Genomic DNA, 144,179 nt, shown 5'->3' on the forward strand with positions numbered 1-144,179 from the left:
GTCTTTCAGGGTGCTGGAAGATTCCCTCTCAGTGCTATCTGGAAATGTCTGCATTCATCTATAGAATTCACATTGATTTTTCGTTCGTTCATTCATTCCTACACTCATTCAACAGTCTGCTGTCCTCACGTCCTGTGGGAAAATGGAAAAAAATATATGTATTTTTTAAGATTTTATTTATTTATTTGTCAGATAGAGACAGAGAGTGAGCACAAGCAGGGGGAGAGGCAGACAGAAGGAGAAGCAGGCTCCCCGATGAGCAAGGAGCCTGATGCGGGACTTGATCCCCAGACTTTGGGATCATGACCTGAGCTGAAGACAGACGCTTAACTGATTGAGCCATCTAGGCATCCTCTACAATATAAATTCTAAACACCAACCACATGTTGAAATAATGACTCCCAAATTGCTGGCCTACTCCTGGGGTACCCAAATGTGCTATTTCTCAGCACCTGTGCAATATTATCTTCTGGAATTCCAGAGCACCCTTGAGATCTGTCAGTGGTCTGTCAGTAAGTTGACTGCCTTCTCCAACCCACTCTAACCACTGTGACCCTTTCGACATCACCTTCTGTGCCTCCAGCATACAGAGAGAAATCTGTTGTGCTCTCAGCTCAGATGTAGGAGATAGAGGAGAAGCAGCATGTAGACCACGCCCATCTGGGTGTGACTAACGCAGAGCTGCACAGAATGAAACGGGTATGAGAGCTGATGAGAAAAAATCTTTGACAGAGGACTGAAGACCAAGATGGGAATGTAGAAAAACAAAAACAAAAACAACTCTTTCCAAAGCAAACTTCCATCGAACCTGAGATAATTAGTAAGAAAAGAAGGAATTTTGTAAAGCTCATTCCTCTTGATCCTTTTCATATTATAAGCCGTTTACCAGGCACTTCCCTATAAGCATTATTTTGCACATTTGAAGAAACAAATCTCCAGCTTCCCCTGAAGCCGCACCTGTTCAATTCCATCTTGCCAGCAAGGGTGCCACAGGAGTAAAGGCCTCCCTCCAAGGAGTTAGCAAAACATTAAACTTCAGCCCAAATGTTGGGGGAAGCCGGAATGCTGAGTCAATACCAAGTACTGGGCTTAATTTGATGTTTTCCACACACGATCAAAATGGTGGTTTTTTCTAACTGTAGAGCTATTGCCTCCTCTGGTTTCTTTCATGGGTTCCCTGTGGAGCGTATGTTATGCTCTGATATTTGAAATTGATCGCGCAGGTTCTATTTCAAGGGTGATAATAAACCTGGTGCAAAAGTTGGGGTTAGCGAAGGTGACCATGAGCCTTTCTTCCAATACGGTCGATTTATTTTGCCTTATGGCACAAACCGACTCCTAGTATGATCTGCTGATAACTTCACTCAAAAAGTATCACCTGTGTGAAGCATGCACAAGTGAAAGACAAATCCTTGTCTGAATTTTGGTGGGGAGAACTGAAAGAGGTCAACACTCATTCTGTGCCATTATTACAGACTTGGCCATTGAGGAATTTCTAGGCAAATAAATACAGACTACTTATATGAGCTATGGAGAGAGACTAACATCTATAGAATATCGTGTGCCTCATTTGCTTATGAAAGTAAAAAACCTGAAGCAGTTTTAATATCTAAATGATTATTGACATTTGTGATGAAAAGAACTTACGTTTGGGGATTAGATAAACCACATTTACTGTCTTATCTTGGGCAAGTCATTTAATATTATCCTCAGTTTCTCCCTCTGCAAAGAGAACTAAGGATTCCTGCCCTTTTGTTCTGTGAAGGTTAAATTAATTAACGTCTCCAGCACCTAGAAGAATGCTTGGCAGATTTTGAATAAAATACAAGTTTCCTGACACATGCTGACGAGGATGCGGAGAAAGGGGAACCCTCCTACACTGTTGGTGGGAATGCAAGCTGGTGCAACCACTCTGGAAAACAGCAAGGAGGTTCCTCAAAACGTTGAAAATAGAACTACCCTATGACCCAGCAATTGCACTGCTGGGTATTTACCCTAAAGATACAAACGTAGTGATCCGAAGGGGCACGTGCACCCGAATGTTTATAGCAGCAATGTCTACAATAGCCAAACTATGGAAAGAACCCAGATGTCCATCAACAGACGAATGGATAAAGAAGAAGTGGTATATATACACGATGGAATACTATGCAGCCATCAAAAGAAATGAAATCTTGCCATTTGCGACGACGTGGATGGAACTAGAGGGTATCATGCTTAGCGAAATAAGTCAATCGGAGAAAGACAACTATCATATGATCTCCCTGATATGAGGGAGAGGAGATGCAACATGGGGGGTTGAGGGGGTAGGAGAAGAATAAATGAAACAAGATGGGAGTGGGAGGGAGACAAACCATAAGTGACTCTTAATTTCACAAAACAAACTGAGGGTTGCTGGGGGGAGGGGGGTTGGGGGGGTGGGGTTCTGGACATTGGGGAGGGTATGTGCTATGGTGAGTGCTGTGAAGTGTGTAAACCTGGCGATTCACAGACCTGTACCCCTGGGGATAAAAATATATTATATGTTTATTACAAAACAAAACAAAACAAAAACAAGTTTCCTTCTCTCTCTGAATGGTATGGAGTGCCAGCATTTTTAAAAAATTCTTTTCACTTTTGGGTCTAAAGCATCCCAGGTTTATTCTGATTTGCTACGATAGACTTCATTCAAATACTACGTTGGCAAGATGACAGAAGGTTTACCTGATGTCTGGCTGGGAAACAGATCTCTGAACTTCTTATTGTCATGTAAACTGTAGATATAAATTGGATCACCACTGATTTGGCATTAATAAAAATATACACGACTGCTGTTCTTCATCTGGCAGTTTCTACCAGATGCCTTGTAACCAGGTGACAATCCCAAGTGGAAGTCCAAGTAAATTTCATTTTGTAGCAAAAGGTACCATTTCCAAAATGATTACCCAATTAGAAAAATTATAAGCCAGACTTGGGTAAGAAAGAGATTGGATGTTTCTTATAAATTCATTACTGCAAATGAAATCAACATCATGTAATATAAGAATTATGTCTTGATAAACATTACCCATGATCAGTCATTGGATATGTGGTTTTATCTCTCCAAAATTTGGATTAAAGATGTACCTAACTGGGACCGGGGGGGAACATGAGACATGAGGTTAGCTTATCCTTAGAGTTACCGAAAGGGAACTTTGGTTTTCATGGATTGAGAATAAGCATGCATCTAGGTAGCTTAGAGCAAAGTTGTAGAAGTGGACATATGTTGTGCCACGTACATTTTTTGTCCAAGTAGAAAGTCAAACCTCTTCTATCTTCCTATTTTGTTCTTTTGGAGTTGGGAGGAGGAGAAGAGACTCATTAGGAATTTTTAAATAATGGTGAAAACTTCAGGAAACTCAGGGATATGGTGATAATGGTCCTTCCAGACGGAAGCTGCAAAAGCTGAATCCTTCCCTGAAAAAAAAAAAAAAAAAGAGGTGAAAGCAGTTGTAAAAAGATTCCAGCTTCTGAACACTTAATTAGCTTAAAAACACGCAAGACAGACCCTCATGAGATTTTTACTGAAAAAATCTCTCTTGGGCTAAAGAAAATAATACATACTCGGGGCTGTGGCAGATGTATGTTGTGTTTGGAAATATTCTGATGTGTTTAGTGCAAATTCTTAAAATAACATACCCAGAGCATTGTGTGCGTCTCATCGTGGTATGTATTTGGATCAAGCAATAAAACGGAAGGTCTGCTTTGTTCATTACATGAAATGTAATTTTAACAATAAATGAATAAAAAGCTGCTAGCGGATATAACTCAGTAAAAATGTCTTTTTATACTACTGCTGGGTCACCAGTGTCCTGAATTTGGAGTGCTTATGAATTCTTAGACGGGCTTGGAAGGCCATGACCTTCCTCATGATCTGTCTGAGGACCCTGGCATAGAGCCGGCCCGGGCTTGACTCCCCACCATATTCACTAGTTCAGCCGAGTCCATAATATTCCTTTCTCCCTGGACCGTCTGTCTTTCATAATCTGAAGTACTTTTTCTCCCAACATATAAAATTTGATGACTGGAAAATGACTTTAAAGTATGCAGAGATCATGTTTGTTAAACGTGGGGAGGGGACTGCAGGCAGGGCTAGCAAAATGTTTATATAACCTAAAAAATGATGTTTTGTTAAAAACTGGCTTGACACCTGAAAGTCTGCATGTGTAGAGGCAGATTTTATGAACTCGTGGTTGGGACTGCTAGACAGAGGCCAATGTTGTTACCTGGGCCTTTGTTCTGGTCAGAATATGGTTAGGTTTCTTATTGCTTGAAAATGTCACAGTTTTGTGCAAGTAAAGAATGTAGACTCATCAATTTGAGGTGAGCCAGACCTGACTCTGACTCTTGGTTCTGCCACTTACTCTGTGGACCCTGACACCTTCCCTCTCTAAGCCCTTCATCCCTTACCTGGAAAATGAAGTCCGAATAGCACCTGTTCCTTGAGTTTCTGGGATTAGGATAGATTCACTGTGAGTGCAGTGCAGAATGCAGTGATAGGTGCATATTAACTTTGTAAAACTTTTTAGCTTTACTGTTTCTCTTCAGTAGGTATTGGTTTTATTCTCTTCCTTCCTGAAGAATTCTGAGCAATATTTTTCTCATCAAATCTTTCCTCTGAGCAAACGGCTCTTCCGGGTGCTTGGGGGAACCTGACACATGAGGTCTATGGTTCCTAGAGTTTCCTCTCTAGCTGGCGTAGATAAGTACAAAATAACTTCAAAATGCAGTGTGCCTAATAATTGTTAGAGCAGAGACATGAAACTGTTAATTTAAGGAGTGCAGGAGGGAGGCCCGGGTGTGTTATTTGCAGGCCCAGTGCAAAGTGAAAAACGTTAAGCCTCTTGTTCCAGTTTCAAGATGGTGAGAGCCGAGCCTTCAAGCAGGTGCAGACCATGTTGGAGTTTGGCGCCTGGGTGGCTGCAGATGTCACATGCCCAGGCAGCTGGTCCTGAGAGCATGGCCGTACTGACTGCATGCAGGGAAATTAGGGGAGTTTTACTGTTGGAAGATCTCAGGAGCTGACCTGTACTTTGAAGGGTGGAAAGAATCTTGAAAGAATGGGTAGAACTGTCCAGACAGAAGAGAAAACTTGTGTCGAGTACCCATAGAATTTTTGGTTTTGTTTTTCAGTGAGACTTATCTGGGCGAAGTGATCTGACCATTAGGGAAAGTGGGGCAGGGGGGAGATGGGGAGACAGCAGGTCTAAGTTTGAATTTTCAACTAAAACGAAGCAATCCACAGGGTTTGAGAATGAAAACAAAATCAGAGCCATTTAGTGACATGGCTCTCGTGGCAGAAAGACAAAAAGCTGGACTTGATGAAGGAAGCAGGGGCTGCAGGAACTTTGCTGGGGAAAGTGATGTATTCCTTGCAAGGATTCTATTTCTCTGCTGTCTGATGTATGCTTTCCTCCCCCCCCCCCCCACACGAAGCAATAGTCTGTTTCTGTTTTGAAGACATCTTCAATTATACAGTGCCGGCCAAAGGAAAACATAATGGAATTTTAACCAGTTTGCTTTTTTCTCTGTAGACAGCATTTAAAGAACATCTCCATTCTCGTTATAGAAAGAGAGCTTGAAGACACCCAAATGTGCATTAAAAATCTATCACCTTTTCTTGGCCTTTCAAACAGAACTGTATTCCAGAAACCCCATGTCATTTCGTATTCCAGGCAATGCTTTTAAAGACAACACGGGTGAAACCCTTGCCCCGTTCATCGCCAAATAGAAGTCCAAGTCTGTGCACGTTCTGTGTGTCTGTCTCTTGTCCTGACAAACTGTCTTCAACAGTGCAAAGTAAAACCTTCTTCCTTCCTTTTCTGTTTTTCTTATAATAACCCAGCCTTGAATCAGAGGTACATGTTCAGCCTCCCAAAAGTGCTTCTGTTGTGGAAAAGAGTTCCTTTTGTTCCTTAGTTTATCACGTCTTAAAAAGGGGAAAACGTTCTGGATGGCAGGGGTGGAATCCCCCATCATCTAACATGGAGAATATACCCAGAGAACTACTTCAGTATCTAGATGAGGCAGGGAAGAGAATTTCATCCATCTTGAGGAGTCCAGAAAAATGGGAGGAAAAGAATATATTTTAATATCCATAGACAGCTTTAAAACTAATTAAAATTTTTAAGGAACTCTCCTGAAGGTAAAAATTCAAAACTTTTTTTTTCCTTTTGCTCCTCCAGTAAACTTTTAGTATCTCTGTTAAACAAGGCAAATGACTTCTCCAAGCCTGTGAGAAGAGAAGCTTGCTAAGATCCTTTCAAGATTACCGTGTCAGTGTGAGCATTCCTGGGTTGGGTGAATCTCGAGCTCAGGTGCTTGCCTGGGTCAGTAAAACAGGAGGGTCCGCATTCCTGCCCAATTATGAGCCCACAAAATTCCCATACCTTTGAGCATGGCACTTACATTTCTACCTGTCTTTCTCAATCAAAACTAGTTACCCTTGTTATTTAGTCCAGGACCCTGTGTGGATTGCAGGTGGTAATTAACATTCCTCTAACTGTGTGTAACCAGCATAGGACTGAGTCAGAAGCAGCTGGCCGGGGTCAGTCAGGTGTCGGGAGAGGGGCACTTTCAGACCCAGCATGGAGAATAATAGGCATTTCCAGAGCTCTAAGAACGGGGCTTTTTAAATTAGGGTTTCCTCTGTAGATCTATTTTAGAATTCTAACCAGGTGTTAATATTGTTTTTTCATTTAAGTTTCTTTTTAAAAAAATATGATCACTTCTTGCGTTTCTTATTACCCCCCCCCCAACACACACATGCGAGCAAATGCAGAATGTCTCATATTTGTAGTGAAATGATTTTGCCATTTGGAATACGCACAGTGGGCCCCTGGGAAATCTACTACGTAGAGTCTGGATTCTGAAAAGGATCTACATCCAAGCATCACATTGTGCCAGGTAGTGAAGTGAATTTTGTAGCAGGGAACGTCAGATGGTCCAGGAAGCAAAGCCCTCTCTGGTGACCGCAGGCAGCACGGGCTTGAGCCGTGACAACACATGTGGCCATGAGAGAGCTGTAGACATTTGCTGCTTTTCTGGAGAAAGAGCATGGGGTAAGAAATAAGTTTCCTTAGAGCACTTTGCACCCAGTGACTTTTAGGAACTATCTCCAAGAAGGTGCCAAAAGTAACTTCCAACTTCTGTCCGGGAGCTACAGGAAAGGGCCAAGAAGTTGCATTGTTGCAAGGCAAGAAGGCTGTAACTAGTTGTTTAGAAATGCTAATATCCACGATGTCAGGGATTCCTTTTCTTTACCTGTTGTAGTCGTTGTCAAATGGGACTTCAGGGACTGACTGATAGACTGTAATAGCAAAAGCACCTGTCAGTAATGTGTCTTACAATCTACACTCAGGAGAATTATTTCCCTCTTTTAATGTATATTGAAAATAAGGTTCAAAGAGAGGTTCAGTGATTTTCCTGAAATCTCTTTTTTTTTTTTTTTTAAAGATTTTATTTATTTATTTGACAGAGAGAAATCACAAGTAAGCAGAGAGGCAGGCAGAGAGAGAGGAGGAAGCAGGCTCCCTGCCGAGCAGAGAGCCCGATGCGGGACTCGATCCCAGGACCCTGAGATCATGACCTGAGCCGAAGGCAGCGGCTTAACCCACTGAGCCACCCAGGCGCCCCTTCCTGAAATCTCTTAATAAAGAGGCAGGGCCGCTAGAACCCACAGCTCATCCTGGAAGAGGTTTGCTGTTTTGCATTGTAACAAAGTTATTGTAACACTTTACTTCTAAAGTAAGTGCAGTTTACGTAGGGGACAGTTCTTTTCACCTTTTTAGAGCCTCACTTCATTGTTTCTCTAGTCTTCTTTTTAAAAGATAGTACATGTCTGTTTTAAAGTGTTTGCGTTAGAAATTAGGCACAGATCTGAACACAGGGAAGAGAAATTTCTCTCTTTGGAACTTCCCTTAAAGATAATAATATATTTGAATTTGCAATTATTTTTATTTTCTTTCATTTTGTCTCTTATTATTTCTACGATGGCTATGTAGTAGCCCCCAAGCCTCAGGAAAAAAGGAAAGAAAGAAAAAAATTTAAAAAGAAATGTGAGAATCATTGTACTTGAAGAGTTTGCTGCAGAAAGGATAAAATTGTTCAATCCAAAGAATCACTGATGATCAGTGACATCAGTGTCCTAAAATGCCCTCAACATTCGTCATGAGTTGTTTTTCCAACTCCATTACCAATTCAATATGACAATCAGATTTTTACTAGAGCCGTTGGATCAATTTGAATTAAAGAATCATCAATGTATTTAAAGTTTTGTGTTGTGTTCTTTCCTCATATCATTGTATACCTGTGCACTCCTATTTTTCTTTTATTTGAGTCTAGGCAACACACACTGTTACATTAGTTTCAGGTGTACAACTCAGTGATTCAACCAGTTCACACTCCTACTTTTTAAGAAGCTAACACAAGTAGGCATCTTCTTTCTCCTTTACAGTTTGGGTTCATTTAAGCATTACCTACCTAGACTACTTCTCTCTCTTTACCTTACCCATCTTGCTATAGAGGGTCACGCTTCATGCAGTTTCTATCTCTGTCTTACAATTTGCTTCTGACCGAAGACTAAAGCAAGTTCAGTGTGTCTAACCAACCTCTCTGGGCACGCGAGGCTGCAGGTGCTTACCGAGTCAGAACAGCCCGAACCCCCTCTTTGTTGGTGTGGTGCAGCTAATAGATGCTCTTTGGATGTCTTGCTCCTTTCTCAATAGAGCAGTTTAGAATCCTTTCAATTTCATGAGCGGCAGGGGCTCATTCATTCTGGGAGTGGTGAGAGCTCAGAGATGTGCACACATATGTCAGTGGTCAAGTCCAAGGAGAAAGTCTCAGAAGAAACCGTTTTGAGTCGATCTGTTTCTTTTGTGGTCACTATGGCAAAGTTAACAGCAAAGAGAGAAAAAAGAACAATCGAATCTATCAGTAAATTTCAAATATACAAAGGAGCTTCAGTGATATGAAAAGAACTCAGTCCTGGGCCTACTATTGACTAACCTTGTGACCAGGACCACATGCTAAAACCTCTCTGAGTCTTTATATGAAATGGAAGTGACAAGGATTGCCCAGCAAGATTATATAATAATTATGTAACACATGTAAAATCTGGGGGGAACATCTTAAAATATTGGGATTTTATTGGGCTATCAGAGTATTAGATTTTTTAAGAAGTGTCCATTAAGAACTTGTTCTTATTTTTTATTATTTTATTATTTATTTTTATTTTACTTTAAATGTGGCAGTTTTCACATCATCTGAACAGTTCCAAAATAATGCTGTAAGAAGACACATGTTCTATAAAAATAAAATCCATGGCGTGTTGTCTTTATGAATGGCATTTCTTTCAATCTTCAGTAATTTCTTTGTTTCTATTGCTTAAATGATTGTCTTACTCTTCTAATGACATACATACAGCCGAGGTTATTTTTTCCTTTTTTCTTTTTTTGTCAGGCAGCTGTGTTTAACAGTCTTAGTTTTCTGATCCCTGTTCATACCAGAACATAAATATAGCCTGGGAGTAGATATTCAAATTGATATGTTTGCATAGCTCCCATTAGCGATCCAAAGCATAGAGAATATGGGTATTACAGGTTTCCCTGTGATCCACTCACCCCTTCCTGACCTTTGCTCAAAAGTGTGCAGGAGCCCGCTGCCCTGAGGCCAAGCATTTAAGCCACATAAAGCATTTTGTTTGTTTGTTTAGAGAAGAGTAAAAACAAGGTGTGGGACTGAGGTTCTTGGTAATCTGCGACCCTGTCCCAAGACTGGAGTACTCAGAAGGCAGGCAAAGCACCATTCTCTGGCTCTTAGCTCTGCAGGCACCGAAGGCAGGAACGTAGTAAGAACTGCCTTTCTACCACTAGAACATGCTAGAGTGGATCCAGGGAAGCCAGAGGTCAGAGGGATCAGACAGGGCGCTGGAATGCTTCTCTCCTTTCCAGGAAGACTTCTGTATGTTTTGATCTGGTGTTGGCTCTGTTTTGTTCTTCATGTTGACAGGACCCGAGGAGGGCACATGGGGCAGAGTCAGATAGGGCAGACAAAAGCTTTAGTTCACAGTCGTGGCCAGTTTCTGATTGGTGCCAAAGAGCTATTGCAGCCACCCCCCTGAAGTGCAAGAGAAAAACAAACAAAGCCCAGCAAATAGGCTTGTATTGGTTCCTAAAGTGACATTTTCCACACACAGACATCTGAATAGAATTAATTAGTACTCCTCATTTTCACACACTTTAAATGCTCAGACTGAACTTTGTTTAACCCTTAGAAGTTCAGCTTATTTCCCAAGCACAACATTTGATCATTTGCATTCTTTATACAGATAAGAGCATCTGTTTCTCACTCCTGTGAAGAGTAAAATAAAGAAACAGGAGAGAACGAGAGAGAGAGAGAAAGGGAGAAGAGGAGGAGGAGAGGGAAGGCATTTTTAGAACAAAACAGAACGCTTAATGTTTTGGTTTTTTTTTAAGATTTTATTTATTTCTTCGGCAGAGACAGATCACAAGTAGGCAGAGAGAGAAGGAAGCAGGCTCCCTGCCGACCAGAGAGCCCGATGCGGGGCTCGATCCCAGGACCCTGAGATCATGACCTGAGCCGAAGGCAGAGGCTCTAACCCACTGAGCCACCCAGGTGCCCCTGGAACGCTTAATGTTAATTTACTCCAGAGAGGTCCCAGGATGCGGGGAGAGTAGAAGGAAGAGGAAAGCAGAGAAAAAGCAGAGGCCATAAGGAAGTCAGATTGTCCTTTTTCAATCAACGTAAAACAGTATGTGACAGCTAAAATATGTTGTCCTGTGATACCACAGTCAAAATCTTTGTGGAGCTCTTCCTATATCCATGAAACTTTGATGTATAGAGACAAGTAATGCAGAAAAAGGGAAGTGCTACCTAAAACCTATCTTCCTCATTAAAAACTTCACGTTCAGGGAAGTCTCCGTGACAACAAATACATAAACATCTGGAAGCCAGGGGTTAGATGAGTATTTCTTATTCTAGTCCGCATTTGTGGCATCGTGCAGTCATCTAAAAGTATACATTGAAAATTCTGCAGCCCAGAATGTGTATTTCCTCTTTAGAAGGAAGTATGTCCCTTAGGTTTAGACACGCTGGCTGCAGAACTTGTTTACGATCATGATTTGGAAAACCATCGGGAAACAGTCTTGTTACTCTGCTTCGGTCTGGCACAAAGCGCAGTGTCAAGACTATATATCCGAAGAATAATAAGATTCTCCCAGCATCACAGGGCTAAAAACTAGAAAGACCTCATTCCTGGGTCCTATCTGTGGCATTCTCACAGCTTTTCCAGTTGGGTCAATGCATCCAGGATATTTGGGGAAGGCCAGGAGCACCCAGTGAGCAGAGCAGAGGGACTTCCAGGGGTTCACGTCGAAATATCTGCCCCGTAAAGCACAGTCCCACACAGGCCGTGGGATTCATTCAGGGATTGTAAACAATGCGTAAATATTCCTAAATGCCTAATTTACTGCTGAAGAATGATTTGGCTTCTGGAATTAATTTTGTTGGTAAATAGGGGATGGTGATCAGGATAAAGATAGTCTATAATTCAGGGCTGGACTCCGTGACCCAACATGACAATTCCTCAGTGGCTTATAATTTCTGTTTCCAACCTTGAACTGGATAGGTTACAAGCGTTAAGAAAACAAATGACAGCTTTTTCTTTCCAACATTGTAAATACTTCATCTGGATTTGGGTACATTTTTAAATTTTCATTGTGTTACAAAAGCTAGTATTATATCACTTTTACCTTCTCTGTGCCTACTCATCAGAGTGGCACAAAGAATTTCCATATCATTTTGTAAATTTATCATATGTATACATGCATATACATGTATATGAATTATTTATATCTATCAGTCATTGTTGTGATATAATATCTGAAGTTTAAAAACTTTATATTTGGGCCATATCATATTAAGTATGAAAAAGTTGTATACCCTCAATGAACTGTGTTTCAATTTTTGCTAGAGAATATGGAAAAAGTCAAGTGAACCTTTGATAGGTACACTGGTATTTTATTTATGAGCACAAAAGGACTTCATAAAATCAACACAGGTTCAGAGGGCAAAAGGTTATGTTAATGCTATTCAAATTCTCACAGAACTTAGTGAAGACTTTTTCTCATGATATTAAGGACCCAAGCAGCTGTACAGCAGCAAGTCTTGATAAAATGCTAAATTGCAGAATAACGATAACCCAAGACATTATGTGTTATTTGAGGTTGGGAACATAAATGAAATGTAAAATCTTTAATAACCACCCGCCCATTTTCAAAGCTGCCACACAATCATAATGTGAGATTAACTATCTGGAAAGAAGCATTTCAAAGGTTAAACGCAAAGCTAAGGCAGGTGGTTTTGTTTCTTTACCCCCCAAGAAAACAAAGGTAAAACTGGTATGTTTTACATAAATACTGACCTCTTGTTTTCATTACAGTATAAATGGTTTGTAAAAGGGAGTGGCCATCATCCTCCTGTACCCCAAACACACACATGAGCGTACACACACACACACACACACACACACACACTCAGGAAATGCATGGGACCGTAAAGATTTTTCTTTTCTCTCTTTCTCTCTCTCTCTCTCTCTCTCTTTTTTTTTTTTTTTTTTTTTTGAGAGAAAGGGAGCACATTGGGGGAAGGGGCAGAGGGAGAGGGAGAGAGCAAATCTTAGGCAGGCTCCATGTTCAGAGAGTGGAGCCCAACACAGGGCTCAATTTCACAACCCTGAGATCATGACCTGAGCTGAAACCAAGAGTCAGACGCTTAACCCACTGAGCCACCCAGGCCTCCTGCTGATTTTCCTTAATTGATGTGAAGAGGCTAAAACATCTAGAATCCATGGCCTCACTCCATTTATGTATAAACCTTTACATTTTGTGAAGTTGGCAGTTTTGTTGATCAAGTCATCAGCATAATGAAACAGTTGGTTTATTGAGCACTTGGAGTAATAGAGCCATCATTAACTGTACCAGGGAGGGAATATATAGATTACAGATTCCCATTACTGTGTATATTTGAGAAAAACAAGTTTTTGTTTTATATAGTTTTCATGAAAACTATAACGTTTTCATGGTAAATGTAATAACAAATATAGTCATAAAAGTATTATTAATATGGCATAGTATTATGGTATTGGAAGGAAAACACAGAATGTCTTCAAAGTAATTCCATTTATTTCAAGAACTCTGTCTAACCAAGTTAACTTCTAAAGTTTTTAATGAAGGAAGCTCAGCATCTCTCCTTGATAATTATCCCTAAAGTCTTACAATAGCTCTATCCAAGAGCTTTTGTTACGTGTAATAAAAGAGCTACTCCAATTTTTACCAATTTCTCCCAGAAATCATTGATCATTCTTCAAATGCCTTTAAAGACTTTCAGATAAATGTTTCTCTTTCAACAAGTGTGAGGATAGTCTGCGAACGTGATCTGGTCTTCCACACAGGGCCTTGGTTCAGATGAGTTATGTTATGTTTGTTAGTCTATTATAGTGGGGAAGGGAGAAGAATCACATATAAATGGCTAACCATGATCACATCAGTCACATGTAACATAAAAACAATTTGACAGATGAAGAATGGACTATGAACTGTCTAGTTGCTTTGATTATATATATATATATATGTGGTATATATATATATATATATATATATATATATATATATATATATAATACTGTAACCAAGTATCTTCCTGTTACTCCCTACTGGTAGGGACACATTTAAAGCTATCCAGGGTGGTTTCAAGGGCAATGAGATGTGATTCTGTCCAGAGTTCCCAGGGACACCTGAATGTTGTCGGAGCCCTGTCATTCATCTCTTCTCTGATGGGACACCTAAGTGGCACAAATGAACACAAAGTTAAAAGTCCATTCAATTATTAACTAGGCTAAACCACACACACACACACACACACACACACACACACACACACAAACAACCCTGAACTGAGCAGATGGCTTAAACTAGACCCAAGTGAAATCTGTTCTTCCCCAAGAAGAATTCTTACCACCAGATGGCCACAAGGAACTAAAGCAAGCACTGCTCACATGTACAGAAAAGGAGATAACAAAGGTAGATATCTACTGGCTTTCTTGTCTAGTCAGCTATACAGAGTAGGAAGCCAATGAGATACACTTATTTAATAAGTAAATGTGGCCAATCAAATGCTTCCTAACTCTGATATCTGATCGGGTTAGTAATCCATCCACTTGTTGAAGAACAGAGAAAGTAGTGGAGAGAGGGGCAGAAACCTTATCTCATCCCTTGAAGGACTTACGGAGTGTTGGAGAATTCAGGTCTGTTCTCTGACCCTAGTGGTAGGATCCTCTGCAAAGACAGATGGAAGGGCCAGCTCCCCTCCAGGATACCCTGCCACAGCCCAGGTGTCTATTCCTTCTCTGCAACAGCTAAAAGGGGTGCCAGGAAATTCCAGACAAGGACTCCCAACCATTTGAGGAAGCTCCCCAACAAAGAAACACCAGGGCAATGATCTGGAGTTGGAATTCTTTTCTCTGTATGCAGAAGTTCTACTAAATAGAACAAATTCAACATCATTTCCTAGTGCTATCTGCTTGATTGCTTTCTTTATGAAAAGAGGGTTTCTTCTCTTTTTTTTCAGATTTTTTTCTAGCTTTTCTAAGGCATAATAGACAAAATTACAGAATATTTAGAGTGTATATTTTGGTAGTTTGATGTCCATTTATGTTGTGAAATAATCTTATCCAACATTTCATGTATTTATCTCTCTCTCTCTCTTTTTTTTTTTTTTTTAGAGGGGAGAACACTTTAGTTCTATTCACTTAGCAGATTTCAACTATACAATACAGTGTTATCAACTATAGTTGCTTCTTCAGGTTTACTCTGTGTCCTCAGCAGAACGCCTGGCCTCCTGGAAACAGTCAGCAGTTGCTGAATGGTGGTGTCATGTATGTGATCTTCATGAGGTCTCATTTCTCTTTCCTTCTCCACCCTTTAGAACCTCTGCTTCCTGCCTCATCTCTTGTGTTTTCAAAATACTGAATTGCTCGCTCATATTGAGAAATGGTCTGCTACATCTTCTGACCCAGTTTCTTCTGATCCTGTATCTACCTGGATCACCTTTTATGCTTCCCTTCCTTCTCAGCCAGGATGACTTATTATACCTTAATTCAGGCATCCACCCTCCAGGAAACCTCCTGAAAACCCAGGCTATAATAAGTCGGCCTGCAGCGAGCTCCATTACACTCTGGGTTCCCTCTGTAGTAACACCGTCCATATTAGATTGAAGGGATCTGGTTTTGGCTGACTCCATAGCCCCCCAGTCACACACCTTTCTTTAGGGGAAGGCCCAGATCTTATTCCACATTGTGTTCCATCTCCTGATAAGGTGACTAGCAGATAAATACTTCTTGGATGAACTTTATCCTTCAAGTAAAACAGATTTCAGCAGTATTAAATATAAAAATGAAATGGTCAGTTCTGTGCTTTTAAATAATCACGTAGCAACTTTATGGAGACTGGATTGTAATAGGCAGGACTTATTAAAGCCTAATAAAAAGACGAGATGCTGCCATCAAGCAAGCAAGAGATGCTGAACCAGGGCAGTGACCAGTCTCTTTAAGAATCAGGGGCTGGAGAAAATGGGGAGGGGTTGGGGGAAATGGGGAGAGGCTGGTGAAATGGGACAAACTTTCAGTTATATGATGAATACAGCCTGAGGATCTAATATATAACAGGACTACCACTGATACCATCACCTTGTATAACTGAAATTTGCTGATACAGTTGAACTTGAATATTCTCACCCAAAACAAAAAGCCAGGGGATAAATATGTGAGGTGACGGATGAGTTAGGTAACTCATGGGGTGGTTCCCTTTCACAATGTAGATCAGATCATCTCATTGTCACTTTAAATTTCTTACAATTTTAGTTGTTGATTATGTCTCAGTACAGCTGAAAAAAAAATCAGTAAGACAGGAAGGCCAAGTTGAAATGATACTAACAGAGGAGTTGAACTGAAAAGAGAGAAAAATCTAAGACGGCGGAGTTTTCTGATGTGGTGAACTGAGTGGAGAATACAACCATCTCTAAAAAGCAGAATGATACATGATAAGGCTGTTAATGTGTAATTCAGTATGCATAAACTTTGAGTTCTATCAACCTCCCCTATAAGTCAAAGAATGTTCTAGTGTGTTCGTTCCAATTCCCGCATTAGCTACTGTTGATTTCACTTGTGCATTCTGGAATACTTATCAATAGTAGGAAATGAGAATTTAAGTACCTTTTATTTTTTTCTACTGTAATTCCATTAGTCTCTCATGTTCATTCTATATAATTTGGATAGCAACCAATATAGGAGAGGATAATTTTTTTATATTTTACTTTTCTAAAAGATAGGGTGCTCTCTTAGTCATCAATTTTGCACATTTACTTCAATTGTATTGATTTATAAATTTTATGAACCCTTCTCTTGACATCTATATAATTCCACATAATTTTCAATTGCTTTAGATTCCATCATTTAGTTGAGCTTCATTCCAATGACTAGATAATGGGTATTGAGAAGATCAGAATAAAAAACAAATATAAAATTCAAAACATTATGCTAATGTAATATGCTTTTGTTCCTGTGCAGAAACTTGGATGTACACCAAAAGGAAAAAAATCTACTAAAACATTTAAAGTGGAAAAAAAATCTTAAATATCAAAACAGTTGAAATTCTGGTCCATATTAGACCTATTCTTTTTACCATTCGAATCAAATTTTAAAAAGCATATTTTATGAAGATGAAATTTCAGGGTATAATCCATGAAGGTTTTCTGAGTGTGCTGATATATTGAAACATAGTATAATGAATAAGAGCATAGCTCTTGACGTCAGAGACCCTTGCTCAAATATTTCCTTTCTTGCAAGTTTCTTAATTTTTCTGAGCTTCATTTTCTCCAACTATAAAATGAGAATAAAAGTTGAATTAGTTGGCTTTATAGGATATAAGTTTTAGAAATGTAATTGCAATTAGTTTAAGTGGAAAAAAGGAACTTATTATCATGGTTTATTGAAAAGTGCTAAAGTTGGTTAAGTGCTAACTTACTCAAGTGGTATCCATGTGCTCAAACAATAACTCTTCCTCTCTCTCTTTCCATCACTCAAGACTCTTTTCCCCAGGTCGAGTTCATTCCCAGGCAATTGTCAGAGCCTATACATGGTTAGAAGGTGGCTAGCATTTTTTTTTTTTTTTTGGGTACTATGAGCTATAATGTCCCACATAATTCCAGAACTGTCAGAGAAAAATATAGCAACCTTCCTACTCTTTAATTCCTAGAGAGGAGCACTTAGTTTTGCTTTGGTCATGTGACCAGCCTGAGCCAATTGTGGTTTCCAGGGAGAAGGAGACCTCTGATTGTACAGGTCATGGGTCCAACCTGTGGTCCAGCAAAGCAAAATCAATTTTACCTGACCACAAGTTTCCAGCAGAATTACGGTGGAATAAGGAAGAGATGCTCTCTTAAGGAGGGGATAATGAGCAAAAAACAATATTTCATTTTAATAGTACATATTCCAAGATGGTTGGAAGGGTAAATTAGATGATATAAAAAGAAATAAAAGACATAAGAAAACTCAATAAACGTGGCTTTTTATTAATTATTGGAACAAAATATTAATATAGTCATGGACTAATCTTACTTTCTGTCTATAGACAAGAAGTCTGTTTCTTTCTGACCAATTCTTGAGCCTTTATTGTGCAGATTAAAGATAAGATGTAGTTAGAAAACTAATAAGAGTAAATAAGGCTCATATATTAAACAGATTATTATTGAGTCCCTATGTCATGCGGGACAGTTCTAGGTCCTGGTGAAACTAAACAGATGAGGTCTCTACCTTTGTGTACCTAGGTAAACAAAATCACTTCGGACAGGATCAAAGGTTCCTAGAAAAGTAATACAGAGTAATAATGTTAAAATTGCCTAGTAGGGAATTATTTTAGATTGGATGATCTGGAGAGGCCTTGGCAAAAAAGAGATAAGACAATAATGTGAGACAGTCAGTACCTATTAGCTGGAATGCACTGGGTGAGAAGGAGAATAGTAGAGATGAAGATGGAGAAAGAATCGGACCTTTGTAGGTTATGATGAAGGGTTTCAATTTGATTCATTTGAATCTAAAGGCAATAGAAGCCATTGAAAGATTTTTAAACAGGAATAAAATGTGATCCACTTCAGGTTCCTAAAAAATCATGGTACCCTTTTTTTTTTTTTTTTTTAATGATTACTTATGGCAAAGTGGAAACAGGAACACTAGTTAGGAAGTTTTTGCTTCCCGTGTTGTCATGAGAGTGATTTAGAATATGGCGATTACAGTTGAATTTAAGAAAAAAGTGGATTAGTACCAGATATATTTTGGAGATAAAGTTGACTAAGCTCAGTGTTGGGATAGATATGGAAACTGAAGGTAACTGAAGTACCAAGGATAGTTTCTAGGTTTTAGTCTTGAGCAGCTGGGTGGATGGAAACATAGAAGGAGAAATAAATTAGGTGATAAAATTCAACAAGAGTTCTCTTTGGGCTGTGCTAAATTTGAGCGCTCTGTTGGCCATCTAGCTAGGCAGATGACCTCATGATTCTGGAGAGGTTGGGGTGAAGAGACAGATGTCAGAGTCATGAACATGTGGACAGTATTAAAACCTTAATATTAGCTGAGATACCCCAGCAGAGAGGTTTTAGATCCTGATGTGTAGAGGGCCTAGCACCAAACTCTGAGACCCAAATGTGAAGGTGTAAAGCATAGAAAGAAAAGACAATGTAGACATCAAAAAACATATGTATCAGTGAAGTAAGAAAAAGAAAACCATGACATTATGATGTTGTGGGAAACCATTTCAATAAGGGAATGACAAATGATGTCACATGCTTCCAAGAGAGAAAGTTTGACAATGTTAGAGAATTGACCATTGGCTTGCATAACATGAATGTCACTGGTGACCTGGACAAGAATATTTTGGGCAGATTAGTAATAATGGAAGCCCAAACCGAGTGGGTTGTAAAGACAATGTGGGATGAAGATGAGGGGAACTAGGACAGTCGCTATAGGAAATACAGGTTAACATGTCCAAAAGAGGGTTTTCCTAAGCCAGGAAAGCAAGTGGATGATAATAATCCAGAAGATAATGTAACACTGAAATGCAAAACAAAACAAAACAAAACCAAGGAGCATCATTTGCTAGCTAAAATCCTAAGAAGTGGAGAAGGATGAGATCCAGAACACCGGTGAAGGAGCTGCCTCTGATAGGAGCTGGAGCCCTTCATCCACCATCACAGGAAGGAAGGGAAGGCAGGACATGTGGCTAGAGATAGAAGTGTTTAAATGGATTTGATGGCGGAAAAAGAAAGTTGTCTTCTGAGAACTTCTGTTTTCCCAGTTAAATATGTGACAATGTCATTTGCTGAAATCTTAACCTATGAGGGGATATTGGAGGTAGCAGAGAGGGGGAAAAGGCATAAAACTACTGTTCAAAGCAAACTGTATGGGGAAGGGTGCTGGGATTAAGGGAGGTAGGTTGTCGCCATGATGCACATGGAACTAGACAGGGCTCAGGAAGCCAGTGACACAGATCTTTGGGTTTTAACCAATTTGGGGGTTTTGCTGGTAAAAACAGTGTTGGCAAGGTAGCAAGGAAGTTAAGGCTGTTTGCAAGGGATTAATTAGATTTATGGTCAATGTAAATTAAAACATGGAATGAGCAAAAGTAGACATGTTGAGGATTATGGGTAATCGAAAAAGTGGACTCAATGAACACTGAAAACTGTTGGCATAAAAGGAAATAGAAGATCCTGAAGAATTAATGGGAGAAGAGATTAGAGTCAATGTGGGCTGGATTTGGTGAGTTTGGAGAGAGGAAGAAAAACCTAGGTGACAGCTCTGTGTGTGAGACTGGGGAAAACAGTGATCAAGAAGGATGTTCAGGGGGCTTGTCTATTATGAAAGGAAATCTCCTTGGCATGTTGTTTTGAGGCACCTCTTAGAAGATTTACAATTCTTTCACAGGTGTGCTTTGGAGTGGGATAGGCATTATGACTATGACCCCCACCCTGATCGTGTACCCAACTGAACTACACAGGGGATTCTGATTCTTTCTAATTGTCAGATCTTCACCATATCTCCATAGCAGCCAAGATGATCTTTCGAAAAGAGGTCAGCAAACTATTCTGTATGTCAAGTTTTACCGGAACACGACCATATTTGTTCCTTTATGTATCACCTATGATGACTTTCTCACCACAGCTGCAGAACAGAGCAGTCACAGTAGCGCCCATGTGAGAGTCCACAAAGCCTGAAGTATCCACTGTCTAGTCCTTATAGAAAATGTTTGCCTATCTCTGTTTTAGACCAGACATGCGTAAACCAAATCACATTGCTCCCTACCTCAAATCCACAAGTGATTTCCAATAAAACCCAAATGTGGTGGCCCAGCCTACTGTCCATACCTACCTCTGCCCTCCAACACTCCTTCCTGGCCAGCTTAGTTGTCCACAGCCATGTAGGTCAGCTTTCTGTTCCTCAACTTCTCCAAGTGCCTTCTTGCCACTGGACCTTTGCCAAAACTTGGGCCAAGAACTCTCTGGCCCTATATCTTCATGAGGCTTACTCCTTGCAGCATTCAGGCTTCAGTTACCATATCTCCACTCAAGGAGAGAGCTCTCGGGCACTGCGTACCACACTGTCCGTCAGAGCCTTACAACTGGGGCATACTTACTTGTTTATTTGTTTCTTTGTTTTCTGCTTCTCTCCATGAGCATGTAAGTTCTGCCAGGATGGAGCCCATGTTTATTTTTTGTTCTCTTCATGTAAGCCCTGCAGAACCTAGAGTCTGGCACAGAGGAGGGAGTCGTGAGTACTGGTTACATGAAAGAAAGCAAGAATAAAAATAATAAAGTGCTAAGCACTTCAGAAGATAGTTTTACGTACCTTGCTCTATAATACTGCTTCATCTTCTGACGAGTTTATACTGGGACTGCCTTAACTTAGTGCCTTTGTACCTACCGCACAGACTCTAGAGCTGAATTGCAGCTCTGCCGCTTGCCAGGTGAATGATTTTTGGTTAAGAACTTAACCTCTCTATTTCAGTCTCTCCATTGGGAAAATGTAGATAATATAGTAGCCATCCCAAAGTGCTGTAGACGATTAAACAAATTTATGCATCTGAAGGGCTTAAGAAAGCCCTTTAAGTAAGGGCTTATGGTAACCCCTGAATAAGTGATGGCTCTTTTTACCATCATCTTCATCATCATCATCATCATCATCAATATCCTTAAACCAACCAACTATGCTAGGAAATCATCATCACATAAGAATATGAAAGCTTCTGCCCTGCCAGACTTCAAATCATAAGGTTGAAGTGGAGTTTGCTGAGAGAAGGCATAGTGGTGCTTGACTAGGATTTTCAATCTTGTCTCAATGCTAAGGATAACCTCAGCAGAAGATAACAACCTTACTTAGAGTACATTTCAACTACATGTATGGATTTGGGCATGCCATTTTACTTATTTTGATCTTAAGTTCTTCATTTGTAAAATGGATTATTTCTAAAGATTTATGATTCTTTTGTTACCACAAATCCCCATGGGATACAAAAGACATGGGGGGAGGGAAGCTTAAAAATTAATTCCTTATGTAATTTTCAACAACTTCTAACCTTTTCAAAGGTGTAGGACATGAGGCAGTTTTTTATTTTCATCCTGATTTATATTATCAACTTCTCTGAGTCTCCCAAAATTCTTGTGCTGTAAATTAAGTACAGTCTTGCTCTCTTTCATGAATTGGGGAAAGGATGGTAAATTATTTTTTCCACAGTGGTTATAAAAATTATTTAGGGGGGCACCTAGGTGACTTATCAGTTAAGCATCTGACTCTTGGTTTCGGCTCTCCGAGTCATGAGATTGACCCACCATGTTGGGCTCTGCACTCAGCAAGGGATTCTGCTCGAGATTTTGTCCCTTTCCTTCTGCTCCTCTCCCCACTCTCTCTCTCATATAAATAAAATCTTTAAAAAATTATTTAAGAAGACCTGGGATTGGGGCACCTGGGTGGCTCAGTCAGTTAAGTGTCTGCCTTTCACTCTGATCATTATTCCAAGTTTCTGGGATCAAGCCCCATATTGGACTCCATGCACAGCAGGAAGTCTGCTCCCTCTCCTGCTGCTCCTCACCCCCTCTCAGTCTCTCTCAAATAAACAGAATCTTAAAAAAAAAAAATTTAAAAAGACCTGGGATTAAAACATGATTACTTATTACCATGTTCTTATCACTTCCCTGAGTTATCTCACAGAACAGTTAACTTGGTAACATTTTCCTTTTGTAAAAACATAATCCTTGATGAAATAACCCTACATGACTCCAAAGAGGTTTCAATATACCAAGTATACTTTCTGGATATAAACTCCTGGAAGAATTTACTCCATATAGGCCACAGGATACATTCAAGTTAGCTAATAAAGAGCCTAAAATTTTTTTCTCACTAGAAGTTAAGTGTCGATGGGGAATTATAAAATGTGACCATTGCAGAAACCTCTTACTTTGAATTCAATTGCTGTGACTCCTTCCTGTGCAATTCATCATGCAGATAATGATTTAAAGAGCTGCAAATCCTTGTCCTAAGACAACTATTCCAGAGTTTTTGGTTTTATTTTCCCATTTAGATTTCAATTAACATCAAGAGAAGAGACCTTTGAAAGCAGCGAGCAAGAGATGATTTTCAAGTCAATCGGAAAAAGACAACTATCATATGATCTCCCTGATATGAGTGCGAGGAGATGCAACATGGGGGGTTAAGGGGGTAGGAGAAGAGTAAATGAAACAAGATGGGATTGGGAGGGAGACAAACCATAAGTGACACTTAGTCTCACAAAACAAACTGAGGGTTGATGGGGGAGGGGGGTTGGGAGGGGAGGGTGGGGTTATGGACATGGGGGAGGGTATGTGCTATGGTGAGTGCTGTGAAGTATGTAAACCTGGCGATTCACAGACCTGTACCCCTGGGGATAAAAATATATTATATGTTTATAAAAAATAAAATTTAAAAAAAGATGATTTTCATATATCATAAATCACATATATAAAAGTAGTATTTATCAAATATATTTATGGTATATTAAAATACATTTAAAAAATAAATAACTTTGGCTGATTTCTTTTCAACCACTAAAGAGAGGACTAAGAATAACAGATTAGATACAGTTATAGATGATAGATGAATTTGCCTCACAGAATAACTATGTGATGATGATGATGATGGTGGTGTGAATAACATCAACATGTGGACTGTTTTTATGATTTTTACTCTCTTTAAATGAATATGAGACTATTGATCTTAAAAATACAGTGAGGTTTTGGTAATTTTTGTTCCTCTGAAATTTGGGGGAGGAGTAGAGAACAGAGTCAATCCTTCTCAGAATGTATATATCACTCATGTGCCAGAGATGCCAATAGTCTTAAAGGCCAGATAATTTATAGGAATGTCACACTTCGTGTGACAACTATCCATCACTTCTTCTTTTGGAAAATCAAATCAAATCAATTTAAAACAAAACAAAACAAAAGCTATACTTTCCAATTTTGCAGCCATAATGTATCAAAGGGACATTTTCTTCGAAGAAAAGAAAAATCAATAGGCATATATTCTGCAGTCTGTGAATCACAAAGCCCTGTATTTCCACAGCTTAACACCATCTCTCAAAGTCCTGCAATGGATATTTGTCATTGTCACAGTCATGAGGCTCTTCAGATAGAGACATATTCCAGAATCTTCCAGGAGATAGATTTCAATAGCACTCAGGGCAATTTATGCAACCTCTTTCCCCACTCAGCTGGGACAGAAGCCATTGGCTCACAGAGGGTTGGTCAAGTGAACAGGCGTTCTGGGTCTCCTGTGGCCTAATTGGCTTCCCACTTTGCCCTACCCAAGAGTGAATAATGTCACAGTATCCTCACAAATAAATGTCTTGATCAGTTTTCATTCCTCTCTCCCCTATTCTTTCTCTGTTCTTTTTGTCCCTGTTTTTGTAGTTTTCTTCCTTCTTATACTTAACCACCCCCTACCACGTCCCTACCCCACCTTTCATGCTCACAGCAGAGGATAAGAGGATATTGTTTAGAAGTGGTGAATACAAACAGGCAGATGTGCCACTCAGATACTTCCCTTTTCTCCAACTCCTGAGTGGGTCATCTCTTTGAGGACCTGACACGTTCAACAGCAGTTATATGGGTGACACGTAGGATTAATAGGAATGTTTTGGCTCCAATCAAGTTTATATCACAGTTTGGGGAATTTGTAAAATAAGAGGCTTAGCTCCTATTTGTTACTTTCCTAGGGAAAAATACACAGTCTACCTAACATAGTAAGATTAGGACTAAAAACACCAAATTGTAGCTTTTATATTTAAGTCTTGTATATAAGCTGTATGAGCTAAATTGTGAAGACAAAATTTTGGATTAGGCTCATATTGGAATGTAAAAATCCAAGGGAAGATAGGTCACAAGACACTATATTAGGAGCACAGAAAGAAAATATTTTACTTTAATATTTTTATTTTCTGGGTTTTTTTTATATATTTAATAATGCACCTAATAAGCATGGATGAATAGAATGTATAAATATATGTATAAGTTAGCACTGTGCAATTGAAGCTTTGGAAGACCACTAGATAACAGTGGTCTTCTGTACCTAAAAATTATTTTTAGCCATATTAAATAAATCCTCTGATAATTTCCTCTTTTCAATATTTTTGAATAATAAATGCCAATTTGGCCTAAGCTTTGTCTATTTACAGATTTGCTATCATGAATACTTGTCCTTAATCAGTCTCTCTTCTACAGTTACAGCTAGAGCCCCACGTGTGACCTTCACCACAGTGAGGTAAATAATCTAACCACAAAGCACATGGCATTTTCCTTTGTTTTCATCTAAGTTCATCTCACTCTCCCCATAGCTAGTTACCCATGTGAATGGTCACAACCTACGAGTCTGAACTATCTGAATTTCTGAACAATACTCATCTGGAAAATCCAGAGATGACCCTCTCAAGGCATGTAGCAGGAACCATATGGGGAAACAGATTATAAAGCATGAGTCTGTTTTCCCTTTGTGTAAATAGCAAGACTGATGTATTTTTTTAAAGATTTTAGTTATTTGACAGAGTGAGAGAGAGAGAGAAAACACAGGCAGAGCAGCAGACCGAGGAAGAGGGAGAAGCAGACTTCCCACTGAGCAAGAAGCCCGATGTGGGGCTCACTCCCAGGATCCTGAGATCATGACCTGAGCCAAAGGCAGACACCTAAGGTGTCCCAGGCATCTCAGGATGCCACCCAGGCCTCCCAGGACTGATATATTTTTTAATCTTAATTTCTTAGTAAGATGAAGGATTGTGGATTTTCAAAATTCTCTTTGTTAAAAAAATTACTACTGACTTCAAAATCATTCAGCACTCACCATTATAATTCTTGGTAGAGCAGACCAAAAAAAAAATGTTAACACAATAGACGCAATACCAAAGAGCAATATTAGGAGAGAATAATATTGGGAAAATAGAAAATGTTAACCAATGATGGGCAAGTTGAAAATATTAGTTTAACACTGGCACTTAGCAGCTAGGAGACCTTGGGTGAATTTCTTAACCATGTTGTACCACATTGTTCTCCTTTGAAAAACTCAGATAATTATAATCTACTAGCAATGTTTTTGTGTGGATTAAAAGCCTAGAATATAGGGGCGCCTGGGTGGCTCAGTGGGTTAAGCCGCTGCCTTCGGCTCAGGTCATGATCCCAGGTCCTGGGTTCGAGCCCCACATCGGGCTTTCTGCTCAGCAGGGAGCCTGCTTCCTCCTCTCTCTCTGCCTGCCTCTCTGCTTACTTGTGATTTCTCTCTGTCAAATAAATAAATAAAATCTTTAAAAAAAAAAAGCCTAGAATATATGTCACAATCAATAAAGCATAGCTACCATTATTACTGTCAGCATTATAATTGTGTTGACAATGTAGGATTTAACCAAAATGACAAGCCTTTGCCTGGCTTGTTAGAATCATAGGGATTATAGATACACACTGTAGGGACAGATGTAAAACTCAAATTTTACATATTCTACTTGGGCTAAAAATGCCCACTGATATTAATATCAGAAGTTTGGTTACCACAGAGCTAGTTTCCATGGAATCTGCAAAATCTAGGAGGGAAAGAGGTGTAACAGCTTGAATATCTCATTTTCCATGACAAGCTACAGGTACAAAAACTATGAAGCATCACATGAGAGAGGGTAACTGAGAATGGATGCTGATGAGATGACCAAATTTAAGCCAAGTCAGGACGAGTGAAAGAATGTGATGCTTTGTCACAATGATTGTGGGCTTCAGAATTAGACCTAAATGTAAACCTTAGTTTACTTACCTGGGATGCTGGGGAAGTAACAACATCAGCAATCCTTGTATCATTTCAAGGGATAACAGGAAGACCCCAGGAGATGATGTCTTTGAAGAAGGCTTAACATCCTCGGTGGCTACTTTTTTTTTTTTTAAGATTTTATTTGTTTATTTTAGATAGGGGGGGTGGGAGGTAAGAGGAGAGGAAGAGGAAGAATCCTCAAGCAGATTCCCCGCTGAGTGTGGGGCCTGATCCCACAACCCTGAGGTCATGAACTGAGCTGAAATCAAGAGTTCGATGTTCAACTGACTGAACCATCAAGGTGTCCCCTTCACTTGCTATTTACCATTGGTTAGTTTTTCCTTCTTCCCTCGAGAAATGCTTGTGAATTCCTGTGCAAGTTCATAAATAACACATTTCAAAAGAGTGAACTGAAAATACAGATTGTGAAAATAAGCAAGTGTGCCTGGGGGATATTCCCATTTAGCAAAAGACTCCTCGATAATTAGGGAGGAAATTAAAATTCCATATTTATCTCACAGACATTAAAGAAAGATAAAGGTAGTATCAAGCAGCCCTCAAAATGTGTTGTCTTTTTCCTCATTTCCTACTCAAACTAATTACCAAGGACAACAGAACCATTCTGTTAATTCACACTAATGATGTGGAGCCTTGCTGTAAATTACTGAATATCCCAGATTAGTCACTAAATAAATAAGTCCCATAAAGAATAAAACAACAGTGCTGAGATACAGGAGGCAATATGTCCATTCTGTAATTGCAGCTGTATGTTAATTATTTTGGATAATCCTTTTTTCCCACATATGTGAATGTTCTTCAGTACACTTGAGGTAATATCAGTTGATCTCACCATTTCCATTTCTGATTGGGATTGTTATCTAAACACTAAATCAGCTAAGAAACTTGGATAATGAGTGACTCATATTCAAATGTGTCACATTCATATTTTAAATGGTTTTCATTGTTTTTTTTTTAAATTTTTCTTGTAAGTTGTGTTTATTCTTTGAACACCAGAGTACCACAATTACCAAGGAGTAAGTTCACGTGAGTTCAGCAAGCTGCAAAGCAGGCATAACATGACTAATTGGTTCTTGTAGACTGTATTTTCAGTCAATATTGCTTCTAATAGTTGAGGCAGTCATGCACTAATCTGCTGTGTCTATTAAAATGGCTGCAATAAGTAGTCCAGCTGTCCAAAGACAGTTCAGGTTTATGTGGAAAGACACTTGCTCTCCAGCAGTCCAGGGATACTCAAATGAGGTAGTGAGACATGGAACTCAAGTTTGCATGAGATAGCAAACCACTATTCGAGAACTCAGAGCACTCTTAACACAATTAACAAGGTTATAACAGAAACACATTATCCACATCGGATCAACTAACATGAACTTATCTGATAACAAATAACTTGTTCTTGAAGAGAGGGCCCCAAATTCAATTTATATCTCACAGTTCAAGTAAATAAGCAAAGACTGACAAATCTCCCTCCATAAATCCCCATGATTTTATGTTCCCTTTGGTCATATTGAGGAAAAGGCAGAGCAGAAAATGAGGTTTGTTCTTCTAAGAAGCTACATAAGCAGAAAGCCCATTTTTGAAGTACTCCAGGAAAAAAATATATCAAGGAGATTGGTATGACAGAAACAATAATATTTATAGAAAATTATAGGGGTATAAGGAAAAGAAAATAAATTTGATAAAAATCTTCTAACTGAAAAATTGTTAGCTAGTCATTGATAGCACATGGAATAAGGATTTCCATTTTAAGGTTTTCTCGTTTTAAAGAAGGTAAAAATCGCCCTTTTGAGGGCAGATGTGCTACTGGTGAGTGAAGGCAAACAGATCCTATCCCTTTCTGAACACCTTGTACAGTTATTTCCCAGTTCAGAATAAAATGAGCGATTTCAAGGAGAGAAACTCATGACAACTAAAACTATGGGGACTGGAAAGCTTTGGTAGCCATCCATGGGCCTATTATATTTCACAGATAAGATCACATGCCATAACTAGTAGTTGACGTTAACTACAAAATCTGCAGAAGGGAGGACTGCTTTTTCTTTTCCCTATTGCCAAGAATTATTTCCTAATCTGGTGCTTGGTCTATGTTGTGTACTACAAAACATTGAATATTATCCTTACTTTTTATAAAAGGACCTTGATCCTACCCTCTGCCCTATTGATTTATTTTTAATGTATGGATCTTTTTAAAAATTGCAACACAAATTATCTTTACTTTCGGTTCTTCCCTTTGATTACAACCTTGAAGTTGATGTTCTCCAGTTCTTATTAAGACTAGAGCAAGAGGGGCACCTGGGTGGCTCAGTGGGTTAAGCCTCTGCCTTTGGCTCAGGTCATGATCTCAGGGTCCTGGAATCGAGCCCCCACATCAGGCTCTCTGCTCAGCAGGGAGCCTGCTTCCCCCTCTCCCTCTGCCTGCCTCTCTGCCTAGTTGTGATCTCTCTCTCTCTCTCTGTTAAATAAATAAATAAATAAAAAAAAAAAAAAAAAGACTAGTGCTAGAATTCATCCATTCATCCATATGTGTGGAATTTGTAATTTTATTCTAAGGTCAAGCCTGGCCATCAAAATAATGTGTGTTTGCACTCTTTTTGTCGCCTCTAGTAAAAGCACTCATAAATAAAGCTTTAGTACTCTGCCATTGACATATATTGAGAGACCTTAAATATTGAGAGTGAACCTGTGGATCATCATTTATTCATTGTAGTGACAATGCTAAAGACATCAGCTAGTCCATTACCAGGGATCATCTTAAGAGAACTAATGGGAAATACTTCTTCTGGCTCCAAAATGAAGAAAAAGCAATGATATTCTTAAACAAAAATGTTGTATTTATCATCTGAACAGTACATTTCTTGTTAACCATGTCTCTCCTCTGCTTTGGCTCTCCATTAACTTAGAGAAAAGATTTTGGCTTGCTTTGAACAGTTGGGTATCAACCACCTAATACAAAAATATACATTTTGATGCATTAATTTTATTTAATATTAAAAATATACGTAATTGTTAGCTAAGGCTGGGTAAAAAATTACACAAAACATTAGGGCTTAAAAGCAACAAACATTTATTATCTCACAGTTTCTGTGGGTTCAGCTTAGCTGGACACCTCTGCCTCGGGGTCTCATTAGTTTGTGGTCAAATTTTGGCCCGGCTGTAGTCTCATCCTGAAGGCTTGTCAGAGGGAAGATCTTCCAAACTCAGTCACATGATTGCTGACTGGATTCAACACTTCACAGGCTGCTAGACTGAGTTCTTCAGTTTCTGACTATTGGTCAGAGGCCTTCCTTCGTTCCTTGCCAAAGGGGCCTTTCCATAGGGCAGATCACAGCTTGGCAGTTTGAGCAAGTGAGAAAGCAAGAGAAAGGAAGTAAGATGTAAGTCAATGCCTTTTTGTAACCTGTTCTTCAAAGAGATGTCCCATCACTGTTGGTGTATTCTGTTCATTTCATGGAAGTCACTAGTTCTAGCTGATACTCTAGAGGAGGAAACTGTATAAAAGAATGAGTACCAAAGGGTAAGCTCTTTGGGGTCCACTTTAGAAACTATCTTTTTATTTCCTTATACATAGTTCCTCTTTGCCTGAGTTCTTAATTGTTTTTATTCTTTGTTTTATACATACTTCTACAACTTTGCTTAAAATGTATACATGTATCATACGCTAACATATGGGGTGTGTTTAATCAATATCTATCACATGAGACTGAAAAGCCTTTGTCATTCACTTTAACAACTACAATAATTACTTTATTAGTTGATCTGCTATGGGCTTAGATCTGTTTTGAGGACTAGGAGCACCACAATTTTAAAAAGAAGAATAAAAAGTCTTGTCTTCAAGAGCAGGTATGGGGAGTCAGTATAAAATATAATATCCCCATCATCACCAACTTGATTCTTTTAAAATCATTGAGTCAGGGTGCCTGGGTGGCTCAGTGGGTTAAGCCGCTGCCTTCGGCTCAGGTCATGATCTCAGGGTCCTGGGATCGAGTCCCACATCGGGCTCTCTGCTCAGCAGGGAGCCTGCTTCCCTTCCTCTCTCTCTTCCTGCCTCTCTGCCTACTTGTGATCTCTCTCTCTCAAATAAATAAATTAAAAAATCTAAAATAAATAAATAAATAAATAAATAAATAAAATCATTGAGTCAGTTTCTACTATTGTCAGCTGCTCTTCTAACTGGGAGACACTTTGGTTCTATGGAAGAAGAGCATCACTCAGGAATAGGGTAGACCTATGACCCAGCAATTGCACTGCTGGGTATTTACCCTAAAGATACAAACGTAGTGATCCGAAGGGGCACGTGCACCCGAATGTTTATAGCAGCAATGTCTACAATAGCCAAACTATGGAAAGAACCTAGATGTCCATCAACAGACGAATGGATAAAGAAGATGTGGTATATATACACGATGGAATACTATGCAGCCATCAAAAGAAATGAAATCTTGCCATTTGCGACGACGTGGATGGAACTAGAGGGTATCATGCTTAGCGAAATAAGTCAATCGGAGAAAGACAACTATCATATGATCTCCCTGATATGAGGGAGAGGAGATGCAACATGGGGGGTTGAGGGGGTAGGAGAAGAGTAAATGAAACAAGATGGGATTGGGAGGGAGACAAACCATAAGTGACTCTTAATCTCACAAAACAAACTGAGGGTTGATGGGGGGAGGGGGTTGGGAGAGGGGGGTGGGGTTATGGATATTGGGGAGGGTATGTGCTATGGTGAGTGCTGTGAAGTGTGTAAACCTGGCGATTCGCAGACCTGTACCCCTGGGGATAAAAATATATGTTTATAAAGCTGTAAAAAAAAAAAAAAAAAAAAGGAATAGGGTAGAACTCACGTTCCAGATGAGAGTCAGAGATCAGAGGGGGCTTTATGGTGCACACAGAAATCAGTGATATTTTTAAATGAAGAAGTTCAATGGTGTGTTCTGTTTACCATGAAATCAACATGAATATCAAATTATGGTGCCACCCAAAAAGCAGTGTCCAAATGAGCCTAAAGTGAATATGCTTATTTCAAGGAAGGCATAAGGGAATAAAAATGCCAAAGCACCATGTACCTAGAATGGAGCACCTTTCAGTTGCCCTTGGCCTCTGGAGCATGGTTGTTAGAAGCATACATTGTTGGAACCATGTTTTGGTTAGGTAATTGATTCCACCACATTTATCAAAATGGTAGAAGACCTTTGATTTAGCAAGTCTCATTAAAGTACACAAACAAAAACATACATAATTGTAAGTATAAAAAATTTGTATCTTTCTAGTCTAGGGAATGAAAAGCTCTGACAAAGTGAAAAAATTACGAAGATTATATAATCTAGCCTCTTCAATTTGTATTTTAGAAAGCTCTGATGCAAATAAGTCAAAAGGCCACTTATCTCATTAGCAATGAGGACAAGGGCTACAAGTTCCCATCTCATGGCTCCTGTCCTGGGTCACTGTCAATATATCACAACACATTTTTCTAAAAGATAAAGTATATGGGTAGAATCTATTTTAAGAGATTCAAACATTCCATTTGTTGTGTTTGGTTTTTTAAATGTTTGATAGCAAGTATTTAAGGAATTCTTCATAGTAAGTTTAACAATAATTCAGTGTTAAAGTAAATTTTGGAAAAATCCAAGTTGAACAAGTTTAAATAGGTTTTTCCATAGCAAGATTTCTCTGTTAATTTTACTCACCATCTGAATGTTTATTAATGTGAATGATATTTTTTTAAGATAATTCCTTTTTGTATATTTAGGGGAAACCCAATCTTGTCTTGGTTTATTCTCTTTTATATATATATATATATATATATATATGTGTGTATATATATATATATATATATTTGATGTGATTTTCTAGTTTTTTTAATATATATTATTTTTAGGATTTTTTTTTTATCTATTTTAATGAGTAAAATTGGCCTGTAGTAACCTTTTACACACCTTATTTGGTTTTTGATATAAGGGTTATGCTTCTCTCATGGAATGAGTTAGATATTCGCTCTTTTCTAACCATTAGAAAGAGTTTGTTAACTTAAAAAAAAAAGATATATTGCATTTTGAACATTCTGTAAAATTTACCTTTAAACCCCCCGGTTCTGCTACTTTCTTTGAACATTTTTATTCTTATATATGTGTTGTATTCGAAGATTTGAAGACTAAATTCTCTAATACAGGATTTCTGAACTTTTAATCCTCTTGAAATCATGTCCACATACACCTTACATTTCCCTAATACTTTTGCTGTCTGTTTCATCAAAGATTTCAAAATTGTAGGAATATAGTTATTGGTAGTATTCCTCTGTCTTTTTAATTTCTGTCTGTAGTGTGGGCCCCTTTTCATTCATAATATTATGTATTTGTGTCTTCTTTTGATGAAAATTGTCAGAGTTTCATCTATTTTGTGGGATTTTTATTTTCATATATTCCAATTCTGGATTCTTGGATCCCTCACCTGACTTCTGTGTGTTCACACTATATTCCACAATTCTAGTCTTGCCTCTGGATTATGAACTCCAGGGCCCTACAAGGGCCTTAATCACACTCTCTCTCTGGGTTTCGATTTCCCCCATTAGTTTTGAATGAGATGCTCCTCACTATTGTAGTATGGTTCCCTACACATAATACTAACCTTTCTTTACACCAAGGAGAAGATTTGGGTATCATGTGATTAAAGGTAGCTGAATCTTTAGTCTATCCTAATTCTAGTTCCTTAAGCCAATTCTATCTCCATCAGAAAACATACTCTAATAATGAAACAAAGCAAGTGTTTGAGTCCAGATGATATTTCCCATCTTTTCCTGATCCCTCTGTACCCTGAGCCCTAAACCTGCCTCTGGAGCTTTGGACCCTGTGTGATGCCGTCCCCTTGAACCTGGCATGTTCAGACTCTCCCATGCTTCTCCCTTACCTTGATCTACTCAGCCAGTATCCAGGCCCGGTCTTCCTTGGCAATGTCCATCTTAAAAATAATCCGTCTGCCCTTAGCCATTTGTGTCTTTAAGGGGGTATGAGCCACCGAGGCAGAGAGAAGCAGGTCCAGAGAGAAAGGAAAAAAAAAGTCTAGCCCCCTGAAAAGGATGCCTGGAAAGAGTTTTCCTGACCAAAAATAAAAGTGTGAAGCTGAAGCTTGGGAACTGATTATACTTTATCCCTCGTGTCACTTCCTTTTGGAAGATTTAGCAGCTATAATGTCTCTACTTAAAATGAGGTTGAACAATTTCTTTACAAAAAATAGACCTCTTAAATTAACCAATCTTTTGAATTTTTGTTAAATGTGTTTAAGCTGATTTTTCTTTCTGCATTATCCACTTTGTATGACATATCACTCACTCACATCTAAGAAATATGTGACAGGGTCTAGCCTGGTGAGTGGATAAGCTTCTCTGGGTCTCTCTTTGCCCAATATTCACTTATAGTTTCCTAATGCCTATACTTCATCTTGAAACAGCTTACTTAGTACCCATGTGACAACAAAAGTCAGGCTGTTTATTTCCTTGCCCTTGTCATTATTTTGTCCCACGCTGAAAATGGACCTAAGTCTAAAAATTCACTAACAAAAGTGACTATGTTAGTTTATTCTATAATTTTTCCATCTTCTTCTCTTACAAATTGGCCATGAATCTCATCAGTCAAAGCCTAGCATTTAAAATTCTCCAGTTCTTTCAAACTGTTCAAGAGAAGGGTCATTTTTTTAATCTTATACATGGGAATCAATGCTAAAAGGAATCAACAGATACTCTCCCTGAAGGAAATTGATATCAAATGAACCTAAAAAAAATGAACTTACCAAACATCCCTGGTTTGGTATTCATCATCCGCTTAATTATCCCCATCTTTGGTGCTCTTGGAATTCTTCAGAGACAGGACCACAATGCTGGAGAATATAGGAGGCGTCCTTTGTTCCTTGAATTAAGGGCTCTTCCGCTGTCTGTCTCTCCCACTCATTTGTTACATCTAACAATCTGGAAATGAATGTGCTTAATAGGCTTTGTCTGAGAAAAGCTTCATTTCTTTTTTGTGAAGGAAGCCATAGCCTTGGAATTGTCTCCTCATGCACTCTACCTTTTGACAGCACTGAGCCTTTATTTATGAAAGAAGTTTAATTAATGCCCTTGGATAAACTGTTAACCTTTGAAATGGTTTCCTGATGCATGGAGGCCCTTTCTCTTCTGCCAGGAATTGATTTTGGAAATGGCCCTGCCTCCTTGTGACTTATGATTCAGAGCGAGGAAGAGACCATGCAAAGTGCAGCAGGGCAGGGACGCGAGCCCCGTGAAGGGTGGTGATGAAGGGTTTGCATCAGTATCTGGAAAATATAGATCATTGAAAATGTGTGGAATCAACTTCAGAGAAAGATGATGGTTTTACAAAGAGACGATAATATGCCATTGAGACAAAATTGTAACACTGAAAATATAAGGCAGTTTTCTGCCTTATAAAACAAGGTTCTCAAATTTCTAGTAATATCGTAGGAATTTTTTTTTTAAAAAAAGAATGGCACAGACGGCGGATACACGAAAAGGGAAAGGAAAGACACAACTTTCAGGCTAGTAAATTTTATTGTATTTTCCTGGCAAGACTCCCAGAGACCTTTGCAAAAGAAAAGGATGCCAAAGAGTTATTCTTTAGAGAATATACTCTTATTAATGTAGTCATTGTTCAATGTACATACATTGTTTAATAGGACAGATGTTTAATTAAGTGCTATTTTAGGAAAGTAATTTTTCCAAAACAGAAACATTTTGGGGCAAAGTGTGAGAGGAGTATTCCTAGAAGTGTCCTCATGTTTGTGCTTATTCTATTCTGCTCATAACTCATGGTAAAATTAAGTTACTGTGGCCCCCAATCGGTTTCCGTGGTAGTACAATGGAGACTTCACTTTTGTCATTCCAGTTTTGCCCTTCAGAAGACCATATTGGTTTGTTTGCACAGAAATTACAGAAAATACAATCTGCCACTGAGGAAAATAAATAAAATTATGTTCTCAGTTATGTTATTGCCACTTCAGATTTTAGACCTTCTCTTATAAAACATATTTGTCTTCTGTACTAGGGATACAGATTGCTTATTAAATTAACAAGGGCCAAGCAATAAAGATCTGAGTTGAATAACAATTCGAAGCCCACTGGACTATAAAATAATTCCATTTTTCTCAATCAGATTGTGAGTGTTAAGCTGTCTCTCACTTGATGAGCAACATCACCACACCACATTTCCCCTACAACCCTGGAATTTTCCAATTACAAGAGAGGAGTATGCTTCAGGCTACATTTCCTATCCTCATAGTCTTTGCCAGCATGGCACATTCTGTGGAGAATGCTGAGGACTGGCTTGAAGTGAAAGAACATTCTTCTGGCAAGGCCAGTGCCGCCCAGCTGCATCACTGCCCACTAATCAGATCTGAAGCAGAGCCCTCTGGTAATCCAGCCCCTCCTGCACAGCCAGGACCACTCAGCCACTGTGACTCTGACACTCATTTTCTGGAAAGCTCTGTGTAGGTGAATGCTGCCCAAGAGATGGGTCCTGGCCTTCTATAGGTTGTAGAAGAAGGAAGAAAAGATAGAATGTCATGAGTCATGAGGTCCTCCAAAGTGATATGGAAGAAAGAATGCTCAGGCTCTGGGGTTTTTCTGATAGGGGGAATGGGGTTGTGGGAGGGGGAGGAGGGAGAGGAACCAATTTCCTCAAGGTATCTTCTTTTTTTTTTTTTTTTTAAGATTTTATTTATTTGACAGAGAGAGATCACAAGCAGGCAGAGAAGCAAGCAGAGAAAGAGAGAGAGAGGAGGAAGCAGGCTCCCTGCCTAGCAGAGAGCCCGATGTGGGACCCGATCCCAGGACGCTGAGATCATGACCTGAGCTAAAGGCAGAGGCTTAACCCACTGAGCCACCCAGGCAGCCCCTCAAGCTATCTTCTTATTTTAAAATTCCTTCTGCATTTTGTCACCACTATTCAAGATCTTAGGATGGCAGAGTATCATACAATCCAATTTCTATCTTGCTCATAGGAAAAATTAAAGCCTAGAGGGGCAAAGTAATTTTCCCAGTGGTGTACACCTTCTTAAGAAACAGCACGGTCTCTATAAGCATCTGATCCTCCAGATTCTTAGTCTGAAGTTCTTACCAGTAGGTAAAGGGAATACAATTCTGATGTATAACTAAAACCAAAACAGTCAGAAATGTAATCTTATCCTCTGCATGGTAAGAGATGGTGATAGAAAGCCTTTGCATCTGTCCAGCATGTACTAAGAATTGAACAAGGGTCCCACCATGACTGATGTCATCTCTACACATTCTGCTACTTCCCTATAGTTTTTAGGACAATGGGAGGGCTGCAGGAGTCTAAGTATATTCTCTTCCCTAAATCTGACAAATAGCCCAGGATTAAGTTCTCCAAGATCTGAATTCTACATTTATCGTTATTCATTGACCTTTAATGAAAAGTGATCATGGAAAGTATTCCAAGAGATAGCAAACATCATGTTCTGTCATCTCTGAATAGTGTCTAACACTGGGCTTCTGAACTAATAATCCTTCTTCACCATCTCCACTGTAAATTCTCAAGGTCAGTGGTTCTTGAACTTCAGACTACCTCAGATTGCTGATCGCATTCCCAGAGCTTCTGATTCAGTGGTAGGTCTGTAGTAGGCCCATAAATATGCATTTCTAACAACCACCCAGATAGTGCTAATGCTTTTGATCAGGGCATCACACTTGGGAGAACCACCACAGAAAAGAAACGTGAGCATAAGTTAAAACAAAAATATTAAGAATCAAAGTCTTTTACATAGATTCTGTAAATCACTGAAGCACACGTATTAAATTAATAATACTTTTTGAAGAAAAGAGGAAAAGATTAAATTTGATTCTTGTGAAAAATGATTTTATTTGTATTGCTTGAATTTGGTCAAAAGAGAATAGATTTATATAATACTTGTACAATTAAAATTAATTATGTTTTTAAAATATAATTAAATAATGTTTAGCTTATGGTTAACGATTTATTAAGGTTCTCTAATTTTGTGAGATCAATATCCTAGGTTATGTATTTCTAGAAAATCATCCACCCTCATGCCTCAGGAGGCTGGATGCTCTTTGTGGACAATTTAAGAATCTCTGGAATTGGGGAGGACACAAAACACAGTAGAGAACTGAGGTGAACAAGATAAAATAGCAGAATGAGGGAAACACAAATGGAGACCTATAGGATTCTCAACTCTTTTCTCTGGATGTACTTCAGAATGCTTGCAGCCAAGTTTTCCTTCTCATGTACCCTGTTCACCCTGCTTTGCCCACAGTAGGAGATGGAGAAAGACTTCTCTGAAGATTCTTCTCTGAAAGGCCTCTAGATACTGACATTTGGACATTCTTAGGGAAAAGCTAAATTGAACCCAACTGTGGTATAGTGATGCCAACAACTGACAAGTCCTGTCCTCATAAACAGAGCTTCTCAATAGTTTTATCAAGACTTGCTCTTAAAAAATAAGTTTATGGCCCCAAATCGCAAGACATTGAAAGAAAATGTGGAATTCAAGAGATACAATAGCAAAAGAAATAACAAATATACATACCTAGAGCCGCGTGAACACACACAAAGGGGAAATAAACCCCACAGTCAGTATCCTCAAAGAGATTAGAGAAGACAGTGTTCCCACTAAGTTACAAACTCTGACGCTTTCAAATGGTTATAGAGATCAAGAAAAAGTACTTGAAAACTGATACATAAAAATCAATAAGTAGAAAAGCTCAAAAGATAAAGAAAAGGATAGTTCTAAGAATATATACTAAAAAGATAAAATGATAAAAGAAATTGAGAAAGAATTTAGGATATTAGAGAATTTATCTGAAAATCAGGTATTCCGGAGATATGTATCAGGTATTTCTCCAGAGAGAAAATGGAGAAAACTATATATTAGAAAAAATTACAAAAGTATGTGCTAATTTTCTAGGACACTAATTAGTTCATCAGTGACCAATATTCTGTTGACATAGTCAAAGTTTTGAAATAATTCATATCATCCTTCTTATAATGAGGTGAAAACAATATCAACAGTTAAAAGGTCAAGTTTGAGCCTAATAAGCATCTTATTTAGAGATATGGAGGTTACCACCAGCGGAATAAGCTAAAGGAATTAAATGTCAATCTGGACAGGGAAACTAGAAAGTGGGGAGAAAGGGAGCAGAGAAAAGACAGACATGTTCTGTTGTACGCCATTTAGTTTTTTTTACTATTAAAGTTTTTACAGTATGCATGTACTACTTAAACAAAAATAAACATTTATTTTATACCTTTTTTTTATTTTAAAGATTTTTATTTATTTATTTGACAGAAGTAGGCAGAGAGGCAGGCAGAGAGAGAGAGAGGAGGAAGCAGGCTCCCCACTGAGCAGAGAGCCCGATGCGGGGCTCGATCCCAGGACCTTGGGATCATGACCTGAGCCGAAAGCAGAGGCTTTAACCTACTGAGCCACCCAGGTGCCCCTAAACATTTATTTTAAAAGAAAGTTAGGAAAAGCACTTTTGAGAAACACATAAAAGGACATCTAATATTTGTGTATTCATAATCTATAAGAAAAAATTTGACAGGTTGTGTGTCTGTCTCATTTCAATCCTTTTTCTCACATAATCGATGACTGTCTCTTTCCCCCTACCCTTTTTCTTGCTGGAGTGAAAAACTAAGGAGTCCTGTGCAGATTTGAGAGATAGAGGCTCCAGCTTTGGGGAATCAGGCACAAGAGGGCAACTACCCAAAGCAGGCAACTCTCATGCTCACATAGAAGAGGAGTGGTTTCTTTTATTCGTTAGGTGATAAAATTTACAGAATACATCGGTAACTGTTATTACATTGAAAGTCTATTTTATGGAATGATTGTAATCCTAAATCAGCAGGGCACCTGGGTGGCTCAGTCAGTTAAGTGATCAACTCTTGATTTCCGCTCAGGTCATGATCTCAGTGTCCTGGGTCAGGCTCCTTGCTCAGTGGGAGGTTGGCTTGAGGATTCTCTCACGCTCTCTGCCCCTGCCCCCACTCATGCACGTGTGCAATTTCCCTTTCTCTAAAATGAATAAATCTTTTTAAAAAACCCTAAATCAGCAAACATTCACATGAACATGGAAAGTATTTAACAAAAACTGTATCACGCTATTTAGCAGAGTACTACGAAATAATCAAGAGAGGGCACGGATAGTTTTGAAGGTAGACAAACCTGAGTTTCAATGCTCTTTCTACCAATTACCAGTGATGGGTCCTTGTAAATACTTTTTTTTTTTTTTAGAGGGAGGGGCATGTAGGGGCAGAGGGAGAGAGAAAATCTTGAGCAGGTTTCATGTCCAGCACAGAGCCCAATCGGGACTGGATCTCACGACCCTGAGTTCATGACCTGAGCCAAAATCAAGAGTCAGACACTCAACTGAGCCACCCAGGTGTCCCAAGGACCTTGTAAATGCTTTTTAACCTCTCTACACCTCATCTATAAAATGAGGAAAATAAGAGTGGCCACCTGCTATGATTGTCTATTGAAATTCTTAGCTCACCATGTGAAATTCTTTGTTTAGTACTTAATGCTACATGGGAACTAGTAAACAAACTTTAATCATAAAATTTAGCAACAATGGCCATATCATACTCATTATTACTAAAAGTATGCTAGTAATAATGTGCAGAAAATTTACAATTATAAGAGAAATTGTCCCCAACTCTAATTTTAGTTTTTTGATTGTTTTGCCTACCTAAAAAAATGTTTGCTCTAAAATGATAATTAAAATCGACTACTTCAGCTTTAAGATCTTTAGTTTTAGTATTCTTTGGAGTGACAGCAGCAGAGGAGAGATTAGAAAAAGAAAAAAATGGGAAGATATTTTCAAAATTTAGACTTCATAGGCCTTATTACTCAGGAGTTTATGTGTATTGCATCATTCTAGATGAATAAACAACCACAGGAGAAAGACAGCTTCCCTGAGTCGCACACAGCGGTCAAGACTGTGGTTCTAAGAACATTTGGCACTTGTTGAGTTACATCTGAACTCATTTCTGTGGTGTCGCTACTGGATAATAGAGTCCTGGAAGACAGACATTCGGGATAAAACTTTGGGGTCTCGGTGATAATAAGATTCTGTGTTTCCCTAAGGGTTTCCAGGTGTTATTTCTACTAAGAAGAAGGGATGAGGTGGTTGAGAGAGGTAAATGGAAACTCCAGGCTCAATCCTTTCTGCTGAATCAGCGAATCCTTCACATTCTGACCTTTAGGTTGTGGTGCTGGGTTCATCCATTTGCAAAGGTGTCCAGCTGAGTAATAGGAACCGGAGCTGTCCCTTGGGCAATCTGTAGAGGAAGGGAGTTTTTCATTGTGACTGTATCATTTGTTAATAATACAGGCTCACTTCAATATGAACAAAGAGTTCATTATAAAAATCTGAAAAGGGAATGACTTGCGAGACACGGTGGGCATAAATATTATGCCCTTTTTAACTGACAGGTGAAATGAAGGGAAGAAGGATGAGGTGCGGTCCCATAGGCCAACAGTCAGTGGCAGAAACATACTTCAAAGGCTGTGGTCTTGAACTCTCTGTCCCCATTCACCTTCCCATATCCTTGGGCCTTGGCATAATGTTGTGCTAATTTGCCTCTTCTGAGAAGGAATTTCTCCAAAGATGGGAGAAGTAGAGTCTTCAGAGGAAGCTCTCTTCCAAAAATCATGCAAAGTAGAGGAAGAGAAACTTCTGTGAAAGCCAGAAAGGAAATGAAACACAATTAATTAAGCATGTCACCTAATCAAGGAGTGTGTAGTGACTGTTCATGTATTAACCATTGTAGCCCAATTTACTCACAGAAATACAAGTGCAGCAACAAGAATTACCTCTTGTGAGGTGATTGTGGTGTATTAAAGGCAGGCATATTCCCACCACACTAGAAAATAATTTAGATTTCTATCTAACATCCTGCCCTTGCACAAAACCTATAAAATGCTTTTCAAAATTATAAACAAACACGGAAGATGAACACTTTCTCTAAAAAGCATAATATTAATAGGTTCCAAAGATATTTCTATGGTCTTACCATTAGAACATTGTTCAGATGACAAGTTTATCTGTATGTGTGTGTGTATATATATTTATACTGATTATATATGATTAATATGTGTTTTTATAAAGTATATATATATATTTTTTATAAATATATATATATATATATAGGATTCTCTGTCTAGATGACAGAGTATCTAGAGACAGAACTACATCTGCACAAAATATTGGCCACTTTTCTCTATATAAAGCTGCCATATTTCTACGGATAATTTCTTATCTGTGAGATATTTGATCCCATCTGTCAGAATTCTACCTAATAGAATTTGCCCAGGACACCCACTTCCCAGCACACTACAATCTACAGTAATGGCCTTGATCTCTACAACTAAATTCTACATTTCCTTCTCATGGTCCTTTGTGTAAATATTGTATAGAATAAGGAATTGTTGACAACAACAGGCTAAGAGAAGGCATTTTAAGATCAAGGAAGAAGTGTATTATTGAACTGGTATGATATGCTTTGCCTAAAAACTATTTGGGAGCAGCTCAGTAGTGTTGTTCAGCCTTAGACTTAATAGACTTTATTAGGAAATATCTTAGAGAAAGAAGATGCAAGAAGGACCAAATGACAGGGCACCAGACTGCCTCATATTTTCCCTCATGGTTGGGAAAGTGATGACAATGACTGGGAGATCTACGGATGGTCAACCAGCTAACGATTTTAGAAATCTCCGTATAAGAATAAGAATGCACCTTTAAAAATCTACATACATAGAAAAAGGGGAGCCTGGGTGGCTCAGTGGGTTAAGCCACTGTCTTCAGCTCAGGTAATGATCTCAGGGTCCTGGAATCCAGCCCCACATGGAGCTTTCTCCTCAGCAGGGAGCCTACTTTCCCTTCCTCTCTCTGCCTGCCTCTCTGCCTACTTGTGATCTCTGTCTGTGAAATAAATAAATAAAATCTTAAAAAAAAAATCTATATACATAGAACCTCTTTCAAAGCATTTGCCTTTTTGCCCCAGAGGACCAAATTATGGTCAGATCCAACAAATACCACAAAAGTTCCTTAAAAATAAAACTCAAGAAGAACCTTGAAAGATAACATCTAAAAAGAGCATGATTCTACCTTGCTATCATCTATCCTGGGCTCGTATTCTCCCCTGTGCCGACTCCGACATTTCACCTCCTTCTCTGTATGTGCCCCACCCTGAGCTCATCGCATTTCTCTCTCAGATTCCCTGATTCTATCTTATTCCCCTGGGAGGGGGGAGGGGTGGCAAAAAGAATTGGAAGATGGAATGTGAGCCGGACAAACATATGGCAAGATGTAGAAGAGTAGCCCCCTCTTATTTAATTTAATCTTCTTTATAATGAAATGCTCAACCATACACACAATTACGAATTTTCATTTTATTTATGTTCTGGGGAAAGAGAATCATCTTGACCTTCAGAAGTCAGTGGGTGATGCTGATCTCAATTGCTGTGGGCTCATCCCACCCAAAAGCCTCTTAATTTTACTTGTGAAACAGATAACATGTACCATGATATTTTATAAAATGTTAATGTTCAGATACAGCCACACTTTGTGGATGGTTTATGTTCCTCAATCTTCTGGTCCCATGACAAATAGGTTTCTTTTTCCCAGAATGCTTCAGCTTTGAGTGCACCGTCTCCCTTGACTAGGAATCTTCCCCCATGGCCTGCTGACATACTCTGTTTTCCTGAAATATGTACTTGAAATGTATGATTCTCAGAATTCTAGCTCCAAGTGGGAGGCAAAGGGAATTTTGTATGAAAACATGCTTTGAAACTAGGCACTCTACTATTACAGTGTCTCAAGAGATATACTTGTGAGTAACAGTGAACTGTGAAGTAAGGTAGAAAGGTAAGACAGACTGTTAGAAGAAGATTTATGATTTTATTAGCTTATCTCTAGTTCTGTATTTTTGAAGTGTCCAAATGACATTACTCTCATGACTTCAAAAACCAGTGAATGGTAAATAATATATTAGGAGCATTTGATAAATTAAAAAGCTTCAAGTAGATAATAATTCTCTAAAAGCTCAAGTGAATGCCTCTAGAGCTTTACTGTTGGATTAATCCGACAGTTTTAATCAGAATACTCAATATAGGTTGTTTATTAACACATACTTCTTCAGGATTAACATCCACACTTCACAATTCACACGTATAACATCAGCATTTCCAATCTTTCTGAGCAATTTTATGTGTAACCTTTCCTTAGAGCCTATTGTCTCATGTCAGAGTGCTTGCTCTGTCATTAACAGGAGTTAGGCAGAGATTAGAAATGAGAAAGAAAAAGGGAGCAGCCTGCACAGCCTTTTCCCTCAGGTTTTAACACATTTTATTAAAATTATAAATTTACATCTTTTGCATTATCAAAGCATCAATTACAAATTTACATATCTCTTTCCTCACAGCACATTGCCTGATGAGCTCCCCCAAGCCAGGGACTGTTTCTTAGCTGACATAGGAGCTCGTACTGTGTCCACATAGCAGGAGAGCAATAATGTTTTTGTTGAACAAACAAATGGTAAAAGGTTGCTTGTCAATATTCACAAGGAAAAATGGTCCAGCATATAACAAACACTGTTCAACCACATTGGTTGTTCATAATAACTAAGTTACATTAACGAAAACATTGAGGGGCCCTCTCTTCACATGAGGACTAAAGCTTAAAAAATATTTTTTAATGACAAATTAAGGAACATCCATATGACATTTAGAGAACTTTATGGACCTCACACAAGGCAACAACTACAATGTTAGAAGAAGAAAATAGGCATGATATTTTCAAAAAGCTTTTTTTCATTTTACTTATCTCTATTTTATTTTTTTAATATTTTATTTCTTTATTTGACAGAGAGAAAGGTCACAAGTAAGGCAGAGAGGCGGTGGGGGGTGCGGGGGGCGGTGTTGGGAAGCAGGCTCCCTGCTGAGCAGGGAGCCCAAAGCAGGGCTTGATCCTAGGACCTTGAGCTGAAGGCAGAGGCCTAATCCATTGAGCAATCCAGATGCCCCTATTTTGTTATTTTTTAAAGTAGGCTTCATACCCAACATGGGGCTTGAACTCATAATCCCAATATTAAGAGTTTCACACTCGGGGCACCTGGGTGGCTCAGTGGGTTCAGCCTCTGCCTTTGGCTCAGGTCATGATCTCAGGGTCCTGAGATTGAGCCCGGCACCGGGCTCTCTGCTCAACAGGGAGTCTGCTTCCCCATCTCTCTCTGCATGCTTCTCTGCCTACTTATGATCTCTGTCTGTCAAATAAATAAAATCTTTAAAAAAAAAAAAAGTCTCACACTCTACTGACTAAGCCAGCTGGGCACCCCCCAAAAAGTTTTTAAAAAGTAAATGTCTATCAAGAGAATTTAAAATTTTATGTTTTAAAAATTTCTTATTTTAAATGTCAATTAATAATTATTTTTTTTAAAGATTTTATTTATTTCTTAGACAGAGATCACAAGTAGGCAGAGAGGCAGGCAGAGAGAGAGAGAGAGGGAAGCAGGCTCCCTGCTGAGCAGAGAGCCCGATGCGGGACTCGATCCCAGGACCCTGAGATCATGACCTGAGCTGAAGGCAGCGGCTTAACCCACTGAGCCACCCAGGCGCCCCAATTAATAATTATTTTAATGTCTTAATAAAAGATGCGTCTGTTTCCCTTCTGCTAAATAATCAAAACGTTTCAACTTTAAAATTTGGACTTCATTAGTTTAGGTTTGCTCCCCTGCACAGAAGTGAAGATGAAAGAATTATAGAGCAAATTTTTCAGAAAGACAGCTGCACACCCCATTTAAAAGATTTGACACCATAGCAGAGCGTTCAGCATGAACATTTTTCTCTTTCCATCATAAGTCAAAGTGATCCTTTTTTCTAGTCCTGCATTAGTAGGACCAGCAAGGCAGGCTGGGTCTCAGTGTACATTCAGGAGTCAGGAGCCCAGAGGAGTGGTCAAAGCAAATTACCAGCCAGACCCTGAGTAAATTGCATTTAATATAAATCCCACTAATTCATCCCTGCCTGGAAACTCATGCAAAAATTGTCACCAGCATCCAGATTGCTTCTCAATGGTCTTGTGGACCAAAGAGCAGAACAATGACCCATCTTTATGTCACAGAAACAATTTTAAGCAGAGACTATAGTGTTGCAACAAAATATCCAAAACCAAATTGAGTTATATAAATGGTTGAAAACCAGCAGTACTTCCAGGTTCTACTTTGCAGGCTAGGAGAACTCTGATTAATGTAGCAACCATGGTGCAATAGGGTACGGCTATGAATGAAGAGTAGCACAGAACATTCAAGAACAATCTTGCATATAGGCAAGTCTGCTGAGAGGACAACAATCACAAGACTTCCCCTTGCTGTATGAGCTTTGGTTTCCACCAAAACTTCAAAGAGATGGTAGAAAATAACTAGAATGTCCAGGCAGCTCATTCAGAGATCTGTCCGTCTATGTATGCTTCTGTCTATTCCTCTCCACGACATTAAACATATACTCCCTGACTATCAAACATCGTAAAGCAGATTTTTTTTTTTTAGTATTTTTGCAGTCATCTATTTTCAGTGCTGAAAATAACACCTAGCACATAGAAGGTGTTTAATAAATATGCACTGGATGAATGGATAAATGAATGAGTGAATTAGAAAAGCAATTGTATTCTTATTTGCTTCCACCCCATTAAACCCGTTCAGTGCTTACAGCCCAACCTCTGGCCCTTGAGTGACAACGAAGGCGAAGACGAAGGCTTTCTAGACTCTATTCTAGACTCTTTTGGCCACGTCTCCATAATAGAAAGGCCTGTGGTAACTTTACCAAATATGGCCTCAAGCAATGTAAATTTCCTTTCCCAGATAAGAGTAACAAGTTCTAACTGGATTAGAAGTTAAATCTCAGCCCTGCCTTCAGCTGAAGCCTGTAGCAGGCAGTGTGGAACAATTTTCCTTTCTGCTTCCACCAGCTAAGGCTGGAGGAGGTTGGATATAAAAGTAACAGAAATACCCATACTTCTTACATGACCATCACTGTCAGAGGTGGGTGTCACGTTTCCTAGGCTTTGCAGGTATTTGAAAGCTGGCTTTCTCCTGAAGGCGTTGATATGAGTTCTTTGAGGTTTCCTTTGCAGGCCCCATCACTTGCCACTCCTGTGACAGGGAAGCGTCTCTCCTTGAACCTGTGGCTTTCAGTCCCACTTCAGCTTCTGTCCCCAGTGGGGACACCTTTCAGCTAGTTACCACCTGGGTCCTCTTACCCTGGAAGGAAAACCTCTTGGGCAAGATTCATTTTAAAATGTCATCAGGATTGGAGCGCCTGGGTGGCACAGTGGGTTAAGCACCTGACTCTTCGATTCTTGATTTTAGCTCAGGTCGTGATCTCAGGGTCACAGGCCAGAGCCCCACTTCAGGCTCTGCACTGGGTATGGAGTCTGCTTGGGATGCTCTCTGTCTGCCCCTCCCCCACTGCTCTCTCTATGATGCCCTCAGACACAGCACTCACACCCTACTGTCGTGTGTTCCTGAGGAATGCATTTTCTCCTCAACTACAGCATTCTCTCCTTCCATACCAGCCACTTCAGCTTTCTCAAGCATGACTGTGGGACCTGTGGAACCCTGTGGTCCTTTAACGGTGAACTGGCCAAGTTATCCATGATGACAGCCCTTAACAGCCTAAGCGAAGGGGATACATCCCTTAAGGGCATTGTGGCCCCTTAATGCCATTTCTTTCTTTCTTTCTTTCTTTTTCTTCCTTCCTTTCTTTCTTTCTTTTCTTTCTTTCTAAGATTTTATTCATTTATTTTAGAAAGAAAGAGAAAGTTCAGTGGGGAGGGCCAGAGGAAGAGGAGAGAGAAATTCAAGCAGAGTCCTGCTGAGAGCCCCACTCAGGGCTGGATCCCACAATTCTGAGGTCATGACCCCCAGCCAAAACCAAGAATCCTGGAAGCTCAGCCCATGGCACCATCCAGGCTCCCCACCCTTAGTGTCATTTCTACATAGAACTTTCCTCACAAGATCCTTTCTTGATCTTACTTTACCCTTATTTTTGATCTTGGTGAAGGGCCCCCATAAAGAGACCCAAAATCATGCAACCAGTACCCAAATAAGCAGCTCAAACTTGAATTAGTAACATTCGTCTTGGTAGTCTATGACAAATTTTATTTTGGTTCTTGTAATTTATTGTGTCTGGGTCTCTAGGTGAAAACACCCAGTTGAACAGCCTGCTACATATATGTATAAATATACCATCAGAAGTGGCACATGGGCCTTAAATCCCATGCTGCTCTTGATCCAGTCATAGTATCTGTCAAAGAGTTCTGACCTCAGGAGATCCAGACTCAGGGGCGTGAATGTCCTTGTTGATTAGTGATCAGCAACCTCTCTAGCCTTAGGGGCTGGACATATTCCCTCCATCCTTCAATTGCTGGCCGAGACCTTCCTTAAAGCTAGAACTCCCCAAAACTAAGGTTATAGCATCCCCCTAATTTCATCCTGATCCCTGTCTATTGAATTCCTACCTCCATATCCTTTTCAAATGATTAGACCCCTGGCATTGCAACCTGACCAAGATTGTCACCAGGGTCACCACTGTTCCCCAGGCACTGTTCTATAAAACACCAGCCTTCCCCGGGAGAAACCAGTTCTCCACAAGGAGAATTCCATTAGCCTGAACCTCTCTGTGTCTTTTATTCCCTTCACCTCTGCTGAGGCCCTAACAGTGTCTCTTAAACAAGGAGAAATAGTATTTATATACATAAAACAATGAGAAATTAAAGCAAGCATTATATAATAAATGATCAATTAAGTAAAACCAAGGGTTAGTTCATACTATGGCCTACATTTGTCACAGGAAAATATTAAAAGGAAACTTATTTCATTGCATCATTATTTACAATAGCCAAGACTGGAAACAAAATTATGTGTGTGTATGTACGTATGCATATATGGTCAACCATAAAAAAGAAGGAAATCTTGCCATTATAACAAAGCAGACGGACCTTGAGGATATTATGCTAAGTGAAATAGGACAGAGAAAGAGAAATAGTTGATAATCTCACTTATATGTGAAATCTGGGGCGGGGGGAGGGGAGGCATAACACATAGAAGAAAAGCTCAGATTTGTGGTTACCAGAGGCGGGGAACGGGGAAAATGGAGTAAGTTAGTCAAAAAGAACAAACTCCCAGTTATGAGATAAATAAGTCCTGGAAATGTAATGTAAAACATAGTGACTGTAGTTACACAGCCATATGGCATATTTGAAAGTCTCTAAGAGAACAAATCCTAGAATTTTCATCATAAGGAAAAAAACGTTTTTTAAAATTTATATGAGATGATGGATGCTAACTTATTGTAGTAATCATTTCTTTCTTTTTAAGATTTATTTATTTACTTTGGGGGAGGGGAGAGGATGAGAGAGAGAATCCTAAGCAGACTCCCCACTGAGCATGAAGCTCAATGGGGGGCTTGATCTCCCAACCTTGAGAACATAACCTGAGCCAAAATCAAGAGTCAGACACTTAACAGACTGAATCACCCCGGTGCCCCTGTGGTAATCATTTTATGACGCCTATTAGTCAAGTCATAATGCTGTATATCTTAACCTTAGATGGTGCTGTTTATCAGTTGTATCTCAATGAGACTGAAAAAAAATGAAAAGTAAAACAAAGAAGAGGTATAAATCATAGACAAAAAAATCAAAATTTCTCTAATGTAGACAAATTATCTCAAGAGAATTGACAGAAATATTATTAAAAATATCAGATAAAATAAAAGTATCAAGAACTCATTGTCTAACTCTTCACAATATACCCTAGTTACTGTTCAGTATTTCTAGTTGAGATGGTGAACAATGTTCCTCTTCTCTAGCATGTGTAAAATAATATTACTCTGACAAGGAACGTCTTCAGATTACCATTTAAATAATTTAGATTCTGGAAAATTTGCACATTGTAATTCCTCCTCTCCAAATGCAAAATCCTTATATTAGGTTTCCTGATGAACATGATAAAACTTTTTTTAAAACCTAAAAGTAACATTATTCAAAACTCCCAGTTGAAGTTATTTGTGAGATGCACTTTTCTCTATGGCTCATTTAAGGCCTCTGCTGCCACTTGGTTGAGATGAATGAGCCCCGAGAACAGGAGTGAACTCACAGATTTGCTGCTATTATTCAACTGAAGACAGTTTCCCAGAAGGCTAGATTAACAGAGCACAACCTGTCAGGTTCTGCTTTGAAGGTTGAATCTTCACAGTGAAAAGAAACAAACATCAGAGGAATAAAATGCAAGATTTAGTTTGCTCCAAATTGCAGACTCCAAAGATTATCATTCCTTTAAATTTAAAGTCTATCCTCTCTACTCCCATGCTGACTCCTCTACTAATAGCAAAGCACTCTTTTAAGGGATTTTTCTAAAGGTCCCTTAGGATTCAGTTTTCTCCCCCCAATATCTTTGTCCTAACTATCTGACTGTACCTTCTTTTTTTATGACCCTGAAAAGAAAATTTTCAGAACTTTCTTCCTGAATATCTTCCAAAATACTTAGAGTTTCCTAAACTCAAGATGAAGTCTTGTCCTACCCTCCAGCTGATCTAGAATCTTTCTTGAGACACTGTTCCCATAAGAGCAGCTTGGATGAAGGCTTGGAGAAGGTGTGCTCAATATCACTCTTCATATTTTAATCTCAGTTCTGCTGATGATGAATTGGATGGTTATTACTTCCTTTAAGATATATGTATTTCATATGCATTAAAATATATATTGAAAGATCCAACTTGCTGCATATACTGGATCTGATTGCTCTGAAAGTCTTCAAAATCAGTGACCAGACAAGTCACTTATAACCAATTATAAACATTATGACAGGCCAAATCACAATCATCAGGTCTCTGGAAGTAATCAGATCAGCAAAGTTTCGATTTGACTAATTCACTAAAAATCATGCAACCATAATTTGGGCTCCTTTGGACATATTTGTTCCAAACTAAACTTGAGAAAATAGGCAGAAAAAATAAAAACAAAAACAGTCTAACATGAAACATCCAAACTGAGTTCAACACAAGGTTATGAGAGGCAGCGTAGCGTGGTTTGCAAATAGACCCCTTGGCAAAAGCCTGATTTTGACTCCTTGACTCCATGACTTACTGTGTGATCTTGGGCAAGTATTTAACCATTCTTTTGCCTTGGCATAATCTTCCCTCTTCTTCCCTGGGAGCTGGAAGAAGCCAATGAACTGGGCGTGATCTGGGCCACCATCTTACCTGGTCCTGTGGGGGTGTTGGAGTAGATTCATTGGCACTTATCACGAATGTGTTTCATCTTTGGGGTCTCAGACTTATACAATGACATGGTTTAACAACCTGTTTCATTGGACTAGCTGTTACAGTTATCTTGCATTCCTGTTACATTGTATCACACATTACTTTTCCTAGTTATTACCTTCAGAAAAGATTTAAGAATCATAAAGGAATATCCATATACTCCTTTTATGAATGTAAACATTTTGCTGTGTCTGCTTTCAGCCTCTCTCGTATATATGCATGCGTGTGTGTGTAAACATATATTTTACCAAATCATTTGAGAATAGATGCAGACATTATGACCCCAAATATGTCAGCATGTCTCCTAAGAACAAAGATGTTCTCTTAAGTAACCATAATACAATTATCACAGTCAGGAAATTTGACATTAATTGAGTACAATTTTTCTGGCGATGTTCATTATAGCATTTTTTTTTTCTGTTTCAGCATCAAATCTAGAATCTTGAATTACATTTAGTTGTATTATGGTACTTATTATAACATCACTGCACTAAATTTATCATTAGTCTGCCAGTATCAGGCTAAATTATAAACTCCCAATGACACACACTATATTTTATTGATCTTTATATATGGTATAAACACAGTTCTTAGCACATAAAAGGGACTTGGTGTCTTTTGATGAAAGACTAGTTGCAAGTTATTTGTCAGTTTTTCCCATATTAACTTAAGTACCATAAAAAGCAAGAATTTGACATAGTGATATTTCATATATCCTTACTTCTTTGATCCCAAAAAGTAACCTGCCAATCTCACAGAGTCAGAGAGAGCCAGAGCAGGACCAGAATCACGTTCCCAGCTCCTGGTGCATCGTGCACTTGGCCATTCCAGGCTGGCTTTATCAGCCCCCCTCAAAATCCGTTACAAATACAGCAAATGCAATTTCCTTGCTCAGCATCTCTGAATCTGAGCAACTTCACTTCTCTCGCACTACCCTTCTCTGGTCTAAGCCAGTCGCATTTAGAAAAACAATCAAGGCACTGAAACAACCTTTCACAATTGAGATGGATTTGTGTGGATCGGCTATCACTGGGCATCAAACAACAAGCTCTTTTCCATCATCACATGGGGCATTGTGCAGTGTTCAACTGGAGTGTCGGAACATGAATATCACAATCAATTTAACAATTAGCATTTTCCAAAACAATAGACACATTATGGGTTGGAACAGTAGTGTACACTTCAAACAGAGAGCCATTGAACCACCACTTAATGGCTGCTTTAGTCCCTTTTATGTAGGCTTAATGAACAAGGATGAACATTTGGGAAAAATTTTACTTGGAAATTCATTTTAAAACATATTTTATTCAGGCAATATAATTTTCTGTGTCTTTTCCAAAATGACCGAGAAAGAAAATAATACAGATTGTACAGATTAACGCTCTTGCTGATTTTCAGTAGCGTACATATAAATTCCCTGACATTATAATATAATGTCATAATACAGTGTTACAACAATATTACATAAATTAATACACGTTATCATTTTACCAGCTTGAAAGATGGCTTATATTCAGAGGGACCCAATTCACATTGTATCTCACAATTTTACCCTAATGAAATTAACCATTTCATACATAAATTGCTAAATTGCAGCTTTTCCTATAGTAGGAAAGGGAAAGCAGAGTTTCTCTGGGTTTAAAAATCAAAGAGAGAATTTCCATTTTATTCCTAGAGGCATCAGGCAGATAGTCTCCAGAGTTCTGCTCCCTTGACCAAGGTTTATCTTTTTCCTGATAAACCGTATGGCTATCAATGTCACATGTCACCTGGTCTATAAAAGAATCAAATAAGGGGAAGGAATGCGTTGAGGGAGGGGAGGGGACAAGACTGCTGATCAAGAGGCTGATTCAATTCGGAACACCAGAGTGGCCCAGCTAGTATAGCTGAAGCAGAGTTTGGGGCTTTTTGTTGTTTGCGGTTGCTTTTTCATGTATGTCTTTCCTCTTCTATGGGACTGTAAGCAATTTGAGGGCAGAAACTATCTTTTTTTGCCTCTACACCCCACAGCCTTTCACCTAGTGCCTTGAGTGTGGGAAGTGCTTAATAAATGTCTGCTAGATAAAGGAAAGAAGGAGGGAGGAAGGGAAAAAGGGAGGGAGGGAAGAGAAGGAATGAGAGAGGGAGAGAGGGAAGGGAAGGGAATCCAGGGGAGGGGGTGGGGCGATGGGGTAACTGGGAAAAGGGCATGAAGAAGACCACATGATGTGATGAGCATTGGGTGTTATATGCAACTGATAAATTATTGAACACTACATCTGAAACTAATGATGTATTATATATTGGCTAACTGGATTTAAATTTAAAAAAAAAAAAGCTCTCAACAAAAAAATCAGATCTCATCTCTTCCTGACGCGTAACTGGGCTCAGATCCTGTGCCTGCAGCAGGGCCCTTCCTTGCACGCCCTCCTCATCCACCTGGCACCACAAGGAAACTCGGGCTCACCAAACATGACCACAATGATTCTTCTGCCAGAGCTTTTTACCACTTACCCCCATTCTTGCCTAACTGCTAAGGATGATGTTCTTGATTGATACCTGAGAACCTTATGGTACTAGATATATAAAGAGATGTAAAATACTTTAGTCCAACCCTCTTATTTAAGAGATGAGGAAATCGAAACATAAAGAGCTGACGTGACTTGTCATCCCTCCAACAACCAGGTCATCACACAGGCAGCCCTGGAAAACAGATGGTCTTAGATTCCTGATACTTTTCTTCTCTTGAAATGATTTCAAACTTTCAAAATAGTTTTGCTGCCTTGATGCCCTGTTACTGTCAGTTATTTTAGAATGATTTCCTACAAGTAATATTTTTCTGCGAAGCCCCAACAAAATAATCAAAATAAAGAACTGAGTATTAATATGTCATTACCATCTAATCTACATACAAGTTTCCCCAGTTGGGCAAGAGTGTGTTTTAACAAAGAGTTCCAATGGAGGATCTTTTTTGGTGACCGTGTTTCTTTAACCTCTTTCAGTCTCAAATAGTTCCTCCAGGCTCCCTTGGCTTTAATGACATTGATAACTTTAATGATTACAGGCCTGCAGTTTAGACGGATGTCCTTCACTCTGGCTCTCTGACCTTTCCTCATGGTTATGTTTAGGTTCCTTGTGGTTATGTGATCTGTTTTTGGCAGAAATATCACAAATGTGATGCTGTGGTCTTCTTGTATCCCATCAGGTGCTATATGATTTTACTTTGTCCCATTTGGTAATGTTCATCTTGTTCACTTGGTCAGGTTGTTGTCTGCAGATTTCTTTTCCATAAAGCTACTCTTTGCCCCTTTGGGAAGTTACTTTAAGAGCTTCTTCTAATAGTCATCAAATTTTCTACCACTTAATTGCATCCATTGCTGTTTCTTGCATGAATTATTATTACATTGGCTGCCAAATGATTTTCCTCCTCCATATACATTAGGCAGTTGGTAGTCTACCGTAAGGAAAAGGTTTACTATTGTTATTTATTTTGATACTGAAATTGTCTCTTGTTCAGCCATATGGGCTTTCTATGTCTTTTTGAAATGTCCTCCTCACTTGAGTACTTCCTTAATGTCTAGCATAATGAGGAACCTCATATTATTTTGTAATTATCCTGATCTGTCACTCGAATCAGCCATTTCTCCAATGAATTCTGGTTCTTACTGAAGCATGGGTTTGAGGTACCAGTATCTCAGGATCTCTCTTTGGACACAGTTAAGAAATACATGAATGTATATGCATATATATACTATACATATAAATGTATACATACATACAACCTTATCAATATTTATTTACATATGTATATATCCACCTATACCTAAATACTGAAAACTATGAGTGGAAACCAATACCATAATTCCAGACTAACCTCATGGGTTTATTCCAGTTCTCTCACTTCCTCTCTTTCCTTTTTATCTTCATTATACTTTCTTATTCACTCAGTCCCCCAAAGTGTGACCAGTTCCCCATGAGACCACCTCTACCCGAAATTTCATGCAGGTGCTCTCTCACCACCCCTAGCCACAGGTGCATGGGTGTCCTCTGCATGCAAGGCTCTGATCTGCCCCACACTGCTGCTGCCATTACCTTGGTCTGCCACCCAGGGTGCTCTCCTCACCTTATTCTCAGCCTTTGTGACCTGTGGTGGGTCACACCACCAGTGCCTGAACACCGCAGCCTTCTCCTTCCTCTTGGGCTATACACTTTGCCAGACTATGCACATGCCCTTTGCACCCACTAGAGCTCCAAGTTCCCAAGCCAGGCCATAATCATCCAACATGTGGACTTTCTCCTCCTCTACCAGTCAGTCTTCTATATCCATCAGTGAGCCTCCTAAGCCTCTGCTTCTTTGTAGCAAGGCCTTTTCACCCACCTGACTCCAGCATCTCTTCCTGGCATTTCCATAAGCATTTCACTTGCCCCTCCCTGTGAAGAAAACCTGCTCATCCCAGCACCTCTCAGTGGGGCTTCACACCTACCCCAGTCAGTGCAAACACCACCTTCAACCTGCTCAGGCAACAGTACCTGTCCCGTCTCACTGCCTTTGCCACTGAGAGGTGCCTACTTCCCTCAGTCCCACCTAAGGGCTTTCAGACTCAGAAGAAAGGGAGGGAGGGAGAACAGACTCTGAACTAAAAGAATCAATGTTCTACTTAGTTATTATTTGTAACTCTAAATGTCTATATTGAACACCCATTATCAGGATGTCTCTATGAAAAATCTAAGAAAGACAAGTATTCTATCACCAGATCATATCTATTCTTTGAAAAAGATACCAACATACAGGACAGAATAATGCATCTTCTGGGGTTCTCAACAAGTATTCATTGGCTAAGAAAAAATATTTCTGTTACCACATACATAGCAGTGCAAGCGAAATTCAACTTCACATCATCTTTTGTGATGGCCATAAATTATATACTGTGACTTATGATTAATGAATTAGAGACATTTAAGGAATTGAATTAATGAACTTAATCCAAGTATATTTCAGCATTTTTTCATTCCACCATTTTGTATTCTAGCCATAAGCACCAAAGAAAATTCTTTTGTCTTAACAGGTATTTTTAATGAAAAATCTATAGTGAAAAATGTTGGTTTATTTTGAACTAAATCACTTCAATAGGCAGGGTGACACGATTGTGGCTGAAATCTATGCTATCAAATTGACAATAAAAATGTCTACTTTTTGGGGCGCCTGGGTGGCTCAGTGGGTTAAGCCGCTGCCTTCGGCTCAGGTCGTGATCTCAGGGTCCTGGGATCGAGTCCCACATCGGGCTCTCTGCTCAGCAGGGAGCCTGCTTCCCTTTCTCTCTCTGCCTGCCTCTCTATCTACTTGTGATCTCTGTCTGTCAAATAAATAAATAAAATCTTTAAAAAAAAAATGTCTACTTTTTTTAAATGAATTTGATTTGAAATGGCCATAACCTCCTGTCATTATACTAGCCACTTAAAATAAATTTCTTCTTATGTCTCAGCATTTGTGACACCAAAGGAAAATCCTTTCTTATAACAAGCCCACACCAAAGGATTGAAAATTTCAAGAGTTGATGCCAAATATTAAAACCCTAAGTCAGTACAAACTGTGCCATTTTATTTAATTTATAATTGAATATCTTCTAACATCTTCAGTTATGATTTGTTTGAAAAATGAAGTTTTGTTATGGTTTCTGTTAGTTTATAACCATCTAAATATTATGAAAGCCTCATAAACAAGGCTCTGCATGGCACACAGAGGAAATAATGGAGACACATGACCAGTTTTCACAACCAGGCTTTGAGGTGATGGGAAGCTTTACAAACCAGAAAATAGGGCAGGGAGAACTGGGAATTGCTGGAAGGGAAGTGGAAAGTTTCCATCTATCTACACTCATAGTCTAAAATTAGTCTGATACGAAGTTAGACCAAGGAATTGAGCATTGGAGAGGATTCACATGATACTTTCATGGTGCGATTTGTACTGTGTTGAATTTAACATTCCTCTCCATACACAAGATACTTGGGTATTCTTTGTCTAAATGTCTTGAACAAACGCTGCTTTCATTGTGGGGGTCTGAATAAAGAAAGTATGGACAGCTCACAATCTTTTGACTCTACAGACTTTTTGTAAGTGTGAAGCTTTGAGAGGCTGGGTAAAATCTTGCTCTGCTAGTGAGAGCTCTGAAGTTGGATTCAGTTCCCTTCACTGCAGGTGGTCATGGATTTTACAGGCTTCCTCCCAGAAAGAAGGCTTTTATCAATTCCACAATGCCTCTGCTTTTCAGGGTTTTTTCAGGCATTTTCTCCCCAAATGATTTAGCAACCCATCAGCAGCTCCAGGTTTGGGTGCAAGTCCTTTCTTCTAAACAGGTTCCTGTGTCTTCCCAGCCTCTGCTGGCCTGGCGAGTCTCTATCGTCAGGTAGCCTGAAACCACACAGGCTGTGATTCGAATCAGATTAGCATGCTTTAATAACTATCTTTATTTCTGTGGCTTATTTCATACTAATTAAAGCTCATAAATTTTCCACTGGCAATTTAATTAACAGAGACACTCATCTTTGTCAGGCAGCATCTTTCTTGTTTCATCCACATATTTAAATGGGGTCTGGAGCCTGCAGGTGATTCAATGAAACCACCATCCTACAAGGCAGCCATTACACCTATCTCAGACCAAGGACAACCCTTTATTTCCTATGAAGCTTCTCTATATAATGACAGCCAGCACAATCAACATTAAGAAACCTGTCTCTTCCTAGACACCTGCAGTGATCTGGACTGGCAGTGATTTAAATTTGTTAGGTCCAATTCTATAGCCACAATCCCACCATAATATGCTAAAATAATAATTGTAATCAACAAGCTTGTCAAAGGAGGAGGAAATCAAGGAGCCTTGGTTACATTGTTGGCATGGAAGTGAATTAATTGATCAGTTTAGCCAAAAAAGTCTATCTAAATTCCCGTATAAATCCAGCTTTTATCTGTATATTGCGAAATAAAGGCAACTCAGATCAACCCCAATTTTCAAAGTTTGTAAACTATTTGCTGAATTATTGTTTTCAATGTAAGAGTGAGTCTGGTGAGTCTTCCTGGTTGGCCCAAGTAACATTTTTAACCCAGAGCTACTGTTCTAACACGCTGAAACTATTCACCAAAGACTTGCAGGAGGTCATCTTAATTCACTGGTCAGAGCAGAGACCATGCAGCTTCCTTCCTCTCATTTACTCCCAAGTCCACACATTTGCTAAAATATTCTAATTGTTTTCATAACAGCAAGTGGCAGCAGGGACGCTAATGCAGATGGTGACCCATATCACATGGAGAAAAAAGACAGTAATGAATTAATTTTGACTCTTATGAACTTGGAATTAAAGCTTCACCTCCTACCAAAAACCTAGTAGCTCCTTATAATTTTTTTTCCAGAAAAATACAGGAAAACACTTTTGTGATTTGTTTATTTATACAGAAGTGGTGAATCCTAATGTCAGGATGACCTGATGTTTAGATTTTGTCATGTAAAGACAAAAATTTCCCTTCCATGAAACTCTAAGGTACAACATTCAGTTTTGGTCTGTATGATCACTAAGATCTCTAAAATTATTCTGTTCTGAAAGTAAATCATGTTAAGGTAGGAAGAGTTGAAATTGAAGGTTCCTAAATGTTCTTATTGAGGAAATATTTTGAGCTCTTATAGTTTCCCCAAACTAAAAGTTTTGTAGTCCTAAGGAAAATTATAAGAAGCCATTTTATTTCTCTGTATCTGTAGTCTCTAGTGTTAGCAACTGGATGAGATGTAGACTATATGGATTGGAAAACTGTGGAAAAGGAAGTCCTAATGACCAAAAACTGCTGCTGTGAAATAACTGGTTTGTTAGACTTTGGTTTGACTCATCCCCAGAAACTTGGTTCTTTTCATATTCAGAGCAGCTAATTCCACCAGGCTGCCAAAAACTGTGGTGGACTGACCCCAGCAATGCCTTCAATTAATTCACACATCCCTGTATTCACTTTTGGTGGAACTCCCAAATTAACATTGGTCTTGGCTTTGTTGCTTGTTTTGACCAATTGGACATTAGCAAGAGAGACACTAGCAGAGAAATGAAAAGTTTTCCCACTTAGTTATTGGTACTCTGCTGCCATGGGAACAAGCTCAGGCTAGTCTGACAGAAGATGAGAAGCACATGACCTAGTTACCCACCATTGCCCCAGCTGACATCCAGTCAACCCCTGAAGTAGACCTGCCAAAGGGACTGGCAGCTGAACACAGACACATGAAAAAGCATGAGGAAAAAAATTGCTCAGCTTAGCACATCCCAAATTCCTGATTCCTGGAATTGTTAGCTACATAAATTTGTATTCTATGAAGCCACTAGGTTTGAGATGGTATGTTATGTTACAAAAACTAACTTATATATGAGCCAGTAAGAAGATCTTAACACATTATAGAGATGTAAAGGAAAGACAATTTCCTTTTCAATAACTTTTTTGGGATTGGAAATTAAATTGGATATTAAACCATTGCCTACAGTTAAAGAACTAGTACAGGATAATGACTTAAAAATGAAGAACAAAGGAGAATGTCACCACCCAACTTCAAAACTTATTATAGGGGCGCCTGGGTGGCTCAGTGGGTTAAGCCACTGCCTTCGGCTCAGGTCATGATCCCAGGTCCTGGGTTCTAAGCCCCGCATCGGGCTTTCTGCTCGGCAGGGAGCCTGCTTCCTCCTCTCTCTCTCTGCCTGCCTCTCTGCCTACTTGTGATTTCTCTCTGTCAAATAAATAAAAAAAAAGCTTATTATAAAGCTATAATAATCAAGGCGGTGTGACCAGCATCAAATTGACATATAGATCAATGGAACAGAATAGAAGGTTCAGAGATAAACCTTTATGTTTATTGTCATTCAATTTTTGACAAAGAGCCAAAGATACTCAGTGAGGAAAGGATAACTTTTCAACAAATGGTGATAGAATTATTGGATATTCATATGCACAGAAAGCAGGTAATAATCTTAAATTATTACACTACATACAAAAACAAAAACAAAAAACGGGTCATAGACCTAAATATAAAAGATAAAACTATAAAAATTCTAGGGGAAATGTAAGATAAAATATTTTTGTAATTGTGTTAGCTATCTTAGATGTAACATTCAAATCATGACCTATAAAAGAAAAATTGATTAATTGGACTTCATCAAAATTTTAAAACTTTTGTCTTTTTATAGATACCATTAAAATTAAAAGACAAGCCCCACTCTGATAGAAAATATTTTCAAATCATATATCTTAAAAAAGATTTGTATCCAGAATCTATAAAGAAAACTGTGCACTAAAACTGCAGTAGGGGGGCGCCTGGGTGGCTCAGTGGGTTAAAGCCGCTGCCTTCGGCTCAGGTCATGATCCCAGGGTCCTGGGATCGAGCCCCGCGTCGGGCTCTCTGCTCAGCAGGGAGCCTGCTTCCCTTCCTCTCTCTCTCTGCCTGCCTCTCTGCCTGCTTGTGATCTCTGTCTGTCAAATAAATAAATAAAATCTTTAAAAAAAAAAAACAAACTGCAGTAGGTAGCTGATGTCAACCTTCCGTGACCCTTTCATGTGATCTCAAGAAGGTATCAAAAACAAGAAGAACTGGAATATAGGAGAGGAAAGACAGTGGTGGAGTAGGACTCTAGGCTTGTCTTATCCCAGGAATACAACTAGATAACCATTAAATCATCCTAAATACCCCCAGGAAAAGACCCGAAGACTGACAGAACACACTCCACAACTAGGGGGACAGAAGAGGATACATTGAAGATGTTAGGGAGTGCAGAGACGTGGTTTAAGGGAGAAACATATCAATCGCAGGTGCTGTGGAGGAGAGGAAGCTCTAGTCATGGAGAAGGGTAAGAGAGAAGTGGGGAGCATGCAGTGGAACACATAAGGAAAACATTTCCCCCAAAGCCATTGGCTTGGAAAACAAGAGGCACTGAATTTCATGAGATCTTGCAACCAGTGGGTCTTAAAGCCTATAGTTACAAAGGTCAGTGGACTTGACTAGGATAGAAACTGGAAGGCACTCTGCTGTTCCTGGAGAGAGGGCAGGCAAAAAATCTGGAAACAGACAGCATGGAAACAGTGATCTGAACAACATCTGAGATACACAGCTGGGAATTTATTTGATTTCTTGGTGCATGTGTCTGAGAGGCAGTGTTCATGGAGATGCTTCTGTGGGAACAAAGGAGCTGGCTAGAGCCATTTCCCTCCCCCACTCCTCAGCAAAAACAGAGCCACCTGCAGGAAGCAGCCCAGCACCTATACTGGCTACCTAACTTGCTTGCACCAAGCCCCATCCCCTGTACTTCATTGGCTCTACCCCCTCAGTCAAGTTTTCCTGTCTAATGCACTGGGCACCTCCCCCAGGAGACTAGCACAAACCCTGCCACCACCACATCTTCCAACCAGAGAGTTCTGCAGGACCTCAGCTCTCATAGAAGTGGTATCAGACTAGTTAAAACTTGACATGTTCAGGTCAAGGACCAAACACTGCCCACAACAGGCGAGGAGAGCCTCTGCAGATGACTGGCCTGAAGGGGAGAGCATCCACAACACAAGAGCAGAGCACACACAGAACACACTGAAGACATCCCCTGAAGTGCCAAGCCCTGGACACTGTATGATAAAGACATTATGTTCATCAATAGAAAACATCACTGACTTTTCTAATACACAGAAGAAGGCAGAGACTAAGACAAAAGGCAAAAATGGACAAATTTATCCCAAATGAAAGAACAAGATAAGGCCATGGCCAGAGATCTAAGCAAAACAGATATAAGTAACATGTCTGTTGGTGAATTTAAAGCAAAAATCATGAGGATACTCACTGGCCTTAAGGAGAGAATAGAAGACATCAGGGAGATCCTTACCACAGGGAAAAAAAGAGTTAAAAAAGAATTCATCAGAGATAAAGAATGCAATAAATGAGATTGAAAACAAGTTTGATGCAATCAACAACAGGCTGGAAGAAACAGAGGAATGAATTAGTGACCTAGAAGACAAAATAATGGAAAATAATGAATCTGAACAAAGAGAAAAAGGATTATGGAACACAAGAACAGACTTAGGAACATTGTGACTCTACCAAATAAAATAATATTTGTATTAGAGGAATTCTTCTTCCAAGAAGAGAAGAAGAAGGAGGAGGAGGAGGAGATAAAGAGGGAGAAGGAGGGGTGAGGGAGGAGGAGTGGGAAGAGAAAGGAAGGAAGGAAGGAAAGGGGGCAGAAAATTTATTTAAGGAAATAATAGCTGAACACTTCCTAATATGAAGAAGGAAACAGACATCCAGATCCAGGAGGCACACAGAATTCTCATCAAAATTAACAAAAGGAGACCAACACAAAGACATATTGTAAGTAAATTTTCAAAATAAAGTGATAAAGAAAAAATTCTTAAAAGCTAGAAGCCGAAAGTAGTCCTTATCTCACAAGGGAAGACCCATAAAGCTACGTGGAGATTTCTCAACAGAAGTTTGGTAAGACAGAGGGAGTGGTATGATATATTCAAAGTGCAGAATGGGAAAAATCTGCAGCCAAACATACTGTGTCCAGCAAGGCTATCATTCAGAATACAAGGAGAGATGAAGAGTTTCCTAGACAAGCAAAAACTGAAAGAGTTCATGACCACTGAACCAGGTCTGCAACAAATATTAAAGGGAACTGATTGAGTGCAAAAGAGAGATCAAAAGTGACAAAGGATCAGAAGAAAGGATCAGAGAAAATCTTCAGAAACAATGATAAGTAATAAAATGGCAATAAATACATATCAAAAATTACTTTGAATGTACATGGACTAAACACTCCACTCAAAAGACATAGGGTGTCAGAATGGACCAAAATTTTTTTTAAAAAAAGGACCTATATATATATACTGCCTAGAGGAGACTCATTTTAGACCAAAGACACCTGCAGATGGAAAGTGAGGGAATAGAGAAACATCTGTCATGCAAATGGATGTCAAAAGAAAGATGGAGTAGCAATACTTCTATTAGACAAACAAGACTTTAAAACAGACTATAACAAGAAATAAAGAAGGGTACTACATCATAGTAAAGGGGACAATCCAACAAGAAGATCTAACATTCATAAATATGTACACACCCAACATGGGCACACCCAAATATCTAAAACAATAACAAACATAAAAGAACTAATTGATACTAATTCAATAATAGAAGAGGGTTTTAACACCCCACTGACATTAATGGATAGACATCTAACAGAAAATCAATACAAAAACAGGAGCTTTGCATGACACACTGGACCATGTATGCTTACAGATATATTCAGAACATTCTATCCTAAGATAGCAGAATACACATTCCTTTCAAGTGCACGTGGGTTAAAGCCTCTGCCTTCAGCTCAGGTCATGATTCCAGAGTCCTGGGATCGAGCCCCCCATCAGGCTCTCTGCTCAGCAGGGAGCCTGCTTCCCTTCTTCTCTCTCTGCCTGCCTCTCTGCCTGCGATCTCTTTCTCTTGTCGAATAAATAAATAAAATCTTAAAAAATAAAAGAACTATAGGTAAATATTCCTGATCAACATGAATGCAAAAATTCTCATAAAATACTAGCAAACCAAATCCAACAATACATTAAAAAAATCATCCACCATGATCAAGTGGGATTTCTTTCTGGGTTGCAAGTGTAGTTAAATTTTTGCAAGTCAGTCAACGTGATATATCACATTCATAAAAGAAAGGATAAGAACCATATGATCATTTTAATAGATGCAGAAAAAACATTTGATGAAGTACATCCATTCATGATAAAAACCCTCATCAAAGTAGGTTTAAAGGGAATATACCTCAATGTAATAAAGGCCATTTATGAAAAACCCACCGTTAATATCATCCTAAATGGGGAAAAACTGAGAGCTTTTCCTCTACCATCAGGAACAAGACAGGATGTCCACTCTCACCACTGTTATTCAACATAGTACTCTAAGTCCTAGCCACAGCAGTCGGACAACACAAGGAAATAAAAGGCATACGAATTGGCAAGTAAGAAGCAGAACATTCACTATTTGCAGATGATGTGATACTTTCTAGAGAAAACCTGAAACACTCCACCAAAAAACTGCTAGAACTGATAAAAGAATTCAGTAAGGTTCCAGGATATAAAAGCCACACACAAAAATCTGTTGCAGTTCTATACACTAATAATGAAACAGCAGAAAGAAATTAAGGAAACCATCTTATTTAGTTATACCAAAAGCAATAAGATACCAAGGAATAAAGCTAACCAAAGAGATGAAAGGCTTGTACTCTGAAAAACTATAAAACACTGATGAAAGAAACTGAAGATGACACAAAGAAATGGAAAAACGTTCCATGCTCATGGATTGACCAAATATTGCTAAAATATCTGTATTTTCAAAAGCAATCTACACATTTAATGCAATCCCTATCACAATGCCAATAACATTTTTCACAGAGCTAAAACAAACAACCCTAAAATTTGTATGGAACCAGAAAAGATCCCAAACAGTAAAAAAAAAGAAAAAAGAAAAAAGAAAAAAATCTTGGAAAGCAAAGGAAAGTTGGAGACATCATAATTCTGAACTTTAAGTTATATTACAAAGCTGTAGTGATCAAAACAGTATGGCATTGGCACCGAAATAAACACCTAGAGCAACAGAACAGAATAGAAAACCCAGAAATGAACCCACAACAATAAAACTTTACAAAGCAGGAAAGAATATTCACTGGGAAAAAGACAATCTCTTCAAAAAATGATGTTGGGAAAATTGGACAGCTACATGCAAAAGAATGAAACTGGATCACTTTCTTACACCATACACAAAAATAAATTCAAAATGGATTAAAGACCTGAATATGAGACATGAAAATATAAAAATCCAAGAGGAGAACACAGGCAATAGCCTCTTTGACATCAGCCTTAGGAATTTATTTCTAGATATATCTCTAGAGGCAAGAGAAAAAAAAGCAAAAATAAACTATTCAGACAGCATCAACATAAAAAGCTTCTGCAGCAGAGGAAACAATCAACAAAACTAAAAGGCAGGGCTCCTGGGTGGCTGAGTGGGTTAAAGCCTCTGCCTTCGGCTCAGGTCATGATCCCAGGGTCCTGGGATGGAGTCCCGCATTGGGCTCTCTGCTCAGCAGAGAGCCTGCTTCTCCCCTCTCTCTGCCTGCTTCTCTGCCTACTTATGGTCTTTGTCTGTCAAATCAATAAATAAAATCTTTAAAAACAAAAAACAAAAAACTTAAAAAAAAAAACTAAAAGGCAACAGATGGAATGGGAGAAGGTATTTACAAATGAAATACCTGAGAAGGGGTTATTATCCAAAATATACAAAGAACTTATAAAACTCAACATCCAAAAAAATAAATAATCCAATTTAAAAAATGGACAGAAAACATGATTAGACATTTTTCCAAAGAAGACATCCAGATGACTAACAGACACAAGAAAAGATGCTCAACATCACTGATCATCAGATAAATACAAATCAAAACTATGAACTATCACCTCACACCTGTCAGAATGGCTAAAATCAATGATACAAGGAATAAGTTTTAGCAAGGATATGGAGAAAAGGGAACCCTCTTACATTGTTGGTGGGGATTCAAATTTATGCAGCCACTCTAGAAAACAGTATGGAGTTTCCTCAAGAAGTTAAAAATAGAACTACCCTATGATCCAGGAATAGCAGTACTAGGTATTTACCCAAAGAATACAAAAATACTGATTCAAAGGGCTACATGTACCTTGATGTTTATAGCAGCATTATCTACAATAGAAAAACTATGGAAACAGCCCAAGTATCCATCAACTTATGAATGGATAAAGAAGTGATATATATGTAGATACACACACACACACACACACATACACAATGGACTATTACTCAGCCATAAAAAACAATGAAATCTTGAATGACATCTTCGCTGGACAAAGTATTCCTGGGTGCATATTTTTCTCATTTAGCACCCTGAATATGTCATGCCAGTCCTTTCTTGCCTCCCAGGTCTCTGTGGCTAGGTCTTCTCCCAATGTTTCTATCCTTGTAGTTTACACACCTCTTGTCCCAAGCTGCTTTCAGGATTTTCTCTTTGTCTCTGCGGTTTGCAAATTTCACTATTACATGTCGGGATGTTGACCTATTTTTATTGATTTTGAGGGGGGATCTGTTCCTCCTGGGTTTGGATGCCTGTTTCCTTCTCCAGTTTAAAGAAGTTCTTTGCTATAATTTGCTCTAGTATACCTTCTGCACCACCCTCTTTCCTCTTCTTCTGGGATCCCAATTATTCTAAACTTGTTTCACTTTATGGTATCACTTGTCTCTCAAATTCTCCTCTTGTGATCCAGTAATTATTTATCTCTCTTTTTCTCAATTTCTTTACTCTCCATCATTTTGTCTTCTATATCACTAATTCTATCTTCTACTTTATTTCTTCTAGCAGTTAGAGCCTCCATTTTTATTGCATCTTATTAATAGCCTCTTTGATTTGACTTGACTAGATTATAATTCTTTTATTTCTCCAGAAAGGGATTGTCTAGTATCTCCTATGTGTTTTTCAAGCTCAGCTAGTATCTTTATACTTGTTATTCTGAATTGTAGTTTCAACATCTTACTAATGTCTATACCTACAAGGTCCCTGGCAGTCAGTATTGACTGTTGTTCTTTTTTGAGGTGAGTTTTTCCACCTTGTCATTCTGTCCAGAGAAGAATACAGGAACTAGAGAACAAAATACCAAAATGGCAATAATGACCCCAGAGAAATAGACACTAAACAAATCAGAAGAGACCCGAAACCAAAGAGAGAGAGAGAGAGACTATAATCAGACAGGTGAACAAAATAAGGCAATACACTGGGACCCATGTGTATTTTGATCTGTTTGTTAGAAAGCTAGATCCCAAAATTGTAAAGAGAGAAAAACTTATATATGTACAAAAATAAAATTAAATATGATGAAAGGATAGAATGTAACTAAAAATGAAAATTAAAAGAGGGAAAAAAAAGAAGGACTATAAACAAACAGTTGAAGAGAACAGAGCAATACTTTATATCCTGAGTGTATTTTGGTTGACTTGTTAGAAGAAACTACATCTCAAAATTATAAAGAAAGAAAAACTTTTACATATACAAAAATAAAATTAAATACTTTGAAAGGACAGAATGTGATTGTAATGATGAATATTTAAAAAGACTTTAACAAAAAGAAGGAGAAGGAAGGGATGGAGGGAGGAAGGAAGGAAGGAAAGAAAGAAAGGAAGAAAGAAAGAAAGAAAGAAAGAAAGAAAGAAAGAAAGAAACCCACAAGAGAATATAATCAGACAAATGAGAACAGAGCCATACACTAGATTCTGGGTGTATTTTGGTCTGTTAGAAGAAACTGCATCCTAAAATTGTAAAGGAAGGATGGAAGGAAGGAAGGAAGACAGACAGACAGACAAAAATAAATACAATGAAAGGATATACTGTAACTATAAAAATTAAAGATTTTTTAAAGCTGATAAAATAAGAAGTTGATTGAAAAAGGAAAGAGAAAAAAATTAAAATTGAAAGACTAAAGAATCTTGTGAAAAAACTATGAATTCTATATATTATATTCCCCTAGCACTGGAGTTTTGCACTTCTCAATGATTGGTAAACTTGGTCCTCGTTGGCTCTTCTTGCTGATCTTCTGGGGGAGGGGCCTGTAGCATTGATTCTCTAGTGTCTTTGCCCCAGGCAAAATTGCACTGCCTTTGCTAGGGAACCAAGGTAACTAATCTGCTCCAGATTGCTCAATGTGGCTTTTGTTCCCTGAAGGCTTTCTGCGCAGCTTTAGAGGATGCAAATGAAAATGGCAGCCTCCCAGTCTCCAACCCCCGAGGCAAAAGCTTGGGAAACCACTCCTCAGTACACCCTCAGGGAAAAGTAGTCAATCACTCCTGTATTCCTGGTCTCCATCTTCACTCTGTGCTAACCCATCCTGTGACCAAGCATTTGTATCTCAGGCACTCAACCCCATTTCAAGTCTCCAAACCCCTGAAGACTCCTGCAGCATGCTCCTGAACAATTTCTCCTGGGGGAGGAAGGGGGTTCTTGCTGGTTCTGCCATTTGTTGGGCCTCGGCGTGAAGACCAGTCACCCAACTGTGCCACAGTTCATGGTTTATAACAACCTGAACTGAAAGCCCACTCCTGGACTTGCTGATTGCAGCCAGCTCCCAGGCTCCAATACCTGGGAACTCTGCTGCACTCAGGCATCCCTGGTCTTCCTGTGGACCCAGGGATACTGAGACCCTACTGTCTCACCTAAGATTCTGCCCCTGCTTTGTGATCTGAGCACCTTTCAGGCAGGGACATCCTTCAGATGAGCAGACTTCCAAAAGTTCTCATTTTGCATTCTGCTGCTATATCACTTTCTGGCAGCCAGGTTATGGAGGCTCCCTCCCCCCACAGTTTATCTTCCCACATACTGCCTCAGATTCACTTCTCTGCACCTCCTACCTTGCAGAAAGTAGTTGCTTTTCAATTTGTAGAGTTTCAGCTATTCTTTTCTTAGATCTCCAGTTGAGTTTGCAAGTGTTCAGAATGATGTGATAACTACCTACCTGAATTCCTGGGACCAGATGAAACTAAGTTTTCCTACTCCTCTGCTATCTTGGACTCACTTCCAAAGTAGAGGGAAAGATAAAAAAGCTTCTAGGACAAACAGAAACTAAAAGAATTTGTGATCACCAAACCAGCCCTATAAGAAATATTAAAAGGGATCCTTTAAGCAAAGAGAGAGCCCAAAGTAATATATACCAGAAAGGAATAGAGATAATATACAGAAATGTGACTTTACAGGAAATAGAATGGCACTAAATTCAGATCTTTCATAGTTACTCTGAATGTAAAATGGGCTAAATGCCCCAATCAAAGCCATAGGGTATCAGACTGGATAAAAAAGCAAGACCTATTGAAGTACTGTCTGCAAGAGACTCATTTTTAGACCCAAAAACACCACCAGATTGAAAGTGAGGATGTCAAAAACCATTTATCATGCTATTAGACATCAAAAGAAAGTTGGGATGGCAATCCTTATATCAGACAAATCAGAATTTAAACCAAAGACTATAAGAAAAGATGAGGAAGGACACTAGATCATAACTAAAGGATCTATCCAACAAGAAGATAGAACAATTATAAATATTGATGAACCTAAAATGGGATCAGCTAATTATATAAGCCAGTTAATAGCAAAATTAAAGAAATACATTAATAATAACACAATAATAGTAGGGGACTTTAACACCCCCCCTCACTGAAATGGACAGATCTTCTAAGCCGTAGATCAACAAGGAAACAATGGCTTTGAATGACACACAAGAACAGATGGACTTCACAGATACATTCGGAACATTCCATCCTAAAGCAACAGAATACACATTCTTCTCGAGTGCACATGGAACATTCTCCAGAAAAGATCACATATTGGATCACAAATCAGATCAACCAGTACCAAAAGATTGGGATCATTCCCTGCATATTTTCAGACCACAATGCTTTGAAACTGGAACTCAGTCACAAGAGGAAAGTTGGAAAGAATTCAAATACATGGGGGCTAAAGAGCATCCTACTAAAGAATGAATAGTTCAACCAGGAAATTACAGAAAAATTTTTAAAAATGATGGAAACAAATGAAAATGAAAACACAGCAGTTCAAAAACCTTTGGGATGCAGAAAAGGCAGTCCTGAAAGGAAAGTATATAGCAATACAAACTTTTCTTAAGAAATAAGAAAGGTCTCAAATACAAAACCTAACCTTACACTTAAAAGAGCTGGAGAAAGAACAGCATATAATGCCTAAACCCAGCAGGAGAAGAGAAATAATAAAAATTAGAGTAGAAATCAATGAAATCATAATCAAAAGAACAGAACAGATCAATAAAACAAGACCCGAAAGAATTAATAAGATTGATAAATCCCTGGTCAGACTTATCAAAAAGAAAAGAGAAAGGATCCAAATAAAAATAATCGTGACTAAAAGAGGAGAGATCACAACTAACATCTAAGAAATACAAACAATTATAAGAACATATTATGAGCAAATAGATATCAACAAATTGGGCCATCTGGAAGAAATGAATGCATTCCTAGAGATGTATAAACTACCAAAACTGAAACAGGAAGAAATAGAAAACCTGGACAGACCCATAACCAGTAAGGAAATTGAAGCCAGTCATCAAAAATTTCCCAACACAGAGGAGTCCGTGGCTGGATGGCTTCCCAGGGGAATTCTACCAAACATTTACAGAAGAATTAATACCTATTCTTCTGAAGCTGTTTCAAAAAATAGAAATGGAAGGAAAACTTCCAAACTCTTTCTCTGAGGCAAATATTACTTTGATCCCAAAACCATACAAAGACCCCACCAAAAAAGAGAATTACAGACCAATATCCCTGATGAACATGAATGCAAAAAGTCTCACCAAGATACGCCAATAGGATCCAACAGTACATTAAAAGGATTATTCACCACAACCAAGCGTGATTTATTCCTGGGCTGCAGAGGTGGTTCAACATCCAGAAATCAGTCAACATGATACAATACATAAACAAAGGACAAGAATCATATGATCTTCTCAATAGATGCAGAAAAAGCATTTGACAAAGTATAGCATCGTTTCTTGATTAAAACTCTTAACAGTGTGGGGATAGATGGAACATACCTCAATATCATAAAACCCATCTAGGAAAAGCCCACAGTGAATATTCTCAATGGGGAAAAACTGAGAGCTTTTCCCTTAAGGTTGGGAACACAGCAGAGATGTCCACTGTTCAACATAGTCTTATGAAGTCTTAGCCTTAGCAATCAGACAACAAAAAGAAATAAAGTCTTTGCTGGTGGGAATGCAAGCTCATACAGCCACTCTGGAAAAGAGTATGGAGGTTCCTCAAAAAGTTGAAAATAGAGCTACCCTATGACCCAGCAGTCACACTACTGGGTATTTACCCTGAAGATACAAATGTAGTGATCCAGAGGAGCACCTGCACCCCAATGTTTACAGCAGCAGTGTCCATGATAGCCAAACTATGGAAAGAGCCTGGATGTCCTTTGATAGATGAATGGATAAAGGTGTGGTGTATATATACAATGGAATACTACTTGGCCATCAAAAAAAATGAAATCTTGCCATTTGTAACAACATGGATGGAAGTAGAGGATATTATGCTAAGTGAAAGAATTCAATCAGAGAAAGACAATTATTATGATCTCACTCATGTAGAATTTGAGAAATAAAACAGAAGATCATAGGGGAAGAGAAGAAAAAATAAAAGACAAAATCTGTGAAGTAGACAAACCATAAGATTCTCTTAATCATAGGAAACAAACTGAGGGTTGCTGGAGGGATTGGGTTTGGAGGGATGTGGTAACTGGATGATGGACATTAAGGAGGGCAAATGATGTAATGAGCATTGATATTATGTAAGATTGATGAATCACTGAACTTTACCCCTGAAAGCAATAATAGATTATATGTTAATTAATTGAATTTTAATTTCTTTTTATTTTATTTTTTTTTAAAGATTTTATTTATTTATTTGACAGAGAGAAATCACAAGTAGGCAGAGAGGCAGGCAGAGAGAGAGGAGGAAGCAGGCTCCCTGCTGAGCAGTAAGCCCGATGTGGGGCTCGAACCCAGGACCTGGGATCATGACCTGAGCCAAAGGCAGCGGCTTAACCCACTGAGCCACCCAGGCGTCCCTTAATTTCTTTTTAAAAAGTAGGAATTGGGTGCCTGGGTGGCTCAGTGGCTTAAGCCTCTGCCTTCAGCTCAGGTAACGATCTCAGGGTCCTGGGATCGAGCTTCACATTGAGCTCTCTGCTCAGCATGGAGTCTGCTTCCCCCCTCCCTCTGCCTGCCTCTCTGCCTACTTGTGATCTCTCTCTCTGTCAAAGAAATAAATAAAAATCTTTGAAAAAAAATAAAAATAAAAAGTAGGAATGCATAAGCCTCTTCCTAGTAGACTAAAACATCTTACTCTTGGGTTTTATTACTTCTTCTATCTAGAGATCTTGAATACTTTTCTTTTTAGATAAGATACCCATGCTTATATATCAATTCTATATGCAGACTTGCAAGAATAAATGTTCATCAGAGGAAAAAAAAAAAAAAACAATGAAATCTTCCCATTTGCAAGGACATGAATAGAGCTAGACAGTATTATGCTAAGCAAAATAAGTCAGAGAAGGACAGATAGCATACGATTTCACTCATGTGTGGAATTTCAGAAAAAAAACAAGGGGTGCCTGGTTGTCTGGGTAAGCATCTGCCTTTGGCTCGGGTTGTGATTCCAGGTTCCTGGGATCAAACCCCACACTGGGCTCTTGGCTCAGTGGGGAACCTGCTTCTCCCTCTCCCTCTGCCACTCCCCCTGCTTGTGCTCTCTTGCTCTCTCTGTCAAATAAATAAAATCCTTTTTTAAAAACTACATTTAAAAAAAATGAGCAAAGGGCAGTAAAAGAGAGAGAGGTAAACCAAGAAAGAGACTCTTAACCACAGAGAACAAACTGATGGTTACCAGAGGGGGATGGATGAAATAGGAGATGGGGATTAAGGCATATACTTGTGTGATGAGCACCAGGTAATGTATGGAACTGTTAAATTCCTATATTATACACCTGAAACTAACATAACACCATATGTTAAATAACTGGAATTAAAATAAAAACTTAAAAAAAAAAAACAGGAAGAACTGGAAATCATTTAAGTGAAAGCATGCAAATAATATTTTTAAACAATCAGTTATGATAGAAACATAATTTATTAAGATGACCTAAGGGTCTTCCATATGTCTATGAGGAAATTAGTAAACCTTAGTTTTTACAACCAAACAAAAAGTATATCTTTTGACATGCAAATATTTGGAGAATTGCTTGCAAGCATATATACCCTTTCCCCTGCTTACATATATAATCTATACCTAAGAAGGTTCAGAGCAGTTCTTCAGAGCAATGTGAAAGACTCTCTCCTGGGCTACCGTCCTCAGTAGGACGATGAGTAAAGCATTTACTAACCTACTTTGAGGTTGGCTTTCTTTCAGTTGATAGCATCTACAATTCAGTAATAAAAAAAAATATTCAACCTAATTTAAAAATGGATAAAGGACGTAAATAGGCATTTGTCCAAAGAAGATATACAAATATCCAGCAAGCACTTGGAAAGATGCTCAAGGTTATTAATCATTAGGTAAACGCAAATCAAAATCACGATGATACACAACTACACACCCTCTAGAATGGCTGGAATCAAAATCCAGGCAACAGTAAGCCTTTACAGGGAAGAACTGGAACCTTCATACATTGCTGAAGGGGATGTAAAATGATGCAATCACGTTGGAAGACTATGTTTCTTTTAAAAAAGTTAAATATAAACTTAGCATATGGCATAAAAATCCTACCCTTGGCTCTCTACCCAAGAACAATGAAAACTTACATTTACATAAAAACTTGTACCTGAATGTTCACAGCAGTGTATTCATGGTAGCCAAAAATTGGAAACCCAAATGTCTATTAACTAGTGAACTGATTAAAAAAAAAAATGTCTATCTATACATTAGGATACTGTTGAGCCATAAAAAGTCATGAACCAACATACTTCAACACAGGTGAACGTCAAAAACGTGCTAAGTAAAAGAAGCATTCAAAAAAGACCTCCTATTGTATTCTTTGATTTGTGTAAAATTTTTAGAACAAGCATATCTCTGGAGCAGAAAGCAGTCAGTGCTTGCCTGGGGCTGGGGACAGGAGAGAGGATGGTCTCCAAATGGACATGGGGAACTTCTTGAGGTGATGGAAACATTTTAAAGCTGGGCTGTACTGATGATTACACAGTTTATAAATTCACTAAAAAAACACTGATTTGCATGGATACAGTGGGTGTATTTACAGGTAAATAAATACCTCCTGAAAGCTTGACTGTTAAAATAAACTTTGGATTCTGTCTTGAAAGAGAAAGAAAAGGACTTGGTAAACACCTGAATAAATGTGCCTTAGAATTTGACTATAGATAAAAGTACAGTTTTATAAAAAACTGACCCATGTGTGTCTGACTCTGCATGTGTGTGTGTGTACCTGTGTGTATTAATGATCAATGAACTGACATGATAGCACTATTTTTTTTCTTTTGGGCTCTCTGAGAAAAGTGGAAACTGTCACGATAAAATTACTCGAGGTGGGAGGGTGGGGGGCAGTTGAACAGCTCAGGAATTTGTGGCTGTCCACACCATGTCTGGGGGGTCAGATGGTCTGTTGTGAATTGCTCAGACTTCTGCAGCCACACAGGCAAAGTGTGCATTACAAGGGTCTGGGCTGACACAGGTGGTAACCATATCTGTGAAACCACTTTCCCCAGCCCTCTCCCACTCCTGTTCTTGTCAGCGCCCATCAGCACACCTTGGCATGGTCAGTGCCCCCCACCTCTGTCCAGACTCCCAGCTTCAGGTTCATACAAGGAACATAAAGGTGGTCTTCCATGGAGCATATGGTTCCATTTTGCTGATTTGGTCCCGTTGTTTGAAAACATATTGTCTTAAGTTAGCCTGCTATTTCTCAAATTTCATATCTTTCAGGAGAAGTTTAAGAAGGGGAAAAAAATCAGGCATTTTCTTGATTTAATCTTACTTTCTCAAATTTGAAAAACTGTTGTATTACTTTACAATGGAGAAGAAGATTGCACCCTCTTTTTGTTTTACTACCTCCATAGGCACAAGCATTGTTGGGATAAATTAAATCTGGCAGGATTAAAGGAAAATTCTCCCCCTAAGTGATCATGCAGCTTAAAGCAACATCAGTAGGTCAACTAAACCATCCCTCAGCCAAAGACAGACTGTGCTCAAACCACACCCAGACACATGAAAGTTTATTCTATTTTTAAAGATTTCCAGGGGAGAAGATCATTGGAATTTTTGCCCCTAAAGACATTTAGTCTGTCTGAGAAATTCATTTTACATAGGAACATGATAGAAACAAAGGGAACACGGTTGTCTGGCTGCCAAATCCAAGGATTTTTATTATTATTATTATCATCATCATTCTGAAATACAAAGGACAAAGTGGAAGATAAAATTCATGCACTGTGTCTGGTATGTTTCCGATTAATGAAACAGACCCTTATATTTTATTAAGGTTAAGTAAGCGAGCCCAGCCAAGAAGCTGAGTTTTGCATTTTAATTTGGGGAATTTTGACAATAATAAGACTGCTGAACATAAAGAAGTTAAAGCCAAGAACTGTTTTCTCTAGAATTCTACAGAGCATTTCTTCAACTGTTACACTAAAGGAATTATAGTTTAGCTAGTGTGAGAGAGTCTCATAAATTTAAAGTATTTATGGGGGCATTCTCAATTATTATTCTGAGATACGAACATCCTCTAGCATAAATGGGAAAGTCAACTCACAAATGGTTTAAAATGAGAAGGACTGAATAACAAAAGAAGTTATTTGAATATATATAAAATATATATAAGCTTCTGAGCATATTTTTTGAAGTTTATGTCTGAATTTTTTTAAATTTTTATTTATTTTTAAAATTTCCTTTCAGTGTTCCAAAATTCATTGTTTATGCACCACACCCAGTGCTCCATGCAATACATGCCCTCCATAATACCCACCACCAGGCTCACCCAACCTCCCACCCCTCTCCCCTCCAAAACCCTCAGTTAGTTCCTCAGAATTCACAGTCTCTCATGGTTTGTATCCCTCTCCAATTTCCCCTAATTCCCTTCTCCTCTCCATCTCCCCATCTTCTCCATGTTATTCCTTTTGCTCCACAAGTAAGTGAAACCATATGATAATTGACTCTCTGCTTGACTTATTTCACTCAGATAATCTCTTCCAATCCCATCCATGTTGATACAAAAGTTGGGTATTCATCCTTTCTGACGGAGGCATAATACTCTATAGTATATATGGACCACATCTCCTTATCCATTCGTCCATTGAAGGGTCATTTTAGTTCTTTCCACAGTTGGCAACTGTGGCCATTGCTGCTATGAACGTTATTTTAATTTAAAAGAAATCAGTGCTTTTCTAAAATAATTTTAATTACTCAAATTGCCCATTATCATTATGAGCTAAGCCTCATCCTTTCTTTTTCTAATTAAGTGTGATCATTTGCTCAAACTGTTCTCTTCTCAGTTGGGTAATAGGCACAAACCGACCTTCTGAAAAGGACTAACTTCCCAAAATGACTATTTCCCCTCACTCCAGTTTGTGATTTTTAAAAATATTTTAAAATGGAGGGGGGGCATGGAAAATGAGTCAGTGTACTAAATGCCCACTGGCAGTGAGAGAAAATGCTTAAAGTCAAGAGCAGAGAGACAAGGGGGAAAGAGGATAGGTGGAGAGTAGGGTCTGCTTGAGTGTGGAGCTAGCTTGCTGCCCAGCTCTGCCCAGACCCAGAGCCTTGGAGCTGCATCAGAAAGCAGCTCTCTGCAGTAAACACTCACTCTGTCCTCTGCCATCACCACCCCCTTTCTCTCCCTTACCTTAACCCACGTACATAAGAACTAACATATAAATAAATGTATGAAAATTCCAAAGTCAAGTTTTGTCTAAAGTAAATATTTAACCCTTATCTCTCCCATATTTGCCATCTCACTTAAAAGGTATTAGCTTATGTATTAGCCATTTTACTTCCTTGTAAATCATCAACATTGGTATCTTTAAAAGAAGAAAAGGAGCATGCTAGGAATGGAAGACATCAGCCAGTCTACAGTACACAGGTGGATGGGAAAGAAGGGTCCAAATGGGGAAATCTGAGAATGTGATCCTGAGGGGTCCTCAGGGGAGTCCTCCCCCAGTGAGGATGACTAGGACTGCAACCAACTTATGCCCAAGAGCAAAGAAAAAGCAAGGCTGCCATTTGCTTACCTAGAATCCTAGGAGCTGCGTCTTCCACCCAGTGTGCTGGACAAAAGGTGCCATGGAAAGACAGGGCATTGGCACTCATGCATTTTGCATGGACATAGAAACTACATGTCCAGACCAGTCTTAAGACAGTTCTAAGAGAAGTCAAGGTATAAACTGGCTTAGAAATCTTCTACTGTTTTAAAAGTTAACACAACATTTTAGAGCAGAGGAAAGCCAGAGATAAATACTGGCTTTTATGAGTTCCATCACCAAGCTTTTTTTTTTTTTTTCCTAGAAAAAACCCAGTGAACAGAAATGAAAATATTCTTTTCACAGATTGGTTAATTAACTGATGATTTTAGAAAAGCGTCATCACCTTAAGCTAAAGAAAATATGCAGTGACCTCGCACGAAGCAAACACCACTAGGGTTTCCTCGCAGGGGCAGGAGGGTAATTCTAGGGTACTGTGAACAGAGAAGAGGGAGAACTACTCAAGCAAGGTAGGTCTTTGGAAATTCTTTTCGACAAAAAACCTCAACAGAACTTGGCATTTCCCTTCAAAGAACACAATTACAAAAAAGAACGGAAGCATAATTAAACCAGCAAATGCTCTACCCTTTTTTCCTGTTGTAGTAATATCAGCCTTTCTTATTATCAAAGAAAGTTGACATTGATTTCAAACCACAATTTAAAGACGCACCCACGCAGAGCCAACGCCCACTTCCAAAAAACTATCTTTTTGAAAGGACTTTTTCCTTGCTTAGGCTTTGTTACATGCATCAACAGCTTAATTTTTGTTTGGTGTTTTCAAATGGCCTTTAGGAAACAAGAAAGGACTCCCCTCTTTGAAAAGCCGTGCAATGTCTGGCTAGTGCCTATTCTGGTACCTGGGAAAATTATTTCAGATGGTCTCTTGTAGATTGCTCAGACCCCCGCAGCTCCTGCCCACACAGGAAAAGCATGCCTTCCTGGGGCAGCAGGTTGAGGGAGCAGAACTCTGACATAGAAACAATGAGCACCTGTCCCCAGGCTTCCAGAGCGTTCCTTCATCCCTAGCAGCCCAGAAGCAAGAGTTTAGAGTCACATTTTCCATCAAGGATAGGGACAAATTTGGGAATTTTACAATGTAAAAGTGGTCTATGGATATTTTAACCTCAGATAAAACCTGACATGGAGGGGAAGGGAGTAGGGAAAGACAGAGAAACGTTTTTTACTAGTTTGGAACTTTGTGTGACGTTTTGAAGATTGTGCAATCTTCGGGGGTGGGGTGCTACTTCGAACAGAGTTCTAAATAAATTGTTAGTGTCAAAATGAATTAAAGACCTTATATTTAGGTCAGAAAACCCTTGTTTTCCATCTGTCCTGTCATATTAGTTGGTATCTACAGAAAACGTTTTTCCAGAAAAGTGAAAATTTGCCAAGAGAATGAGTAACAGAGATAGAGGACCATGTTCTCAGAGGACAGTGTTCTCACGTGGAGCACGCCCACTGCACAGCCAGGGCCAGCCTGCCACCCCTCGCCCACCTCAGTCAGGCTCTGCGTTTCTTGCGAGCCTGGCAAAGCCCTCCTCTTGCCCCACTGAGATTGACAGGGCATTGGCTACTGGACAAAGGCAGAAAGGAAACCAAGACATGGACAGAATCAGAAATTGGAGGAGACAAACCTAAATTCCAGAGCAATCTGGCAGGACCGGCAGAATGGACCAGCGGGCTGCCTGCCACAGCCCCTGCTGCTGGAGCTCAGCCACCCCGGCCACAGACACTCTCTTCTGTTGGGGGATTGGTAGACCAACGAGGAAATAACTTTTTGGCAAGTAAGTTTATCTGAATCCTGTGAGAACAGTAAGAATATTAATACTTCCACTTGCTGGGATTCTAAACCGTGCCAGTCATTGGGAAGGGCCCTTGAAAGACACGGTCTCCAGTTAGAATTCTGTAAGATAAGTCATCCATTCCTTAGAACATTCAATGCTAAAAATTTAAATGACTGCTCAGTATTCACATAGTTATCAAGTCGCACATGTTGTGCTTGAGCTTGATATTTCTGACTCCCCCCCCCCCAATTTTCACAACATCCCCATGGATTTTTTAAATAATAATGCCGTCCGGGACCATTTCTTGAGCACCCACTGTGAAAGCTGGTCTTCTACTATGCACTTTTCATGTATCACCATATTTAATAACAACACAATCTTTAGTATTAGATGCTGTTATTTTTACTTTTAAAATCTCTTATAAAGGCAAAATGTTTGATGACTGACGTAGGTAAGGTTTGGGGATAGTTATCATTATCCATGTTATAGTGGCCATGATGGACCTTTGTCTCCTCATTTTGTTCAGGGAATAGACTGCATTTAATGTTGTCTACGCCTTGACAATTCTTTCTTTTTTCTTTTCTTCTTTTATTTTTTTACTTATTTATTTTAAGTAATCTCTGCACCCAACATGGGGCTCAAACTCACAACCCAGAGATCAAGAATTGCACACTCCTCTGACTGAGCCAGCGGGGCACCCCAATGTCTTAATGATTATATAAGGCTTTCTAGAAACACTGGCTAACATTGTGCTCTTTGTGCATCTTTTACCCTCAAGGAATAATGACTGCATTAAACTGATGATACTGATTGAGAGAATAAGTTTTGGAGTCATCCCAACCTGGTGTAGAATCCAGGCTTTGTCACATAAGCTACATGACCTGAAGCTGTTTAATCTTTCTAAGTTGCCATTTCCCCTTTTGTAAATTATAGGTAATAATACCTAACTCATAAGTTTTCTTATTGTGCAAGTCAAATCAGAAAGTGTCCATAAAACACTTAGCACTATGTCTGGCATGTACTAAGTACAAATAATTGGTAGTTGTAGTTCTTTTACAACAACGAGTAATCACGTTTTATTGACTGCATCAGTTAGAATTCAATATAGCTGCCTTGAACAGAAAAAAGAAAATTGTCATTGCCTAAAGAAGAGAGATGCAAACTTCTCTCTCATGAAAAAGCAGCACAGACTAGCCTCCAGGACATCTGTGGTGACTAGGTGGTATCATTAGGGAGACAAAGGATATTTTCTTTGTTCTATCACCTAGACGGTGACTTTCATTCTCAAGGTCAACTCATGGTCCAACGTGACTTCTGTGGCTTAAGTAACCACATCTGAGTCTTGGACCTAAGGAGAAAAAGCTGGCATGGGCTCCATTTAAGCTCCCTTCCCAAAGTCCTATGCAACTCCTTTGCTTCTACTTGTTTATTTCCATGACCTTGACCTAGGTCCATGATCTTAGTTCCATAACATGATCTTAGTACCATGACCACACTCTGCTACAAGAAAACTGAGAAATGTCCTCTTTTATTCCAGGAAAAATTACGCCCTGCTAAAAGTATCAGGATTTGTTTCTAAGGAGGAGGAGAAAGATGGATCTTGGAGGAAGCAGCTGACAGTTTCAGCGACACTGGTAAGAATGATATTTCCCTGATCAAAGCATGTCAGGGCTGATGGAATATTGGCGATCCCTGAGTTCCATCATCTCACTTTAGAGATAAGTAAACTCTCATCCAGGGAGGTAATAGGATGTCTAAGGGATTGCATGGTGAATCTCTGGCAGTGCCCAAATAGAACTCAGATCTCTGATATCCAGGGGGTCCAATGGACTTTCTGTCAAATTCACTGTCATTCTAATAAATGACCTTGTTTTAAAAAAACAAAAACAAAAACAAAAGCAAAACCTTTTAGAGAGATATTACCTAAGTCTTTATATTAAAGCTTCTGGCACTTGTTTTGTCCATCATATTGGTTGATGGCTGGTCAAAAGTCAACATTAGAACATATTTGCCATTGTAAATCGTCTTTGTAATCACTAATAGTCTTTTCAACAGAGGCAACAAATACAATCCTGTCAGTTGCTCCATAGATATTGTTTTCATACCCTTAATTATTTATTTTTTTAAAATCTTCTTCTGAGTCCATTTCATTATTCTTTCAATCTAAATGTATCCTATGAAGATATAGTTTGCCCTTCCTGGGGTGATAGCTCATGGAAATATTATAGGTCTGTCATTTGCAAGCTTGTATTTTTACTAAAGGAAACGTGGCTCTATCTCATTTAAACTAAAATCAGTGTAATACTAGAATGCTATTTGATACCTATGTTCTCCTGAGGGCCCTTTTAATAGGCTTTTAAAGAACCTTTTATTTCTAGAAATAAGAATCTATATATTGCTTAAAGCATCCTGGTATAGGGCTACAAGCAGTGAAAGATTAGAATTGTTTAGCCCAGGCCAGTGATTTTTATATGAATCCTAAATTAGAGTGAATTCTCTAGCTCCTAATTAAAGAGGTTTTAATCCCAGGCAAAGAATACAAAGCACAAAAGAACATGTGGCATAAGGAAAGAAATTATAATTATTTAGTTGGGAGGAAGTTGGGTTGGAAAAAATTCCTTGCAGTCACATTAACTTGTCATACCTTCCAGGCATGATTTCAAAGTGAGACATAAGAACTCCCTTCTGCTCTCTGGAAAACCGGATTTACCTCAGTCACAGATTTCTTTGAAAACTCTTTAGTAGGGAATTCTATACTTTAGCAATACGTCTTCTCATGGAAAAGGCTGATTGATCCTAAGTTAGTAAATGAAAGAAAAAAGACAACAGGCTGTAAATACAACCTAGAAAAAGATATTTTTGTTTGAATAACATACACAAGCATGTATATTTTTTAAAGTTCTAGAAGGATATATATGTAGATATGAATAGTAAATATTTTGGGTGGTGGAATTATGAGAGTTTTCCCCCTTTTTCTTGTTTATTTATATATATTTAATATATGCTATTTTTCTAAGAGGAAAAAAATGTTTATGTTTTAATTTTAAAAGACACATCTGATGATGAGCAACTGGTTTTGAAAGAAAGAAATGGTTTAATTCCCAAATGCACATTTTCATGAATGAACAAGATTCATCCAATGACAGATTTATATATATCAGACAGTAGACAGAATATCTCTATGTACTTGAAAAAGTATGGTTCCATTTGTCCCACAAAACATTTAACTCTTTTAAGGTGTCAGAACTTGTCTACTCCTATTTTTCCAGAATTCCAAGGGGAAAAAGAAAAAAAAACCTCTTTATTTTTCAGATATCCACAGGATGGTACTACCACTTTCACTATGATATATTGAGGAACAAATGAAAAATAGTTAAGTACTAAGTTCATATGAATTTATTAGTGTTTAAAAATGAATTTATATTCCGTTATCTTTGAAAAGTAGTAGCACAAGTAATTGACATATATTATTTATTCAATCTATAAACAATGACAGTGTTCTTGGCACATAGTTAATGATCACTGACACTAATTCCAAATACGCAGAGACCTGAGATCTACAATTTGGGAACGTCTGGTATATCCACTTGGGTCCTTTCCATCTCCACAATGTGTTCTACTTGAATTATCTGCATCTTAATTAAGAAAAAAGGCATTTTTTTCCCCCAGAGATCAGTCTCATCCTTATAGCAACATTATCCTTTGGCCCCTGCTTTCTCTTACCTGCCTGCTTCTTGTCTTGGCCAAGAAGCAGGAGATGGTGATCAGATCCAGAGAGAGCGAAAAATCAGGGCATGGAATGAAAGAACAGAGAGTATTAGGTGATGTCTCACAGAGTACAGATCAAATGGAAGTGCTGACCTTGTACTTCAAAGCCCTTGTCCCGGTGTTCCACAGTGCCCCGTGCCCTATGCTGCCCCGATCATAGACTACACGCAGTCTTCACTGAGGCCACTGTGCTTCAAATCCTTTGCTGCTTTGTCCTTCCTACATGTGTAATAGAAATCGAGCTTGAGTGTAGACTATGTTCCCTTTGTGTCCATTTCTGGTCACATTCGCTACACTGATAGCAGACAGGGCCCTATTGAAGTCTATACCCATTGGGCTGAGAATCATCTTGGAAAATAACTCAGCTATTTAGGACTCAAACACTTCGACAGGTGTAGGAGATGCACAAGTCTGGCTCTGTGAGGTTTCTCTGAATACATGGTCAAGGATCCTTCTAAGACAGAATGTCTCCTACAGCTTTGTGAGCTGACCGGCCATGATTCTTAGGGGAGTCAAAAATGAGTAATGATTGAGTACTACCTCAGTTCAATCTATTCCCAGCCCATTTTCAAAGGAGAAAAAAGAGAGCTGTGAGTCAAAGGTGAAAACCCTGAGTCCTGAAATCTCTGTAAATCATTGGAACACAGTAGAGTCACTTCAAAAGCCTCTCAAGTAGATGATGACTCAAAGGGAAGCAAGGCAAAGCAGCTGGTGAGTCAGGCAAAGATCAGAGTGCCCGGGGCTAAACAGATGATGACACAGAAAGGTAGACTCAGAGATTGTGGTTTAGATTTATTGGTTTCTGAAGCAATTTACCAAGTCTTAAGCCACCAAAAAGAAAGTGAGAGCTGATACGCCCACCCTCGTATGGTTGAACCTCTCTGTGGCCAGCCTGTCTGCCAAGAGAGTAGCTGGTGAAAAGCTAAGGCTGCACAGGGCCAATAAAGCATAGGTTCCCAAACCCTTCAGATGTTATACCAACTTCACCTGTTTTTGTCTTGTTTTGTTTTGTTTTGTTTTGCTTTTACTTCTTATCTCTTAAAATTGCACCAAAAGAACTCACTCTTAAATTATGTTAAATTCTTTCCCTGGGCAATTTTCCTGGGCTCCATCATTCCGAATGTTTGTCTCCTTTGATTTCATGATTCCAGTCATTTATTGTGCTTTGCAGGGATATTTTACCAGAGAATGTGGCTTCTCCTCTTGGTTATGCATCCTCTGCTTGTGTATACCAATGTGTGAGTTGGCAGTAGACTAGGTGCCGAGACCCAGGCTTATCATTTCCTCCTAAGGATTGGCTGCTGAGTACTGTACTGAGAAGGTCTAGTTCCCACAGACAGGCTTGCTGAGAGCCCATCCAGACCCACAGATCCCTGGTTGCCTTCCCCTGGAACCTTTCCAGAAGCTTTGAGTGAGACTTTCATCAAGCCCCAGACCTATGCCTGGCCCTCTCCATATGCCTTCCCTGGAATTATGGGAGTGAAATATCCAGAAGCAAATATACCATGCGGAATGTTTAACAGAGAGTATAGGGATTTTATCAGGAGAGAAAAAAATCCAGAACAGTTTCCAGAACTGAGTTAGTTTTCTACTGCTGCTGTAAGAAATTGCCACAAATTTAGTAGCTCGAAACACTATAAATACATTATCTTACAGTTTTTCAAGTCAAGTTCAAAATCAGTCTCACTGAACTAAAGGTAAAGTGTCAGCAGGGTTGGCTCCTTCTAGGGGCTCTAGGGGTAAATCCATTTCCTTGCCTTTTCCCATTTCTAAAAACCACCTATATTCTTTGCCAGCTGGTCCCTCCTCCATCTTCATAGGCAGTAGGTAGTATCTTGCTTCTGGCATCTTTGTTACCTTCCTCTTTGGCAATCAAATCCCCCTGTCCTCCTCTCTTGTAAAGACTCCATGATTACATTTAGGGCCCACTGAGGTCATCTCTCCCTATGGAGATCCTTAACTTCATTATATCAGCAAAGTCCCTTTTGCCATATGAGGTCACCCACAGGTTTCTGGGATTAAAATGTGGACATTTCTGGAGAGGTTAATTATTTAGTCCAGCACAGCCAGCAAATAAGGATGTTTATGGTTGTGTTAGGCAGGTTTCTTAAAGAAACATAACCAACAGGATATATATAAAATATATTATATGCTAATTAACACTATATTAAATACCTGAAAATCTTAAATCTCTTTCTAGACATATATCATAATATATAAACATTAATAGAATTATATATTACATACATAATTACAATCACTTATATGAATTCTCTTTCTAGATATATAATTTAGAAGTATAGTATTATACTATATATATAGTATAATATATATGTAGAAAGAGATTTAATGTAGGGTATTGGCTCACCTGATGGTGGAGGTTGAGAGATCTCATAATCTACCATCTGCGAGCTGCAGACCCAGGAGACCAGTGGTGTAGTTTAGGAGCCCGAAAGCTGGGGGAGCTGATTGTGGATCATGTAGACTTAGCCCTAGTGAAAAGCCGGAGAACCAGGAGGGCTGCAGGCAGAAGATCTATGTCTCAGTTCGGTCCGTCAGGCAGGGAGCAAATCCAACTTTCCTCTCCCTTGTTGTTCTAGTCTGCCTTCAGTGAACCTGGTGATGCCCACTCGTGCTGGAGGGTGGGTGGGTGGGATGGTGGTGGATGTCTGCTCTACTCAGCCCACGTATGCAAATGCTAACCTCTCCTAGAAAGACCCCCCCAAAAATGCTTAGCCAGCTCTTTGGGCTTCCCTTGACCAGCCAAGTTAACACACAAAATTAACCATCATAATAGTACAAGATATTTTATATTATTTCTAATAGATATTTTATATTCCATAGATATGCAACATATGATTCTTGGGCTGCAAAAGAGCCTATATTTTACTGTTAATGGAAAGAAAATAGACAAATCCTTGTCATCTGCACATGATTTTTCTCTTGTACATACAGTGTTTGCATTGTTAAATGGAATCAGTAGATGCTAATTTCAATCTTAAAATATTCCTGAATTCACCCAATTAACTGTTTGTCTACCTTTTTCTTATTTTGCCTTGTATGGTGGATCTGTCCCACTCTAATTATACTAAATTAGTTCTGAATTATTAAAATCCGAATGGATTTGAGGCCATTGGCTTCTGCTATGCAAAGATCTATAATTCATAAGGCATCTGCTTCTGTAGGTTGGAGGGTGGTGGCAGTCCTTGGACACATAGCACAAACCCTAAAGGACTATCAAATACATAGAGGAATTCATAGCACTTCACATATTTCAGGCTTTTTAATGAAAATGGGATGTGAAAAAAGGGAATTAGAATGCATTAATACACTTTTCTCAATGGAGACTATTATTCAATATTATAAAACCAACTAATCAACATTTATGTAATTGAGAATTTTTATTACATCCTGAAAGGCAAAGGCTTTTAGTCTATTAAAAATTTATAAAAGCCTTTAAAACATCTTCTTTTAAAGCCAAGCTAACTATAACTGTTATTTGTAGTCAATACTAAAAACTTTAAAAAAAAAAAGCTGCAAACTCATAAGATAGTGGAATGTGGTAGAAAGAATATTAGAAGTATAGAAAAAGTCATAGAATTTTAGCTCTGATTATGTCCCTTCTGAGTTGTGCCCATTAAGGTAAATAGTTTGATATCTGTGAGCCTCAGTTTCCTTATTTATAAAATATGAATGTCTCCCTTAAAAGATTATTGCAATAAGTAAATGAAATATTGTATGCTATCTTGTGAAATGCTTGAGAAAAACTAAGATGTTATTGTGAAGGGCCCACCATGAACTATAGTTTACAAATAAATACATTGTTAATCATATATAATATATATAATATTAATATATAATTATATAAGCATAAAATATAAAGTCATAATATGATATAATAAATTAATATTATATAATATATTAATATTTTATATTATATGTTATATGTAATATGTATGTGTGTGTGTGTGTGTATAGATATATATTTGGTAGTTTAAAACATTTTAGCTGTTCTTAGAAGTTATAATAGCAAAACTTATTTCTATCCTGAGGCCTTCTCTAAACTCACTGTGTTTGTCAAGTTATTATTGGTATTTTATTATCTAAAGAAATACCAACTTCTAGAAACTGCCAAAGTAGCTAAAATGAATGACATCCAAGTTGGCCATTTTATTTGGGGTAAAAGCGGTCTGAAGAGTAGTTACAGGGGCACCTGGATGGCTCAGTGGGTTGAATCTCTGCCTTCGGCTCGGGTCATGATCTCAGGGTCCTGGGATCGAGCCCCGCATCAGGCTCTCTGCTCAGTGGGGAGCCTGCTTCCTCCTCTCTCTCTCTCTCTGCCTGCCTCTCCACCTACTTGAGATCTCTGTCTGTCAAATAAATAAGTAATATCTTAAAAAAAAAAAAAAGAGTAGTTACAAAGATAATTACGTGACTGGGAGTTAGAGTGGCAGAGACACCTGAGGAGAAAACCACAATTTAAGCCATTGAAATCCACAAGTGCTTTCATTTAATACATATGTAGTGTCTTAATTTAACACATATTTTGTGAGCAGACTATCCAATGCCAATTTCTAGAATGTGAAAAAATAATAACAGTAAGCCTGAATAATAGGATTGTTATACGGATTTAACCCGATGGCTCACTGAGCAACCCCCAGACCTGTCCCTGTGTGACCCTAGCTCACCTCTATCCAGCAACCAAAAGGTTAATGCTGCCACAGATGGGCTTCCAGGAATCTACCCAGTATCACAGCCTGTCTCTTCTGATTGGTCCACACCTTTGCTGCCCCATGTGTTCCATGTTCAAAATATCTGTTCACATGTAGACCAACTACTGTCCCTGGGTTGCATCCACAGGTCTTCCTTCCTGATACCTAACTACATGTATCTTTTCCAGTTTTCCATGAATCTGAGATTTCTGTTCATTACTATCCTCTTACAGGCTTATGCATAGTATTCAGTCACTAATTAATTATTGTGAAAACATTCCCATGTGTCCTACTTTTAAATAAATAATCTTAGCTCTTTTACTTTTTCACCCAGATATTATGTTTTACATGTTGTGAATAATTTAGCTGTAGTGTTCCCTACCCTTGAAATCTTTATATATATTCATAATTCTCTTCAAATGAGCAAATTAAATCTGTAAATAATTTTTACTAGTCACAAACCCCAATATGAATATCTTGTAGATCGTTGTGTTCTAACAAAGAGAGTATAAGCTCAAGCAAGCTGTTCACTTATTCATAACAAAACTAATATTGGTTATAAAAAATGCACATGCTCCATTTATCAACTTTCTCAGAGATAAACACTGTTAATACTTTTATCATATGCTTTCTAACAATTTTCAATATAACAAATCAAGTTGTATATGTTTTTCTACATCTTGCATTTTTCTGTGACAACTTTTTGTGGACCAGTTTTCAAGTCAGTACAACTAAAGTCCTGTTGATGGTCATTTAGATAATCCAATTACAAAATATTTTTAATATGCTTCAGTGGTCATCTTTAGAGTGATTGACAAGGGGTGCCTGGATGGCTCAGTCTGTTAACATCTGCCTTTGGCTGAGGTCATGATCCTGGAGTCTGGGACTCAGGCTTTCTGTTCAGTGGGGGGTCTACTTCTCTCTCTCCCTCTGCTCCTCCACTTGTTCGTGCTCTCTTGCTCTCTTTCTAATAAATAAATAAAATCTTTTAAATTTTTTTAAAAAAATAAAGTGATTGACAAGAATGATAAAATATTAATATACATATATTTAAAGTTTTCTCTAACCATGCTTTATTAGTTAGACTAAGTAACGTTTATTTTTATGCCCTGCTAAAGGCTCTCGCTCTAAAACAAACGCAGTACAGAGAACATGCTAAATTTATTTAAGCATATTGGAAATCTAGTCACAGGCTACACAAATGTCAAGAACTATTCTTGAAATGAATTACAGATATTCTTGAGTGTTGGATTAAACACCTAGTCCACATGGTGACTTAAAAAAAAATTACATAATGCATGAGGAACTCAGCAAACATCCATAGAGAGCCTAGTCCATGCTCAGTACTTTTCTATGGTATTGAGCCTAGTCCATGCTCAGTACTTTTCTATGGTGTTCAGGTAAGACTCTGTGTCCTTGTATATTTCACCATCTAACAAAGACCATAATCAATTAGACAGGTGTTTAATTTCTGATAGATGGAGAGAATACGATATTAGAGCTGTCACCCAGTGTTTAAGAGGTGCCCAGCCCACCCCAGGGAGGACAGAGAAGATGCCTCAGATAACGAGTAGGATGAAATGGGACCAAGGAGGGGGCAGGGGAAAAATGGGCCAGGAGAACAGGGAAATCCTCAGAGACCCAGAGATAACAAAAATTATGGTATATTCAATCCCCAGAAAGCAGTTAGCATGAGGAGTAGAGGATATTAAAAAGAAGAGTCAAAGGATGACACTAGAAAGGAAAGAAGTAACTACCACAACTCTCTTATAAATTATAAATACAAATACTTCTTTGGGAATGTAAAACTTATGAAAATAAGATTTATGCATTTTAGTATCATTAGCAATATCTTTCTATCATGTAAATACATGGGTTTTAAATGATATATTACTAAAACCCATAGAATTGATTAAGGAACATTAACAGACTCTCCTAAATTGATTATGTGATCCAAAAAATTGGATCAAATATGGAGGACAATCTGACCCTATATGACAAGAGCATTTAACAGTTCTCCCACCCTTTTATCCAAATGAATGTTTCTAGGAATTTGACACAGGGTATAATCATATTCTGGTACGTTTAAATTTAATATAATTAAAAAGGAACTAATAATATTTAAATACACAAATGTTCATCAAAGAAATACTCATAATAACATTCTCCCCCAAAAAGGGAAATATATAAATGCCCAAATAGAGTTTAAAATTATGTTATTTAATATAACTAATAATTCCATTAAATGCATTATATTTAAAGGTATTCTTTTTTTGATAATTATTTTTAAGAAGTCTTATAAAGTAAAATAAGTATTTAAACTTTTCCATTTTATCTATAGTCATTCTAACAATTACCTTTCTTAGTTTAAGTTTTACAATAGCATGTACTGTTTAATTTAATTTTATAGTAATAAATACAAAAATTTTTAATAAAATTAAATATAAAAGCCAATATAAAATATAAAACATAAATATGTATCTGTATATTTTATCTAAAAGGATTTATATGAAAACAAGTAGTGGTTATTTTTCAGAGCTAATTTTTTTATTATTTCTCCCTTATCTTTTCTTCTATATTTTCCTAATTTTCTACAAAGAACAAGTATTAATTTCATAATTAGAAAAATATTCCCCTAAAATTGACATAAAAAACACACAGATAGATAAATATCCAATGTACCAAAAATGAATTCCATCTCAGTGTACTAAATTCTCTGTTAGTCAGTGCCTTTATTGTGTATCAGCTGTGTGGATTGTACAAGGTCATTACCTACGTACCATTCATCAAAATGAATGTTTAAAACATCTTTCTATTTAATACTGTTTCAAAGGGATTTGGCAAAATGCCTATTCGAATGCATTATTAAATATGTCCATGAGGATGCTGGTTTGATTTTATAAGTCGACTTCAGAAGACAATGAATACAGGTTCCACAACATTCTCAAGTGCATTATAACCAATTTGCTTCCAGTCAATGGTACCTTGATGGCCTTTATATAAACTTTGTCAATACAATCACTCTAGTGGATCTCTGTCATTGGAATTTGACTCATGGGGAAATATTGTCTAAATATTTTCAATTCCTGTAGCCATTTTGTTTGTTTAAATACAGATTTTTCAACCCCTGAGAAAAGAGCTCTTATCATTTAGAGTTCTCAATGACCACCAATGCTTTTATCACCACTTTAAATGTTTCAATTAATTAGATAAACTTAGTGTGCTAACTTCAGCTAAATTGGCCCTGTAATGTAACCTTTGTCAGAGAAGATGACTTGAGAAAAATAAGCATAATAACCATGTGTTGGTTGGCACCGAGTTCCAAGGACTTAGTAGACACGATCCCTCCTCAGGATGAACTCACACATCAATGTTTATGTCAGATCCACTGGGAACTCAAATACAACACATGGCTCTTAGGAAGAACAAGGAGTTGGAAATTTGCTGGGGAACCATGAAGATCCAAGGCTGGTATAGCATGAATACAAGGGAAACTAGACATTCAGTTGAGTTGGAAATGAATTTGAACATTCTGATAGAATTTTCAGACACTTAAACGTTATTGCATTTATCTATGAAAACATAAAGAACGTTTTCGTTTCTTTGATCCTCTCCTCCGTACCCATTCAAGATATTCATTTAGCCTTCAACTAATTTTATCAGTGCTCTAAGAATCCCACTATTTTAGGAGACGCTTTACCTACCCGATCTTATTTTATTATGAAATATTCCTTTACTGTAAAACAATTTTGTGGAATTCTTTACTGAAAGGTGAATTATTTTTGAGGCATGTCAATAATTTCATGGGTGGAGTCTAAAATGCCCCTGGGGTTGTTATAAATCAAGGATGAGAGTTACCACTGTAGACACCCATGCAATGGTTAAATGGAATAGAAATATTATGCTCAAATCGAGTGTCTCTGCAAGGAATAGTGCCTTATTTGATTGTATGTTTTCATTTTATAGAAAAATATTGCAAGCTTCCAAATTGGGTATAAAATGACAAATTGTTACATGACTACTTTTATCCATAAGACAAGGGAGTTGAACAAAATTATTTCTAAGTTCCCTTCCATTTTTAAAATACCATGATTCTACCTTTTTTACTCACAACATGACAGTAATGGCTGCCCACTGCCATGGCAGCACTCCCAAGAATGCTTGTTAATGGCCACAGACTGTCAACTATCATTTTCCATGTCAATGGCCCAGAAAAAGTCTTGAGGTCCATTTGGAACTTACAAAAAGTGGGGCATTCGAAGCACAGACAGAATACAGAGCTTTCCTTTTGAAGGTTGCTTTAGAGATGGTTTTTCTTTGAATAACTAGAGAAGGCATCTCTTAAAGGAGTCTCAGTGTTTTGGGCAAATCACAAAGATCTTCATCATCCTCACAAAAGGAAATGAATAACTAAAGTAATGATGATCCATCTTTTGCGCCGGTTTTCAGAAAGTAAAACATATCTCATGACGTTCCTGAGAAGTTGTCTTGGCGGGGGGAAGCTGGAACATGAGTGTTTTCTCGTGGTGGCAGAGAAACAACATTCTCCTCTTCTGCAAGTGTTCATTTGCCTTCTGATATTTTCTGGAAAATGGAGACGCTCTTCAAGGCTAGCAGGGAGTGAAAAGACAAAGGAGAAGACAAAGTATTCGATGGCATCTGAGTCTTGCGTCTGAAGGAGGCAGCAAGAGCATCCTGAAGATGTTGTGAGGCTCGAGCACAAGTACTGCACCGGGGGGAAAAAAATGTACTGCCCTGAGACCCAAGGAACCTCACAGGGTCTGGCCACACAGAATCTCCCTATTTCTGCAGAAACAGGGCAGCAGTATCTTTTTTTTTTTTTAAAGATTTTTATTTATTTATTTGACAGAGAGAGATCACAAGTACATGGAGAGGCAGGCAGAGAGAGAGAGAGGGAAACAGGCTCCCTGCTGAGCAGAGAGCCCAATGCGGGACTCGATCCCAGGACCCTGAGATCATGACCTGAGCGGAAGGCAGCGGCTTAACCCACTGAGCCACCCAGGTGCCCCAGGACAGCAGCATCTTAACGACGTGGCTTAGGACCTAGGAACAGCAAACTTCCAAGAAGCACCTGGAAGAACAGAACCCTAAGAGCTGTGTTCCTGAGTAAATAATTGCCTCTGTGGGCATTGTTGGTATCACTTGGGAAGGGACTGGCCCCGAGGTTCTGCCTGGACAGCTGGGCATTTGCAGCTAAGTTGTGTTAATATGATCACATTCTACTTGCAAGATAATGAAGGTCAGAATATTGATAGTAAAGAGTAAATGAATTTCAAGAGCAATTTAAAGTAATTTTTTACCCTTCCTGAGGAGGCAGATAGCCCTTGTATTGGTAAATAAAGAGATTAAATTTGAGACCAAACTAAAATTCTTTTTGCAGAATGAGTTAAGCTGTTTTAAGGTAGAAACATATACTGTTATTTATGTGCAATTATCACTGTTATATGTTAAGGAAATGCTACCCCTGCCCATTAACTATGGAGACTAGACAAGCCAATACAACTGTCTGTCCTCAGCTTTTTATTACAAAAATAGAGGGATAAATATTGTGATAATGTGATCCTCAAAACTTCCTGTAAATTCTGTATTTCAAATATTCCATGATTCTGCCAACGGCTTCTAAGAATGAATATATAGTTGTGTATATATACACATGCACACATACACAAAAAGATACATATATATTTGAATACATATGATTATATAAATATATGTAATCATAATGAGGTTGGTTGGGACACATGGGTAGCTCAGTTTGTTAAGCATCGGACTCTTGATTTCGGCTCAAGTCAGGATCTCAGGGTCATGAGATCGAGCCCCATGACAGCCTCCATGCCTGTTTAAGATCCTCTCTCTCTTCCCATCTGGCTCTACCCACCCCTGTTCACATGTGCTCTCACTCGCGCGCTCTCTCTCTTAAAAAAATGGGGGAGGGGATGGCAGTTGGGAATTTAGTCCTTTGATTGCTTGGTAACTTTTACTTTTGATGTTTTGCATCAACAGTTGTATTTATCAATATCCCTAGAGAACTAGCAAATTCTTACTACAGTTTGTCTGACCTTGGACTCCTCAAAAAGGATATTAATCAACATGCCCCCCCCCCCCGCAGACATTTTAAAACTCCATACCTTAATGTTCTGATGTTAGTCTTTATTTTTAAATATTACCTCCAGATAGACCCATAGAAGTGTGAGAGCTTTCCTATTTCTAGCCAAATTGCATTTCGCAGTCTCATCCTCTGTACCATGGTCACACGTTAAGACTGAAGAAGACTTTGCTTCCTCCATAGTCTTCCAACTGGAAGAGAAAAGGAACCCAAACACTGTGCTCCTTCAGGAGGGGCAGACCCCTGAATGGAGTCAAGATCTTTTGTTGTTGTTTATTCACACATTCAGCACAAATCACTTCGATAAAATTATTGTTTCTGGTCTATGCTAGTTTATTCATGCAGCATTGAAGCATACTGAGTCTCACTGAAAATGAAATCTTAATTTGCTTCACTAATGGAACTCATTTTATTTCTTAAAGCCCTGCCTTTGATTATTACTTTGCGACACAGGAAAAGGAGTGATAAAACACTTTAATTGATGACACCTCCGTGATATTTGTTACACCTGCTATAAAGTAATTAGTTATTCAACTATAATAACTGCTTATTAAAATGAAACGCAATAAATACTAGAAAATCTGTAAGACAATTTAGCTACTTAGGAAAGCTATGGTCCATTAAGCTACCAAGAGCAAAGATCTATCTGTCTCTGTATGTGATCTGTGATGTTGTCCCATGTTATTTTATTTATTTTTTTTAAAGATTTTATTTATTTGTCAGAGAGAGAGAGAGAGAGATCACAAGTAGGCCAAGAGGCAGGCAGAGGCAGAGGGAGAAGCAGGTTCCCTGCCAAGCAAGGAGCCTAATGTGGGACTCGATCCCAGGACGCTGGGATCATGACCTGAGCCGAAGGCAGCCGCTTAACCAACTGAGCCACCCAGGCATCCCCCATGTTATTTTTTAATGTCCTGTGTTGTGCTAGCCTCAGTACAGTTATTAGCAAACAGGTGTTCTCATTATACAAAAAGTGTAAGTGGCCGTAAACAACTCCCCCGTTGGCGGAGAAGCTGAAGACTCGGTTCTTATGGAGAACCACTCCGTCGTGGAGACGATCATTCAGTCCCAGCCTGTGTGGGAAAAGTCTGCTTTCCCGTATGTAATGCCTGCCTGGGGAATAAACTTTCCTTTGGAGACTTCCGTAAGCATGAAAGATAAATTCTGTCTCCAATAAACACAAGACGTACCCTCGGGCTGCCTCTGCTGAAGTTGCGTAGCTCCTGGTAGGCAAGGAGGATGTGCTGGCTTCACGGGACAAAGATGATGCTAGCCTTAGCTGCAAGTAGCTTTCCTACAAGGAGAGGGGAAACAATTTTAATAAGCAAACAACACAGTGAACTTTTTGACTCTGTGTTTCCAAAGAAATTGGCTTCTAAAGGAGGAAAGGAAACTCTACTTTTGAACTTTTTTTTTTTTTCACCATCTAGAAAGTACTATATGCTGGCCAACTGAACATAATAAAAAAAATTTTTATAAAGTAAAAAAAAAAAGAAAAGAAAGAAAAGAAATTACATAATCAAAACAAGAGAAAGCACAAAAAGGGTTCAAGAACATTGAGGTTTGTTTTCCTTCTGTCTCTGTTTTCTGAAGTCATGTCACCTGCTCAGGTCACTTACTCTCTGGATTCCATACTTCCTAGTTTTTTTATGTTTGCAATTTTAATGATAATAACGGCCTCACAAGTGCAACTGTAAGTTCTGCTAGGAGACCTTGATGACTTTGGAGAAAAGTTTTCTCACACACACACACACACACACACACACACCACTGCTTATTCATCTTCTTAGCCCAAATGTCATTTATATACAAATGCTATACAAAAGCTATGCAATGTTTGTGCATTGCGGGTCATTCAGATATGCAATAGACTGGTTGGTTATATGTTAACTTAGATATTCAACAGCAGGCCATCTGTTCTCTGTAAACATTCTCAGGTTGACTTTTATAACTTGTCTTTATAGAATATATTAGACAGATTATCTTACATGAGTAAAACGTCCTGAAATTCTTTATGAAAAGACTCATGTGGGAGAAGTGTTGGGTCAGGTGTATGTGAACCCACTGATAACCTGTATGTAAGTCCTGGTGTTTTATTTCTTTCACTAATAAAACCTCTTCAGTACGTATGACTGAAGAACTTATGCAAGACACTTCTTGATTAACTTTTTCAGTGAATAGAGATTTGCCTTGATTCTCAGCTCAAAAATAACAAGAACTAGATATAAAGTACATAATGGGATTAAAAGTGTATACTTCCTAAATAAATTTGGCTTTCTGGAATTGATATGTACAAGTTCAAGACTTGTCACCTTATATTAATGCTCTGAGAAAATTGAAACTTTCTGACCCCTAATTTTTTTTTTAGCAATTAACTGGATTAGAGCAGGCATCCTTACCCAATCCCCCATTCCCACAGCTCCCTCAAACCACCAACACCACTAGATTAAGAGAGAGAGGCAGAATCTGTGGATAGGCTTAGGAGACTCATTAAAGCACTGAAACTATAGCCTGTTTTTTCTTCTTATCTTTATGTATATTAAGGCTTCTGTTTGTAAACAATAGAAACCAGTTCTGGTGAACTTATGTAGAAAAGGAATTTACTGTAAGGATATTGGATAATTCAATGAATTTTCTAGCATGATGTAGAGTCTAGAAATCATTTATAAAAACAAGGGAAACCAAGCATCCAAAACAATAGTGAAAAATCACACTCCGGGAAGGCACTGATTAAGACCTCTAGTACACAAAACACTTTCCCACTGGTCTGGAATGTTAAATGCTCCACCCACTTGTGCCTCCAGAATAAATGGGAACTTATCCCTGTCTCTTTGTATCGCTAGCTCTCGATACAAAGTCCCAGAGCTAGGTGAGATGATTCAATTGGCAGAGCTTAGGATGAAAGCCAGCGTTCTATCTATGGAGGCTCAGAGAATGCATTGGGACTTTGCAGATTCTGCGTTCCGTGCTATGATGGGACTTGACTTATCCAGCCGAAGACACTGAACATCTAGAAGGAAGGATGGAAGGAAGGAAGGAAAAGAGAGGGAGGGAGGGAGGGAGGGAGGGAGGAAGTTGAAGGAAGGAAAGGAGGGAGGGATTGGAAGGAAGAAAGGGAGGGAGGAAAGAAGGAAGAGAGGGAGGAGGGAGGGAGGAAGGAACCTATTGGGAAGACAAATCATAGCTTTTATCAAATTCTTATAAGTATTAACTTTCCAAACAGGCTAAGAATCACTATATCGTACAGAGTCATAGAAGGAATGATTTACCTCCAGAAGGAACTAGAGACCCAAAGACATAAAGAAGAGATCACACATGCCACCCATCAGCAAGATCAGCACAGGGGCTAGAGTGTAGGGACTCAAAAAAGTGAAGCTGTTTTTGCTCAAACAAATTGAATCGTATTTATAGATTTTTCAATTGGAAATTTATATCTTCCAATTACTTTTCAGTTTATGAATACTGTCAAGTTCCTTCACTGGTCACCAGATAAAGAAAACTTGTTGGCAGAAACAGAAAAGGTCTTCATCTTGGGTGGGGAGAGAAAGTAATGTTTTTAAAAAAAACTGGATATTGTTCCTCACCTGTAAGTTACTCTTTCTTTCTTCCAAGACTAGACAGATACCACAACACAGCAGTCCCCCCTTAACCATGGGAGTACACTCCAAGAATGTAAATACAGTGGATGCCCAAAACTGCCAGGAGTTCTGAACCATATGTAGAATATGCATTTTGTTATGTATACGTACCTGGGGTCAAATTCAACTTACAAATTAGGCACAGTCAGAGATCGAGGATAACAGCTTATAATAAAATAAAACTATTATAACAAACTGTAACAAAAGTTATGTGAACAAGGAGTCTCTCTCCCTTAAGAGAGACTTCTTGTACTGTACTCAGCCCTCTTCTCCTGATGAGGTGAGGTGATGAAATGGCTACCTGATGAGATGAGATGAGGTGAATGGCGTAGGTGCTGTGACATAGTGTTGCGCAACCATTGACCTTCTGTCGATTCATCAGAAGGGTCATCTGCCTCTGGGCTGAGACTGACCTCTTGTAACAGAAACTGTGGAAAGCGAGACCATAGACAAAGGGGGATTTCTGTATCCACTAACTTCCTGTATCCAAAGGGGGATTTCTGTACCCACTAGCTTCACTGTAGTGAGGATGCAATTTGTTCTCTGGATGATATGTGATTCTATTATAAAAATATTCTGTCTTAAATCAAAGTTTAAGTAAATGAGCTCAATGAAAACTTGGTAGCAAATTCTTGTCTTTGGCCTTATCGAAGTTTTTCTTTTTTCCCCTTCCTTTTCTTGTTTTCAGTTCTTTCCTTTTTCCTTTCCTTTTTTCCTTTCTTCCTTACTTTCTTTCTTCTTTAGTGTATTTAAGAAATGCACACAAACATATATGTGTGTTTGTTTTCTTCTTTCTACACCCACAATGGCAACTGGTCACAGTTTTACCTTTCATTTATGAACTGATACTTAAAACTGATGTTTAAAAATAAATTTCTCGGGGCACCTGGGTGGCTCAGTGGGTTAAAGCCTCTGCCTTCGGCTCAGGTCATGATCCCAGGGTCCTAGGATCAAGCCCAGCATCAGGCTCTCTGCTCAGCAGGGAGCCTGCTTCTCTTCCTCTCTCTCTGCCTGCCTCTCTGCCTTCTTGTGATCTCTGTATGTCAAATAAATAAATACAATCTTGAAAAAAAAATAAAAATAAATTTCCCAAAAGTAGTTTGATATAAATAATAGTAATAAACAGAGGAATAAAACTGACAGGCAAATATAAAAATATAGATCTTTATTAATTTTACTCAAGTTTTTCAGAATGCTTTCATTAGCCTATAAAGTCCCTTAAAGACCTATGAAGAGAAAAAATACAATGTTCCTCATTTTATGTATCAGAAAACCAAAGCAGAGGAAAGAAAGTCTTTCTTTGGCATGAACTGTTAAGGAGGGAGCTACAAAATAATAATAATAATGAAAATACTGAATAATGAATAATAACAATGAAATTCAAACCTCTAGACAAAGAGCAAGGCAAACTTCTAGTGTGATTGTTTCAAATAGGTATTAAATGAAATTAATAGGTTGATATACAGGAAATCATGGTCAGTTGGTGCTTGAGGAATAGATTGGAGTAAGCAAGACAGAGAGAAGGAGAGTGGTGTGTAATTGACCAGTTATCAGAGTCCTTTATTGGGTTTAGGAGGTAGTAGATCTTCTAGAAGCAGAGAATTTAAAGGAAAAGTGAAAATCTGTGAAAACATATCTTTGAGTCAATATAAGGTAGGTCTTAGGCATCACACCAAGAAGCTTGACTGGGGGCAGTAGTTTATGAAAGCCGTGCTTTGCAATGCGGTGTCTGGGATTTCCGTGAATAGATGACCTAGACACTGACAGGGAGAATAAAAAGGAAGAGGAAAAACTTACAAAAATATTGTAACACATGTAATACTAGTAATGCTAGTCATTTTAAATTTATCACCTAAATTTACAAGAAATTGAAACAGGTCCCAAACTCAAATGTTCCAAATTATGGGCTCCTCTACCTATATATTATATCATATACATTGTGTTAAAATGGGAGATAAACTTGAATTTGCACACGGGTTTGAGTTTGAAGTGACAACAGAGCATCATCTATTCAGTAGCAGGGATAAAACTCAGAATAATGGTAAGACCCAGCAATATACATTTCAGGGGAAATTAGGAAAGTAGTGTTTCCAGAGGTGACATCCATCTTTGCGGTGAGATAGGATTACAGATTACTTACCGAGGGTGGGAGCTGGAGCTACTGGCTCCAATCAATCCTCATAGGTCTGGAACTCTCTCAAGCTTTTAAACTTGGTGTAAGAACAAAGAGGATTGATGGGGGGGTGTGGGAGGGGTGTGAAGTGGCTATTCCAGGATTGGCTCAATGATCACAACTGAAGCTTAAGAGAAAAGGAAGTCTGTGGGTTTGATGTGAGTTCTTCCATGAATTGCTCAGTCAAATGCTGAAAAAGTTGACATGGACCACGTGCTGCTAGAGCCAGGTCTCTAGTATAACCTTGGCTGGGGATGAGGAATTCTTAGCACCACCACTTAGCTTTAGGAAATACTGTTACATTCTAAGCCACCTAGCGCTCCCAGCGGGGCCCTCAGCTGGTCACGGGCATCAACTCTGAAAGCTGCGTTTTCAGCTCCGAGTCACCTAAAACCTTAGACGGGTCTGTATGCGCTAGAGTATCCAGAGTTCAAAGCCTCAGATAATTTTCAATCAAAAGTTTAGCCTCAGGGAGCATAAGGTTAACTGAAAGTCAGCTTTGCAAAATCCATAAAATAGAATGAATAAAATAAAATGAGAAGCAGGAATGTAGCAGTCACTGGAAAGGGAATTAATGTTCTCTATGATACATGATCCAGACACTTAAAAAGGAAAGATAATGTAAGACTTGACAAAAAAAAAAAAAAAAACACTATTTTTGAAGAAAGGGTTTCAAGAGATTATTTTAAGTGCCTATTACATTTTATCTATAAAGGACGTTATTAAATATGCCATGAAAAATGACTATGAATTTGGTCAGAATTATCCTCTTCTATTTTATTGGTGACTGATCCACTAATAAAAGATACTAAGAAAACACAAGCCTGCTTTGAAGCAAACATGTAAGAGAAGACTTGGAATTTACTAGCCATCATCCTTAGTCCTCGCTCCAAGCATCACAACCTTGCAAAAAGCAAACATTTATCAGGGAGGCCATAGGAAAAATTATGAGGAAGCTCAAAATAGCATTTTCAGTGTAATTGCTGAGACCCAATAGAGCAGTGAACTTAAAAAAAGAAAAAAGAGAGAGAGAAAAAAAATGAAAGAAACAAACCATATTTGCCAAGTATGTATTTGGGAGTTCCCTCAGCAATAGTCATTTGAAATACAATCTAGAGTGTAAGCGATGCCCTGAGCCACACAGTCACTGCTGAGACCTTACTTCGGTGTCTGTCCAATTAACATAATATTTCCTTTAATTATGCCCAATCCATTAAAAGGTATTCATTTTATGGACTGCGGGATGATGAAAAGGATGGTGACTTTGCCCATATCGATAAGGGCAATGGAAGAAACGGAGTGCTTCCGTGTCTCCCACGCACAGTTCATAAATTCAAGAACAGACTCTGGGTCCCCAGCCCAGCCTTCCAACCCAGAGGCATGCAGGGGGCAGTATTTCGAGCAGGAGCAAAAGGCAGCTCGCCAGCCGGAAGGGCAGCAGGCGCTCTAGGATGCTCTATGTAAGGCGAAGAGAGGAGCTGCAGAAGGCAGTGGACAGTCCTACCAGTGCCTCTGTTTCCAAGAAACACCTGTCCGTGTTTTCTGTTGCTGTCGGGGGCTCTGCACGATCTCAAGTGTGATCAAGGGAGGAGTGCTTCTCCTTTCTGAAAAACTGTGTATAGACACCACACACACACACATACACACACACACACCCCTTTCCTTTTTATTCAGTATGAAATGAGAAATCTATTGAAAGGCAAGTGAACTTGTCCCTGGGGAAAAGGCTTACAAGCTTGAATGAAATAACAAGTCAGCAAATGGCTAAAAACTGGGTTTTTCCGTGGAAAATTTGGTGGATTTTATATCATGAAGCAAGACACATGGTGAAGGTTTGCAGGTTTTTGTTTCTTCTTAATATAGTTAACAAATATTCTCTGATCCTTAATAGACGTACATTTGTCTGGGGCTAGAATCACAAGCAAGGCATAGTCTCTCTCCGTCAGCTCACACTGTAGAAAAGAACCATATTCACGTTACCTTGCTGGTTCTCCCAAACCCAGGGAAAGTTATTTTATTCCATTGTCTCTGCAAATAAATGAGAAGCAGTAGAGTGTTGAATGGCTTAGCATTCATGCCTACTCCTGACTTTCTAAGGAATTTCCTGATTATCAAAGACGAGGATGGATCCCACAAAGAACACAGTATGGTCCAGAAACAGACATATAAAAAAACGTGGTATGAAACATGCCCTAAGAAAATACGGTGCACATACAGAAGCGAGGCAGCAAATGACAAATTCTGTGTGCAAGGACATCAGGCTGGGTTTGCCAGACTGCGATATGGGAGCTGGTTGTGCCACGGTGGGAGGGGCTGGGGAATTCATCCAGGCAAGGAAAGAATAGTTTCACGGGCTGGCGCAGTAATGGGTCTAGGTATAATACTTACCAAAGAATGGGCATTGACAAGATACACATATTCTCTGTTTCCATACCACAGAAGAAAGAAAATTTAAGAATGTGTAAAGTTCCAGACGCCAGAGAGAAATCATTACCACTTGCTTTAGTTGTAGACAACATCAGCCCTCATTTTGATATATGGTAGAAGAAAAATATTTTATTTCCATGACAGTCCCATTTTCAATAGAAAACTGCAGCTGAATTCCCTCTAAAAAGAGGACATGAAGAAGGTAAATTTGCATTTGCTGAAAAGGAGCAGTGCTATGAAGAGAGAGTGCTGTCAACTTTTTTCTACAACAAAAGTATGATGAGAACTAGATTAAACCCATGTTCCTATTCAGAATAAGAAATACATTATATATGTGATAAATAAATCCACATTTCAGTGTCATCGAATTAAACGGGCATTCAGTGAAAATTCAAGATTTTTGGTTGAGTAGCATCAGACAGTCTTTCTTGTTTCGAACATAACAAACCTAATTACCTTGGATATAATATCACATCAGACCGACAGAGTGTATAATATTTTCTAGGTTCTTAGCAAACTCTAAAATTCCATAAATGTGTCTGGAATGCTTAAGTGTGTCCTACTTTCCAAAGTCGTTCCTAGATCAATGGCTAAATGAAGAACATCCTCATAGTTGTTTTGTGTAGAATTACTTTGACCATGTGTTCAATATCTCCAAATCATAATTATATAGTGGAGATAAGCTGCAAATATTTGTATTTGGGGAAAGAGATTAATTTTCCTTTAATCACAACTACCCACAGCTTCTTTGATTCAAGTCATTTTTCTCATACAAGTATTTGCTTTTCCTGAATTCAACTGAACCACGAAATATGGGTGTATTCAAAGTGCTTTTAAAATTGGAGATAAATAGTACGTGAGACCATATGACTATGTTGTCATCAAAAACCTTAATTTAGTTTATTTTAAAGATTTTTTTTTTTTGACAGAGTGAGAGAGCAAGCACAAGCAGAGGAAGCTGGAGAGGGAGAGGAGAGGAGACCCCTGGTAAGGAGGGAGCCCAATGGAGGGCTCGATCCCAGAACCCTGGGATCATGACCCGAGCCAAAGGCAGACACTTAACCAATTGAGCCACACAGGCACCTCAAATAATTTAGTTTTAAAAACCACAGCAGAATTACATTCTTTTGAATAATAAATGTTTTTCTTCCCCAATCCCATGATGGGGACACATTTTCAGATTATCTTGCAAATAAGTAGTACACCAATACCTGAAGGTCAATGGATCCATGAGAAATATCAGTAACTCACTGGCCACAAAGAGTGAGTTTTGTGGTTGAAGACTGTCTCAGATAGTGGTGAAGGCAAGAAATTTGCCAAAAGTATCATAAAGGGACTATTTATAAGGTGAGGAAAGGTTTATAGGACACTGTAGGAGAGCACTATTCCAGAGACAGGAATGGTGGAGTACAGTTACCACTCTAGGCCTTGAGGGGGACAAGAAGGAGCAGAACCTTGAGAGAGAGAGGAAAAGAGCAAGAGACAGAGAGACAGCGAGCAAGCACTCTCAACATAGGAGAGAGAGCTTCATAGAAGAAATGCATGCGGCTGACTGCATTCCTTCCAGTGTCCCTATAGGTTGCACCGAACATGTAGTCTGAAGATGAGAAAGGCCCACTGATGTGAAGCCTAGAGGTCAATCTCCAGAGCCCAGAGCAGGGTAATGAAGGGTGGTGAGTGAAGGGACAAAAAGAAGGCACACTACACAGTAGTAGGCTTACTATTTAGGACTTACATTTCAGCTCCTACCCCTAAATATGCCAAAACTAGATGTTGAACTCAAACTTTCGAAACTTCTGTCTGGTCATACACTAATTCTTTTCAGGGATTCGTTCTTTTTTTTTTTTTTTTTTTTTTTTCTTACTGCTGGAAAGCATTGCTTTGGTAAGGTGAAAGATGAACTAGACACAAATATTCAAGCAGCTAAATCTCATCGGGAGAAGGACTTAGGCAGTAAGAAGAAAATATGGCCAATCAATGTATTCGAATATGTACCATAAAGAGAAAGAAAATTTACTGATTCATATATTCCATAGTCAAACCTTTACAGAGAATGTACCAGGCTCAATGTCACATTACCTTAGACTGATCAAATGCAAGAAGCATTACCATGAGCAAAATTTTTGCGTTGTGTAATACTATGTATTTGATTCTATATTTAATTATTTTATTTCTTCTAAAACTAACTTTTACTTATCTACAAAAAGTGAGATCTAACATGCAACAGAGCTTTTTATGCCTATTCTCTATATAATAAAATTATCTTAATAAAAACAAATTTCAGGGATGCCTGGATGGCTCAGTCAGTTAAGTGTTTGCCTTCAGCTCAAGTCATGGTCCCAGAGTCCTGGGATCGAGTTCCACATCGGGCTTTCTGCTCAGCGGAGAGCCTGCTTCTCCCTCTCCCTATGTGCTTCCTTCAGTTTGTACTCTCTCTCTCTGTGTCACTCACTCTCTGTCTTGCAAATAAATAAATAAAATCTTTAAAAAAGAGAGACAGAGAGATTTCAGTGAATAATCAAATTTTAGATATGTGTGTGAGAAATGCTGAGATGTTTCTAATTGGTTCCTTATTAAATTGAAATCTTTCAAAAATTAGTTTAACTGTGAACTTTTTTTTTACCTGATTTTAAAAAATTTCCTGTTAGATTTGACTGTATTTTTTTTTTTCATTCACTCAATAAATATTTATTGAGCACCCATCAAACACCAGGCACTGTTCCGGATACTGAGATACAGCAGAGAGAGAGAGAGGAAAGAAAGACCAGAAAATCCCAGCTCTCACAGAACATACATGTTAGCAGAGAAAATTACAAGTAAGAAAATAGGAAACTATACAGCATGTTACATGGTAAGTGCTGCAGAGGAAAATAAAGCAGGGAATGGGTATACGGAGCATCAGGAGGGATTGCAATTTTAAATAGGATGACCAGGGAATCTCTCACTGAAAAGGTGACATATGGTAAATGTCTTCTTCGTTGTCTTTGGTTTAGCCTTCTTGGCCAAAATCTTCTGTAAACTTCTTTAACTTCAACAAGTCATGTTCATTGACTGTGGGTTTTGTGTTAGATAGTGACCGTAACATATCCGACATGCAAACAACTGGCTCCAAAAGTTTATCCCCAGGGACATCCATCCATGTCATTTCAATGGCACCAGGGTCACCAGGAGAACAGGGTGTTAGCAGATCATCTACTGTCTTGTTGGGATCAGCTCGTGAAGGTCCGCGCACCTTTTTAAAATGAGTAGCTGACTGCACTTTTCGAACAGGCTGCATAAGTGCATCGCGCACGATGATACTTATGTCCGCCCCCGAATAACCATCCGTTTTCTTCCCGAGTTCCCGGAAGTCTGTTTCTGTGAGACTGTTCTGAGTGGTCCCCAGGTGCAGTTTAAACATCGCTGCTCGGGCGTGGGCCTCAGGCAAAGGAATATAAATTCGTTTCTCAAATCTTCTTCTAATGGCAGAATCCAGAACCCACGGTATATTTGTAGCTCCCAGAACCAAAATTCCATCATTGTCTACACCAACGCCTTGCATTTGAACTAGGAACTCCGTCTTAATTCTCCGGGCGGCTTCGCTTTCATTTTCACTTCTTGAGCCGCACAGGGAATCAATTTCATCAATGAAGATAATGGAAGGTTTGTTCTCTCTAGCAAGTTGGAATAAGTTCTTAACTAGCTTTTCACTTTCACCTAGCCACTTAGAGACAAGGTCAGAGGAAGATATTGAAAAAAATGTTGAGTTGTTTGCTTCTGTTGCTACAGCTTTGGCTAAATAGGACTTTCCTGTTCCAGGTGGCCCAAATAACAGAATTCCCCTCCAAGGTGTTCTCTTGCCTGTAAAAAGATGAGGGAATTTAATAGGCAATATCACAGCCTCTTTAAGTGCCTCTTTGGCTCCTTCGAGACCAGCAACATCACTCCATTTCACATTTGGTCGCTCTATAACAATGGCACCTTGAAGTTGATTCTGTAGTTTCTTTTTTTCAGGATCATCAGATTCTCCTTCCCCATCACTGTCATTCCCCTTCTCGTCAGCTGGACTCGGCTGTCCCTCTTTCACTGGTTTCTGTGGATTTTTCTCTTTCTTTTTCAGGTACTCCTTTAGTTTTTCTGCTCTATCAAGATATTCTGTACACTTTGCCCTGATACTTTGCTTGGCTTTATCACCCTGAGCTTCATATTTAACTACATGAAGAAAATACTGAACGGCATGTTGGTAGAGTTGAAGCGCTTCCTCATAGTTCCCGGCTTTGTCTTCCTGGGCTGCTTTGCCAGCAAGATCTATTGCTTTCTGGAGGTTGGGCGAGGTGGATGTCATGGCGGAGATCTAGGCGGTTCTCTGGGAAGAACGAGGGCAGAGGAAGCCAACAGCGGCAACGTCGAGTCGCGCCCGGTGCTGCCCGGAACGTGCGCAGGCTGGTGGCTCTCGGACCCCGAGCCGCGGCTTCTTTTCTGGAACTTGTTCCAAAACCACACCTTGACTGTATTTTTGAGATCATTTCCTTTATTTTTTTTTTAAGATTTTATTTATTTTCTTGAGAGAGAGAGCAGAGAGCACAAGCAGGGAAGAGGGGAGAGAGGAAGAGGGAGCAGACTCCCCACTGAGTGGTGAGCCCAATGTGGGGCTTGATGTGGGGCTCGATCCCAGGACCCTGAGATCATGACCTGAGCCAAACATGAGGCTTGACCAACTGAGCTACCCAGGCATCCCAAGATCACTTTGTTTATTACTTAAGGTCAATCATGTATCTATTTCCCACCAAAACAATGGATTTCTGCTGGCTCTTCATCTAATTCTCTGCCTGGCAGAAACCTCTCATCAGTCAGGGCTCTGCAGGGATGTAAACAGGGAGCAGTGGGGTTGGATGCAGTGTGGTATTTTTCAAAATACAGTGTCACCCACAAACCACCAAATTGCCATTATCACCTGTCTTTGGAAGAAGTTCCACTAGTCCACGTCTGTTTAGCATTAGTAACTGGTGAGGCTCTGAGCCCATCACAGCAAGCAGGTATCTTTTATAAGACTGGCTACTTAAGAGTTGGCTGAATCCAGCAGGAATCAATTGTTTTCATCTAAAAACCATTTCATCTTTTGTCTTTGTCCTCATCTGAGAGAGGACTTGAGACCATAAACAATTTTGTAGTTAGTGAAAATCAAGCACATTATCCTAAGGACTTAGACGATTCCTGCCATTACCGGGGGTGTCTTAATGTACTTAGTTTTTATGCCCAGGTCCATATTCGCATTTATAAACATAGCTTTTAAATTTCATGGAAATAGTCAAGGTAGTAGATTTTCAGAATAAGTCAGTTTCCTATGTACTGCAGATCTCAGGACCTTTGTTGAATCTTGACAAATATCTCCATTGGAATTTCTATCATGTCTTTTATGATTCAGTGGCCTCTCATATGCATGTATCATAAGTTAATTTGTAACATCATTAGCTACCTTTATTTGTCTCCAGATTATCCACTTTTACCAGCAGGTGCATTTTTATATACTCCAATGATCTAGCTCTGCCCTGTACCTAACAGGAACTCATCAGACTTTTGTCAACTGAATGAGCAGAATGATTTGGCCAGTTTCTTATTTTATGAAACATTCATAACCTTCAAAAACTATTTTGATAAAAAGTATTTTTCTCCATTGAAAAAGTCAGGTCTTTTTTCTGAGATAAAATCTGAAATTGATATTGTTGAATATTTTCAGTTCGTGGCATCCTCGATGCTGTATCCTAATGTTTCTGCATCACTTTTGAAACTTGGGTCATGAACTATCAACCAAGAAGTCTTTCTTTGACTAGATCTTTCTCTGAAATCTTATCCCATTTAGAGTAAAAAGGTTGGAATAATATGAAGATTGCTGATTCTAAATTATATGGAATTTTAATATTTAATAATTATTTTATGTATGTAACTATTTTCTTGACAGCGAAATCATAAACCCCTAGAAGGTTGGTAGTATGCCAGATTCCTCACAGAAGCATACCCATATCAAGGCCAATTCAGAGAAAAAGATGTGACTTTTTTTTTCCCAACAAAATTATTTCATATCTTGGGCTGGGCCATGATATAATGTCAGCAGAAACAATTTTGGTCCATTGTTGGAAAAAAAAAAAAAAAAAGCCTACATCTCAGTTTAGATGGTCATATTGGGCATTTATTATTTTACCCTTTGAAGTCTCTACTGTATCCCTTACATGAAGAATATGTTGCTAAGCTTTTTTTATTGCTCTACTTTAAATGTTTTATTGAAATATATTTAAGGTATAACATTGAACAAATGTAAGATGTACATGTTAATCTGATATATTATATATTGTAATATGATTGTCATTATAGTAATAATTAGCACCACTATCTAGTACATTACATAATGATCCTTTCTTTTTAATGGTTAGAAGCAGTAAGTTCTAGTCTCTTAGCTGGTGTGATGATTATAACACAATATTTTTGTCTATATTCACTTTACTGTACATTCAATCTCTAGTGCTTATTTACTACTCAGTGCAAGTTTGTACTCTCAGACATCTTTCCTATCCCTACATCCCTCAGCCTTTGAAAACCACCATTTTGTTTTCTGTTTTAAGAGTTTGGCTTTTTTTAGATTCCACATATAATATCATACAGTATGTGTCTTTCTCTGTCTGACTTATCTCACTTAACGTAATATGCTCAAGGTCACTTGAATGAGTCAAGGTGACTATTTAACCTGTCTTTAAAAGGCAAGAAAAGTGAATTTCCTCAACTCCAAATGTTAAAGGCTTTAAAAGATGAAATGCATATAATTTTCTCAAAGCTACCTTATGGTTTCCTGAGTGTTTGGTATTTTTTTTTTTCTTCTTGTCGTGAGCTCAATACATGAAGAAAACTTGAAGTGTTGGAGGCATCATAGAACGGAACAATTCCACACAATTGCAATTCTCATTTCAGAATTATAGTAAGTTCAATGTTACAGAACATCTCATCTTAGATTCAGTTACAGCAATGGCCAAAAAGATGCTCTTTTGAATCCTAGAATATTTACTTTACTTCTCCTTCCAAAGTATGAAAAACATTCAAAACTTAAGTAGACATTATATACATGTGTAATTAACATTTAAAATCTTATATATTTCAAAATATTCTCACAACCCCACAACTGAGCAGGACATGTGATATTTGAACCGCAACTGCTCTAGTAGATGCAGGAAGGATTGAAACTTGAAAACACCTAAGCACTTTGTTTATGATAACACCACCATAATTGTAAAAATAACCCTTTGTACTTTCATCTGAGGATGCCAAAGAATTTGAAAACATCAATTCAGTAATCTTCACAAAAGCCCTTCAATTTAAGTTAAGATAAACTGAACGCCAAAGTGAAATTCCTTTCCATGTTACACATTTTTTCTCATAAGAGAAAAGAGGCTGACATTTGCCTTCAAATTGAAAATAATGACATCCCAGACCTTTTGGTTCTTATTGGGGTAGCAAGCCAAAAGTTTTAAGAAAGGGTGTTTGTGATTTTTAGATGCAGGAAATGCACCAGGGAATGGGGGGGAGGGGTATGACATTAAATCATTTTTTTTAGGCCACCATTTGTCTTATTCCTTAAGAAAACACTGCCTCTCATGTTCCGATGAGAGATGCACACATATACACACACACAAAATGGCCATATCTCTCAGTCCCAACAGGCTTTCCTTCTGTACTAACAGTATCCCTGAGAAATGGAGCTTTGCTTTAGTGGACAAGCATGTACTTTCAGAGGATAGGCTGTTACTGACATCGGGGTCCCTATTTTCTCACTTGTTTGTGCATAGCAGATTTCCCAGGAAAATCTACAGTTGATCCAACATCAGAGAATTAAACGAAGAAGCTGATGAATCAGATGTGTTCATTAACTTAAGGATACTCTGATGTCAGTGCTGTGAAAACAAGTTCAAGAGAATATGGTGGCTCAATTGGGTGTACTCTGTGGGGCTGGGATTCACAAAGACCAACACCAAAGGGTTCATTCTACTCTCAACCATGTGTTCTTCACTTGATCTTCCCAAAATGAGAGGCTGATTCAGATTAACCATTTCTCAAACTTGTGACTTTAGCAAAAAGTTGACCTAATTTCAAACTATATTACAAAGCCATAATGATCAAAATCATATAGTACTGGCATAAAAGTAGGCACATGGACCAAAGGAACAGAATCAACAACCCAGAAATAAATCCATGCATATAGGATCAACTAATGCATGACAAGGGAGCCAAGAACACACATTGGGAAAAGGACAGTCTCTTCAGTAAATGATGTTGGGAAAACTGAATATCAACATACAAAACATGAAACTGGACCCCTAACTTACATCATTCACAAAAATTAACTCCGAATGGATTAAAGACTTAAACAGAAGAACTTCTGAAACCATAGAACTTCTAGAAGAAAACATAGGGAAAAATCCCCTTGACATCAATCTTGGCAATGATTTTGTAGATATACCAAAAGTACAAATAAGAAAAGCAAAAATCAACAAGTGGCCCTGAGGATAATGAAACAAGACCTTAGGATTGCTACAGCCTTAGACTGTGGCAGACATTGGATTGGCCCTAGGATTCTGGACTGGAAGCCTGAAAGCTTTGCGACCAGGTCCTACTGGCTCTTGGAAGGTTATAGACTAGTGCCTGTTCATGAGTATTTCCCTCCTTGTTCTGGACTCTGAAGTCCCTTGCCTAACTTTTAGACCAAAGCTCATTCTTTCACACCCAGCCTGGCCTCAGGGTCGAGATGGTTACGCAGGGAAGAGGTAACGCATCCATGATCATCGGTATTTGTGTGATAAGTGGATGAGTCTGGGATAAGGGTCCTCTAGCTCCCAGGCCATCTAAGTATTTGTAATCCCAAGACTTCCCTGCCACCTGTAGGACTCCCAAGGGATCAGGCTTCCTCTAGGAAAAGTGATCACAGCTGCAGATCTTGGGGAGCCTGATTCATCAATTCTCTTGAGTCTGGTCCTAATACTAAGGGCATCCCAGCCTGTTCTCTCCCTGCACCTCCATCAGGACAGGCACTTATTAAGGCACTACCTCCCAAAGGCCTCATCTCCTAGTGCCATCATGTTGGGAGTTAGAATTTTGACATACGAATTTTGGAGAAACACAGACATTCAACCCATAACATGTACCCATTATACTTTCATGGGAAAATGGCTTTCACATAGACTCTTCCCACTCTCTTGTGGCCATTCCCTCTTAATCATCCAGAGCACAACAGATAAGGGGCTGTTTTGTGTAAGGGGATCTGCTGAAGTTTCCACAATAACAGGGGAAAGTAACCCAAAGGATGATTTATGGAGACTGCACAGGCCCCTCCCACCATTCATTCCCTCTCCTGCACAGCTCCTAGACTATCAACAAGGACCTTATCTGGACAGATAACCCACACAGAGACCTTCTGAGAATAAGCAATAATGAAAATACATATGACTATCTAAATCTAGATTTTGAAAACAGGTCTCAGAAGGAAGCAAAAGCTGTAGAGATGACCTTTAGCAAAAGAGTTCAGAGCCATTTAGTTTTCTAGAGCCATAACTTCAGACCTCTTCATTCCAGACCAGAATTTTCTCTAGTTATAACTATAAAATGGTTTTCTAGGATAAGAGGAAAATATTCCTCCAAGACAGATTCCTCCTTGTGATGGTTGATTTTTTGTGTCAATTTCGTTGGGCCACAGTGCCCTAATACTGCATCAAACATTATTCTGAATGCGCCTGTGAGTGGGAGGTTTTTTTTTTTTTTTAAGATTTTATTTATTCGACAGACAGAGATCACAAGTGGGCAGAGAGGCAGGCAGAGAGAGAGGAGGAAGCAGGCTCCCCACCGAGCAGAGAGCCCGATGCGGGGCTCGATCCCAGGACCCCGGGATCATGACCTGAGCCGAAGGCAGAGGCCTAACCACTGAGCCACCCAGGTGCCCCTGTGAGTGGGAGTTTTAAAGGAGATTTTGATTTAAATCAGCAGACTTTGAGTAAAGGAGTTGGCTATCCATAATGCAGGTAGGTGTCATCAACTCAGTTGAAGGCCTGAATAAAACAAAAGTTTGACCTCTTCTGAGCAAGGGAGAATTCTCCAGCAGACTGCCTGGACATGAACTAAAACTCTTTTCTGGGCCTTCAGCCTGCTAGTCACCCCCATCAGATTTTGGACTTGCCAAACTTTCACAATCACAAGAGCCAATTCTTTAAAATAAATTATATGTGTATAGGTACACACACACACAGAGCCGATATTGGTTCTGTTTCTCTGGAGAACCCTGAATAATACTTGTCTTAGAAGGCAAAACCATTTTTTGTAATTTTTAATGAGCAGTTTTCCAGTCTCTCCTCAGCTCAGGTTCAAAATAATTTCTGAGTCCAGACCAAACCAAGGTCACCTTGTTCATTAATATAAACAGCTACTAACAAAATCTGATGTTCCAATAAGCACTCGTGTTTTGAGGCCACAGGCATGAAGAAACAAGTTTACTTATAAAAGGGTCTGAGGATAAGGAAGGAGGATGGGGAAAGCAAAGTAACCAGAGAGATTTTTGTAAGTCACCCACTTCAAATGAGGCAAGGGGATTAGCTGTCTTCTAAAGGGAGAAGACTCTCCCATTGATCGTCTAACAAAAATACCATGTACTGAGGGAAGTAATGCCAAACTAGGAATATTATGGAACATGTTTGATAAATGTATGTCTCTTAGCAATTCCACACTGTGAAATGAGATTGAAATATCCAAGAAATGGGATTATTAATAGCTCTGCTTGAAATGTGGCATTTTGAAAAATGGCTGATGACCACATCAAGTGTGACTGCAATTCTTAATAAGCTGCTTTCTTTGGAAAACATTTGTAATTTGTTATTAACAATGGTTATTAAGTGGCCTGGGGCCCTTTTATTGTTGTTGTTGCTGCCGTCATTTACATTTTATTACCAAACATTATAGATTGGAAGAAGCGCTTAGGTATCTCATATGGGAGATGTTCTGTGACTGGACAAGGAACTACATAACGTTTAAGAGCCCACTCTTTCTCAAAGATACCCAGGTAATAACCTAAAGTAAGTGTCTTACTAGACTGATACAAATGGTTTCTTCTTAACTTTAAGCCTTTTAAGAGGCTCTGTTTTCTTGGCTGTAAAAAGAAAGGTGTATCTATGTCTCAGAATTATAGGAACAATTTGACCTTTTAATATATGGGAGGGCCCTGGTATCATGCCTAGCATTGAATATGCATTGGACAAGCAGTAATTATTACTTCAGTTGACTACCTATGAGCCCTTCCTGTGGGGGGCGGAAGGACGCAGCACTTGGGTCTGCCCTTGACATTAGAGCCAAACCGAATTCTGTGAATGGCTGTATTCTATCTTAGTCATGAATCTGTGTTTGCTTATTTCACTTTATCCCAGCTTATTCTTCTCATTTTCTTTTTTTTTTCTTAATACTTTATTTACTTATTTGAGAGAGACAGAGATAGTGAGAGAGAGCACAAGCAGGAAGGAGGAGGAGAAGCAGACTCCCCGTTGAGCAGGGAGCCTGATGCAGAACTCGATCCCAGGACTCTGGGATCATGACCTAAGCCAAAGGCGGATGATTAATTGACTGAGCCACCCAGGTGCCCCTATTCTTCTCATTTTCAATCTCCCTGTTCTGCTCTATTCCAATAAACATGGACTTGTCACTAAACGCTAAATGCACCTCAAGCTTTCCCACTGGTGTTACTGTTTGTGTCCCTGTCACAGATACCCACTAAATAAATGCCCTACATTCTCCCTCATTCTCTGCCAAAAACCCACTCTTTTCTTCACAGCCCGTCCTCCATGAAGCCGCCTGATTTATCAGTGTGCTCCTTTCTTATTTTCTATCCCTGCATGACTTTGCCCTCATTATGCTGTCCTTCTCTGCTACAGTTTACTATGGTTGTAGATCATAAGCTTCTAGAAGACAGGAATTGTGTCCCACACATCTTTAATTCCCTGTTGTCATTTGGCAAACTACTTTGTTTGTACACAATACTCAAATATTGACTCAATTGAATGGCAAACTCCAGAAATAAGATAATATTTTAGGATATTCTGTAACAATGATGATATTAGTTATACCTTTGAACTTGAATTTGAATTCAAGTTCACAGTTGGTGATTCTTAGTGTTAAATAAGAATAATAACTGCCGAGGAGTCAAGATGGCAGAGAAGTAGAAGGCTGAGACTACTTCGGGTAGCGGGAGATCAGCTAAATAGCTTATCTAAAGATTGCAAACACCTACAAATCCAACGGGAGATTGAAGAGAAGAAGAACAGCAATTCTAGAAACAGAAAATCAACCACTATCTGAAAGGTAGGACTGGCGGAGAAGTGAATCCAAAGCGACGGGAAGATAGACCGCGGTGGGAGGGGCCGGCTCCCGGCGAGCGGCGGAGAAACGGAGCAAAATCAGGACTTTTAAAAGTCTGTTCCACTGAGGGACATCGCTCCAGAGGCTTAACTGGGGTGAAGCCCAGGCGGGGTCAGCGCGGCCTCAGGTCCCGCAGGGTCGCAGAAGGATCGGGGCTGTCTGAGTGTCGCAGAGCTTACCGGTATTGGAGCGGGGAAGCCGGCTACAGAGACAGAGCTGAGGAGTGACACTCAGCTCAGGGTTGCCTTGAGCCGGTCGCAGGCTCGGTCAGCTCGGAGCGCGGCCGGAGGCCAGGGTGACGGGAGTCATTGGGCGCTGTTCTCTGAGGGCGCACTGAGGAGTGGGGCCCCGGGCTCTCGGCTCCTCTGGGCCGGAGACCGGGAGGCCGCCAACTTCATTCCCGTCCTCCAGAACTCTACGGAAAGCGCTCAGGGAACAAAAGCTCCTGAAAGCGAACCCGAGCGGATGACTCAGCGCGGCCCTGGGTAAGGGCAGTGCAACTCCGCCTGGGGCAAAGACACTTGAGAATCACTACAACAGGCCCCTCCCCCAGAAGATCAACGGGAAACCCAGCCAGGACCAAGTTCACCTACCGAGGAGTGCAGTTTCAATACCAAGGAGAGCGGCGGAATTCCAGAGGAGAAGAAAGCAAAGCACAGAACTCATGGCTTTCTCCCCATGATTTTTTAGCCTTGCAGTTAATTTAATTTATTTTTTCTTTTTCAATTTTTTTTTCTTTTTCTCTTCTTCTGCTAAATTTTTTTAACTTTTACCATTTTCTTTTTTAACGTTTTTTAAATAGTTTATCTAATATATATATATTTTTTTTCCTCTTTTTATATTTTTTCTTTATCAGCTTTCTTTTTTTAAATAGTTTCTTTTTTTTTTTTCTTTTTGAACCCCTTTTTATCCCCTTTCTCCCCCCTCACAATTTGGGATCTCTTCTGATTTGGCTAAAGCATATTTTCCTGGGGTTGTTGCCACCCTTTTAGTATTTTACTTGCTCCTTCATAAACTCTTATCTGGACAAAATGACAAGGCGGAAAAATTCACCACAAAAAAAAAGAACAAGAGGCAGTACCAAAGGCTAGGGACCTAATCAATACAGACATTGGTAATATGTCAGATATACAGTTCAGAATGACGATTCTCAAGGTTCTAGCCGGGCTTGAAAAAGGCATGGAAGATATTAAAGCAACCCTCTCGGGAGATATAAAAGCCCTTTCTGGAGAAATAAAAGAACTAAAATCTAAACAAGTTGAAATCAAAAAAGCTATTAATGAGGTGCAATCAAAAATGGAGGCTCTCACTGCTAGGATAAATGAGGCAGAAGAAAGAATTAGCGATATAGAAGACCAAATGACAGAGAATAAAGAAGCTGAGCAGAAGAGGGACAAACAGCTACTGGACCAGGAGGGGAGAATTCGAGAGATAAGTGACACCATAAGACGAAACAACATTAGAATAATTGGGATTCCAGAAGAAGAGGAAACAGAGAGGGGAGCAGAAGGTATATTGGAGAGAATTATTGGAGAGAATTTCCCCAATATGGCAAAGAGAGCAAGCATCAAAATCCAGGAGGTTGAGAGAACCCCCCTCAAAATCAATAAGAATAGGTCCACACCCCATCACCTAATAGTAAAATTTACAAGTCTTAGTGACAAAGAAAAGATCCTGAAAGCAGCCCGGGAAAAGAAGTCTGTAACATACAATGGTAAAAATATTAGATTGGCAGCAGACTTATCCACAGAGACCTGGCAGGCCAGAAAGAGCTGGCATGATATATTCAGAGTACTAAATGAGAAAAACATGCAGCCAAGAATACTATATCCAGCTAGGCTATCATTGAAAATAGAAGGAGAGATTAAAAGCTTCCAGGACAAACAAAAACTGAAAGAATTTGCAAATACCAAACCAGCTCTACAGGAAATATTGAAAGGGGTCCTCTAAGCAAAGAGAGACCTAAAGGTAGTAGATCAGAAAGAAACAGAGACAATATACAATAACAGTCCCCTTACAGGCAATACAATGGCACTAAATTCATATCTCTCAATACTTACCCTGAATGTTAATGGGCTAAATGCCCCAATCAAAAGACACAGGTATCAGAATGGATAAAAAACAAAACCCATCTATATGTTGCCTACAAGAAACTCATCTTAAACCCGAAGACACCTCCAGGTTTAAAGTGAGGGGATGGAAAAGAATTTACCATGCTAATGGACATCAGAAGAAAGCAGGAGTGGCAATCCTTATATCAGATCAATTAGATTTTAAGCCAAAGACTATAATAAGAGATGAGGAAGGACACTATATCATACTCAAAGGAACTGTCCAACAAGAAGATCTAAAAATTTTAAATATCTATGCCCCTAACGTGGGAGCAGCCAACTATATAAACCAATTAATAACAAAATCAAAGAAACACATCGACAAGAATACAATAATAGTAGGGGATTTTAACACTCCCCTCACTGAAATGGACAGATCATCCAAGCAAAAGATCAACAAGGAAATCAAGGCCTTAAATGACACACTGGACCAGATGGACATCACAGATATATTCAGAACATTTCATCCCAAAGCAACAGAATACACATTCTTCTCTAGTGCACATGGAACATTCTCCAGAATAGATCACATTCTTGGTCCTAAATCAAGTCTCAACCGATATCAAAAGATTGGGATCATTCCCTGCATATTTTCAGACCACAATGCTCTAAAGCTAGAACTCAATAACAAGAGGAAATTTGGAAAGAACCCAAATACATGGAGACTAAACAGCATCCTTCTAAAGAATGAATGGGTCAACCAGGAAATTAAAGAAGAATTGAAAAAAAATTATGGAAACAAATGTAATGAAAACACAACGGTTCAGAATCTGTGGGACACAACAAAGGCAGTCCTGAGAGGAAAATATATAGCGGTACAAGCCTTTCTCAAGAACAAGAAAGGTCTCAGGTACACAACCTAACCCTACACCTAAAGGAGCTGGAGAAAGAACAAGAAAGAAACCCTAAACCCAGCAGGAGAAGAGAAATCATAAAGATCAGAGCAGAAGTCAAAGAAATAGAAACCAAAAAAAACAATAGAACAAATCAACGAAACTAGGAGATGGTTCTTTGAAAGAATTAATAAGATTGATAAACCCCTGGCCAGACTTATCAAAAAGAAAAGAGAAAGGACCCAAATAAATAAAATCATGAATGAAAGAGGAGAGACCACAACGAACACCAAAGAAATACAGACAATTATAAGAACATACTATGAGCAACTCTACACCAACAAATTTGACAATCTGGAAGAAATGGATGCATTCCTAGAGACATATAAACTACCACAACTGAACCAGGAAGAAATAGACAGCCTGAACAGACCCATAACCAGTAAGGAGATTGAAACAGTCATCAAAAATCTCCAAACAAACAAAAGCCCAGGGCCAGATGGCTTCCCAGGGGAATTGTACCAAACATTTAAAGAAGAACTAATTCCTATTCTCCTGAAACTGTTCCAAAAAATAGAAATAGAAGGAAAACTTCCAAACTCATTTTATGAGGCCAGCATCACCTTGATCCCAAAACCAGACAAGGATCCCAACAAAAAAGAGAACTACAGACCAATATCCTTGATGAACACAGATGCAAAAATTCTCGCCAAAATACTAGCCAATAGGATTCAACAGTACATTAAAAGGATTATTCACCACGAACAAGTGGGATTTATTCCAGGGCTGCAAGGTTGGTTCAACATCCGCAAATCAATCAATGTGATACAACACATTAATAAAAGAAAGAACAAGAACCATATGATACTCTCCATAGATGCTGAAAAAGCATTTGACATAGTACAGCATCCCTTCCTGATCAAAACTCTTCAAAGTGTAGGGATAGACGGCACATACCTCAATATTATCAAAGCCATCTATGAAAAACCCACCGCAAATATCATTCTCAATGGAGAAAAACTGAAAGCTTTTCCGCTAAGGTCAGGAACACGGCAGGGATGTCTGTTATCACCACTGCTATTCAACATAGTACTAGAAGTCCTAGCCTCAGCAATCAGACAACAAAAGGAAATTAAAGGCATCCGAATCGGCAAAGAAGAAGTCAAACTATCACTCTTTGCAGATGATATGATACTATATGTGGAAAACCCAAAAGACTCCACTCCAAAACTGCTAGAACTTGTACAGGAATTCAGTAAAGTGTCAGGATATAAAATCAATGCACAGAAATCAGTTGCATTTCTCTACACCAACAACAAGACAGAAGAAAGAGAAATTAAGGAGTCCATCCCATTTACAATTGCACCCAAAACTATAAGATACCTAGGAATAAACCTAACCAAAGAGACTAAGAATCTATACTCAGAAAACTATAAAGTACTCATGAAAGAAATTGAGGAAGACACAAAGAAATGGAAAAATGTTCCATGCTCCTGGATTGGAAGAATAAATATTGTGAAAATGTCTATGCTACCTAAAGTAATCTACACATTTAATGCAATTCCTATCAAAGTACCATCCATTTTTTTCAAATAAATGGAACAAATAATCCTAAAATTTATATAGAACCAGAAAAGACCTCGAATAGCCAAAGGAATATTGAAAAAGAAAGCCAAAGTTGGTGGCATCACAATTCCGGACTTCAAGCTCTATTACAAAGCTGTCATCATCAAGACAGCATGGTACTGGCACAAAAACAGACACATAGATCAATGGAACAGAATAGAGAACCCAGAAATGGACCCTCAACTCTATGGCCAACTCATCTTCGACAAAGCAGGAAAGAATGTCCACTGGAAAAAAGACAGCCTCTTCAATAAATGGTGTTGGGAAAATTGGACAGCCACATGCAGAAAAATGAAATTGGATCATTTCCTTACACCACACACAAAAATAGACTCAAAATGGATGAAGGATCTCAATGTGAGAAAGGAATCCATCAAAATGCTCAAGGAGAACACAGGCAGCAACCTCTTCGACCTCAGCCGCAGCAACATCTTCCTAGGAACATCACCAAAGGCAGGGGAAGCAAGGGCAAAAATGAACTTTTGGGATTTTATCAAGATCAAAAGCTTTTGCACAGCAAAGGAAACAGTGAATAAAACCAAAAGACAACTGACAGAATGGGAGAAGATATTTGCAAATGACATATCAGATAAAGGGCTAGTGTCCAAAATCTATAAAGAATTTAGCAAACTCAACACCCAAAGAACAAAGAATCCAATCAAGAAATGGGCAGAGGACATGAACAGACATTTCTGCAAAGAAGACATCCAGATGGCCAACAGACACATGAAAAAGTGCTCCATATCACTCAGCATCAGGGAAATACAAATCAAAACCACCATGAGATATCACCTCACACCAGTCAGAATGGCTAAAATTAACAAGTCAGGAAATGACAGATGCTGGTGAGGATGCAGAGAAAGGGGAACCCTCCTACACTGTTGGTGGGAATGCAAGCTGGTGCAACCACTCTGGAAAACAGCATGGAGGTTCCTCAAAAAGTTGAAAATAGAACTACCCTATGACCCTGCAATTGCACTGCTGGGTATTTACTCTCAAGATACAAACATAGTGATCCGAAGGGGCACGTGCACCTGAATGTTTATAGCAGCAATGTCTACAATAGCCAAACTATGGAAAGAACCTAGATGTCCATCAACAGACGAATGGATAAAGAAGAAGTGGTATATATACACAATGGAATACTATGCAGCCATCAAAAGAAATGAAATCTTGCCATTTGCGACGACGTGGATGGAACTAGAGGGTATCATGCTTAGCGAAATAAGTCAATCGGAGAAAGACAACTATCATATGATCTCCCTGATATGAGGGAGAGGAGATGCAACATGGGGGGTTGAGGGGGTAGGAGAAGAGTAAATGAAACAAGATGGGATTGGGAGGGAGACAAACCATAAGTGACTCTTAATCTCACAAAACAAACTGAGGGTTGATGGGGGGAGGGGGTTGGGAGAGGGGGGTGGGGTTATGGATATTGGGGAGGGTATGTGCTATGGTGAGTGCTGCGAAGTGTGTAAACCTGGCGATTCGCAGACCTGTACCCCTGGGGATAAAAATATATGTTTATAAAGCTGTAAAAAAAAAAAAAAAGAAAAGAAAAAAGAAAGGATGAATACCCAAGTTTTGTAGCAACATGGACGGGACTGGAAGAGATTATGCTGAGTGAAATAAGTCAAGCAGAGAGAGTCAATTATCATATGGTTTCACTTATTTGTGGAGCATAACAAATAGCATGGAGGACAAGGGGAGATGGAGAGGAGAAGGGAGTTGAGGGAAATTGGAAGGGGAGGTGAACCATGAGAGACTATGGACTCTGAAAAACGATCTGAGAATTTTGAAGGGGTGGGGGGTGGGAGGTTGGGGGCACCAGGTGGTGGGTATTGTAGAGGGCACGGATTGCATGGAGCACTGGGTGTGGTGCAAAAATAATGAATACTGTTATGCTGAAAAAAATAAAAAAATTAAAATAAAAGAATAATAATTGCCTCTAAGCAAAGAGTCTCACTCATCAGGGGCCAGTATGTGTACTTGAAATATTTCATTTATAACCTGCCAGCATGTATAATTTTTCCTTGAAAAAAATAAGAATTTTTTAAATCATATTTTTTAAATTCCCAAATTTCTTTTTTTTTTTAAGATTTTATTTATTTATTTGACAGAGAGAGATCACAAGTAGACAGAGAGGCAGGCAGAGAGAGAGAGGGAAGCAGGCTTCTTGCTGAGCAGAGAGCCCGATGCGGGACTCAATCCCAGGACCCTGAGATCATGACCTGAGCCGAAGGCAGCGGCTTAACCCACTGAGCCACCCAGGTGCCCCTAAATTCCCAAATTTCTATCACTGTTCTCTGTGAACTCCAAGTATTACACATCACATTCAGTTCCTGTTTCCATATTGCCTGACCTCTTAGACTGTCATAAAGGAAAGTCAATTGATTTTGTCTTTGGAAAAATTCACCACAGGTGACAAGAGAAAAAGAAAAAGAATTTAAACAGTGTATTTTCCTATTTTACTCAGCTTCAGGCAGAGAATCCATTGTAATCATAACTCAACAACTTGGAAAACCTGACTGCTAGTTGTTTTAATGCCTATTTTCAGTCTATTAATCCCTAAGCCCGCAGAATATCTCTTCAAGTTTAACATCTGACAGAAGTTATGGAAACGTTATTAACAATGTTTCCTCAAGTGTCCCAGCAGATAACCACAATGTCTTCCTTTCAGAAGGAATATGCATAAACAAAGCCACCTGATCTTAAGACTGTGGCAGTTACTCTTTTTCCATTCTTTTCTACTCTTCTCACTGCTTCTGAATTCTTCAAGGAGGAAGTCTCCCCTTGGAGACAGTACATTTTACCAAACTCTTTAACTTTGTGCTAAGTTTCCATTTTAAAAAGAGAAAAGCAAGACTCAAGTGCAGAAGTTTCAAGAAAGCAACAGTACACAGAAAGAACTAAATAGCATTTTATTTTCATTGGAACTGTTTTAATAATGCCATCCATATGTAATGATTTGGGTTTCTATCCAAACTACTAAAGTTCATTTATTTGCTTATGTAAAAATAATAAATGAAGGAAAAACCTTCACTACATAGAAAAGTACATAGGAAAACATTACGTACATGGGGGTAAAAAGTTTAGAATGGACTCTGGGAATAGTGGTATGCACTTTAAAATATAGGGTTTGGGGGCACCTGGATAGCTCACTTAGTTGAGCATCTTACTCTTAGTTTCACCTCAGATCATGATCTCCAGATCATGAGATCGAGACCTATGTCACCCCATGTTACCCCATGTCAGCCCCATGTAGGCTCCCTGCTCAGCAAGGAATCTGCTTCACATTCTCTCGTCCTCTGTTCCTCCCTCTGCATGTTCTCTCTCTCACACAAATAAAAATTTTTTTGAATAGTAAAATAAAATACGGGGTTTTTAAATTCCTTTTCACATTGGTTTCTTTTTTTCTAGCTTCTGCTGTTCCCTTCATCACGGCATGTACTTATTTCAAGTTTCAACTAAATCTATATTCCCAGCAAAGTCATTATAAAAGATTGTCCATCTCACCCCAAGTTTCCTTGTATCTGTTACATCATTTTCTACATATTTCTGTTTTTCATCCTAGATTACAAGCTCCTTTGTAGTAGAGGCCATGTATTATACTTAGAAAAATGTCTGTGTATAGTCCCTGCATTTGTAGTTGCCAATTCCAATTACATTTATAGCAATTCAGGTAAAGAAAAAGAAAATTCAAGTGATGTCATAAGACCATCCAATGGCTCCTCTTACAAGACTTGATGTAAGACATTGAAAATGGAGTTCAGTTGAAAATGTACTCACAAGTTTAGTCTGGGACCCATATCATGACACTTAGGAGATCAAAGGGAATTAAAAATACACCACCCCAACACCTTAATTCAGGAAAACTGAAGTCTAAGTAAGTTAAGATTGCAGATCTAATTAGTCATGCTTTGTAATATGTTCTTAAACTTTGAGAACTAGAAGACCATGTGCTTTCCAGTTCATTCTGCTTCTTCACAATAAGATTATTCATTCAATAAGTATTTGTCAAACACTTACTGTATTTTTGCCAGCCATTCAAAATAATATGTGAACTCAGCTATAAGCCACTCAAAGTCCAGGACCTGACATCTGATAATATTAAGTGACACCCTGAAAAGAATGCACAGAAGACCTTTAGAGTTGTCTTAGTAATAGAAAACCACATAAAATGTCAGAGTGAGTCAAGACTTCTGATACAAGTCCTTTATCTTGAGACAGGCTGGTATGATTCACCCAGAAGTTATTTATAAACTTATTCTTCTGAGAGGTTTGCTAATAACCCAAAGATTATGCGAAATCTAAATGTTTATGTTTCTGAAACTTCAGGTAGGCAAATAATGCTTTTTGTATGGTATACTTATTTCAAGAGGTAGCAAAATTACCAAGTTCCTACCTCTGAAGTTTGATCTGTGCTTATCTATCTCTTTAATGCTGACAGGAACTAGCTAAACATTAACATCATTTCCACTCACTCAAAAACAAATTGATATTCACTTTTGTTATTCTCATGGCTGTTCATCATCACCACTCAAAAATTTGAAAGACATTACTTCCTATGTGTCTTTACAAGCACATTCTCTGATCTACACTTTCTGGTACTAATATTTATGATAATGACAATGTCAATTCAGGTATCCAGGAGATAGTGATGTATAAACTATGGCTTAATATTTTCAAATCCAGTTAGTTGTATATCTGAATGGACAACTATTATATGTATTGCTAATATCTATATTTGTGTAAGTTTTTAAAAGTTTTTTTTAAAGATTAACTTGAAAAATAATGAACCTGAAAAGGAAATAAAATTACAAAAGTATTTAGAGATATTCTTCTCTTTCTAGTTTAAATGAATCTCCAACAAAGAGTAATTCTGATAATTTGTGTATGGATAAGTGAAACGAAGAATCCAAGTGAGAGTCTTAGTACATTATAACACTCATTTTTCAGCTATATTCCTATTTGTTTGAGTAATTGTCTTTCAACATATTTTATACATGTAGAGTTTACCTAATTGAAGTTAAGTTTTATCCATATTTTGGATATGGTATAAAAATCATTTTATCCCCCCCTTTTTAATTTTTCTAAATATATCATTTTGGAAGTGGTATGGATCCTTATTTTGGCAAACTTTGTTTTGTGTTTATAAATTTTTTATTGCCAAATCTAAATATTTCCATCTAAATTTTGATGCTTTAGGCTTAATTGTCAGTATTTACCCATTTTTAAAAGTAAAATTCTAAAGATGACTTCACTGGTGAATGCTACCAGACATTTAAAGAAGAACTAGCACATTTTTCTCAAATTCTTCCAAAAAGTAGAAGAGGAAAGAACATATCCTAAATCAGTCTATGAGGTCAACATTACGCTGATACTAAAGCCACAGGTATCCCAAAGAAAGAAAATAACAGACTAATATGCCTCATGAATATAGATGAAATATCCACAACAGAATATTAGCAAACTAATACCCAGCAGCATATTTAAGAGGATTATATTATCATGACCAAGTAGAATTTGTACTCTGAATGTGAGGGTGGTTCAGTATACAAGGAGAAAATCAAACTAATACACATACATTAATTGAATAAGGGGCAAAAAAAATCACATGATCATTTCAACTGATGCAGAAAGAGCATTTGAAAAAATCCAATATTCTTTTGTGTTAACATATTCAACCAAGAATAGAAGGAAGCTTCCTTGACCTGATAAAGAGTATTTATGAAGAACGCACGGCTAACATCATACCAAGTGATAAAAGACTTTTCAGTCTCCCCTAAGATCAGTAAAAAGATCCTGCCTTTATCAGTTCCAGTCAGCATTGTACTCGAAGCTCTAGCCAGGTCAATTAGATAAGAAAAGGAAATAAAAGGGATCCTTATGGGAAAAGAAGAAGTAAAATTATTTCTATTCACAAATGACATGATCTCCTATGTAGACAATCCTAAAGAATTCTCCCTAGAAATCTATTAGAACTAGTAAATTTGGCAAAGTTACAAGCTAGAAGATAAACTCACATAAAAAAATAAAGAAAAAGTTGTGTTTCTGTAGACTAGCAATGAACAAATTAAAAATGAAATTTTAAAAAAGTTCAATTTACAATAACATAAAAAATAATAAAATACGTAGGAATAAATTTAACCAAGAAGGTACAAGATTTGTACACTGAAAGCTACAAAATAAGAAAGAAACAAGAAAAAGACTTAAATCAATGGAAAGACATCCTCTGCTCATGAATTGGAGGACTTAATATTATTAAGATGGCAACACTCCAAACATGATCTGCAGATTTAATGCAATTCCTGTCAAAATGCCGATGACCTTTTTTTGCAGGAATAGAAGAACGGATCCTAAAATTTATATGGTATTGCAAGGGACCCTGAATAATCTTGCTGAAGCAATGCAAAATAGTAGGACTCATGGGCTCTGGCTTCAAAACTTACTACAAATTTATAGTAATTAAAACAGTGGGGTACTGATTTAAGAATAGACATATAAACAATGAAATAAAATAGAGGCCCCAGAAATAAACCCTTGCATGTACAGTCAAATGGTTTTTGACAAGGGTATGAAGACCATTCAATGGAGAAAGAATAATCTTTTCAACAAAGAGTGCTGAGATGACTGGATATCATATGTGAAAAGTAGGAACTTGGACCCTTACATTACACTGTATGCATAAGGTAACTCAAATGAATCAAAGACCAAAATGTAAGACCTAAAACTCTAAGACTCTTAGAAGAAAACATAAAGATATTGATGATCTTAAATTTGGTAATGGATTCTTATTTGTGATACTAACAATAAATAAATAAATAAATAAACAAACTGGACTTCATCAAAATTTAAACTTTTATGCATTAAAAAACACTATCAAGAAAGTAAAAAAGACCATGTATAGAATAGAAGAAAATATTTGCAAGTTATCTGTCTGACAAAGATCTATCCAAAATATATATTTTTAAAAAAAGAAACCGTTTACAACCCAACAATTAAAAAAAAGACAATGCAATTTAAAAATGGAAAAGGGACCTGAATAGGCATTTCTCCAAAGAAGGTGACACAATAGTCAACAACACATGAAAAGATGGTCAAAATCATTAGTTATCAGGGAAATACAAATCAAAACCACAATAAGGTACCACTTCATATCCACACCATATAATTAAAAAAAAAAAAAAACCAACATTGAAATAACAAGTATTGGTGAGAATGTTGAAAAATTGGATCCCTCATACACTACTGGTGTGTAAGATGGTGCAGCTGCTGTTAAAAAAAAAAATAGCTTGACTTTTCCCTCAGAAATTAAACAGAATTACCAGATTACCTGGAACTTGTACTCCTGGGTATGTCAGAAGACATACCCAAGGTATGTGTCCTGGGTCTTGAAAACAGACATCCAAAGAAGTATCTGTACATGAATCTTCATAGCATCACTATTCAGAGTAACTAAAAAGTGGGGAAAACCCAGAAGTCATCAATGGCAAATGGGTAAACACATTGTGGTCTATCCATACAATGGAACATTATTCAGCCATAAAAAAGAAAGAAGTACTGATACCTGCTATTCCATCGATGAACCTTGAAAGCATTATGCTAAGTGAAAGGAGCCAGGCACAAAAGTTCACACAACGTAGGATTCTAATTATAGGAAACGTCTGGTGAGGTAAATGAGTAGAGACAGACAACAGATTAGTGGTTGTCAGGCTGTGAGAAGGGTAACATTCAGAGGGATGCTTAATGCGTATGGGGTCTCCCTTGGGTCTGATATAGGTGTTTTAGAACTGGATAGAAGGGGTGGCAGCACAACATTGTGAATGAACTCAATGCCACTGACTCATATACATTAAAATCGTCAATTGTATATTATGTGAACTTCACCTTAATTTAAAAACAATCTACCCACTGAGGTTACTTTTTAAGCATATTTTTAAAAATTAAGTTTAATTTAGTTACATGTCCAGAAACTCTCAATTTCAAAAAATGTTCCAGGATTACTTGAGTACTTTGTTTTTCAGTGTTATTGTTGTGAGGTTCTTGGGGTTTTTTTTTAATAGTCGGTGGCAGGAGGGACACCTGGGTGGCTCAGTTGGTTAAGCAGCTGCCTTCGGCTCAGGTCATGATTCCAGCATCCTGGGATCGAGTCCCGCATCGGGTTCCTTGCTCAGCAGGAGCCTGCTTCTCCCTCTGCCTCTGCCTGCCATTCTGTCTGCCTGTGCTTGCTCTCTCTCCCTCTCTCTCTGACAAATAAATAAAATCTTTAAAAAAAAAAATAGTTGCTGGCAGGAAATTTGTCCTCCTTGGGTCTTTTACAGTTTTTGTTTGTTTGTTTGTTTTATTTGTTTTTGCTTAATTATAAGGTCAAGCCAAAATTCAACAGGATAATGAATTGACCAAACATAAAGTCTGAGCTTCCTAGAGGCTATACAACAAAATAGAATATCTGACATTTATTCTTCAAAAATTTAACTGCCACTTGACTATTTATGCATTTGCTTTTCTAATGGTTTTGTATAATGATATAAATTTACCAATTAAATTGCAAGTTAAAGAGAAGTTGCTGAAACTTTTACTTCTTTCTATTCAGTTCACTTACATCATGTTGGAAATAGAGTTAGTGACTTATTTATTTATTTATTTATTTATTTGAGAGTAAGAGAGAAATCACGCATGAGTGGGAGAGAGGGAGAGGGAGAGAGAGAATCTCAAACAGACACCGTGTTGAGTGCAGAGCCCAACGTGGAGCTCCATCTTACAACCCTCAGATCACGACCTGAGCTGAAACCAAGTCAGATACTCAATCAACTGAGCTACCCAGGTGCCCGTGGTGTGTGTGTGTTTGTTTAAGTTTTTTTTCTTAAGATTTTTATTTGTTTATTTGACAAAGAGAGAGACAGCGAGAGAGGGAACACAAGCAGGGGGAGTGAGAGACGGAGAAGCAGGCTTTCGGCCAAGCAGGGAGCCTGATGTGGGACTCAATCCCAGGACCTGGGATCATGACCTGAGCCAAAGGCAGACGCTTAACAACCAAGCCACCCAGGACCCCCTAAGATTTTATTTTTGATAATCTCTACACCCAAAATGAGACTCAAACCCACAACCCTAAAATCAAAAGTCACATGCTCCATCAACTGAGCCACCCAGACGCCCCTAGCGGTGTTTTAAGCACCATCCTTGGTTGATGGCCTCATTTTCACCTATTTTGAATGTAACTAAACTTAAGCTGGAAACTCTACTATCAATGGAAAAGTTTCTGGAATGTTTTTAAACTTCTGTTCGGAGAATTAAAGTGTAAGGATTGAACTACAGTACCATGTCCTGAATTGACCAGAATTCTTACTTAGGCAAAGGAACATTTTAAGGTCACTTTGTATATACATTATAAGTAAAGGAAAATTATTGACTTAGAGATTTACTTTAAAACCATACCCCTTCAGATGCTCTAAAATCACTTGAGCAAAACTAGGAACAGTTTTTTCGCAATCACATTTATTTACACACCCGCTGTCTTAATTCTTCAACATGTCTTTGAAACACCGAACTTGACGGTTTTGAAAAGGTGCCTTGTTTCAACATAAAACTATGAGAACACCCATAATGTAGCTGTTTCTTTTCAGAAAGAAAGAATGCAGGGGATTTTTTTTTCTGTTTAAACAAATACTATTGTTTTATTGCCAATTTTTCTTTAAAAGAACCCATTAATGATTCCAGCAACCTTATTAGGAATTTTTAATCAGTTAACAATGCTGTTGAAACTTGTTATGAATTCTTATATGCTATATGCAAGTTTCTCAGTCTTTAGTCATCCTTTGAACCTGTAACCTACATACCTGGCAATTTATTTCCAAAATGTTGCTTTATGTTGTCATTATGTTATGATTGGATTTCCTTAAAACAGGGCAAATCTTGTTTCTTCATTTTCATTTCATGAAATTGATGACAGCTTCATATTGTGTTGTGTAAGTATTTTTCCAGCTTCTAATCTGTGTATGTTAAGTGGCACATTAAATATTAATCCCATTTAGAGGGAAACTCTTAGAAGTGCCAGTAAATGCCCCTTCCAACTACAGAAAAGGGTCTTCTCCCCCAAAATAATTCAATCTGTAGTTTGCTGAAAAGTCAACAAACAATATTTCATTCCTTTTTGTCAAGTTTATGCAAATTCTGGTTTATTTGTGCTGTTTTGCTTTCAAAAATCTAAGCTGGATTATTTGAAGTGTTGTATTATCCAAAAATGTTTGATGTTTTTTAATGCTCAATTAATTTGTTCTTGTAAGAAACATAGAACTAAAACATGACCTGAAAATGAATTCTAAAGAAATTCAAAATGCTAGGTTAGCAAACTAGAGCCCATTCAAGCTGTTATTCACATTTATCCCATGAAAAGATGCATATCCCTTCAACCTACATACATATATTTTCTCCTTCTCCCTACTTTGATTCAGAATCATCTCTCTGTCATCTGTTATATAACCATAATATAACCAAAACCAAACAATTTATAAAGCTCAATCCATAGTCCAAAAGTCATATTTTAACAAGATACTTGATGCTTTTTTTTTAATTTTCTCAAAATAGAAAGGTAAATTATAAATGACAACTTAGAAGTTAGATCATTCAATGGGATCGGGAGGGAGACAAACCATAAGTGACTCTTAATCTCACAAAACAAACTGAGGGTTGATGGGGGGAGGGGGTTGGGAGAGGGGGGTGGGGTTATGGATATTGGGGAAGGTATGTGCTATGGTGAGTGCTGTGAATTGTGTAAGCCTGGCGATTCACAGACCTGTACCCCTGGGGCTAATAATACATTATATGTTAATAAAAAATTAAAAATTAAAAAAAAAGAAGTCAGGTCATTCATTGTTATTCACTGAGCCACAAACATGTAGGCATTGTGCTCTCTATCACATAACCCATATTGTAGTAAATAGTCTGGGGAGTAAGGTGAAACTTGCCTGTGCTTCCGCCGTGCAAGCAGTCAAATTTATCTCCTGTGCAAACACTGATTAGGTGTTATGTGCAACAACACTGCCAAAATAGGGAAAAGCAAGGGAGTAATCTGGTTCCTAAAAGCAAGTTTTGCATAGGTATCTTCAGCAAGTAGACCATTAATGGCCAATCATTCCAAATTTCCCTTCTGAAGAAATTGAGGGCAATTAAAAGATGAAAATCTGCTAACCCCGTCATCAAAAGGATACCCCACAAGTAGATCTTGGCTTCAGAAGACATGAACCATTCCCAGCACAGACAGATCTTTCCCCTTTTGATAGACCATTAACCTGCCCCAGTGGAAGGAAATGTCTGCATTGCATACTGCTTTGAACATTTTACCTTGACTGTTATAAACTAGTAGCCCTTCAATGTCTGGTAAATAACATATCATCAATCAACACTAGCGATGAAAGTCAAGTATGAAAAGGCACTAAAGCATTTTGCATTTATAAGAAGTTGAGCAACCATCCATCATATGTCTCTGACACTTCGGTAACAACTACTCCAGACTGGGGTTGGGGGCAGGTGGGGTGGGGAGAAGAAACGTCAAGATAAGCTATATCCAAAGCAACCAGCCGCTGGGGGAGAGGCGAAGATTTCCTTAAAAAAAAACGAAGTAGAAAACGTCAACCAGTCTTTACATAGTAAATTTTATTTTTCCTGAGGGATTAGGACAGACAAAGGAATGCACACTGTACAGAAGACAGAGTCTTTGCCTGTCATTAGCTAATGTCATTAGCTAATCATCACTGTGAAACATCCTTCATTTCTAACACAGCTTATTAATGATCCCCATAGTGACACACTGCCTGAGCTACGAAAGTTTTCTAATCTCAGAAATCTCATTCTAACTCTAGCAAACACCTGTAATGGATATATTACTACATAAACCATAGTTAGAAGTGGGGCCATTATAGGTAAACTTTGTATCATGAATGCACATTTTGAATAATACAGAAAAGGTAATGGTCTGTAATCCAGTTTTAAACCATTTCTGAGTTGTGAACTAGAAGAGAGCTACGAAAACCCATTATATTTATAGATTAAGGGAGGAAATATTAGATTGTCAACATTTCAAGCTGCAAATCTGTGTTTAAAAAAAAAGATATTTCAGAACAATGAAATAGACCATGACTCCATTTGTATATATTGGATTCACTTTTCAAACTCACTGAAAGGACATGACTGGGAAATTTCTTGTGATTTCTGCAGGGAAAAAAAAAATGTACCCATCATTCCATTCTTAGAGTATATTTCCCTTCAAAATACCTGGAACATATTCATGCTTCATCTTTTGCCCAAACCCTTGCACTATGTAACCCACCTAAGCCAGGGAAGCTGAAGATGAGCTCCTTTAAGGACAGAATCAAAGGAATTTACGGGGCCATTTCTACTTATGGTGAGAATATTTGGCTTAAGACCAGACACCTAGAGTTCTTACCTGCAAAGACAGGACACATCACAGAGGTAGATGCTAAAGGAGATGCTTGAACTTGGGCCAGGAGAGATAATAGAGCCAGAGAATAAAAGACAAGCTCATGAGCCAGAAGGCCTATTACCAATTAATCTTGTATCTTAAAAGTGAGACATTTCATATATAAGCACATTCATGAACAAGAAAACCCAAATGGATTTTTGCTCCCAGATTTGGGGATAGAATGGAGTGAAGAGAAATAATTAGAAGAACTTTGGGTGCCTGGTTGTCTCAGTCGGTTAAGCATCTGCCTTTGGCTCAGGTCATGACCCCAGGGTCCTGGGATCAATTTTGCCTTGGGAATCCCTGCTCAGCGGGGAGTCTGCTTCTCCCCCTGCCCCTCCTCCACTTGGGCATGCTCGCACACTCACTCTCTTTCTCTCTCTCTCTCTCTCTGTATCTCTCCCTTGCGTGCATACTCACAAAAATAAATAAATAAAAATCTTAGGGGAAAAAAGTAGAACTTTTATAGAGGGGGGAAAAAAAGAAAGAAATTTCTTCAAAAAAGAATTTGGAAATGCCTTGAAGTCAAAGGAGGATAACACGTCACAGGCCTATCACTACAATAAGAACAACTCAGGAAAAAAACATCTAGACCCAACCAGTAGTCTTACTAACACTTAAAAGAAATGAAAAGTCCCTAATTTCCGTGATGAATATATGGCAGTCAGAATGAGCCAGTCAAGGTCAAAGGCAAAAGCTAATTAATTAGCTGATTTACATTAATGCTTAATTCTTTGAAAATGAAGTGTATCATAACACTTCAAAGTATTAGTTTTCATTTGAACTGGAACAGAAAGATCTCTAATGCAATTATCTTATGAACTACTCGTAAACACAGTGGCTTTGTGTTAAAAGGTGCAAATATTCTCAGTGCTGAGAGCGGCTCCATAAAATTCAGGGAGTAGAAACTTTGGCCTGTTCAAGATTTTCTTCAGGACTGTGTTGTAAATATAAACATGGGATATGGTAGGAAAACCTGTTTAAAGTTTTTGGTCTAGTCATTTCAGTCAAATTAATTTGACACAAACCAGAACTCTGAAACTAACAAATAGAATTTCTCCCTTCATTACTTTTGTTAATTTCTGGGAGAAAAATCAATGAAATTTATTATTTTCTCCCATGACTTCCTATAAGCTGCGCCAAGAAAAAATAAACAGACATAATCATAGCTTCTCCTAAGGAGGATAAATATAAAGTAAATCTCTACTTCTGCGATTTGAGTCACACAAATAGCTTTTAGGAAAGGACATACTCCATTAATGAACACTGTGTTAGAAAATTTTTCACTTTTAATAAGGTTCTTCGGCTTCAGCAGGGTTGACACTGTGGGGCAGGTGATGCTTTGTTTCGGGGTGTTCTATGCATTGTAGCCCCCCTCGTTGGGGGCTCCTACCTCATACAGGCAGCAGTACCCTCCCCAGTTTGTGACAACTAAAAATTGCTAAACGTCTCCTGTGGGACAAAATCATCCCAGTCGAAAACCATTATTTTTCACCAATATTTGTACTAATAATGCAAAAACAATGATGGGTAAATCTATTGGCACCTTAACACAGATCATGTAGTGACACTTCATTTTTATAACAAATCCCTTATGCTTATCATCTGAATGGCAAAGGAAATTTAGGGTTCTAAAGTTGTAGTTGTAATTAAGGGGGAAAAAATGAAGGAACAGTGGTGTGCTGGGCTCCACTGACCCCAACTCACGTGCCCAAAATGCCTCATCTGCTCTTCCAACTCCCTCACCCTAAAGAAAAAATGGAATTCTATTGAAGGTGGGATGTCTAAGACACAGATTCTCTCTCAGACCCTAGTGGGTTATAAGTGAGAGATTGCTCCCAAGAGTAACCTGAGAGAAAGTGGGCAACCAGAATAGAGAAGGAGAGAGAGTCAACTAAGAAGTGGTTTTATTTATTTATTTATTTATTTATTTATTTATTTATTTGAGGAGGGGCGCAGAGGGAGAATGAGAAAGAGACTCTTAAGCTGAGCATGGAGCCCTCTGTGGGGCTTGAGCTCCTGACCCGGAGATCGTGACCTGAACCAAAATCAGGAGTCTGACACTTAACAAACTGAGCCACCCAGGCGCCTTAGGAAGTGGTTTTAGTTGGGATGTAGCTTCAGCCTGATCCTAGGAAAGCTCTGAAACACAAAAATTGCCCCACAGAGAAGTTTCTGCCTTGAGTACACCCTGCTTGGAGGGCAGAGGCTGTGTGTTTATAAAAGAGAAATGATAGACACTACACACTGAATGAGAAATTTTAAGAAAAGACAATTTGATTAGTCTTCTGATTATGGTAATATTTTTCTCATTATAATTTCCATAACTATATATTATCCTTCACAATGATCATTATAGGAATCCTTTGGAACTAAACAAGAAAATGTATATCTTCATTTTTGTGACAAATAACTTACAGAATTTTGTTTATGCAAAAAACAATGAAAATGCCAAAATGTTATTTTTTGCTATTTCATTATATTTGATACCTTGGGCGCCTGGGTGGCTCAGTGGGTTAAGCCGCTGCCTTCGGCTCAGGTCATGATCTCAGGGTCCTGGGATCGAGTCCCACATCGGGCTCTCTGCTCAGCAGGAAGCCTGCTTCCCTCTCTCTCTCCCTCTCTGCCTTCCTCTCCGTCTACTTGTGATCTCTCTCTGTCAAATAAGTAAATTAAAAAAAAAAAAAAAAAAAAAAAAAAACATTATATTTGATACCTTGCTGAATACCATAATGAGATATTTTTCCCTTTAATTTCTTTAGAATGTTTTCTCTAAGTATTTGAATAAAGCAACATTATTAAATTTTGAAATTTCAGGAGCTCTTTACATTTTTAAAAAATACTGAGGACCACAAAAGCTTTTGTTTATGCGGATTGTTATGTAACAATATTTTCTGTGTTAGAGATTAATACCAAGAAAATTTTAAATATTTATCATTTATTTATTTAGAGACCACAGTAGCAACCTACCACATGTTAACATATATAATACATTCTTTTGCAAAATACCCATATTTTTCCAAAAAAGTTAGTGAGAAGAATGACATTGGTTCCCATTTTGCAAATTTCTTTAAGTGTCTGACCTAATAGAGGAGCTCAAAAGTTGGTTTGGTTAAAAACATATCAACAGAGTCATCCTCACACATTTATGCATGAGGAAAGGAAAAGAGATTTTAATTGCCTTTCAAGATAATAGTGAGTAGTCTTCTTTATTAATACATCAAAAATTGACAACTAGTAGTTTTTAAAGAGCAGTTACAATGTGAAATCTGGAACCATTCTCAATGAACTTTGCATACTCATACTAAAACCCCTTGTTCTATTTAACAATTTGAATGGATCTTTTTTTTTTTGAATAATTAGGATTTTTTTTATTTTTTATAAACATATAAAATATTTTTATCCCCAGGGGTACAGGTCTGTGAATCGCCAGGTTTACACACTTCACAGCACTCACCATAGCACATACCCTCCCCAATGTCCATAACCCCACCCCCCTTCTCCCAATGCCCCTCCCCGCAACAGCTCTCAGTTTGTTTTGTGAGATTACGAGTCACTTATGGTTTGTCTCCCTCCCAATCCCATCTTGTTTCATTTATTCTTCTCCTACCCCCTTAACCCCCCATGTTGCATCTCCACTTCCTCATATCAGGGAGATCATGATAGTTGTCTTTCTCCGATTGACTTATTTTGCTAAGCATGATACCCTCTAGTTCCGAATGGATCTTTTTTTAACGTTAGGCCTGATTTTGTAATATTATTCATTTCTATGTGGAAAATACTGACTTATTAAGAGATGTAGATTATCCAAATATTGACACATTCTATTAGTCCAGAAAAAAAATCACCTGTTTAATATAACTGATCCTTTTTTTTTTTTAATAGTTTGGCTTACACTTTTTTCATTTATTTATTTTAGTTCCAGTATAATTAATATACAGTATTGTATCAGTTTCAGATGTACAACATAGTGATTCAATGGTTCTAGTCATTACTCAGTGCTCATCACATTAAGGGTATTCTTTTTTTTTTTAAGATTTTTATTTATTTATTTGACAGAATCACAAGTAGGCAGAGAGGCAGGCAGAGAGAGAGAGAGAGAGGAGGAAGCAGGCTCCCCGCTGAGCAGAGAGCCTGATGTGGGGCTCGATCCCAGGACTCTGGGATCATGACCGGAGTCAAAGGCAGAGGCTTTAGCCCACTGAGCCACCCAGGCGCCCCACATTAAGTGTATTCTTAATCCGCTTCACCTATTTCACCCATCCCCCCACCTCCCTTCTGGTAACCTTCAGTTTGTTCTCTATAGTTAAGAGTCTTTTTATGCTTGTCTCTTTTTTTTCTTTGTTCATTCATTTGATTCTTAAATTCCACATATGATTGAGATCATATGGTATTTGTCTTTCTCTGACTAACATAGCACTTAGTATTTTACCCTCTAGATTTATTTGTGTTGTTGCAAATGACAAGATGTCATTCTTTTTTATGGCTAAGTCACATTCCATTTTATATATATGGGTGTGTATATATATATATCTATATATATATATATATCTCACTTATTTATCCATTCATTTATCAACAGACACCTGGGCTGCTTTGATAACATGGCTTTTGGTTTGGGTTTTTTTTAAGATTTTATTTATTTATTTGACATAGAGAGAGCAATAGCGAGAAGAGGGAACACAAGCAGGGGGAGTGGGAGAGGGAAAAGCAGGCTTCCCGTTGAATAGGGAGCCGGCTGCAGGGCTCAATCCCAGGACCCTGGGATCATAACCTGAGCCGAAGGCAGATGCTTAATGACTGAACCACCCAGGGGCCCTGATAACATGGCTATTGTAAATAAAGCTCCAATAAATAGAGGAGTACATATATCTTTATATCTTTTAAAATTAGTGTTTTTGTATTCTTTAGGCAAATACTCACTAATTACTAAATCATATGGTAACTCTATTTTAATTTTTAGAAAAAATTCTGTACTATTTCCGTAGAGCCTACAGTAGTTTGCATTCCTATCAACAGTGCAAGAGAACTTTTTCTCCACAGTCTTACCAACATTTGATGTTTCTTGTGTTTTTTATTTTTTTATTTTTTTATTTTAGCCATTTATTTTTTATTTTTTATTTTTTTATTTAGCCATTTATTTTTTATTTTTTATTTTAGCCATTCTGACAAGGGTGAGACAAGATCATATTGTAGTTTTAACTTGCATTTCCCTGATTATTGGTGATGTTGAGTATCTTTTTATATGACTGTTGGCCTTCTGTTCATGTCTTCCGCCCATTTTTAATTAATTATTTCTTTTTTGATGTTGAGTTTTATAAGTTCTTTATATATTTTGGATACTAAATCCTTATCAGATATGTCATTTGCAAATATCTTTTTTCCATTCTGTGCATTGTCTTTTTTATTTTGTTAATTGTTTATTTTGCTGTGCAGAAGCTTTTTATTTTGATGAAATCCCAATAGTTTATTTTTGCTTTTGTTCCCCTTGCCTCAGGAGACATATCTAGGAAGAAGTTGCTACAGTCAGTGTCAAAGAGATTATTGCCTATGTTCTCCTCTAGAATTTTTATAGTTTCATATCACACATTTAGGACTTTAATCCATTTTGAGTCAATCTTTATGTATGGTATAAAGAAGTAGTCTAGTTTTATTCTTTTGCATGTTGCTATCCAGTTTTCTTAACACCGTTGGTCAGAGAGACTCTTTTTTCCTATTATATAATCTATAATCTCCTTTGTCAAAGATTAATTGACCATATAATCATCGATTTATTTCTGGGCTATTCCATTGTTATATGTGTCTATTTTCGTACCAGTCCACTATTTTTATTGCTATAGCTTTATAGTATATATTGAAATCTGGGGTTGTGATACCTCCAGTTTTTTTTCTTTTTTAGATGTACTTAATTTTACTGCTTTTGTGCTTCCTACTTTGCTCACTTGTGCGTATGGTTTTTCCTTTCCACCCAAATAATCCCCTTTAGCATTTCTTACAAGGCTGGTTTCACAGTGTCAAGTTCCTTTAACTTTTGTTTGTCTGGGAAACTGCTTATCTCCTTCAATTTTGAATTATAACCTTGTTGGATAGAGTATGCTTGGTTGCATATTTTTCCTTTCAGCATTTTGAATGTCTTATACCACTTCCTTCGGGCCTGCGAAGTTTCTGCTGAAAAATCTCATAGCCTTATGGGGTTTCCCTTGTATGTAACTATTCTTTTCTCTTGTGCTTTTAAAATTTTCTTTTTATCACTTTTTACCATTTTCATTACTATGTGTCTTGTTATTCACATCCAAATCAATCACTGGGTTGATTTTGTTGGGGGCTTTCTGTGCCTCCTGGATATAGATTTCTGTTCCTTCCCCGGATTTAGAAATTTTTCAGCTATTATTTTTTCAAATAAATTTTCTGCCCCCTAGTCTCTTTCTTCCCCTTCTGGGATACCTATAATGTGAATTTTTTTATGCTTGAGGGTGTCACTGAGTTCCATTAACCTGATCTTATTCTTATTATTCTTTTTTTCTTTTTCTGGTTCAGCTCTATTACCTTCCATTACTCTGTCCTCCAGGTCACTAATCCATTTTTCTGCTTCCTCTAATCTACAATTTATTCCCTCTACTATATTTTTAATTTCAGCTATTGAGTTCTTCATTTTTTTGTTGGTTCTTTTTTTTTGTTTTGTTTTCTATCTCTTTGTTGAGGGTGTCCCTAAGGTCTCCCATCCTTTTCTCATGTCCAGTGAATGTCATTATGATCATTAATTTAAATTCTCTATCAGGCTTATTACTTTTCATTTCATTTAGCTCTCTCGGTGTGATCTTGTTTTATTCTTTTATGTAGAACCTAGTCTTCTGTATCCTCATTTTATCTAACTCTCTGTGTTAGATGTCTGTGTGTTAGAAAGTCATCCATATCTCCTACTCTTGAAAGAAGTGCCCTTATTAAGAAGAGGTCCTATAGTGCCCTACAGCATAGTCTCCCCTGTTCACCAGGAAGTGGAACTTCAGAGTATCTCCTCTGTGTGTTGCATGTGCCCTACTGTTGTGGATGAGTCTTGTTTGCTTTCAGTCTAGTTGTCTGCAATCACTCTCTTTGCCTATCGTGGGTAAGTTTGGGTCTCCATGCTATTAGCGGGCCAAGCTGGGGCTGTCTTGGGCTTCTTTGGGTAAGAGTAGGCATTTTCCAGAGCTGCAACTCAAGGAACTGCAGGATGCTCTCCCTGTGTCATCCTCAGAGAAGCTTTATTTGCTGGATGGGTCCTGCATTCAGACCAGATGTTTGCCTACAGCTCTATGCTGGGGCCCCAGTGGGACTACTGTGTGTGCTTATCTTCCCCTCACCTCAGTGCAGGAGTTACTCTGGAGGCCTTGTTGGGGCTGCTTGCATACTGCCATGCTTTTAGTGCTGTTTTGGATATACTCCTATAAAGGTTGTGTTGGATGGGACATGTCCGTAGGAGAAAATGGGAATAGGGCATAGTGTTAGAAAGGTTTGCAAGGGTCTGCTGTAGGAGGTGACCTGTAGCTGCTTTGGAAAACTGAGGAGGGGGCACCTGGGTGGCTCAGTCAGTTAAGCAGCTACCTTTAGCTCAAGACATGATCCCAGGGTCCTGAGATCAAGTCCTGCACTGGGATCCCTGCTCGGCAGGGAGTCTGCTTCTCCCTCTCCCTCTGCCTGCCTCTCTGCCTACTTGCGCTCTCTAACTCTCTGTCAAATAAATAAATAAAATCTTTTTTAAAAATTTAAAAACTAGAAAGAAAACTGAGGTGGGTAAGTTAGAGAGGTGTGTACAAAGGATTGTGCGGGGGCAGGGTGTACTGTTAGCAAGCCAGATGAAAAGCAATACTTTCCGTGTGCTTAGTTCGTTCCCACAGATGTTAGTGTATCTAGGCGTGGGGATGGGGGAAGGGAAATGACACTTGCCAGCTCTTTTTTTCTTGGAGGAGTCTCTTACGATCTCTGCCCCTCCATCATATACTCTGAGATCAGTAAATAAATCTTCCTGTATACCCCAGGCACTTTTCAAACTGCTGCTTCTATGCTGTATTTCAGTGGGACTATATGTTACACTCTCTCTATAAGGGCAGGGTCTCAGTTTTCTATTGCCTTTTGGCTCTCCCAGAGCCCAGTCACTGATTTTTAAAGTTCCAGGTTTAAGCCCTACTGATTACAAAGTTAAACCCATCTGGTTTTCAAAACCAAATGTGGTGGAGATTTGTCTCTCCAGTGTGGGTCTTTTTGCCTGGGGTGCCTGGCAAAGGATCTGCTCCTCTCACTTTCCCTGCTTGCAGTCTCCCTCCCTCCTGTGGACAGTCTCATGGGTCCGCTTGATTCCAGACTATGTCTCCACCCTTCTTACCCTTTTCATTGTGGCCTCCACCCTACATTGCATGGAGAGTCTGTTCTGCCAGTCTTTGGGATGTTTTCTTCATTATTTACATTAAGGTGGGTGTTATCCACGTGTATCTGTCAGACAAGGTAAATTTAGGATCCCATACTCCACCATCTTCCCTAGAAGTCCCTTAATGAGTATCATCACGGATCTTATTGGACAATCTGTAAGTAGAAGAAGCAGTCAGGCACAGGGGCAGACACAATTTGTCCAAAATTCTGATTTTCATCGGTAACAAACGTTATTATTTTTCTTTCTTGAGGTGACACACTCACTTCATTCATTTTCAAGAAACATCTACCAAGGAGTACCTGGGTGGCTCAACCAGTTAAGCATCTGCCTTTGGCTCAGGTCATGATCCCACAGTCCTGGGATCAAGCCTGCATCAGGGTCCCTGTTCAGTGGGGTGTCTGTTTCTTCCTCTCCCTTCCCTGGCTCGTGCTAGCTCTTGTTCTCTCTCTCTCTCACTCACTCACTCTCTCAAATAAATAAATAAAATCTTTAATAAAGAAAGCAACATCTACCAAATACACAAGGCTGATTAGCTGTAGTTTTTTGGTCATTCTTTCAAGTAGAAATGGTGTTCCACAAAACAACTGACTGTTCAGACTGAACCTCAAATAACTGCTTGAGGGCTTTTCCTCAGAACAGCCATTATAATTCAATAAGCAGTGGAAGTGCATGTTCATGTGTAATGTGTACTTCCCATTTCCTCCCACAAAAATGTTTAAAAAGACATGTATTCAGAGACTGAAATTAATAAAATTAGTAATTTTTACTCTTCATCAAGAGTATTCTTTAGCCAAACTTGTGTGTGTGTGTGTGTGTGTGTGTGTGTGCGCGCGCGCTTGGGGGGGTTAATGCAAGTGTATTAACCACAACAGTTTGGTGCCACTATCTTCATCTGTGCTAAGGTCCCAGTAGTTTCACCCAGCATTGTTTTTGTACAACTAGTATAAATATTAGTGAAAGAGCCGGATAGTATCGTAGTATTACCATGAAAATAGTTTTGACTCACACATCCCCTGAAAGCTACTCACAGAAACCCTCAAAGGGACCATAGGTCCCTTTCTCAGAACCACTATAAGAGATGAACAAACCGGGGCACCTGGGTGGATCAGTCGTTAAGCGTCTGCCTTTGGCTCAGGTCATCATCCCAGGGTCCTGGGATCAAGCCCTGCATCAGGCTCCCTCCTCGGTGGGGAGTCTGCTTCTCCCTCTTCCTCTGCCCCTTCCTCCCCTTCACTTATGTTCTCTGTCTCAAATAAATAGATTAAATCTTTAAAAAAATATATAATAAACCTTCAGTGATATTTTTCTGTGATTCCCTTGTGTGATTCCCCTCATATATTGGCTTTCTGCCTAAGGGCCACTCTAAAAAGGAATTGGACAATAAAGTTGAGGAAAACTCACACTGGTGACAGTTTTATCTCAAACCATCAGGACCACCATCTCAGGAACCTCTTCTTTGATTTTTTCCTTGTATGTTTTATGGAAAACTGATTCCAAATGGTCCAAATCCAAACCCTGGATGAGAAGAGAGATGAGAAACAGAATATCTAGAAGGGATTTATCAGGGATTTAGAGATGCTGAAGTTAGGAGTTACTGTGCAAAGCTTTTTATTAAATATCTCAAGTAACTTGATTAAGTAAAAAATTGATTAAGCAATGAAATTACTTCTGTGGTCACTTCCCCTTCTATGACTGCCTGATTATAAGGAATGGAAACATGGACTGCAGTTCAGTTCGTAGACAATTACCTTTCCCATCTCTGGGAGTTCATTACTGGCTAAAATCTGAGTAGTGCCTACAAAACAGTTGAATATAGAAAAGTCATTTTGCATCCTTTTAATCAAGCATAGCACATATTACAGCTATCTATAGCAAACAGAATGAGCTTTAAGGAAATTTCTTCGTATCACGTTTAGGGACAATTAATCCCCAATAGACTAGTTGATACTCTGTGTACTGCCATGCCAATATAACCATTCCAGAGATTTTTCATTAAACCTTTACTGGGATGGGAGGTGGGGAGAACAGTCTGGGTGGAATTTATCTTTTTGAGATATTGTGAATTCCTATTTGACCTAGTCTGATGCTTTGCTATACTTTAGGGAGTCTTTCAGTTGATCTTCACGCCAAATCCATCCACTATGTAGTATTTTAGTTATCTTTGACTCATTGCATAATCTGGAGAAATGTGTGCGGAATCTTGGGCAAACTACTATACCAGGATTTGTAGCATTTGTGCAGTGGGTTACACCTTAAAGTGGTTTTGCAGGCAAAGCATCATGTTGGGGAATTATGTGAAACCAAATAATAAGGAGGACTCATGAATCTACAATTAATAAATTCTATATAAAATTAAATTGAAGAATGCTAAATTCTAATGATAATGTGCTAAATTGTTTACTACTTGTATACAGACAATATTGTAATATTGGTGAAGAAGAATATTTCGCATAGCCAAGTTGAAGCAGAAGTCTTGAGATTTAAGGGTTATGCTTTCTTATGTTAAACAACTTCTTGTGATCTAGACAGCAACTTACTGAAGAACTTAACAGAAAAATTTCCTTAATAAATACTGTTAAATAACCCTTAACTTTTAATCCCCAGAATTCATAATGTTTATCTAACATAAATGCAGGGAAAGTTCACCTTAATTTAAGGTTTTTTTTGTTTTGTTTTTTGGTTTTTTGGTTTTTTTTTTTTTTGCTTTTTGGGTGTTTTGTCTTGTTTTGTTTGTGCTCCAACCTTTCTAGATATATTAAGTGGGAAAACAGTGTCACTTTTCAACTGATTCAAATAAAGATTAGTTTTTCTTAAAGGAGTTATCCATTTCAGGAAAAAATTTTGATACTAAAATTATTCATAAATGTCTTCTTTCTACCTTACAATATAATTTGAGAATGAAAAGTAACTTAATATATGTTTACCATTAAACATATATATTTAACATATTAAGTAGAACAAAATATATATACATATATGTATGTATACATAACATAGCAAGCTCTGTTGCATTTTTTTCTTTATACTTGACACTATTATTCCAATTCTGTTAGATACAAACTGTCTTTCTTGAATCTTTTGATTTTGTGTTTCTTTATGATCTCTCTTTGTGGAATTAAATTTTTATCCTAACAGAACAATTCTTCAGCTGTTCTCTAAAGATCTCACTGAAATTGACTCAACAAGGACTATCACAAGTTTGTAGATGGCTGGTCACAGTAGCATCTAGAGTATGCTTCTAAAGGAACCTACAGATAGTTCCCAAAAGCCTCTCATTTTCCTAAGAGGATGCAATATATCTTAACCATTCCCTATGAATATAATTTAGAGGGAAGAACCTCAACTGAGTTAACCATTATATTATTAAAATAACCGAGTTAGCAGTTCCAGAAATATAAATCCTTTTAGTAAGGGATATTAATGACCTTTATTACATTTCTCGACTCTATATAGCTTAGTAAAGTTGATAAAATACTATTTCTCCTAGTAGATCAATATTCCCATGGTTATATGTTGTCACAAGCAGAAAACACAGAAGACAATGATTACCCATCTGTGCTATCAAAATCTAGTAAGTGAAGTCATATCAACAATTATAAATCATGATATTCCAACATTCAACTGGTTTTGACTTGCCAAATCAGCAATTTCAACTTAATAATTTCTAAATGAAATGTGACCTAATTCCCAAATTTTTGCTTTATTAAGATCACTTCATGCTATCATCAAAAAGAGCTTGCCTTAAAAACCAGTGGATTAAGGATGCATATCCCTGCCCCAAGCCTCCATAAGTTAGCTCCCAAAAGTAAATGAATTATCTGTAATCCAAGTACAACACCGTTTACTGCTGTGTCCAAAGCTGAGAGACCTGATTCAATCAGAGATATTAAGTGGAGTGATATAAATATCATGTAACAATATTCTGGAGGACATTAACAGAATAACTAACTTGACCCTAATTACACAATATAATTTAAATATCATTTAATAGGGCGCCTGGGTGGCTCAGTTGGTTAAGCAACTGCCTTCGGCTCAGGTCATGATCCTGGAGTCCGGGGATCGAGTCCCACATCGGGCTCCCTGCTCGGCAGGGAGTCTGCTTCTCCCTCTGGCCCTCCCCACTCTCGTGCTCTCTCTCTCATTCTCTCTTTCTCAAATAAATAAATAAATAAAATCTTTAAAAATATATCATTTAATAAACTAAAATTAAAATATTGTCCCAAGAGAGTTACAATGGAAAGAAAGAAGATCATAACCACGAATCATTTAACAGCAAATAGTTTACATAGGACACAACTTCATCTTAAGAGTCAAAAGGATGAGCCCTTCACCTGAGTGATACCCTCAGAGGCCCATGAAAATCACATCATTTCATTTTTATCTACCCAAAACATCTAGCCAAGCAGAAACGGGTGTACTTACTGAAGTTCACATCTATTCTTTCTGAATTTTTAAAATGTTTTATTTAATTTAAACTAATGTGGTTTGCCCTGGCATTCTTGACTTGTATTCTCAATACATATTTGTCTATTCATTGTCTTTTTCTGGACTAGGCTGTTCATGCCCAGTGACTAATACATTTCATTGCCACATATTTTTGGAAGAAGAGTCTATGTTCAAAATTCCTTTAGCAATGTTGTCAGCATAATGAATAATTAGAGAGATTATCAAACAGTGTCTTTTGGCATATATTATTATTTTATTATTATTTAAGGCTTTTTTTTAGGTATTGGTAAAGCACATTATGTTCTTATATTCAAAATCTGGCAGCCATATATTTGTTTTCAATTTTGTCTTTTAAGTTCCAATTAGTACTAAAGTGACCTACCTTTACACTAGTTTTTTGTTCTTTTTTTTTAATCTAAGACTATTTTGTTGTTTGAGACCATGCAACACATAAACCCACCCCCTACACACACACTCAAACACACATACACATCATCGTCATCATCATCATCAATGTATTCTGTAGGAACAGGATAAGAAGTAG

General features: G+C 38.4%; 1 protein-coding gene across 1 annotated transcript; it reads right to left on the reverse strand.

Annotated features, from left to right (window-relative positions):
- Window positions 1-104,005: 104,005 nt before the first annotated feature.
- On the reverse strand, window positions 104,006-105,799 carry LOC125092278 (vacuolar protein sorting-associated protein 4B). Its single transcript, XM_047716667.1, has one exon. The coding sequence runs from the start codon at window positions 105,645-105,647 to the stop codon at window positions 104,313-104,315; it is 1,335 nt and encodes a 444-aa protein (XP_047572623.1). The 5' UTR covers window positions 105,648-105,799; the 3' UTR covers window positions 104,006-104,312.
- Window positions 105,800-144,179: the final 38,380 nt, after the last annotated feature.

This window comes from Lutra lutra, chromosome 2 (genome assembly GCF_902655055.1).
Source record: "Lutra lutra chromosome 2, mLutLut1.2, whole genome shotgun sequence".
Classification (NCBI taxonomy): domain Eukaryota; kingdom Metazoa; phylum Chordata; class Mammalia; order Carnivora; family Mustelidae; genus Lutra; species Lutra lutra.

What these genes read in the sequence shown, in the direction of transcription:
- LOC125092278 (XM_047716667.1), bottom strand. Translation starts at nt 105,647, where the DNA reads ATGACATCCACCTCGCCCAACCTCCAGAAAGCAATAGATCTTGCTGGC.